Raw genomic sequence first — 144,179 nt, forward strand, 5'->3', positions numbered from 1 at the left:
ATTTATATTTAATATTTACAGAGAGCCATCACTCACACTGAATTACCCACAGTGTATCTTTACTTACAGGGAAACAGACATTTCTTTGCTTTCTTGCTGGTCAAAAACATACACTAAACATTTCCTAAGTCTTCAGATCACTTCAGAGAAATAAAGTTTCAATACTGTGGCTAAAGTAATAATTTACCTTAGCATTTCTCAATCTTAACCACTGGCTGGCTGGGAAATTCAAGGAGTTGCAGTCCACACATCTTAAAGTTGCTTAAGTTGAGAAACTCTGATTTACAATATACCTACAGTATTTATCAGAGGTGAAATCTCATGTCCCAATAGCTCACTATATATCTAAATGTTCCTTCACAACATTTAGCCTATTACTCTGCAAAATAGTTGATGTTTTTCTGTATTCCCTATGTATGCTAACATCCCTTTTCTTCCAGCAGAAGGAAAATTATCAGAACAATTTTGTAGTAATATGACTCCACAAGCCAAATTTCTTCTTATACAGAGGCTCCTTGGAAAGATTCTGTTTCTGAATTTGATTTCAACAGACAGTCAAATGCTCTTAGTCAAGTGATTTTTTTTCCAAGGTATCCCATCTTAGTTGCTTTACATATCTCAGAGAACAGGGTTGAATCCAATGCCTCTTCTCAATTTGGCTTCTGGGATGCTCTGATTGGTACCATGAATCAACTAATCTTGGTCTTTTCTATCTGCATCCAGCTTTAGAGCAGAAACTTTGCAAATAGGAAGCCCCACTATCAACTGTTAACACCTCCAGTGTAAAGTAGTCTGTGATGGAAAAATCCTCTGCCTGAGGAAAATAATAATAATAATAATAATAATAATAATAATAATAATAATAATAATAATAATAATAATAATAATAATAATAATAATAATAATAATAATAATAATAATAATAATGAGGAGGAGGAGGAGGAGGAGGAGGAGGAGGAGGAGGAGGAGGAGGAGGAGGAGGAGAAGCCCCAATAGCAGAGGAACAAAAGATCAACTCCTAATAGACAAAATGATCTTGGAAAACTGCAAGAAAAGGAAGACCAACCTGAATGTGGCATGGATTGACTACAAAAAGGCATTTGACTCTCTACCACATGACTGGATAATCAAGTGCCTAGAAATAACAGGAGGCAGTAGAAACATCAGAAAATTTGTGCAAAGATCAATGGCACAATGGAAGACACAATTGCAAGTCAATGGTGAAAGACTGGGAGAGGTTAATATCAAGAGACGAATATTTCAAGGAGATTCATTATCACCACTACTATTTATTATTGTACTGTTTCCTCTGTCAACAATACTGATTAACTCAGGACATGGCTATCAAACATCAAAAACATCTGCCAGACTATCCCACCTCCTTTACATGGATAATCTGAAGCTGTATGGAAAAACATCATCTGAAATAGAATCACTGCTGAACACTGTCCATATATATAGCCAAGATATTACAATGGAGTTTGGCTTGGACAAATGTGCCACACTTACTCTCAAACAAGGAAAAATAGTGAAAACTGAAGGAATAAAGATGCCCCATGAAAATAACATTAAGAGTCTGGATGAGGAAGATTACTACAAATACCTGGGTATCCTTCAAGCTGACAACATCAAGCACACTGAATTCAAGAAACGATTATAGGTGAATACATCAAGAGAGTGAAGAAGATCTTAAAGTCCAAACTCAATGGAGGAAATACCGTGAAGGCAATCAGCACCTGGGCAATTCCAGTCATTAGATACACAGCTGGAATAGTGGACTGGACTCATGCAGAACTAAAAGCAATGGATAGGAAGACCAGAAAAATAATGACAATGAATCATGCCCTTCATCCACACAGTGACATTGACAGACTCTATCTACCAAGGCAAATAGGTGGATGTGGAATGCTGCAAGTACATCAGATAGTTGAAGAAGAAAAAGTGGCTTTGGAAGAATATCTGAAGGACAATGATGAAGATGCTCTGAAATTAGTATATCAGGAAGGCTTACTGACTACTGGAGAGACCAAACTGACCTACAAGAAAGACCAAATGAAGAACAGAATAGAGGCATGGGAAGACAAAGCACTACATAGCCAGTACATTAAAAAAATAGCTGGGAAAGCAGATAATAAAAAGACCTGGCAATGGCTAAGAGCAGGAAAGTTGAAGAAAGAGACCAAGGGACTTATTCTGGCTGCACAAAAAGACCAAGCCTTAAGGACAAATGCATACAAAGTCAAAATTGAGAAGACAGCAACAGACAGTAAGTGCCGCCTATGCAAAGAAGCTGAAGAAACAGTGGACCACCTGGTAAGCTGCTGCAAGAAGATCACACAGACTGACTACAAGCAGCGGCATGACAAAGTAGCAACAATGGTGCATTGGAAGTTCTGCAAGAAATATCATTTGCCTGTAAGCAAGAACTGGTGGGATCATAAAATAGAGAAATTCATAGAAAATGATAAAATTAAACTGCTCTGGGACTTCAGAATTCAAACAGACAAGCATCTGCAACATAACACCCTGGACTTAACAATTGTCGATAAGAAAGACAAAAAAGTCTGGATAGTGGAAGTGGCAGTGCCTGGAGACAGCAGAACAGATGAGAACGAACTAGAGAAGATAACAAAATACAAAGACCTACAAATAGAAATAGAAAAACTGTGGCAAAGGCAAGCAAGGGTACTACCAATAGTAATAGGCGCCTTGGGTGCAATCCCAAAGCAACTGGACCAGCACTTGAACACCATTGGCATTGACAAATTTGCCATTAGTCAATTGCAAAAGGCGGCCTTACTAGGAACCGCTACCATCCTGTGATGATATCTGTAATACCATCAAGCATCCACATCTGCCTGTCCCAGGTCCTTGGTAAGGACTCGATAGGTAGACAAAAATGCCAAATCCTGTCTGAACATCTGGCTGACTGTGCGATGATTAATAATAATAATAATAATAATAATAATAATAATAATAATAATAATAATAATAATGATGATGATGATGATGATGATGATGATGATGATGATGATGATGATGATGTTGGAAGGGACCTTGGAGGTCATCTAGTCCAACCCCTTGCTCAGGCAGGAAACCCTATACCATTTCAGACAAATGGCTGTCCAATCTCTTCTTAAAAACTTCCTCTGTTGGAGCATTCACCGCTTCTGGAGGCAGGTTGTTCCACTGATTAATTGTTCTAACTGTCAGAAAATTTCTCCTTAGTTCTAAGTTGCTTCTCTCCTTGATTAGTTTCCATCTGTTGCTTCTTGTCCTACCTTCAGGTGCTTTGGAACACTGCTATCATATCCCCCCCTTGTCCTTCTTTTCATTAAACTTGACATACCCAATTCCAGCAACCGTTCCTTATATGTTTTAGCCTCCAGTCCCCTGATCATCTTTGTTACTCTTCTCTGTACTCTTTCTAGAGTCTCAACATCTTTTTTACATCATGGTGACCAAAACTGGATGCAATATTCCAAGTGTGGCCTTACCAAGGCATTGTAAAGTGGTATTAACACTTCACGTGATCTTCATTCTATCCCTCTCTTAATGCAACCTAGCAATGTGTTGGCTTTTTTGGCAGCTGCAGCACACTGCTGGCTCATATTGAAGTGATTGCCCACTAGGACTCCAAAATTCCTCTCACAGTTACTACTATTGAGCAAGGTACCCCCTATACTATGCCTGTGCATTTGATTTTTCTTACATAAATGTAGACCCTTACTTTTTTCACCATTGAATTTCATTTTATTATATAGCACCCAGTGTTCAAGTCTGTCCAGATCCTCCTGTATCTTAAGCCTGTCTTCTGGAATATTGGCTATTCCTGCCAGCTTGGTGTCATCTGCAAATTCCCTTCGTCCAAATCATTGATGAAGATGTTGAAGAGCACTGGGCCCAGAGGACCACATGCTGAGGACGGCCAGTCAGCCAGCTACTAATCCATCTGGTGGTGATGCTATCTAACCCACATTTTCCTATGTTATCAAGTAGTATGTTGTGGCCTACTTTATCAAATGTCTTACTGAAGTCCAAGTAAATTATATCTACAGCATTCCTCTGGTCCACTAATTTTGTCACTTGGTCAAAGAATGCAATAAGATTTGTCTGGCATGATCTGTTTTTGACAAACCCATGTTGGCTTTTGGTTATGATTTTGTTTGCCTCTAGGTGTTTGCTGATTCATTGCTTGATAATCTTTTCCAGAATCTTCCCAGTATTGAGGTCAGGCTGATAGGTCTGTAGTTTCCTGGATCTATTTTTTCCCCTTTTTTGAAGATGGGAACTACATCAGCTCTCTTCCAGTCCTCTGGTAGTTCCCCAATGCTCCAGGATCTTTGAAAGCTATAGTTCAGTGGTTCTGCAATCACATCTGCCAGTTCCTTCAGAACCTTGGGGTATAGTCCAGCTGGTCCTGGTGATTTGAACTCATCAAGCAAGCCCAATACATAACACCCCTCCCCCCCTTAGAACGAACAACACTATGGCAACAATAGAAAATAGCAATACACTTACAAAGACTTAACACTGGTGTGAATAGGTTCCACTTAGCAGCACAATAAAGTACTTACAACATTATAGCTCCATTGTCCATTACAATCTTGTAGGTCAGCATTAAATACAAGGTACATAGAACATTATAGCTTTATTATTACTGAACAAAATCTTTCAGATAAGCAGGATGTTTGTGTGGCCTTGTTGAATGCCTGGGAGACCCAGGCATGTCCTGGCCTACCAGCTTGCCCGCCGGGCTGGGTAGACCAGTGTCTCTTAGTTCAAGTGATTCTGAGTGGCTTGGTGCTCTCTGGCTGGCCTTTCCAGGTTGGCCCACCCCAGAGTCAGTTTGTTCAGCATAGTTAGCACAGCGGCTGTAGCCATCAGGTTTCTTCATCAGGGGACCCATGTTGCACTTCCGGGCTCTCATCCTCTACGGCCAACTCTTCGTTGCTTGGGCTGTGTGAGCCTTCAGGGTCTATGTATGGGCTGGCTTGGCTGCCGGTTTGTGGACCTGAGTAAGGACTTATGATGAAGTCCTTGTTTTGTGGCTGTTCAGGAAAATGCTTCCTAAGCTGATCTATGTGGCGCTGTACAACTCGCCCGCCTTCCAGCCCCACTTCGTAAGAGAGGGAGTTTGATGTTTTAGTAATTTTTCCAGGCACCCACAAATTCCCATGCCCATAGTTCCTGGCCCACACCCCGTTGCCCACTTGCAGTCCCCTCAGGGGTTTTGGGTGCGAAGCTTCTGCTGTCACCCTATCTGGATGCAACCTGTCCAGTTTCATGATCAGTCGCCTCCCCTAGTGCAGCTCTGCTGGTCTTTTCCCTGTAGCCGTGCAGGGCGTGGAATGCTGGCAAAGTAAAAACTCTGCCTATCTGTGATGCCAGTCCCCAGTCACTATACGCTTCCGTGATTCTTTTGTGGTCCGGACCATCTGTTCGGCTTGACCATTAGAAGAAGGGTGAAATGGGGCCAACGTTGCGTGCCTGATGAGGTTTGCTCTCAGGAATGCCTGAAATTCTGCCGCTGTAAATTGGGCTCCATTGTCAGATACTATGACGTCTGGCAGCCCATGTGTGGCAAAGAGTTTCCTAAGCACCTGGATGGTCCTACAGTAGTCATGTTAGCAACTGGAATTATTTCAAGCCATTTAGACCACTATAAGGAAGAGCTGTCCCTGAAAAGGCCCAGTGAAGTCTATGGGAATTCTAGACCAGGGAGTGTGAGTCTCCTCCCACCTGTGAATTGGAGCGTGCGGCATTTCAGGCCTTAATTGCTGGCATGTATAACACCCATGCACTGGGCCTCAATGGCCTTGTCTAAACCTGGCCACCATAAGTAGCTTCTAGCTAAAGCTTTCATACGGACAATATCCGGATGACCTTCATGTAGTGATTGTAAGACCCTGTCTCTTAGTGAGGTGGGGACTATGACCCTGTTCCCCCATAGGATACAACCCTTGTGAGCTGATAGCTCGTGTCTTCTAGTAAAATAACTCTGGAATTCAGGGCCTGGGCTTTTATCCAGCCATCCTGTGTGTACCCAAGAAAGTACTCTACTTAATGTCTTATCAGCTGCTGTTTCTGCAGCTATGTCCCCTGCATGGAGAGGAAATTCTGGCAAGTCCTGGATGGACAACACGAGGGCCGCTGGGGCCGGGTCTGGTTCAATTTGTGGCAGTGGAAGCCTGCTCAGGCCGTCTGCATGGCCCATTTCTTTGCCGGGTTTGAGAATCAGCTTAAACGTGTAAGCTGATAAAAAAATAGACCATCTCAGCATTCTAGGGGATAATATGTGGGGGGTCTGTTTGTCTGTGGTGAATAACCCCAATAATGGTTTGTGGTCTGTGAAGACCGTGAAATCCCTGCCATATAAGTAGTCATGGAATTTTTTAACTCCAGCTACTATGCCAATGCCTCTTTGTCAATTTGAGGGTAGTTACGCTCAGCAGAGGACAGTGTCCTTGAATAAAATGCAATGGGAACTTGGGTTCCATCTTTCTCTAAGTGACTCAAGACTGCACCTACTCCATATGGGGATGTGTCACATGCTAAACAGACTGGTTTAGACTCCCTGAAATGAGTGATTGTGCCCAAGAATACTTGCAGCTCTCCTTTTGTTTTAGGGCTAGGTGCCATCTGAATGGCCTTCACTTTGGACTCAGCTGGGTGGATGCCATTAGCATCAATGCGAAACCCCAAAAATTCAGTCAAGGGAACCCCAATACTGCATTTGCTCTTTTTTAGTTTGAGGCCTGCTTCACGCAGCCTCTGCAGGATGGCTCTGAGCCTCCTTGCTAGCACTTCTGTGGATTCTCCGGCAATAAGCACATCATCAAAATAGGAGCAAACCCCTGGGATGCCTTTGAGTGTGCGTTCCATGATTCCCTGAAAAATGCCTGGGGCTACACTGACCCCAAATTGCAAGCACTTTACCTTGAAAGCCCCCCTGTGGGTCACAATTGTCTGTGCTGCGGCCGTGGCCTCATCGACAGGTAGTTGCTGATAGGCCACCACAAACGTGGTGCCACCCTGCAAAGATGCCAGGATGTGGCTCACCACTGGGACTGGGTATGCATGCTGTTTAAGGGCCCTGTTAATTGTGCATTTATAGTCTGCACGTATTCTGACTTCCCTGTTCACTTTAAGTGGTGTTGCAATAGGAGTTTCCCACTCCCCACCATCTACTGGTTGCAACACGCCCTGTTCCACAAGCTTGTCTAGTTCCATGTCTATTTTGTGCTTGAGGGCAAAGGGGACCCTGCAAGGCTTAATCCTGATGGGAACCACATTTGGGTCTAGTTTGAATGCTATAGGAGGGCCCGTGTAAGTTCCTAGAGCTGAATCAAATACATCTGTGAAGTCCTCACAAACTGACGCTAGGCTTGTGACTTTTGTCCGGTTGATACCGGTTACTTGGATGCCTAGTGCATCAAACCAATTGAGCCCAATTAGGCTCGTTCTCTGGCCCCCTACTACAACAACATCCAGGTGCCCTGAAAATCCCTTAAATTTAACGGCCAAGGTGGCTTCACCCTTGACTACGACCTTTGTGTTTTGAAAATCTGTTAAAAGTATGCCAGAGGGCCTCAGCTTGGCCCATCTTCTACTGCGACTGCACATGAAATTAAATGTGTCCAGAGAAATAATGGAGATGGCGGAGCCTGTGTCCAGCTCCATCTTTCAGGGGAGCTCTTGCAGCTCCACCTGGAGTCTATACTTGGGTTTAAGGGGGTGTTGGGCCCTGGTACAGCAGACACTTCTACAGCTTGAGCAAAATCCCACACTGAACAGCCCCGGGGCCTTGGTACCTCTCCTGGTCAGATCTTCTGACTGGCGATTCGATGGCTGGTCCCTCTGGCAACCTCTGCAAACTGATGCAATGTGGCCAGTTTTTCCGCAGGCCCGACACATGGCTGTCCGGAACCTGCAGTCCAAGCGTTGGTGGCGGCTGCCACAACCTGGACATCTATGCAAGGGATCTGCTTTGTGAGTAGTCTCTTGTTGCTTGCTGCTGCGGTGCTGTTGGTCAGCCTGTCTGTGCAGTTTGTCAACTTCAGCATCTTCTTCTGTGTCCTCTGTGAGTTCTGCGTCCTTGTGGTGGACGGCTTCTTCTTGTTGCATCGTTTTGGCAGGCCGGATAGCTCAGATGGCTCCTCTGGCAGCTTCATCTGACATGACTTCTTGCTGGGCATCTGCAAACGATAGGACCTCTCTGGCGAATAGTTTCTGTTGCAGTTCTTGGTCACGGAGACCACAGATGAGCCGGTCTCACAGTCGCTCTTTGAGGTTTGAAAATTGGCACAGGCATGTGGCCTGCCTCAAGGCCGCAATGTACTCGGATGCGGTCTCTCCCGGTCACTGTATTCGTTGTTCGAAGGCGTAGCACCATGCAATCACTGACATCTTTGGTTGGAAGTGTTCTCCGAGCTTCTTCAGTTCGGCATAGGAGATGGATTCCAATGGCGTGGGCGTGAACAGGTTATCCACAAGATTGAACGTCGCTGGGCCACACACAGAGAGCAGTGTGGCAGCCTTCAGTCCATCCTCTGCGACCTGGTTTGCCTGAAGGTAGTTTTTGACCTGGGACAGGTACGAGGGCCATTCTTCTGGTTGCCTGATGTTAAATTCATGCAGGCTTCTGACTTTAGGCATTGTGCTGTACTTCGTGGCTGGCTTCTGCGTCTTCAAATCCTGCCTCTCTGTTGCTCAGGGACTGGTCCTCTGAGCACATGGTCACTAGCGTGGCTTAGCTAGCCAACCATAGGGGGGGATTGCTTTTCCCGCCAGGCGTGCACTGCCTCTCCCCTAGTGACTTTCAGCTTCAACGGAGAAGCAGGATCCCACTTTCATCGCCAGTGTTGTGTACTGGGTTCATTGTGCAAGAATGAAGACGAGGTGAGTGAGTTCAGCAAAAAAAACATGGTTTATTTGTTGCAGGATCTGAACTAGAGAACAGGGCTGCAGCTGCAGCAATTTATACCTTGACCCCTAGGCGGTGGCCAATAGGTTTGAAGCAACCTATTGCCACCTAGGGGCAACCAATAGCAGTGCTGGAGACGGTTTGTCTGAGATTCTGGAAGCCGTTAGCTAGCTCCCTGCTCTAGCAACCTATTTATTTATTTATTTATTAAATTTTTATACCGCCCTTCTCCCGAAGGACTCAGGGCGGTGTACAGGGCAATAAACATTAAAAAACAAAGTACAAAAGTTAAAAAACAATTAAATAATATATGCCCGATATATACAATAGTTAAAACCATATTAAAACCCAACCCCAAACCCATCAGACCAGGCCGGCTTGCTCAAATAAATAGGTTTTTAGATCCCGCCGGAAGGAGCGAAGGTCGGGGGCCGTTACCAGCCTACCAGCCGTTACCACATGGTCTTAACAAGCAAGCCCAATACATAACATTTTCTACAGTATATTTTTCCTCCTTATCACCTATGTCAGGTTCATGAACAGATTGAAGCCTGTGATTCTCTGGTATTGTTTGCAATATTTCACTATGGAAATCCATCAGCTGTTCACTTAAATCCTGCACCTCTTCAGCCCAATCCCCAAGGGATGCTTTTCCTTGAAGCCTGAGTCAGTTTTGATCTCACACAACAACAGCTTGAACAATTTTTTATCAAGCCATTGTTGTTTCAAGTATAAATGTTCTGTTTTAATTGTCCCTTCAGGATTATTTGGAAGCCCTTCATTTGCTGTTTGCATACTTTGCATTTTGCAAAAGATATTGCTCCTATTTCTTCATTCTGGTTCCATCACAACAGTTCTCAATGTCTCTCAAGGAAAAAATATGAATACAACTAACAGCATCATTACACAGTCCTCTGAGGTGGGTTTACTTTTCTTTAATGAAAAAACTACTCAATCTATGGGCAAATCCGAGAAGTGAATAAGAAGTGTGTGTGTGTGTTCCCTATGACTAGACACCTATTACACTTTTTTTCTTTATGAATAAGATAGCAAATCATTCATTTATATCTTACTGAAATTAATAAGGTTTTACTGAAATTATCAAAGTATAAATATAAATGAAAATAAGGATTGTAGAGAAGTGGGAAAGGAAGGGGAAGAGAGAAGTGTGAGGTAAAGAGAAAAATGGAAAAAAGCATTAACTTTAAACTCCTTTCAGTACAGTTGTATAAAAATAATAAAGTTAAAACCTCAGGTTTTTACTTTTGCGTACTTAGCATATATTAACCATTTCTATAACAATAAGCTTATCTAATCAGCAAATCTCAAGGTCAGAATTTTTTCCCCCAGAAACTAAGTTGAATGTATTCTTTGCTTTGATTAATTGGGTTAATTTGGTTACCTCAGTGACAGAAAATCATTCTCAACTGGAGTCTTTATGGTGCCTAAATGAAATGTCTACTTTGTCCATAACCATTAAGGGTGTGAATAAGCAGATTTGTTCTTGTTTTCTGAAAAAAGGGAATATTGCTTAGGGTAAGGTTTTGTTTTGTTTTGTTTTGTTTTTATGAACACTACAAGACTATGGTCTGTTTTTATTGACATTACCACACAATTAATTATGGCAAGGAAAATCATCTTCACACATGATCTTATACAGCTCATCCCCTATTGACATGGGAGCCTCTGTAGGGAAATTTCATAGGCTGATAATTTGGGTTGTCTACTAGAAACAGACAAATTATTTTATTTATCATCTCTGTTAGCATCACATATCTTGATTTATAGGTTTATTCCATCCAGTTCCCATATTTATTTTTGATTTAAAAAAATACTTACACAAATTGTATTTGAATAAGTATTCTGAATGTATTTTCTCATTCTTTTGCTTAAAGCCAAGATTCAAACATCTGAATGACATTTTCAGGCATTCACAGTCCCCAAAAAAGACAATTAGATTGGTTTTTGGCTTTGACTAAGATAAATTCCCTGATTAACTGATGAGTGTCATTGACTTTAGACTTTAAGATTTAACAGCTCAGTAAAAACATGCCATTTTCTTATAGAAAAATAGCTTCTGATACACCCTTTGCTGTATTCAGATGATCAGCCCCATAAACTGAGATTTGTTCCTGCAAACAACTTCGCTCTTTCTTCCATTCCCCCATCACTTTGTGCAAGTCAAAACTATGCTGATCTGCAGTTTTCATTTATGCAGGAGCAGAAATGTCTGATCAGAAGGCTCCAAACAAGTAACTCAACAAGTAATTTAACAATGATTTTATTCACTGCTCTTTTTAAAAAAAAAAATAATCCCTATTTCAGTCATAATAAGAAACAATCCTTGACAGAAGACTTTTGGTTGGTTTACTCATTAATGAAAAAAACAAATAGAAGAGGAGGGAGGGACACAACTGAATGCAAGTCCCCAATGGTTTTTTTTTTACATTTTATTTTATTAAGCTGAGGTGTAACTATCTAAACACAACTCATGGGTTTGTAACTCATATATAGGTATCCCTTGGGTGTAATTGAGCTCAGAATTACAGTCATAAGCTGTGCCAGTCATTAAGTAGATCACACCCAATTTTATGACATTTTTTGTGGTGGTCATTAAATGAACATATTGTACCCAATGAGTGTTTTCTGCTGGAAACCAGAAGTAAACATCAGTTTCTGGCAAATATATCAAATATATTAAAACAGGATCATTTGTAGCTCTTGGCAGGTCTGCTGTGACTTTGAATGGTCACTAAGTGACCAATCTTACCTCAAGGATGGCCTGTACAGCAAGAGGCTTTGTTGATGATTTTGTTACTTAATAACTCTGTATCTGCCATATCTTCAAAGGGCAGGACTAACATGAGATTATTTTTCATAATTTTCTACACATTTTGGGAGTTATTTATAAAATACGTATAGTAGTACATGAGCATATACATAACAATGAACTATATGCATGTATACCAAGTTTATACGAAGATTATTCCTGTTAAATAAATTATCTACTTGGTTTAAGTAGACTGCTTTGGGATCCAACACATAGTGTGTTCATTTGCAAATTTCTGCAACTTTCCATAAATAGTAAAGAGTTTTGTTTTGTTGCTTTGGGTTATAAATCAGTCTTCCCTAACCTTCCTATAAAGTTCATTCAGCCATAGCCAGTGCATCTATTTATTATGCATTACAAGTTATAGTTCAATGGGGGAGTGGAGCCGTAAGACACACATATTAAAGAAGGGTGTGGTTATTTCCTATTAAAACAGAAGTGTGTATGGGGGGAAGGGAAGGGCAAAAACTACTGGTTGCAACTCTAGCCCTGCCCTTTTCTATAGGCATTGCAACAGTGGTGGGATTCAGAACCGGTAGCTAATTTTTTGTTGCCCAGGCCCAGAATGGACTTCCAGAAGCAGCATCCACACAGAGAACTGGTTGTTCACATATTTGAATCCTACCACTGCATTGCAGGGAGGGTGAAGCAAATCTTGCAGTATTATTGTTTTGTTTTGTTTAACCTCGTACCCTTTATCTTTGCAATTCTGATTCCTTCAGTATGATTGCCACATTAAGTTTATCATACCATGCCAACTAGACCTCTGATTATGGCCTCCCAATTCTAACATCCTTTTATTTCTCAGCAATACTCATTCTTTCAACCAAACTAAACAGCTGCAAACTATGATTTAAAGTCAGGTTATCCTAGTCTACTATGTCTTTTGCATCTTGCAGAATTTTATATTTTACCCTTGGTTCCTTGCCCAGATATACAAATATAAGTAAATCTTTTTACTTCTATTATTTACAAGTTGCATCATTTTTTCAAAACTGGTATTGTTTGCGACAGAAACATTATTCTAGGTAATGCATTCAATTTATCACAGAAATTCTCCTAAACAGTGGGGCCTGAAACTTTTAACAAATCTTTATTAATTTCCTAGTTATAATTAATTCTGAAACCAAGTACAGTTCATATGAGACACACTGTAGTACCCAAACAATTTACCTTGTTCTCAATCTGAACGCCAGTTTTTTCCACTCAATTCTTTTTGATCTACCATCCTCATATTTTGTTACCATTTTAGTTTTTATTAATTTTAAATGTCTTTCTTTTCTGTTTTTTTTTTCATTCTGTGGAAAACATGCTTAATAAATAAATGTTTTCAAATGTATATAAAAAGCCTGACATGCATTTCTCCTTCTTTCCTTCTTATATAAAAGAGAGTCAAGGTGAAACAATCTTGATTTTTTTCTCATGCTCTCCTTCTTTCCCAGAAAAGATTCAACCTACTTTCTTCAAGGCCATGATGCAACTTTTAAATAATGGCAAAAAGTTTTACCTAGATTTGTATGTCAGGGCAAGAAACCAAGAGTAAAGTCCTCTACAAATTTGGGCACAGGTTTAGTATTCTACAGCAGTGTTTAGATTTGGGATATTAATATAAATAGTCTGTTTACATGGTTTACGTATTTAAGGTCTGTTGGGAAAACCCCCCCACATTTGATAGAGTTTGCACATCATGCTAAACCTTAAACCTTACAGTATTTGATTAGCCTGAGTAAAAGACATTATTCAGTAGAAGATTATTTAATATCTAAATATCCAATATCTAAGAGACTGCTACAAAGAAGGGTCAACCTAGTCTCCACAGCAGCTGAAGTCAGGACAAGAAGCAACAGATGGAAACTAATCAAGGAAAGAAGCAACCTAGAACTAAGAAGAAATTTCCTGACAATTAGAACAATTAATCAGTGGAACAACTTGCCTCCAGAAGTTGTGGGTGCTCCAACATTGGAGGTTTTTAAGAAGAGATTGGACAACCTTTTGTCTCCAATGGTATATGACAGTGATGGCGAACCTTTTAGAGACCGAGTGCCCAAACTGCACCCCAAAACCCACTTATGTATTGTCGGGTGCCAGGTGGGTGTGTCCCATTGGGTGCGTATGGCCCATTGGGTAGGCACGGCTGCGGTGGTAATGGCAGACTAGGTGGGACTAAAAAGTTCAGTCAATTCCAACTTTGCGAGATCTTTTTTTTTCTTGCAAGAAGTTGAAACTGATTGATTGATTGAACCTTTTTTTTTGCACATGGCGGCGGAGGCCTAAAGCGAAAAGGTTTTATAAAACCCAGCTTGAAGGCCTAGGACTGGGATGATGGCATGCATGCCCACAGAGAGGCCTCTGCGTGCCACCTGTGGCATGCATGCCACCATAGATATATGGTTTCCTGCTTGAACAGGGGGTTGGATTAGAAGATTCCAAAGTATTCCTACTCTGTTATTCTGTTAAAGCTTTAATCTTTCTGATAAGTAATAGAAAGCACATCTACCGTATTTTCCGGTGTATAAGACGACCCGGCGTATAAGACGACCCCCGAATTTTAAGAAGATTTTCAAGGTTTTTCGTCTTATACGCTGGAAAATACTTACGTGCGCTGGAGAGGCGGGCTTGGGGCAGCCATGCCGAGGCCGGCTGGCGAGGGCCGCTGCGCAGTCTGCGGGCGAGAGGGGCGCCAGGCCCGCCAGAAGTCCCCGGAAGTTCCTGGAACTTGGAACGGCCTGGCGGCGGGCGGGCGCTCCCTCCCCAGGGGGGATGCAGGGGAGGCGTCCTGCGGGGGGGCGGTGCAACCACCCCACCAGCGCCTGGGGTCCAGCTCCACCCCACGGAAGGCGGCTCTCGGGCCCCTGCGGGGAAGAGGGGCTGCTGGGGGGGCTCTTGCCTTCGAGCTCTGGCCGGAAGGACGCCTCTCAGCCCAGGAGGCTCTTCTCAGGGGAGGGCGCGGGGGACACGCAAAAGGGGCCGTTTCACCTGAGGGCTCCTAGGCCTTGTGGGGGCGGCGAGGGGGCAACTTTTGCCAATTGCACCTGCGCATACAAGACACGCAAAGGCGAGAGCGGAGGGCCACCCTGCCCTCCCTGTCCATCGCAGAGGAGGCAAAGGCCCGACTGGCCTCGCCGGCCCTCCCGCTGCTCCCGTGCTTCTGCCGGCCCCCGAGGCGCAGCGTTTCCCAGGCGGCAAGCAGTGCCGGAGGGCAGCCGCCACCCCACCACGGCCGGCGCCCCTCCTGCTTCCCCCCCAGGCCTTGAACTTCTCCCATTGGGCGCAGGGCGGGGCAGCTCCGCCCACCGCCTCTCACTGTCGGCCGAGGCACGCTCGGCCCGGGCTCCCGGTCCCTTTTCCCGGACAGCTTCCCGCCCTGCCCCTCATGGAGCTGGACTGGGCGTGCAGCCTCTCGGTGTGGCTGCTTTTCCTGGGCAGCCTGGCGGTGCGGCTCCTGCGCTCGGACCTGTTGCTGAGCCGGTGGCTGCTGCTGCGCGTGGGGCTGCTGGCCGTCCTGCAGGCGCTGGGCCAGGCCGTCCTGCCGCTGCCCCTCAGCGCCGCGCTCACGGCGGCTGCCTGCTGGCTCGTCTCGGCCAGCACCGCCTGGAGGAAGCGCATCCCCACGGGGGGGGAGAGCGGTGCTGGTGACAGGTGAGTCCGGCAGGCGCGAGGCCCTCCCCTCGGGCCAAGAGCCGACGGGCAGCGCCGCCTTCGCGTGGGGAGAGCCGCCCGATGCTCCCGCCCAGCCGTGTCCTGGAGCCGCGCCGGAGATAGCTCGGTTGCGCGGGGCGGCCCGGCTTTGCAAGAACGGGGACGCTCAACTGATTTATGTTTTTTTCCGGCGTATAAGACGACCCGGCGTATAAGACGACCCCCCAACTTTTGAGAAGATTTTCATGGGTTAAAAAGTCATCTTATACACCGGAAAATACGGTACCTCTGCAATCTGTTGTTTGGGCAACTTGATATGTAACTTAACCCATGATTCAACAAACCCATCTACATTTCCCTTTCTACCAGGAATCAACATTTATTCATACCATGTCCATTTTTAAGCATTTTTTTTCAGTAGAACAAAGTGCCATAGAGGGAATAAATAGAAGAAAGGAACCAAGGCAGGAAAAATCAAATCCACAGGTATAGTATAGGTGGTACCTTGCTCAATAGTAGTAACTGTGAGAGGGATCTCAGAGTCCTAGTGGACAATCATTTCAATATGAGCCAGCAGTGTGCTGCAGCTGCCAAAAAAGCCAACACAGTGCTAGGCTGCATTAACAGAGGGATAGAATCAAGATCACGTGAAGTATTAATACTACTTTACAATGCCTTGGTAAGGCCACACCTGGAATACTGCATCCAGTTTTGGTCACCATGATGTAAAAAAGATGTCGAGACTCTAGAAAGGGTACAGAGAAGAGCAACAAAGATGATTGGGGGACTGGAGGCTAAAACATATAAGGAACGGTTGCTGGAATTGGGTATGTGTAGTTTAATGAAGAGAAGGACGAGGGGTGACATGATAGCAGTCTTCCAATATCTCAGGGGCTGCCACAAAGAAGAGGGAGTCAAGCTATTCTCCAAAGCACCTGAAAGCAGGACAGGAAGCAATGGGTGGAAACTAGTCAAGGAGAGAAGCAACCTAGAACTAAGGAGAAACTTCCTGACAGTTAGAACAACTAACCAGTGGAACAACCTGCCTCCAGAAGTGGTGAATGCTCCAACACTGGAAGTTTTTAAGAAGAGACTGGAGAGCCATTTGTCTGAAATGGTATATGGTTTCCTGCCTGAGCAGGAGGTTGGACTAGATGACCTCCAAGGTCCCTTCCAACTTATTATTATTATTATTATTATTATTATTATTAAGATAAAACAGAGCTAATGGAAATATTCTTTACTATATCCAGAAAGCCAATAAATTTGACTTTGCGGGGGGGGGGGAGAGAAATAGGTACATTTAGGACAATAAATATGATGAACCTTTATTTCGCCTGAAAAGGATTTTGCTTTATATGGAGTTGGAATTTGGATTAGGACCTTGGAAGATCACAGCTTGCACGAGAGAATAATATAAAAGAGGTACTTCTTGAGAAATATGAGACCAAGTCAGTGACACATTTATATTGACAAATCCAACTTCTTGTATTAAATCCAATATATTAGGCCAGTAACCAAGTCAGGAGTTTACGTTTTACATCCATAATCTATATTAGGGGTTCCTATTGAAACCGGGCTGAATTCCAAATTGGATCAGAGAGTGTTGTGATTCAGGGTCAGCCTGTGGGTTCGGCAGTTGGGTCGGACGACTCAGAGGAGGAGGAGGGGGGTGTTGAAGAGCTTGCTGATGAGAGCCCTCAGCCAGGCCCCTCCCACCTGGTCACGACGGAGACCCAGCTGTGTGAGCCTGACAGCGTGGATGAAAATGACCCACAGCTGGCCCTGTTCAAGGACGCCCGACGCAGGAGGCAGTCAATCAGGAGTAAACAGAGGAAGGCAATGGGGCACCTCGGAAGGAGGCAGAGAGAAGCCACGCCCTGAACTGTTTAAAAGGGGAATGCGTGGGAGGGCTGGTTTGCTGAAGGCAACCGCTTGAAAAGCTCCTGTTTCTTGGTTCGTGTCTTGTTTGTTTTTGTATCAATAAATTTGGTAGGCTTAATTCCAGCCTCTTGCCTTCTTGTAAAAGGGGTTGTCCCTGCCTTTTCTGCAGGGCCGGTAGCAGGCTGGTACAGAACAGAGAGGTTTGGGCAGAATTTTTCCAAAATGTCTCCTTTACCATTCCGTGCCACTCCATTAATTTACTAAGTCAATCCTGCCTCTATAAATTAAGTTTTGTTATTTCTGCTTATTGTGTATCAGCATGTCTTCAATAACATTAAAAGCAGATTAACTCCTGTGTTGCCCAAAATCTACGGGCTTTGCAGCCACGCAATCTCAGTATTAGGTATGTGAATCCTGTATAGCAGACAAGTCAAACTTGTGATGTCATGTGACATCGCGTGACACCACAGGACTGTTTTGCCATTGCTGGCAATGGGGTGGGTGTGGCTTCTGTGTGACACATCCGGTCCCTGGGCCAGCAGTTTGACACCCCTGCTGTACAGCTTTCCTCTCACCCCCAAAATTATTTTTAATGGTTCCTAACAATCTCAGAAAGACTAAGCAGGTTAGAAACATATTAGTATCCACAAGTATGGCAACAGCAAACTATTTTTGTGCTATGTCAAAGAAAACTCTGTGTCCTTATTGTCATCAGCAATTGAGCTCAACACAAAGGAGTCTTTACCTTTTTGCCTTTAATAAAGTATTTCTCTAATTTGCAAAGGGTTTTTCCCCCAACAAGCAACATTTCAATGATTTCATAAAAATTGCCAATCAAAGAACAAAGGAGGTTAATCATCTTTTTTATTAGTCCAATTGTAGAAAATTCCCCAAGTGATTTTCTCTAAACCATGACTGAATTTAGATATACTCCAGAAGCTACAATTTGCAGAAAACATGGAAGTATTTAAAAGACATCACTAAGGATAGGGCTGAATTTTTCAGCATTGTGTGTGTGTGTGTGTGTGTGTGTGTGTGTGTGTGAGAGAGAGAGAGAGAGAGAGAGAGAGAGACAGACAGACAGACAGACAGACAGACAGACAGACAGACAGACAGACAGACAGACAGAGACACAGAGGCAGAGAGAGAAAGAGTTTTCAGGATTTTTAAAAAAAATGTATATAGGAGTGTCAAACTTAACAGAAGCTTAAGAACACAATTTTATTTGATTTGATTTTAAGCACTAACTTCCACACTGGACTTGGTTAGAGTGACAATGGGTTCATTGTTGGAAGATTGGGGACAGATCATCCTATGTGAATACTAAGAATCAGCACTGACTTGAAGGCACTCAGATGGGTGACTTTGTTCCAGTCCCTCTCTGTCAGTCCAATCCACCTCACAGAGTTGCTGTTGTAGGGAAAATAGGAAGAGAAGGGTGCATTGGATATGCTCACCTCCTTGGGTTATTTATAAAAATAATAAAGGAGGGATAAAAAAGATGAATAAAATAGCGAACCAAATCGCACACTGGTAATTTGCTGGTTGCCACCCTATTTCTGTAATGTTCTTTAGCAGGGTTTTCTAGCTCACAGAAAATGGGAAGCAATTTTATGCTATCAGCCATGTGCTTTGTGTTGTCCATTTCCCTCTTTTTTAAAAAAATAATATTTTATTGGTTTTTTACAATAATAATCTCCAGTGCCTGGTGTATAGCATGCTGTCTTGGTTTATATATTTGAAAAAAAACCAATAATAATTAATTAACAGTCAATAATGATTGATTTTGATAATTCCATAATTACCGGTAGTATATTAATTAATATATTTCTTTGATCTTCCCTTTTCCCAATTGTATACTCCCTCTTCAACCTTAAACAAATATACGGTAATTCTTAATGTTTTCAATGCATAAATGATTAAATATAGACATTTTTCATATTTGTACAGATAATAACATCTGTTTGTAACTTTTTTTTAATCAGCTTATATTATTCTTATAAAAATCATCTCATTATTTCACGATGCATCCTATTTTCATGGCTTTTGTTTAAACTTAATTTCCCCTTTATATTCAATCCATTTTTATCAGTCGTGATTTTCTCAATGCTATTCATCTAAATATCCAATTTTTTCCACTTCAGTACACCATCCCAATATTTTCATATTTCATGCATTATAAAAGTACTATACTTCTTATCTACGTATCTTATAGCATCTGCATATAACATTGTTGTCCATTTCTCAATTAGGTCAAGGTACCAAGCATGCAGAGTCTTGGGCAGCAAGATGGGTGGCATGTAAATTTAATACATAAATAAAATAAATATTTCAATTTATACATTCCTCAGGCTTCTGGATAGGGGTTTATGGTGCATTAGATGTTCCTGCAAGTCTCCCCACAAGCAAGGACAGAACTGCAGTGAAGATCAATAGGCAGGCAGCATCTTCTCTCTGGAGAAGCAGAGATCAGGTGATCGTCTATGTTGTGTACTTGGTTCCTTGCAAGTAGGAGGCGAGACGAGAGGGTTCAGACAGGAATATTGCTTTATTGTAGAACAGGAACAGAATTAGGACCAAGGCTTCTATGCAGTATTTATACGGCTGGCCACTAGGCAGCGGCCAATAGGTTTGAAGGAAACTATTCCTGCCCCAGAGCCAACCAATGATCGTCCTGGGGACTGCATGTCTGGGTAGCCAGCGACCGTTACACAGACTCCCTGATTAAGCAATCTCAAGCAGCATTCAAGGTCACATGGAAATAGTTCAAGTAAATAGGCCCAATACATTACAGTCTATATGTGCTCTGGATAACAGTTCTTCATAAGGAGACCATAGGAATTGAGTGTCTTATAGTCAATCATGGAATGAGCAGCTTGTTAGCTGAGGGATTGCCAATAGGTTCAAAATTGCAATATAGCCTTTATGGACACTTGACCCATTAAAAAAACGTACTTTCTTAAATACTTTAGGATATAATTAATTAACAACTTAAAAGAGATCTTCCAAATGGCAGGGAAAAAAATAAAGGCACTCAGTCAGTTGTTTTCTTTTTTGAATGAGGAAGAAAAAAAAATACATGGTCTAGAAGGATTTTGACTTAATGCAAAAATCTTAATAAAATTATGATTTAAGAAAGTTTTAAATGGATAAAGAGGACAGTAATTTCCGGCGCGGTCTGAAGACCCATTTATTTGAACAAGCTGGCCTGGCCTGATGGGGGACGTTAGGGTTTTTAATGGGTTTTTATATTGTCGGCAGTTTGGCGGGTCGAATCCCGAGTGCCGCGTAACAAATGGGACGCGGTGGCTCAGTGGGTTAGGACACTGAGCTTGTCAATCAGAAGGTCGGCAGTTTGGCGGGTCGAATCCCGAGTGCCGCGTAACAGAGTGAGCGCCTGTTACACGTCCCAGCTTCTGCCAACCTAGCAGTTCGAAAGCACGTAAAAATGCAAGTAGAAAAATAGGGACCACTACGGTGGGAAGGTAACAGCGTTCCGTGCGCCTTTGGCGTCTAGTCATGCCGGCCACATGACCACGGAGACGTCCTCGGACAAGCGCTGGCTCTTCGGCTTTGAAACGGAGATGAGCACCGGCCCCTAGAGTCGGAAACGACTAGCACGCGTGTGCGGGGGAACCTTTACCTTTACTTTTTTACTGTTTTTTATCTGGGCAATTGTTTAATTCTCTTTTAATTTTTGTATTTGCTATTTATATATGCCCTGTTCACCGCCCTGAGTCCTTCGGGAGAAGGGCGGTATACAAATTTAATAAAATGAAATGAAATGAAATAACAGAACAGTATTTTTTTTCTTTGATGAAAGTGCATTTGAAAATGGAAAAATTGATGAGACAAACAGACAAACCAGACTTCCACTGGAATGCTGATTGTTTATTATTATGGAAAGTAGATAATTGGTGGACTTTACAAAATAAGGATAATATGATCCTAACAGTGTCCTAATTAGAGAGCTAATGAGGACTAAAGTGTTAAAGATAGAGAAAAGCAGAGCAGGAAAAATTACTGGAAACCTCTTATGGATTTATATTTTTATTTTTTTGCATAAAAAGGGGAATTTGTGACTTATGATTTTGATGATTAGAAAGAATAGGTGATTAGAAAGAAGGGAATGATGATAGAATCTCAGAAAGAGAGAGCGCGCTTTGTTTAAAATTATATGGATAACTGCTGAGATAAAGATTATAAACTGCTTCTTTATATTTTTCAGGTTTTCTGTTATTTAATTTTCTTTTTTAAAATCTCCTTTTTCTTTGCCTCTTCTTTCTTATATTTACGACACTATATTTTTTTTCCTTTGGATGTATTTCTTATTATATAAGTAAGATCCAAATATATATCCTCTTTACTGCCTCTTTAGTTCTCTGTAAGAATAAACTGTAATCCTACCGTTTACACAATGGGAAAACTAATTCTATGAAACAGCTGATTCCATTTGTGACTTAGGTGTTTGGGGTTTGGATTTATTTTTTTTTAATTTTTTTTGTCATAGAACAAAATGAACTTTATGATTTTGTTAGCCAAAAGGGATTCTTTATCCATTTGTTCCCTGCTATGAAGGATTTCACAACACAAAAGTATTAGATGGATGTGATCGTAACTATCCCAGAGCAAATGACTGATTGATATATAAGGCCAGCAGAAACGTAATTTATGACTCTGGATGGAACACAGTAATAACACCCTCACTGCCCCCAAGAAAATTAAAACTCAATAAGTACGAACGTAGTAAAAAAAACACACCACAGCCATGCATGAATAACACGTACTATGGCATCGCTATCTTACAAATTGGAATTATTGTTTTAATTGTTGATTGTGACTATGCAATTTTATAGGAATCTTTTTACCCTCAAGGAATTGTGCAATGCTTAGCATCTCCTCTGGATGGAGAGCAGGGGATATAATGTTATATCTCTGTGGGATTCTTTTAAATCGGTGCCCCCTTTTTCTAGCTCGGGTTTCAAAATCTACCTTGTCAGCTAATGAATCAAGTTCAAAGATTGGCTTCAGATTACAACAACTCTTTGACTTCTGGGAAAAAAGTAAGGAGGGAAAAAATTCTTCACCTGGGATTAGATTTATGGCTCATAAATCTGGTTATCAGTTCTTAGTTGATTAAAAGGCTTTTCCCGTAGATTTCAGCTTGACATGCAAACACAAGATTTGGCTATTGCCACAATAGAGCACACAAATGACAGACTGCAAGGTATTTTAAAGACAACACAAGCAACTGCACTTTATTTTTTTTTACTGAAAAGTCAACTTGATCCAGCTTAAGTGATGGTGGCTGGATGAAGAGTACTAGAAGTCCTTGACCTACAACCATTCATTTAATGGCCTGAAAACAGTGACTTGTGACTGGCCCTCCCCTTACCACTGTCACACTATCTCCATGATCACATGATCAAAATTTAGACACTTGGCAACTAGCTTGCATGTACAATAAGCGTATCATCCCAGGGTCATGCGGTTGCCATTGGCAATTTTCCCAGCTGACCTCCAAGCAGCAAAGTCAACAAAAGAAGCAGGATTTGCTTAATGGCCATGTGATTCACTTAAGAGCTTCAACAATTTGCTTAACAACCATGCAAAAAAAAAAGTTGGTCAAGTTGGGCAGGATTCGCTTAATAATAATAATAAGTTGGAAAGGACCTTGGAGGTCATCTAGTCCAACCCCTGTTCAGGCAGGAAACCCTACACCATTTCAGACAAATGGCTGTCCAGTCTCTTCTTAAAAACCTCCAGTGTTGGAGAATTCACCACTTCTGGAGGCAGGTTGTTCCACTGGTTAATTGTTCTAACTGTCAGGAAGTTTCTCCTTAGTTCTAGGTTGCTTCTCTCCTTGACTAGTTTCCATCCGTTGCTTCTTGTCCTGCTCTCAGGCGCTTTGGAGAACAGCTTGATTCCCTCTTCTTTGTGGCAGCCCCTGAGATATTGGAACACTGCTATCATGTCACCCCTCACCCTTCTCTTCATTAAACTACACATACCCAATTCCAGCAACCGTCCCCTATATGTTTTAGCCTCCAGTCCCCCAATCATCTTTGTTGCTCTTCTCTGTACCCTTTCTAGAGTCTTGTTAGCTTTTCTCTAAACATGTCCTCAGGGAACAGTACGATGAGCCATAACAGCATGTATGCTTTGCATGCTGAAAAAAAATCTAGGTTTACTCATCTTTTAGTTCCAGTTGAAATGATAGGGAGCAAGCATTCTTAAAAATTTCTGGCTGAGTTCTTGGAGGATTTTAATCATGTATTTATTCATTCATTATTAATCAAATATATTAAGCTAATCCACCTATCAAAAGATACTGTGGTGGTGGGGAAACTAAATAAAAACACAATACAATAAAGCCACCTTTTAAAACAATGAAATGCAGGGCAGCACTGATAAAAGAGTTAGTTTAGTGTAGTGGTTTAGGTGCTGGTCTAGAAACCAGGAGGTGGTGAGTTCTAATCCTGCCCTGGCCATGAAAGCCAGCTGGGTGGCTTTGGGCCAGTCAATCTCTCTCAGCCCAACAAAGGGTTGTTGTTGTGGGGAAAATAGGAAGAGGAGGAAGGAGTAGACTTACAACCATTTACAAGTCCTCGACTTACTATTCATTTAGTGACCAAAGTTACCACAGCATTGAAAAAAGTGACTTGCAGTTCTTGCAGTTATGACCATCACAGCATCTTCATGGTCATGATCTAAATTTAGGCACTATGCAACTGGCACGTGTTTACCATGGTTGCAGGATCCTGGTGTCATGCAATCGCCATTTGTGACCTTCCCAACCAGCTTCCAACAAGCAAAGGCAATGGGGAGAAATTAGATTCATTTAACATCTATGTGATTCAATTAACAATTGAATGAATCGCTTAACAATCATGGCAAAAAAAGATTATGTAAATCAAGCATGACTCACTTAACAAATGACTTGTTTAGCAATAGAAATTCTGGTCCCAGTTCTGGCCATAAAGTGAGAATTACCTGTATTAGGTATGTTCGCGACCTTAAGTCACGATATAAAGATAAAAAGATTAGTTTTTTAAAAAAAGGAAAATTCACTTTTATCTACCAACCACCTTAACTCTAGCAAACTGCTGGCCCTAATTCCTGGGGGCAAAGCTAGCTCTTCAGTGCTTTCTGATGGCCAAGAGGCAGTGGTGGGATTCAGGCGGTTCACACTGGTTCGTGCAAAACTGGTAGCTTAATTTTGCTGCATTTGAAGAACCCGCTGGCTTCCAGATATCCAGTCTAGGCCTGGGAGGCCTGGAGGAGGCCTCCCAGGCCTAGAACGGCCCACCAGAAATGCATGGATGCCACTTCCAGAATTCCATTCTAGGCCTCAGAGGCCCAGGCCTGCATCGAATAAGAGAACCGGTTGTTCAGGTATTTGAATTCCACCACTGCCAAGAGGTCAGTGCCATCCGTATTTCTGAGGGGTAGCTGTCAGGCCCCATGACAAAAAGGCATGCCTCTGAGACCCCACCAGGCCACATGGCTTCATCAAGCTTCATTGAGAGGCCCTCAGAGCATACCTACACTGGCAAATCAAATAGGGCAGGCAGAAATAATTGGAGATAGGCAGTCTTGCAAGAAACCTGGCCCCATGTCATGTAGGAGTTAAGAGAGCACAACCAATCCCTTCAGTTGTACCTAGAGGTCTACTGGGACCAGTGCAACTCACACAACAGTGGTGTAACACATGGGCATATTGAGATGCACTCATTAGTGCTACTATATTCTCAACCAGAATACTCTTGGTAGAGCATCAAGTGAGATGGGCAACAAAAAAGGCTGATAAACAAACAAAAAAATAAGCAAGTAAATAAATATTGTTACTGAGAGGCAACTAAAGCTTGATTTAGAGTCACCTACAACTGCATGGAGGCATCACCAGAGAATTGGACAACTTGCCACAGCCAACTCACTGCTGAACAATGTAACAATTCTATTTAATTATTTAAAATAAATAAATAAAAATATTTTAATTTTTGTTGATCACATTTCATTTTGTCCCTCCCTTTGCATCCTTTCTTTAATGATTCTATTCCACCATTTCTTTGTTATTAGTGTAGCTTTTGTCCAGCAATAAGTTCTCCTATGGCAAGTTGACTGTAGTGAGTTGGCCATGGTGAGTTGGCCATGGTGAATTTTCATAGGCCCTTGCCACATACCTATGCTGCAAAGAGGTTGATGGGTAAGCATAGATTGCAGATGGCTGCAGACAGGCCGATGTCCCAAAACCCAACTGCACATTGTGCAGAGATGGGAGTCCTGCATGCTGATTGGTTGGATTCAACATCCTAAAACAGGGCTTTAGCACCTGGCAGGTGGTATGCAACCCCTAGCCAAGTGTAGTGGGAGAGGGAATGAGCTAAAGCCACGCCGCACAGGCCTGGAGAAGATCAGCTGGAGATGCAGGGCTCAGCATAAGCCCCAGAATCTGTGCATGCTGCTACATGCTGATTGGAGCTTCTGATGCACCTGGAAGAGAAAAGGAGGAGGAGGGCAGAGAGAGGAGAAGCTATAAAAGGAGCAGGTTTGGGTAGGAAAGGGAGAGAAAAAACCACACGGAGAAAGAGAGAGAGAAGAGAAGAGGCTTTTGTTAGCAAAGCATTGAGGAGAGGGCAAGTGAGTAGTCTTTGCGAGTGAAGTGTGAGTGAGTGAAAGAGCGAGTGAGCAGCCTTTGCAAGCAAAGTATGAGTGAGTGAAAGAGGGAGCAAGAGGCTTTTGCGAGCAAAGTGTGAGTGAGTGACAGACCAAGTGAGGGGCTTTTGCGAGCAAAGGGTGAGAGAGATGGGGGGATTTTGCGAGCAAAGGGTGAGAGAAAAAGGGAAAAGTGAGGGGGAGAAGGGAAAAAGAAAAGGCATTGACTTCCGACTTCCTCTCTTGCAATAGAAGGAAGCATTAACATTGAACCTCAACTTTTTACTTTTCCATAATATTATAAACTAGCCATTTCTGTAACAACAAATGAATCTAACCTGTAAATCCCAAAATCCCACCCCCCTTTTTTCAGTCATCAGGTTTTGACACCTTGCTAAGCACTGGTGGTACTCGAATATTGTCATTCCCTGAAAGTGGTACAATCTGTGAAAAGGTTGAAAAGCCCTGTCCTAAACATCAGGACCATTTCAGCACCCCCTAGCCACAATGGTAACATTCACAGACACATAAATGCAACCTCTATGCCAGGGCTTTTCAACCTTTTCACCCACTGTACCACTTTTAGGATATGGTTACATTCGAGTACCACCAGTCGCCTAGCAAGGTGTCAAAAACTTGATGACTAAAAAAACAAACAAAAGGAAAAAAGTGATGAAGTACAGGTAGTCCTCGACTTACAACAGTTCGCTTAGTGACTGTTCAAAGTTACAATGGCACTGAAAAAAGTGCCCCCCAAGCCACAGCTGAGCAAGACACCTGCCTGCCTGCCCGATGGCGCTCTTCCTCCTGTCCATGGTTTTCATTGTTGTGAGCATTTCTGTTGAGGATTGGCAGCGGGGGTGGGGTGGGAGGTGTTTGGTTTTTGTCCCCCACCCTCCCCATCTGCTGGGTGGTTGCAGCAGGTTTTGGTCACTTCACATGACCCTGGGACACTGTGACTGTCTTAAATATGAATCAGTTGCCAAGCATCTGAACGTAAATCACAAGACCCTGGAGATGCTGCAACATTCCAGCTGATCGGCGCTACTTCTGGGCTCAGAAGCACCAGGATCAGCACCAAGCTCCAGCTGGAATCTGGCATTGATCCTGGCATTTCCACAGAGCCCTGACAGCTCTGAAGAAGCGCTGATCCTGGCGCTTCCGTTGCGCCCTAACAGCCCTGCAGCTCCAGCCATTTCTCGCTCAGGCTTGTGCGGTGCTGCCACCAGTTCAGCTCATTCCCCTCCCCCGCTACCACTTTTCTAGGATGGTCTTGTACCACCTGCCAGGTACCAATGTACCACAGGTGGTACCCGTACCACTGGTTGAAAAGCCCTGATCTATGCAACAGACAGATACGTCCCCTGACATGCAGTGGCAGAAAAGTCTAAACCAGGCCTAAGGATGAGTCATTGATGAGCAGCACCACTTGATCTTTTAGTCCAGCCCAAAGATGAGAGTTAGGTGCGAGTTAATCAATAATTACACAGATGTAGGTGGAGACACATTCGCCTTTCAATTAAATGTTATTAAAGTTTTCGAGGACTACCTGTAATGATGCTGATGTGTTCTTTAAAATGGTTCTTCCCCCTTTTCAATCAGGTGCACATGTATTGGAAAAATGATTCTTAACCATGCCAATCACATCACTCGTAACTGGCCATGTAAGTTCATTCCTCCTTTGCCAGCTCCAAGTTCCAAGTTCTTTACAGGTTATAATTTTTATAAGTCAATTGCTCCACTGCTCTGATAGTGGATAAGTTATGGAAAGTTTAGATTAATTCAAGTCACATTATAACATGAGTTTACCCAATTTCACACCTCCAGAGTAACCCATGAATCAAAACCTGGTTATTCTTGCAAATGTAAATGCTTCCTAATATCGCTATTTCAAATGTGTATAGAAAAGGTAATTTGGGGGCACACAGTGTACAAAAAAGTGCACAGACGTTGTCATATGAGAGCAGAATATTTGCAAAAATACGTGTATAGTTGTTAAGGAGGAAAATAGTTTATCATGTCATGGGATTTTTTTGCAGTCCAAATCTGGTAACTGAAGTTCATCTTTCACCCTAAATGACTCTATGGAGACAAGATAGGAAGATAACTAATGAATCTTAGAATCATATGGAAAATAGCTCTTCTGTTAACACTTTCCGAATGAGGTGAAGTCCAGTTCAATCTCATAATTGCTGGAAAAGTGCTTTGCAGAACAAACAGATCCGTAAAATCAACCACAACTGCACCCAGTTGGTTGTTTTTTTCCTTCCCTTTTTTCTGTAGCTACAAGTTTTCTCAATGGAAACAGCAATTATTACATTTTATTTTATTTGGTCTTTTATTTCTCTATTTCTTTGCTTTCCTAGAACTTTCATTTGTATTTCTGAATTAAAACCATACTAATTAGGCATTCCACATCCAACACAAATAAAGCAACAGCGGGAGAAGAAAGAGAGGAAAGAAATTCTTCTGTTCTCTTTTTAGTTTACCTACTTTAGCCAAATTCAGAAATAATTCCCCACAGCTGAGGTTAAGCTAGGTCATTTAATTTCTCAAAAGCTCAGTTTGGTATTTCAGAACAGAAATGTAGCACTGACTCTCATATACTTCAGATCTGATTCATACAACCTCGGAGATATTTCAACATTTCAAAGAAAAAAGCTAAGAAAGCGTATTGTAAATAGGCTTTTTTTTTTTAGCCTCTCACGTAGGACTTGTTGAAACCAAAGAAAAGCTGGCTGAGCAAGCCATCACAGCTCCAGAGTAGATATTCAATCAGTATTGTTTATATATTGCATTCTGAACCAATGTTTCTGTATGCTAACATTGTTCAGGATGCATAGCAGCCAGTGACTCTATATTCCAATGCTTCCACCGTAAAGAAAACCTACAGAACAGGTTGCGTGGAAGACATAAGTATTGTATTTATTTACTTATGTCTTTGAAATACTTATAGCCTGATCACTATCATCAGAAGTGATGAAGCTAGATGCATAAAAACAAGATAATGATAAAACCAAGTAAAAGAATGAATGCTGTAATGCAGGGGTGTCAAACTGCCGGCCTGTGGGCCGGAGCGTCACGGAGAAACCACGCTCATCCCATTGCTGGCAATGGGAAAAAGTTCCGATACGTCGCGCGATGTCACGTGACGTCGCGAGTTTGCCATGTCTGCTGTAATGTATTGGGATTTTTACTTGAACTGTTTCACGTGCCTGTTTGAATGCTGCTTAAGGTTGCTCAATGGTGTCTCTGTGTAACGGTCACTGACTAAGCCAGGCTTGTTGTCTACAAGAAGATCATTGGTTGAACTGGGGCAGGAATGGGTTCCTTTAAACCTATTGGCCGCCGCCTAGTGGCCAACCCTATAAGTAGCTGCGCAGCAGCCTCTGTTTCAGTTCTGTTCCTGTTTGCCTAAATAAAGCACTTTCCTGTTTGCAACCTTCCATCTTGCTTATTGCCTGCAAAGAACCGGCTACACAACAAATATTTTGCTTTAAGACTGACAGTAATGAATAAGCAAAACAGACAAAGGAACTTAGAGACAAAAGGCAGAGAATAAAAAAGAATAAAATCTTTACTGGATGCCAAAGGACATATAATGTAGCACCAGTATGTCCTTCAGGGGAAGAACATTTCAAAGCCAGGTGTCACAATAGAGAATGTCCTCTCACATGTCCCCACATATTTTATTTTATGTCTTAAGTTTATATAGCTGCCCATCTTGCACAATAGTCCATTTGGGAGGTGACCAGGGCTTGAATAACTGTGAGCAGATCCTCACCATCCAGGAACCAGCACAACTGTTGCATGACTTCATGTGGAGCAAAGGATCTCCTAGCATCCCTTCACCATATGCATCTCACCTAGCTGTGAGATGAGAAGGAGGTTCTTTGGGGCAGAACTTACATTCAAAAAGAGCCACTTCCTTGCAATATTGAGGGCTATCATTAGTTAAGTCTTGTGGGAGCCATTAAAATATCTGACCTGCTTTGATCGTGAAGGCTAATTCCTAACTTCTAAATTCCCTGAGTTTAAACTTAATAGTTCATCTTGCCATTTTCCCTCTGATTAATAATAATGATTAATGGTAAGTTGATCTTGCTTTTCCTGTACTTACTACTTGTACCTGTGATTGCCTGTTTATATTCCCTGCATTCCTGCCATAAGTATTTCTAGCTGTTGATAAAACTTTGGTATCTAGACCAGGGCTTTTCAACCAGTGGTACAGGTACCACCTGTGGTACATTGGCACCTGGCAGGTGGTATGCGACCATCCTAGAAAAGTGGTAGCGGGGGAAGGGAATGAGCTGAACTGGTGGCAGCACTGCACAAGCCTGAGCGAGAGACGGCTGGAGCTGCAGGGCTGTCAGAGCTCAGCGGAAGTGCCAGGATCAGTGCTTCTTCAGGGCTGTCAGGGCTTATTGGAAGCACCAGGATCAGCGCCAGGCTCCTGTTGGAGCTTGGCGCTGATCCTGGCGCTTCTGTTGAGCCCAGAAGAAGCACTGATCAGCTGGAATGTTGCAGCATCCCTAGTTTTTGACACCTTGCTGGGCAACTGGTGGTACTCGGATGTTGCCATATCCTAAAAGTGGTATAATAGGTGGAAAGGTTGAAAAGCCCTGATCTAGACATACATCGAGTTGCTCCCTGAAGAGCAAGAAAGATGATTAGGGGACTGGAGGCTAAAACAAAGAATGGTTGCAGGAATTGGATATGTCCAGTTTAATGAAAAGAAGGACTGGGAGGTGATAGGATAGCAGTGTTCCAGTATCTAAAGGGCTGCCACAAAGAAGAAGAACCTGAAACCTGAAGAACCTGAAGCATCTGAAGGCAGACAAGAAGCAACGGATGAAAACTAATTAGGAGAGAACCAACCTAAAACTAAGGAGAAATTTCCTGACAGTTAGAACAATTAATAGAGTGGAATGACTTGCCCTCAGAAGTTTTGGGTGATCCAACATTGGAGGTTTTTAAGAAGAGACTGGACAGTCATTTGTCTGAAACTTTATAGGATTTGCTGTTTGAGCAGGGGGTTGGACTAGACAATCTCTAAGGTCTCTTTCAACTCTGTTATTTTGTTAGTTTGTTATTTGTTATTCTGTCTGTCTGTCTGTATTTCATCCATCCATCCATCCATCCATCCATCCATCCATCCATCCATCTTCAGTTCCTGAAGAGCCAACAATGCAGAATATTTCTATTTGATCAAAAAAAGGTCTATCAGTTCAGCTTCATAACATTTCTTCCAGCCAAACCATAAAAAGTTCAGTCTGAATGACTTGGTTGATATAAATTTTAATCCCTTCTCTGCAATTATATTATTGTCATGGGGATTTTTAACAATTATTATCAGGGAAACATTAGATGCCATCAAGATGGGCCCACCACAGGAATGACGTTGGCTTCTAAAACAAGGGGCACAACTGTTCTGCAGTGGATAAAGTAGGTCTCAGTATCTCCTCCACACACCATTCTCATTGGCAGTGGGATTTAATGGAGGATTGTCTTTAAAGAATAGCCTTGTGTTCATTTATTCACCATCTCTGCCATTCATGCAAATGAAACAGCATTTCTCACAACTGGTATTCTGGCAATCTGGAATACAACTTTTCTTTCCGCTGAGCAAAATAAATAATTCAAAGTACAAACATATTTGAATTTCAATTTAAAGGGAAAAATTATTAATTTAAAAGACAACAGTAATACAGTAGGAATGTGCTAACATGGGGAAAACATTTTCCTCTTCAAAACTGATTTGAATCCTAATGAAGCTCAAGCATTTATCATTTAAAAAGTTCCCCCCAAAAATGAAGAATAGATTCCAGCTGACAGTCACTTTATAACAAATCTTGGTTATAGGACATAAGATGTTTTCAGTCCTAGTTCACAGGAAAAAAATGACTACATTTAGAATATCATATACGATTAAAAAGAGAGATGAACTAAGCTGAAAAAATGTAAAAGAACTCATGGGATTTTTATAATAATGGACAGAAGCAAGTAACTTCAACCTGCTAATGAAAAATACCTTACAAAAATCACCTGTTGCCCATATTTAATCAGAGTAAAGAATACTGGCAAAGAAGATGAGCAGATATTATTACATTTAGTGAAATATATGGACATCTATACTGTAAATAAACAAAAGGAATATAGTGTACACCTTTGAATAAATTTAGATCTACAGGTAGTTCTTGACTTACAACAGTTCATTTAGTGACCTCACAAAGTTACAACGGCACTGAAAAAAAGTAACTTATGATCGTTTTTCACACGTATGATCGTTGCAGCATCCCCGTGGTCACATGATCAAAATTCAGATGCTTGGCAACTGACTCGTATTTATGACGGTTGCAGTATCCTGGGATCATGTGGTCAGCTTTTGCAACCTTCTGTCAAGCCAAGTCAATAGGGAAGCCAGACTCACTTAACAACCATATTACTAAACAAATGCAATGATTTACTTAACAACTGTGGCAAGAAAAGTCATAAAATGGGGCAAACTCACTTAGCAAACGTTTCACTTAGCAACATAAATTTTGGGCCTAGTTGTGGTTGTAACTTGAGGACCACCTGTAATGTGGAAAAAATGTGATGCTTAACATTTTAATAATACAGGAGAAACCATAACACATTTGGGGATACATTCTTCTTACCTCTTTGGACGTGATTTCCTCAACTTTAACTTCTTCCAAATTCTACCAATTTCAGTGTTAGAGTTATATTCATGATACAAGGGTAAACATTCATCAGGCTACAATTAATTCACATATTGATCTGAGATTAGACTGCAGGCATCTCCACCTGGGCACTCATATGCATCTTTTTCTAGGATCTCTCAAGCTAGCAAGCGGTTCAGCATACAAATCCAACACTGGAGGTTTTGAAAAAGAGACAGGACAACCATTTGTCTGAAAGAGTATAGGGCAGTGGTGGCGAACCTTTTAGAGACCGAGTGCCCAAACTGCAACCCAAAACCAATTATGTATTGTTGGGTGCCAGGTGGGCATGGCCCATTGGGTGGGTGTGGTCAATTGGGTGGGTGTGGCTGCAGTGGTAATCGCAGACTGGGTGGGACTAAAAATACAATCTATCAATTCCAACTTTGTGACGACTTTTTTTTTGAAATTGATTGATTGATTAAACCTTTTTTTCCACCTGACAGTGGAGGCCTAAAGTGAAAAGGTTTTATAAAACCCAGCTGAAGGCCTAGGACTGGGGCGATGGTGCATGTGCCCACAGAGAAGGCTCTGTGTGCCACCTATGGCACGCTTGCCATAGGTTGACCACCACGGGTATAGGGTTTTCTGCTTGAGCAGGGGTTGTACTCTAGAAAGACTACAGAGCAGAGCAACAAAGATGATGAGGGAACTGGAGGCTAAAACATATAAGGAATGGTTGCTGGAATTGGGAATGTCTAGTTTAATGAAGAGAAGGATGAGGGGTGACATGATAGCAGTGTTCCAGTATCTCAGGGGCTGCCACAAAGAAGAGGAAGTCAAGCTATTCTCCAAAGCGCCTGAAGGCAGGACAAGAAGCAATGGATGGAAACTAACCAAAGAGAGAAGCAACCTAGAACTAAGGAGAAACTTCCTGACAGTCAGAACAATTAATCAGTGGAACAATCTGCCTCCAAAAGCAGTGAATGCTCCAACACTGGAAGTTTTTAAGAAGAAACTGGACAGCCATTTTTCTGAAATGGTATAGGGTTTCCTGCCTGAGCAGGGAGTTGGACTAGATTACCTCCAAAGTCCCTTCCAAGTTGTTTATTATTATTATTATTATTATTATTATTATTATTATTATTATTATTATTATTATTATTATATCTCCAGAGTCCCTTCCTACTCCATTATTTCTGTTAAGTGCTAATGTCTGTATGTATTTATCCATGCATTATGGCTTTAGCTTTACTAGTTATCTTTCTTTCTATCCTTTTTACTCCCCTCTCTTATTGGTATTATTATTACAATTATCATTATTCTGTTGTTTTGCATGTATATTGAGGGCTTCTGCCCAGGAGACAAATTCCTTGTGTGTCTAATCACACTTGGCCAAATAAAGAATTCAATTCAACTCAATTCAATCTGAGGAGGTTGACCAAACATAAAATATGCTCAGCTGTGCACTGTGCACACTGCCTGTCTGTTTTTGTGTCATAGAACCAAAAAGTGCAAATTTATACAAAGGAATTTTGCAATAGCAATGACAGCTCTTCCAAGGATCTTGCAAAGCCATCTGTTGCGAAGCTATGCCAGCTTCCTTCAGATTTTGTCAGTTCTCTCTAAAACAACATATTTCCACAGCTTAGCCTCTACACTAAGAGCTATCCATAGTTCTCAGCGCTTCTTCAGAAAGAAAGAAAGAAAGAAAGAAAGAAAGAAAGAAAGAAAGAAAGAAAGAAAGAAAGAAAGAAAGAAAGAAAGAAGCTTTACTTTGACCAGCTTTAAAGACTGCTTGAGTTTTTCCACAATTTCTAAGAGTTTGTTTTAGATGATTATGCAGGATGGATATATTAATAACTAATAATCAGGCATTATCATTTTAAAACATCAGAATAGAATAGAATAGAATAGAATAGAATAGAATAGAATAGAATAGAATAGAATAGAATAGAATAGAATAGAATAGAATAGAACAGAACAGAACAGAACAGAACAGAACAGAACAGAACAGAATAGAATAGAATAGAATAGAATAGAATAGAATAGAATGGACCATGGAGGTCTTCTAGTCCATCCCCCCTGCCCAAGCAGGAGAACCTATACCATCTCAGACAAGTGACTGTGCAGTCTCTTCTTAAAAATCTCCAGGGATGAAGCACCCACAACATCTGAAGGCAAGCTGTTCCACTGGTTGATTGTCCTCACTGTCAGGAAGTTTGTCTTTAATTCCAGGTTGCTTCTCTCTTTGGTTAGTTTCCAACCATTGTTTCTTGTCCTGCTTTCTGGTGCTTTAGAGAATAATTTGACCCCCTCTTCTACTGGAACACTGTTATCATGTCACCCCTATTTCTTCTTTTCTTTAGACTAGCCAAACCCAAGTCCTGCAGCTGTTCTTCATATGTTTTAGTTGCAAGGCCTTTGATCATCTTAGTTGCTGTTCTCTGGATTTTTCCCAAATTCTCAACAACTTTTTTGTGATATAGTGACCAAAATTGGCTGCAGTATTCCAGGTGTGGTCTTATTAGGGTTTTATTAAGCGGTACTAATACTTTGCGTGATCTTGATTCTATGCCCTGTACACCGCCCTGAGTCCTTCGGGAGAAGGGCGGTATAGAAATTCAATTAAACTAAACTAAAACTAAACTATGCCTCTGTTTATACAACCCAGGATTGTATTAGCTGTTTTAGTTCCTGCTGCACACTGCTGGCTCATAGTCAAGTGATCATCCACTAGGACTTCAAGGTCCCTCTCACAGTTACTGTTTTTGAGTCAGGTCTTGCCCAATCTGTACTTGTACCTTTGATTTTTCCTGCCTAAATGTAAAACTTTGCTTTTCTCTATATTAAAACTCATTTTGTTGAATAGGGCCAATTGTTCAGGTTTGTTAAGATCTTTTTGAATCCTGAGCTCGTCTTCTGGGGTGTTGGCTATTCCTGTCAGTTTAGTATCATCTGCAAATTTGATGAGTTCCCCTTCAATTCCCTCATCTAAGTCATGGATGAAGATATTGAAGAGTACTGGTCCTAAGACAGAACCTCGTGGTACCCCACTGCTTACTTCTCTCCATGTGGATGTGGTGCCATTGAGGACTACTCATTGAGCACAGTTTGTCAGCCACCTACAAAATATTAAATAATGTTAATGTTCAAATTAAAAATGTACTACACTCTGCCCAAAAGATGGTGGTGGTTGGCATAATTCCTAATAATAGTAATCTCCCAATACATTTATAGTGGTTGGATTTTCTAGGCCAAATTAAGATAAAAAGATAGATCCAGGAAAAGTTCCATGTTCTGACCCAAATTCACGTAAATTCAAACTCAACCTGATGAGTCTAAACGATATTGCCATCTATGGCTTGAAAATTAAAACTCATTAACTTTCAATGAAGCATCATCATTCAGATCCAATCTGAGTCAGATTTCACTTTATTCTTCCAAGTTTCCTGGCTCATGCTGGAGCCCCTTCTGAGGGAACTTCTTTCTCTTCCTGACCATAGACTTCAGCATGAGCCTGAAAACGTGAAAGAATAAGCCTTTGGTCCTGGCGACTGGCTCAGATTGGCTCCTGTAACATTATCCTGGGAAACATATATTTGCTTTCAATCACAAATCCATTCAGTTGTTTTGAGATGTACATAGGGCTGCATTTGAAGAGAGGCTAGGCTAGGCTAGCTTGGCACTTCCATTTTTATTTGATAATATTGAGGCAGAAGCATGCATGTGGAGACTTTAATTTCTCCTCTGCAATGTGAAGATCCCCAAAAAAGTCTGATTCCATGATCTTACTGTTGATTTATATTAATCCTTAGTTCCATTTAAGGCTGCAGTTATATAGACATTTATCTGAGGATATCCTGTTAAGCATAATACAGGTAGTCCTTGTCTTATGACCACAACTGAGCTCAAAATTTGTGTTGCTAGGTGAGACATTAAGTGAGTTTTGCCCCATTTTATGACGTTTCTCACTACAGTTGTTAAGTGAGTCACTACACTTGATAAGTTACTAAACTGGTTGTTAAGTGAATCTGGCTTCCCCATTGACTTTGCTTTTCAGAAGGTTGCAAAAAAAATGATCAGATGACTCTGGGACACCACAGTGGTCTTAAATATGAATCAGTTGCCAAGCCTCTGAATTTTGATCATGTGACCACAGGGATGCTGCAAAGGTCATAACTCTGAAAAAGGAACATAGGTTACTTTTTTCAGTGCCACTGTAACTTTGAATGGTCACTAAGCAAACTATTTTAAGTTGAGGACTATCTGTGCCTAATTCTGGCTACATATGTATAGCACAGGTGAAGTTTGATGACGAGAAGGACTACGAGTGACATGATGGCAGTGTTCCAATATCTCAGGGGCTGCCACTCAGAAGAGGTAGTCAAGCTATTCTCCAAAGCACCTGAAGGCAGGACAAGAAGCAATGGATGGAAACTAACCAAAGAGAGAAGCAACCTAGGACTAAGGAGAACTTTCTTGACAGTTAGAACAATTAACCAGTGGAACAACCTGCCTCCAGAAGCAGTGAATGCTCCAACACTGGAAGTTTTAAAGAAGAGATTGGACAGCCATTTGTCTGAAATGGTATAGGGTTTCCTGCCTGAGCAGGGGGTTGAACTAGATGACCTCCAACATCATCATCACCATCATTTACTATTATTATTATTATTATTATTATTATTATTATTATTATTATTATTATTATTATTATTATTATTATTATTATTATTATTATTATTATTACAGCATCAACAACGAAGAAGAAGAAGAAGAAGAAGAAGAAGAAGAAGAAGAAGAAGAAGAAGAAGAAGAAGAAGAAGAAGAAGAAGAAGAAGAAGAAGAAGAAGAGTAAAATATGTCTCAGATGTCAACCACACTGACTGAGGTTTCTGGGAAGACCAAATTTTATCCATTGGTAGACTGCCAACTTCCTCATCCTGAATGTACATATGTATAGTCCTGTAGGGCTGTGTTGCTCCTGTTTGCATCCTGATGAAGGAGCAGAAGTTTTTTCTGAGTTGCTGCCCTCCAACTGTAACATAATTCTGGGAAAAGATATGTGGCTCTAGCCATTCCAGATGTGTGCAATTTGTGTCCCTGAATGTTCTGAAGGATCTTGCCTGCCTTCAAATCTGAAGCATCACTCAGACTGGTCCTCTGCAATTTCTCCAGTGGAAGGCTTTGTAATAGATGTTGATCACAACTCAGTTCATCCATGGCTGATGTACATGTTCCCAGACATACCTTGGATCCAATTTATTTATTTATTCTTGTAATGGCCACTATAAAAAAATATTCTCTGTGATGTGGTACTAGTTATCTAGTCAGTATCATGAATTGCCTTATTCTCTTGCATAGCTTGAATACCACATAATTTGTTTGTTGAGCCATGTTGTAGACTCAAGTACTTTAGAGCAGGCATCTCCAATCCTGGCAACTGGTTGGGAATTCTGGGAGTTGAAGTCCACAAGTCTTAAACTTGCCAAGGTTGGAGACTCCTACTTTAGAGTCTGTTCCATTCTATAATGAATTCTAAGTTAAGTTTAATATAGGCCAATTTTAGTTTAAACTTTGCTGAACCATGGAGCAGTAACTTAATGAGGAACTTCAATAAAAGTTTCCTTTTTAATGGAGAAAATGAGATTAAACTTGTTCCTAACAATGCTCTTTATTTTCCCTTACATTTTATACAAAGATTTATTAAAAAAAAATTAAAGGAGGGGTGACATTTGGCCTATTTTAGTATTTGATCTTGGGTGTAGTAAGTGCTGAAAATCCATTTTCACAAAGCTAGGCTGAAAGTAAAGAAGTAGAACCTTTGTTGCCAACTTCACTTAAAAGCTCTTCTTCTCTGTGAACTCCATCCAAAACTTTTTTAGTGAATTTTTTTTCAGTTGTTTTAACGTGAAGAGAGACCTGCCAATATCTCTCCCTTTTAGTCATTTCCAAATGACTTTGTTTAGCTAGCAAAGCTGAATGGATTCAAAGTTTAGAAGGAACTTGTTCTTGATTCTTGGGGCTAGTTGGTTGGGATAGAGGAGTGTTACAAGAAATATACTTTTAAAACACTGATTGATGCAAGAAAGATTAACAACCAAAGAGATAACAGTGAAAAAAGAAAGTTAAGGAAAAGATTAATACAAGTTGAATAATAAACAAGTAACACGACAGCTTAGCAGTACATAAAACAGGCATTAAAGGAAATCGTACACACACACACAAACAAATGTTTAAATAATAAATATATTTAATATCCTTTTAAAATCCTTTTTAAATTAAACTAAATTAAATTATATTTAATATTCTTTTCCAACTGGAAAAATAACTTGCATATTATACATCCTAGATTTTTCCTCTAGAGTAACCAAACCAACTCTGCTGCAAAACACTATCAGATCTAATTATATCTTCTGCAAATACCTGTACATTTCATTAAAATGTGGTCTCTGTTTCTTTGGCTCATGGGAATGAAAATTGTTTTCATCAAAATAAGTAATAAACAGCTGCATTGCTGAAGATATTAGGAGCTGGAGGTGTTCAGAGGAAGCTGATTAAGCAGCTGAACTTCTATGTGAAAACAACTTCAGGTTTGGCCTGGCTGATGGATTGTTCTCAACAAGAAATAATATAAAAGGATGCGCTTCTTTGCTTGCTAAAGTAACTCCCTGGATATGCCATATCTCCAGTTATTTGGTTCTTTCTGGTTGTTCCTTAAATTTAATTTGCTTCTGTTCTTCACCAACTCTTTGGATCAGATCATGACTTCTGGCATGTTCATTCTGGACTTTAGTTATAATCTTGAGCCTTGGATGCCTCTTGGTTCCTGGCTTCCTCTGATTCTTTCCCATTGTTGGTCCCAATTGAGCAAGTGTCAGCCCTTTGAGGTAGGCAAGATAGCAATAGCAATAGCACTTAGACTTATATACCGCTTCACAGTGCTTTACAGCCATCTCTAAGCAGTTTACAGAGTCCGCATATTGCCTCCAACAATCTGGTTTCTGATTTTACCGACCTTGGAAAGATGAAAGACTGAGCCAGTAAGAATCAAACTCCTAGCAGTTGTCAGAATTAGCCTGCAATACTGCATTCTAACCACTATGCTCCATGGCTCTTAAGATCAATTGCCAGAAGCAGCAAGGATTCTAGGAATGCTGTTTATTATTGCAAAATGAAGTGTGTCAGAGTTCCTCTTTGCTCCATCTTACACCAAACAAACTCAAGGTGACCTATAAAGCCCTAAATGGCATGGGTGCGGGATATTTGAGGGAACACCTGCTGCCGGCATCAAGCTCCCTTCGTCCTGTGCGCTCCCACAGGGAGGGTCTCCTCAGGGTACCACCGGTAAAAGATTGCCGGCGGACAATACCCAGGGGGAGGGCCTTCTCTGTGGGTGCGCGGGCCCTTTGGAACCAGCTGCCTGTAGAGCTTAGGACTGCCCCTGACCTTCGCTCATTCCGCCGGGACCTGAAGACCTGGCTCTTCGAGCTTTCTGGCCTGGGCTGAGAGTATTAACTGGGGTTTTAATTGTATTTTTAATTGTAATTGGGTTTTTATTTCAAGGTTAGTGTAATCATTTTAATTGTTTTTAATTTTTGTAATTTGTTGCATTGTTTTTAAAAAACCTTGTGAACCGCCCTGAGTCCTACGGGAGAAGGGCGATATATAAGTTTAATTAAATAAATAAATAAATAAATAAATAAATCAATCAATCAATCAATCAATCAATCTTGGGGTTCTTGACACACTTTCTACCTTTTCTGGACTCAGCTCATTACTCTCTTCTCAAGGGCTGTCAGGCCCTTGAACGGGAAATAACTTTATGTATGATTGACTTGCGAGCCTGGTATGTTGTGCAATTAGCTCACATGGTGCAACAAGATGGTGGGTTTGTTGTCACTGTGAGTTGTGATGGCGGGGGCACGAAGGGAGGCTCAGCCAATTTCAATGTAGACATGGTTGTACTTTGACAATAAAGGTTCATTCACATCAAGGCCAGTCCTACATTCTTTCACACCAACCAACTTTCCTCTTTTATTTTGCTGTGTAAATTCTCACCTGTTCTTGTTCTCCTTTTTTGGGAAAAGCTAGTTTCTAATTTATTTATTTACCACACGTACATGCTGTTCAGCTTGTTGAAGTGACAATAGGTGGCTTACAAGCACTTAATTAAAATGCACTATAAAACATTAAAACCATAAATAGGGATTGCCAAGGTCCCATCCAACTCTATGATTATATGATTATGTGCGTTAAGCATGTGGACTAAGAAAAGAACATTGCTCACAGCTGCATGCTTGCCAGCATGTTGGTTTGTTTTAATCACTATGGATGGGTGGGCTTTGTGTGCATTGTGCTTGCTTGGTTTTGATTTTGCAGGCATAAGCAGATATATCAGAGAAATATTTAGGGCAAAGATAGGCACTCACAAGTTCCAGAGCTATTGGTGGCTTACAAACTCTTTAGTGATTCTAGGAGGATGCTTCTTCCAGAATTGTTCAAAATCATAGCTTGGACTCCTGCCATATTTAGATGAAAAACATACAACATTGTAAAGCCCCAAATCCTTGCATGTAGTTAAATTAAAAAGATGGGGGAAGCTTTAAACTCAGAAGAAACAAACTCAAGAAGAAACAAACAAACAAAGCCGTAGCTTTGTCCATTGTGCCTTCTCTTTCTGGTACTTGCTGCTTTCTGGAAAAGAAAACATGCAAAGTGGCTACAGAACATAGCCTAATTTTGATTTAAACACTAGCTCATCCTGTCCATTTATGAGAAGGTAGACAACCTATGACCGGTTGTGTCATGCTTTCAGAGATTGAAAAAAATAAACAAAATGTCTCCAGGCAGGCAAAAAAGCAGTGGGTGTGGAAGCAAATTCTGACTTCCTGAAGGCTTCCCCATTGACTTTGCTTGTGGAAAATTGGCAGGAAGCATCAGAAATCACAATCATATGACCGCAGCTGATGGTGATGGTGCAGCATTGTTGTGGCTACAATTTTGCCAACACAACTCATCTGGAGAGCCTTAAAATTTCAAACGCATTGGAGTAATGAGTCCTGGATTTTGGATGCATTCTTTAACTTAACCCATTTCAGGTACCTTAATTAAAAAATGGTTGCCCAATGATGTACCGGTTTGCCCAACTAAAGGTTAAAGATAGGAGAATTTTAGTAGTATATAGATATTTGCTTATTGTATGACCCTTTCATTCATATGACAAATAATCCATATTTTGCTCCACAAAACTGTAAGCGAGATTCAACCTGCTTTATATATTTGTAAAGAGTGATTTCTTAGAAACATTAACCTTAGTTGGCAGAGGTGCACTAGTGGCATTAAATGTAAAGACAATTGTACAACAGCTGTGGTTTGTTAGGTGGAAGGCGGTTATATCCTGTTGCATAAACTTGGCTCATAGGTTGATTCTATAAGTTTTTGAGGAGCAGATATTCTACGTTCCTTGCTGTTAGTTCACCATGCAGGGTCTTATTACAGAAAAGTGCCATCTGAGCAGATCTGTGACAACAATAATAAGATTATTATAATAATAATAATAAGTACAATGACTTTTGCTGAAAAAATTAAAAGGATTTTTCCTGTTTTCTGCAAGCTTCTTATTCAATTTTGTAACATTTGGAAGACCCAGTGAAAGTCAATGACAGCTGTATTGCAGAAGCTGCCAAATGCTCCTCTTGCTGGCAAATTTCCATCAGTCCTGTTACTACATGTTCCATCCTGAGCAGCAACATTGGTAAACATCAACATTTGCACAAAGTTCAGATTAGTTCATTGCAGCACAAGTTGGCTCTCCTATTTCTATTTCTGACTTGAGATGAGTTTTTAAACTACACGTCTAACTTTTAGAAAAAGATACAATAATCAAGGTAAGCTTTCATTTTCTACTGAACTCAGAAAACACCTGTGGCAAATTTGGGGAAATATTCCCGTAAAAAAAAAGGTAGTCCTCAACTTACAACAGTTTGGCTAGTGACCGTTTGAAGTTACAACGGCACTAAAAAAGTGACTTATGATCATTTTTCACTTTTATGACTGTTGTAGCATCCCCATGGTCACACGATCAAAATTCATGCACTTGGCAACTGGCTCACGTTTATGACCGTTGCAGTGTCCCAGGCTCATGTGATCACCTTCTGCAACCTTCTGACAGGCTGAGTCAATTGGAAAGCCAGATTCACTTAGCAACCATGTTACTAACTTAACCACTACGGTGGCAAGAAAGGTCGTAAAATGGGACAAAATTCATTTAACAAATGTTTTTTGTTAGCAGCATAAATCTTGGGCTCAGTTGTGATGGTAAGTTGAAGACTACCTGTATCCTGGAAATAGATTTACTGAATATTGCCTCTCTCACTAACGTGCCTCAAGATCCACCCACCCATCCCCAAATTCTTCTTTCTGTGCAAAGTTTAGAAGAGTAAATTGACATTCTTCTGGGGTTGATGGCAGGTACTTTCTTTCCCCCCTCTCCCTATCCATTTTTCCCCCCAGCAAATCCTATAGGAAAGTTGATTTTAATAGGGATCCTGCGAATGTGGCTGGAATGCCAATAAATAAGAAAATGGACTAATTTTATGAGGCAGGAAGCTCTCTATTCAGGGTGCTGACATAGGATATTTTTCACACCTTGCATTGACTATGCACCAGAAAGCATGGTGGGAACAGGAAAGTCATGGTGTTGGTCTTAAAGCCAGCAAACAGAAATAGACAGGATTTATCAAACTGAGGGCTGCAGACAGTGGTGGGATTCAAATATGTGCACAATTGATTCTCTGTGTGGATGCCACTTCCGGAAGTCCATCCTGGGCCTGGGCAACAAAAAATTAGCTACTGGTTCTGCCAAATTGGTACGAACTGGCTGAATCCCACCATTGCCTTAGGGGTGTGCACAAAGAAGGGGAAAAAGTGTTCTAAATTCCAGATAAAATAGCCTGGGGTATAACATGTTCTGAGCTTGGAGGATATCTCAAAAATATGTGGTGTTTAAGTCCAATCTTAGAATATTTAAAAGGACTTGTACTGAGTAGATAGATAGATAGATAGATAGATAGATAGATAGATAGATAGATAGATAGATAGATAGATAGATAGATAGATAGATAGATAGATAGATAGGCAGGCAGACAGATAACCTTTATTGTTATTTTTTACTGTGCGCACAATGGCACACATTAAAAATGAAGTTTAGTTGCTTGCTCTCAAAGTATACACATACATAACACACATTTAAACATATTATATACAACATATGTATAGACCTATACCTATACAAAGGTGTTTATTAGTGATAAAGGAAAAACAAGGGAAGGCAAGAGCCATAAAATCAATAATGAATGAATGAACCTTTATTGTCAAAGTACAACCATATATATAAGGGATGCGGTGGCTCAGTGGGTTAGGACGCTGAGCTTATCGATCAGAAGATCGGCAGTTTGGCGGGTCAAATCCCGAGTGCCGCGTAACAGAGTGAGCACCTGTTACTCGTCCCAGCTTCTGCCCACCTAGCAGTTCGAAAGCACGTAAAAATGCAAGTAGAAAAATAGGGACCACTACGGTGGGAAGGTAACAGCGTTCCGTGTGCCTTTGGCGTCTAGTCATGCCGGCCACATGACCATGGAGATGTCCTCGGACAAGCGCTGGCTCTTCGGCTTTGAAACGGAGATGAGCACCGGCCCCTAGAGTTGGAAACGACTAGCACACATGTGCGGGGGAAACTTTACCTTTACCTTTACCTTACAACCATGTATACATTGAAATAGGCTGAGCCTCCCTTCGTGCCCCCACCCCCAACTTACAGTGAAACAAACCCTCCATCTTATTACACCATGTGAGCTAATTGCACAATGCACTGGCCTCGCAAGTCAATTATGCATAAAGTTTATCAAATTATTTGCCATTCAATGTCAGTCTGTAAGTTATGTATCACCTCTTTTAATGTGGATTTTAGATTTCAGAACATGTGCAAACTTTATTGCAGTGAGAAGCGGTTGAGAGATGTCCTGCTTGGACATTGTTAGATAAGCACCTCTATTTGCTTCTTCCAGTTTTGTGGAAAATAAGTGAAAATAAGATTAGATTAGATTAGATTAGATTAGATTAGATTAGATTAGATTAGATTAACCTTTATTGTCATTTTTTTACTGTGACCACAACAGCACACATTAAAAATGAAATTTAGTTGCTTCCTCTCAAAGTGTACACATACATAACACACATTTAAACATACTACTGTATATACAACATAAGCTGCATTGGCTTCCAGTTGTCTTCCGGGTGAGATTCAAGGTGTTGGTAATGACTTACAAAGCCCTACATGGCATGGGTCCGGAATACCTTGGGGAGCACCTGCGGCCGGCGTCAACTTCCCTCCGCCCAGTACGCTCCCACAGAGAGGGCCTCCTCAGGGTGCCACCGGTCAAAGAATGTCGACTGGTGGCCCCCAGGGGGAGGGCGTTCTCTGTGGGCGCGCTGGATTTATGGAACCATCTTCCAGTCGAGCTCCAGATGGCGCCTGACCTCCGCTCCTTCCGGTGCGATCTCAAAACCTACCTTTTCGAACAAGCTGGCCTGGCCTGATGGGATGGGGTTGGGTTTTATTAATCTGTTTTAATCTATTTTAATGTCTTTTAACTTATTCATGGGCATTTGTTTAATCATTTTTAATTTTTGTATCTTGTTTTTTAAATATGTATTGCCCTGTTCACCGCCCTGAGTCCTTCGGGAGAAGGGCGGTATACAAATAAAATTAATAATAATAATAATAATGTATAGACCTACACCCTTACATATAAATAACATATAAATATTAATCACTGTCCATCTTGAATACATAATGAAAGGAGGACGTTTTAGAGTTCACAAGGTTAATACTGCATGGAACAAAGCTGTGACTGAATCTGGATGTTCTGCTACGGATACCACAGAGCCTCCTCCCAGAAGGTAATAAGGAAAACAGGGCATGAAGAGGATGTGTGGCATCCCAGACAATCTTGCGGACCCTGTTCAATCAACGCTTCTGTGCTATGTCCTGGATGGAAGGGAGCGAACTGCCAATGATCTTTTCAGACATCCTCACCACTCTCTGCATCGCCTTCCTGTCTGAAGCAGTGATGCTTCTAAACCAGACTGTGATGCTGTATGACAGGATGCTCTCAATCCTCCCTCTGTAGAAAGTGTTAAGGACAGGGGAAGGAAAGTCCCCACGCATGTTAAATTCATGCAGTCCCTTGCCGCCGCCCCCTTTTTCAAATAATTGTAAAAAAAATAAAATTCAGCTTGCTCACCAGATTATTGGCCTTGTTGCAAAAGGTACCTTGTGGGAAAAACAGAGAATCCCTTTGGCTATGAAGATCATGAGCAGATATAAAGAGCTTTTTAATTCTTGCTCAAAATGTTTTTTAATCATTTTTGATCCTGAATTCATCCCTATATCATTTTGTCTGAAGCATTCAGGATAACTAATCTATGCATGTTTAGTCAGGATTTACTTTGAAGCCTATGTGCACTGGTTTGTAGTTTCAGTATTATGTGTAGTATATAAGAAAAATGGAATACATTATTTTGCATTTTCCTAGACCTACAGTGTAGCTACCAGTTGTAAAAACTTAAATTTACCCAAAGTTTACATCCCATGTTGTTCCAAGCAATCTGCTCATCCAAATATGTGGGAGGGTGGGGGAGGATTGAAAACCAACGCAATTGCTTTTTTTTGCTTTCTGTACAGTTCATTTCCATTTCTTCTTAGCAAAAAGGATTATCAGCAATGTTTAAACTTAATCAAATTGTTGCATTTTAGATCAATGTTCTGCATTGAAGAGAAAACATGAAGAGAAATTTAAATATTTAACTGGTGGAAGGAAGGGAGCCATCTTCCTACTCTTTGTCCACATTGTATTACAATAAATGAAGGCAATGCATTCAGTTTTGTATCTAAGTAATCAAAGCTTTCCCACCATAGAAATAAACCCTGATTCCTAAAAACATCAAAACAAAACTCTGTCATTTGTCCCTTAGGCTTGGCACTTTTAATCAGCCTATGGAAACTCTTTCCTCTCTTTTCATTAAAAAATACCTACTACAATTTTTTCTCAGTACATTGATTTGCTTAAAATTTATGGGCGGAAACAAACATTCTTTTAAATTTTTGTTTTTGAAATCAGGGGATGGGGAGACTCTGATTCCCCAAAATTCCCAGCATGCCTCCTAAGTGGTCATGATGGGGGAATGCTGGGAATTGTAAATCAGTGACATCCAAGGGTCTACAGGCTCCTTATTCTGGTTTTTTAAAAAATTTCTTTTTTAATTAGCATCTACTAATTCTTCTCTGAGGGTTCAAAGCAGTTCAAGATCAGGAAAGGAGACTCAATCTTTCATTTCCCTGCTTTGAAAAAGTAGTCATAAATTATTTCTGTGTTGTTGATAGGATAATATAGTCAAGTGTTCTTTTTTTTCAGTCAAAAGTGGAAAGGTTTGTCACTATCCACAGCAGAGAAATGGTTGATGAAGACAGTGAAATTTGCGGAGATGGCTAAATTACTTTCTTTGATCACATAAAAAAACCCCAGTATCTAAATTTACAGCTGACTGGAAACCTCTGATAGGCTTTTTGCATAAAATGGGGAAAAAAACTGCACTCATGATCTGTGGGTTTAATTAGGAAAAAACCTCTGGATGATAGAAAAAAATGAGATTTTTTTTCATAATCATAGAATAAACAATAACTTTGTATTCATTTGTGCTCCAAAGAAAATCGGAAGTCCCTTCAACGTTCATTATTCTCTCCAAATTTTTGCTTTTTTTCTTTCTTTGCTTCCTGTACTCTTTATTAGTTTCTGATTTTTTTATATACTTTGTAGAATTATTAATAAAAATGTATTTAAAAAATATAAAATCCTTTCCTGGGTTCCATTTGCACTCTGCTACAAACCTAGCCATGGAAGCAAAAGAATGAAGGTGCTTTTTAGAATTTTCTTGTAGAAGCAGTGAAGGGGCCATCTCTGGAGCTATTTCCTGCCCCCACCCCATGTACTTTGAATTTATATTTATCTGTCCGTCTGTCTGTCTGTCCGTCCATCCATCCATCCATCCATCCGAAGAGGATACGGGCGGTCTTGTCGATTTAATCTGGGAAGAGTTCGATCCTGTGACCCCTGAAGAAGTGGACAAGATCATGGGGAAGCTGAGCTCCACCACGTGTTTGTTGGACCCGTGCCCCTCCTGGCTGACTTATGCAGCCCGGGACGGGACACGAGGCTGGCTCCAGGCAGTGATTACTGCTTCGTTGAGTCAGGGTAGTTTTCCCGCTCGTGACCTCTCGTCTAGACTACTGTAATGCTCTCTACATGGGGCTGCCCTTGAGGTCCACCCGGAGACTCCAGCTGGTGCAGAATGCAGCCGCGCGAGTCGTCTTGGGAGTTTCCCGATACTCCCATGTTACACCTTTGCTCCGCGAGCTGCATTGGCTACCGGTTGCTCTCCGGGTGAGGTTCAAGGTGTTAGTTATGACTTACAAAGCCCTTCATGGCATGGGTCCGGATTACCTATGGCAACACCTGCGACCGGCGTCAACTTCCCTCCGTCCAGTGTGCTCCCACAGAGAGGGCCTCCTCAGGGTGCCGCCGATCAAAGAATGCCGATTGGTGACCCCCAGGGGGAGAGCGTTCTCTGTGGGCGCGCCAGACCTCTGGAACCGCTTACCGGTTGAGCTCCGGACGGCCCCCGACCTTCGCTCCTTCCGGCGCGATCTTAAAACATTCTTTTTCGAACAAGCTGGCCTGGTCTGACGGGATGGGGTTGGGTTTTTAAAATTAGTTTTTAACTGAATATGTATTGATTTTATGGGCATGATGTTTAATGGTTTTTTAATTTTTGTACTTGATTTTTATTGTGTATTGCCCTGTTCACCGCCCTGAGTCCTTCGGGAGAAGGGCGGTATAGAAATCAAATTATTAAATTAAATTAAATTAAATCCATCCATCCATCCATCCATCCATCCATCCATCCATCCATCCATCCATCTATCTATCTATCTATCTATCTATCTATCTATCTATCTATCTATCTATCTATCTATCTATCTATCTATCTACAGTATCTATCTATCTATCTCACATCATTTACAGACCATCCATCTCACCTAAATGACTCTGGGCAGTTTACAATAAATACTCAATATTTCTGTCTGTGGATGAAAAAAGGAGAAATATAATGGAACAAATTAAAAAGCACTGTTTTCTTTGTGGGTATGTGTGTCGCACTACCTCATTATGGGGAAAACTGTCTCTCTCTAAGATAAATTCTTAACAGAAAACAATAAATGTGACCAAAAAAAAGCAGGTGAATATATTACACACTGCTTTTACATTTCCTTGAGAAAATGTTAATAAAAAATAATTTAAGCAGCTTAAAATCAGACTCAGCTGTGCAGTCAGGCAATTCATTCATGGTTAGTTTGGTGTGAGAAGAAATCATTTAAGGAAACCCAACGGAAAACAAGCATCAGGCGTAATGTGAGTGTGACAAGCAGCAACTGCCTCTCCTGCAACTACACTACAACATGTATTTAATGCTTCATTGTTTGATTTCATGTGGTAGCTGATTTCCATAGAATGAGGAATATTTTTGTTTAAAGAAATAAGCCAATGTTCTGCCAAACAGCAGAAAGAGAGAGAGAGAGAAGAGCTAAAAGAAATGTAAATGGTTTTTAATGCTCTGGCATTTTCACTCTGGTGTCTATGTTTTAAGTGATTGAGGCCCCTTGAAACAAGATAAAATATTGCCCATAAACTGAGTCTATGTTGGTTGCCCTCTGAACTCCCTGTCCCTCAGTATACAAAACCTGACTGAACAAAATCCTTTCACACGATTGCAATTTTAGAACTGCATGGGAGACTGTTTATACAGAATAGTAATTGCTGTCATGGGCCAGAAATTTATTCTTTTAGGTATTAGCTTAGCTTAGTTTTGCTTCTTCTTGTCATAGAACAAAAGCCACAAAATAATTTCCTTTTCCCCTAATTTATAAGGCTGACCTTCTAGTTATTACGAAAACATTTTCACTGGATTCATATTAAGCATTTTTGTTTAGGTCACAATTCTTCATTTTAATCCATTCTTCCCTTTACATTAAACTAGAAGTGTAGTTTACTTTACACCCACCCACCTCCAGCAGTCTTGAATGTAGCCCCTAGTTTTTCTCCAGATATCACTGTTTGAACAGGAGAATATAATACCAATAGAAGAAAATCACATTAACTGCATTTAAGTGACTGAAATTATCTTATTTACACTTACATTAAACCAAATCAAATGTAGGTTTTTGTCTGCTTGAAAATCAAGTCTAATTTGCAGTATGAAACTGATGACTTAAGTGCAAGAGCAATTCGGCAGAAACTAAATCAGTTGCCTTAGATACAGAATAGCTTAGCTCTTCCTGGCACTATAGCTTCATCTAATGATTATGACATGGAAGTAAATTTCACTTGGATGGATGCAAAAGCATTTTATAAGCAAAGCTTACAATTCAATTCAATTTTTAAACCAACAATTAACCTTCAGCCAACGCCCTGGATACTTATAGAAAAAGATCTCATGAAATTAAGCTTGATTTATTCACATTTTATCTAGTTGAAAATCCAAACTATATATTTCATTAGTAATCCTACCATGTTTTTTACAGTTTTTTCCCCCTATCTTTTTGCTCATCCACATGATATAGATTTAGGAAATTTATTTTTTTCCAAAAACACCTATGCTAAGAACTCCTAATATTTTTAATTAGTAGCATGAAGAACTACACCTATAAAAAGATGAAAAAGTATGAAAAGTGGAGAACAGAAATCTTCAGGTCAAAGGGAACAGTTAGGAACATCTCAGAAATTAGATATTGGAAGTACAGTTTTGTTTTATTTTTATTTATTTATATCCTACCTTTATTATAAGTGTTATATTCTATGTTATAAATTATTCAAGGCCACAAACACACATGATACTCCTTCCTCCTCCTATTTTTCCCACAACAGCCACCCTCTGAGGGGAGTTGGGTTGAGAGAGAGTGACTGGCCCAAGGTCACCCAGCTGGCTTTCATGCCTGAGGCAAGACTAGAATTCACAGTTTCCTGGTTTCTAGCCTGATGCCTCAACCACTAGGTCAAACTGGCACTCCATTTCAATTAGAAGAAGACATTGGATCCAGATTAGGAAACTAGTATGAAACGTAGAGACTTGTGGACTTCAACTCCCAGAATTCCTCATCCAGTGTGCTTGGCTGAGGAATTCTGGGAGTTGAAGTCCACAAGTCATAAAAGGGCCAAGTTTGAAGACCCCTGTTATAGAACAAGGAAGATAGCTACTGGTTCTGCCGAAGTGGTGCGAACCAGATGAATCCCACCACTGATTTTATTGCAGGCAAAACCCTCTAGTCCAGACATGTCAAACCTGCAACATCACATGACGTTGCATGACATAATAATAATAATAATAATAATAATAATAATAATAATAATAATAATAATAATAAGAAGAAGTTGGAAGGGACCTTGGAGGTCATCTAGTCCAACCCCCTGCTAAGGCAGGAAACCCTATACCATTTCAGACAAATGGCTGTCCAGTCTCTTCTTAAAAACTTCCAGTGTTGGAGCTTTTTCAGAGCTTTTTCCCCATTGCCGGCAATGGGGTGGGTGCAGTTTCCTCATGACGTGGGCTGGCAGTCTGACACCCCTTCTCTAGTCCAAGTAGCAGTGTGTTTCAGAAATATTTCCAATTCATTGGGGATCACCGGTCACTGCCTCCCAATGCCATTTTTTTTTAACAGGTTTATCAGTGAAATAATGGAAAGGTTAGATGTTCTTTTATCCTTAACATGTTTAATATGTTCACTGATAGAACAGTGAAAATATAAACCTCTGCTTAAAAAAACGGTAAAGTTAACAGAGATTCTGCTTTTTTTTCCCTTTTAGTCAAAGTGGCAGAAAGAATGTACTGTAAAACTATTATTTCTTTTCTTTTTTTTCCTTTGATGCTACTTTGAAACATTTGTTTCTGTTTTGACAGGTAAAACAGACAAGAGTCATTTCCCCTTTCTGGCTCAAGTGGCTGAACCAATGGTAAAATTGTAGCTCTTCCTTTTCCTTCCTTTCTTTTTCTGAAGCTCCCTAAAGGTAAAGGTAAAGGTTCCCCCACACATGCGTGCTAGTCGTTTCCATCTCTAGGGGCTGGTGCTCATCTCCGTTTCAAAGCTGAAGAGCCAGCGCTTGTCCGAGGACGTCTCCGTGGTCATGTGGCCGGCATGACTAGACACCAAAGGCGCATGGAACGCTGTTACCTTCCCACCGTAGTGGTCCCTATTTTTCTACTTGCATTTTTTACGTACTTTCGAACTGCTAGGTTGGCAGAAGCTGGGACGAGTAACAGGCACTCACTCTGCAATGCGGCACTAGGGATTCGACCTGCCTGCCTGCCGATCTTCTGATCTACAAGCTCAGCATCCTAACCCACTGAGCCACCGTGTCCCTTAAAGCTCCCTAGTGAGAGTTAATTTTTTTTAATCTTTTTTATTTTTTGGTAATCAGATGGAATTGGAACAGCTCTGCTACTGTTTCCCTTCAACTCAAGAGAAAGGAAAAATGATAACAGAATAAGAGAATAACAGAGTTGGGAGAGACCTTGTAGATTATCTAGTCCAGCCCCCTGCCCAAGCAGGAGACCCTACACCATTTCTGACAGTTGGCAGTCCAGGCTCTTCTTGAAAGCTTCCAGTGATGAAATTCCCACAACTTCTGAGGGCAATCTGTTTCATTGTTTGATTGTTCTCACTGTCAGAAAATTTCTCCTTATTTCTAGGTTGAATCTCTCCTTGATCAGTTTCCATCCATTATTCCTTCTCTGGCCTTCAGGTACTTTGGAAAATAGGTTGGTTCCCCCCACCCCTTCTCTCTCTGACAGTCCCTCCAATATTGGAACTGCTATTATGTCTCCCCTGGTCCTTCTCTTCACTAGACTAGCCATGCCTAGTTCTTGCAACCATTCTTCATATGTTTTAGCCTCCAGTTTCCTAATCATCTTTGTTTCCCTTCTCTGCACTTTTTCTAGAGTCTCAACATTTTTTTTATAGTTTGGTGACCAAATCTGGTTGCAGTATTCTAGGTGTGGTCTTAGTAAGGCTTTATAGAGAGGTATTAGTACCTCACGAGATTTTGATTGAAACCCTCTGTTAATGCATCGGCTTTTTTGGCTGCCGCCACACACTGTTGGCTCATATTTAATTGATTGTCTACTAAGACTCCAAGGTCTCTCTCAGTTACTCCTATTAAGCCTGGTTTCACCCAATCTATATGTGTAATTTTGGTTTTTCTTGCTTTTTCAAAATGTAACTGGACTTTGTTTTTCCTTGAAGACATTTCACTTCTTATCCAAGAGGCTTCTTCAGTTCTGGAGATACAAGCTTTCTTGAAAAAGCACCTTTGGGACAACAATGATCTGGCTGTCTGAGAATCTCCACAGACACTTAATTTGGCTTAATTTGTAGTCAGTTTGTGAACAGGAATCAAGTAGTTTAAGGAGGTGATGTAGGAGAGTCGCACGCCTCCAGGATCAGATTGATTACACCAGAGAGTCTTGACTGAGCTTATGGATGGTATCATGGAGCTGAGCCCTTTCTGCGATTCATGAGAAATCGTGGAGAATAGGCATAATGCCAAAGGAACAGAGAGGGACAGATTTCATCCAAATTACAAAAGGGGTATAAGAGTATCTAGGGAGCTGTAGATTAATGTGGTTGACTCAGTACTGGGTAAAAATCTGGAAAATATTATTAAGCATTTGGTTTGTGAACATTGCATTCATGGAAAAGAATGCATAGCTTAGCAAGAGTCAGCAAGTTATCAAGGACAACTTACAACAAACTAACCCAATTTCCTTTTGAAATAGTGTGACCAGTTCAGTTGCTTACAGAATGAAATGAACACATTGTACCTTAACCTCAGCAAAGCATCTAACAGTCTCCCATGAAACTCTGTACAAAAGATGGCAAAATCTGAGCTGTATTATCCTACCAGAGTTAGGCCAGCTGTTGAACAATCATACTAGACAAATATATGTCAAAGATTTGAGATCAAGCTAGAAGGAAATATGGGTGGCATACCACAAGTCTCCATCCTAGGTGTTTAAACAGAGGCTGGATGGACATCTGACAGGGATGCTGTTGTTACAAATCCCTGCACTGGATGTGGAGGTGGATGCAATTATATCTTTTCCCTCCTTTTCTAAATCTCAGTACATTGTTATTTCAGTACGGTGATATTTATATGATATAGTTCAGGGGTGTCAAACTCGCGACGTCACATGGCGTCACGCGACGTATCGGAGCTTTTTCCCCATTGCTGGCAATGGGGTGGGCGCGGTTTTGTCGTGATGCATCCGGCCCGCAGGCCGGCAGTTTGACACCCCTGATATAGTTGCAAATTCTTTACATTGTTATTGGATGCATTGGGAGGAAAGAAAAGGAGATGCATAAATCAATATTAGCTACAGTTCAGGATATTGATGTTGCAAGCATTAGTATTATTTGGCTTTTTCATTCAAAGTATAGCATGGAAAGAAAAAATAAAGAACCCACTGTGACTTGCTTCAAGATAATGGTTACACAATATAAGCTTTGGTCTTAAGTGTTAGTTATTTGCTGACTTTATAAATAACTCAAGGCAGCAAACATACCTAACATCCCTTCCTCCCCATATTTCCCCCCTAACAACAGCCTTTGGAGTTGAGTTTGACTGAGAGAGGATGGGCCTAAAGTCTCCCAGCTGGCTTTCATCATTGGAAATGATATCCAAGATGCCCTGTCATCAATAATTCAACGACAGAAGGAAAGAGAAGGGAAGAGAGAAGGAGACAATAGGAAGGTATCTGTAGGCATATTGGTGCTTAAGAGAATCATATCATCTAGCAGGGATAGGCAACCTTGGCTCTTATATGACTCGTGGACTTCAACTCCCAGAATTCCTGAGCCAGCCATGCTGGCTCAGGAATTCTGGGAGTTGAAGTCCACGAGTCATAAAAGAGCCAAGGTTGCCTACCCCTGGTCTAGCCCTACTCAGAGAAAAACAATGAATTATAATGATATGGATTTTTCAGGGCTTTTTCTTTTAACATAATGAAATGGGGGCAAATGTAAACCTTATCATATGTAACTGAAATCTTCACTACACTTAAATTTCTGCTGTAATTGAATAGGATATTTTGTTTGTTTCTTTAACCCTGTGAATATTACCAGACTTTATATTTCATGAAATTTATCATGTCTGCATCTGGTAGCAGTGTTGAACAGAAAAGACAGTAAAAATGGTGGGAGCAGAGCAGAAAGGGAGTATATATCAAGCGGGACTTGACCCTTGCTTCAGAACTACACCTTTACTTTAATCTAGGACAGTGTCCATACTTCAGAAATCAAAGCCAGAGTTACTTCAGCTGTCAAGCTAACATCAGGGAGACCCAGAATCTAGTTCAGCCCTCAGCCTAACTGCTGCACAGGGATGCTGTGTAGTAAAACTTAAGAAGAAAAGGCTACGTAGGACATCACCAGCTCCAAGAAAAAAAACCCAGGATATAAAGCTAAACTGTCACCATCAATCATTCAGTAAATTGATCACTACTTGCAAATTATTTAAAACTGGTTTAGATGAAGGGAGGACTGTGCATAATTGCCAATGGCCTTACTTCCTGTTGTCCTTAGAACAAAAGGAATAGCAAACTACAGGCCTGGAGGTGAATACATGTAGTCTTTGATTTACAACTGTAATTGAGGCTGAAATTATCATTGTAAGTTGTTGCTCCAGCACAAGTCTGAAAGCTCAGAAGACTAAACCTCTGATACCAGTGACTGACCCAAACTGGATCTAGTGGGAATGTATCATCTTCATAGTGGCACTGTTTGCAGGGGGAAAGTATTCACATTCAATTTTGTCTTATACAGCATCAGAAAAATCAAATTTCTGGTTAGCATGTAAAAGCTTTTTGAAAGATTTCACTCCATTATCTAAGTGAATACAAAATGTTAAATTGTTGGCCTTTCATGTCGCTCATCAGTTATGCAAAATTGGAGGAAGAAGAAAAGAGAAAATTAGAGGACTAGTCATTTGTGGTTAGAACAATCAAGCTCAAATGGTGATTTGTCCCATTTCAAACCTCAACTATATGTTATTCTAACAGTTACAACTTTGCCAAAGCCAATTTTCTTGTGAACCTGTAATCAACATGTAATTTTCGCTGCTATTGGATTTTTGGAAAATGACAAGACGGCTAAGATCTTCAACATGTGTGATACAAATTGGTACACCATCCAAACCATCACTTAATTTGAGAAGGGCCTGCTGCTTTGCAACAAAAGCAGAACAAAGGAACCACTCAGCGAATCAAACAATTATCTGTCCTTGTGGTCCACAACACAATCACATGTGGACCACATTCAAAAACAGGACGCACGCTTGTGGAGTTAAATTACTACCGTTAAGGTTTGAGTTATTAAGACTTCTTTGGGCCATGAAATCTCAACTACAAAAATCCAAACAACCACTAGATGGCAACAAACGGTTAGGATTTCTTGTATTCCTTTGCTGTTGGACTTTTATAGAATTTGGTAATATACTGTTGACCTTAATCTCCAAACGCCAAATGTGCTAATTGGAATTACAGGCCAGGAGGCAAATTCTGCCCAGTTCATATAGGGTGATATGTTAAATGATTGTGCACCCTGAGAAGAAGCAAATGTGCCACCAAAATTTTGGGATATATGCATATTGAGATAAGTTGTGATTAGCCTATGATTGTAACATTTGATGTAAACTAGAAACTGGGAAGCCAGGAGTTCTAGTCCTGCCTTAGGTACAAAGCTAGTTACTCTGTCTCTCAGCCCTAGGAAGCAGCCAAGGGCAACCCAGTTCCAAAATCTGGCCTGGAAAACTGCAGGGACTTGTCCAAGCAATCACCAGGAATTAAAAATACAAAAACAAACCCTGTCTTGAAGACACCACACTCAAAAAACCCCCTAAAATATAGGTAATCCTTGACTTATGTCTACAACTGAGCCCAAAGGTTCTGTTGCTAAGCAAAACATTTGTTAAGTGAGTTTTGCCCCATTTTACAACCTTTCTTGCCGCAGTTGTTAAGTGAATCAGCGCAGTTGTTAAACTAGTAACATGGTTGTTAAGTGAATCTGGCTTCCCTGTTGACTTGGCTTGTCAGAGAGTCGCCAAAGGTGATCATGTGACTCCAGTCATGAACATGAGCCACTTGCCAAGGGTCTGAATTTTGATCACGTGACCATGGGGATGCTGCAGTGGTTGTAAATGTGAAAAATGGTCATAAGTCACTTTTTTCCCAATCCTGTGGTGATTTTGAACAGTCACTAAATGAACTGTTGTAAGTGGAGGACTACTGGTAGAGGTGAGCAATCTATTGCCTAGGTGTTCTCTGAACCTTTAAATATTCGTTCATTCATGCAACTCTGGGCAGTTAAAACATTTGAAAATATATCAACCATTAAAAAGGGACATCCAATGACATATAACACTGGGAGCAAGAAACTCTGTCATATGCTAATGGCTCACGTAGCATCCTGGCCCAGGATGAACCAGGTCTTCAGAGTTTTCCTAAAGAGTTGGGGCTATCTTAATCTTGAGAGAGGATGGTGATCTACAGAGCAAATGCAATGAAAGAAAAGACGTAGTTCCTGGGTTTGTTAAGATGGCACAGCTTAAGAGAGAATTTTTATAAAATGTTTTATAGGTGGCATTTAGACCCTAAAAAACTAGGAAGTATGTATCCGAATTGCCAGCCCAAATGTTGGAGGTGTGGTTGTGAGGATGCAACATATTATCACATATGGTGGACTTGTAAAAAAGTTAAAGCTTTTTGGATTAAAATTTGGTGGAATATGCAAAAGATATTTAAGAAAAAGATAAGGTTTTCTCCGCAGTTGTTTTCGCTGGGTATTATTACAGATTTTACTGTTACAGATACTAAATTGATGTTGAATTTAATTACGGCAGCAAGACTTTTAGTAGCACAATATTGGAAGAAGGAGGAACTGCCTACTATAGAAGAGTGGACTTTGAAAGTTTCCAACTTGGCGGAAATGGCAAAGATTTCAGCATACTTGAAAGAACAATCGCAACAGAGATATATTGTGGAATGGAGAAGATGGATCGAATATATTCAGAATAAATATGGGACTAAAAAGTTTCATTTAGCATTTGAATAAGTAGTGGTTTTATACGATGTATTATTAGTTATTTGTTATTTGTTAGTAATATAGTTATGTTTACGGAGAGTTAAAGTGCGATAGAATTTAATGTTTTATTTTTGTTGTTAGCATATTTTAGCTTAAGTTTGTAAGTTAATACCCTGTATTCAGCTCTGGGAAGATGGCACAGCTCTTACTATTTCTAATGCCCACTCTGATGACACTATGGATTACACCGAACTAATTGCTTCAGAAAACGTATCATTGTTTCTCACCATTTTGAACTAGGAAGTACACAGGAATAATTGTTTAAAATAGTGTTTTATTTTCTTGTTTTTTTTTTTTAAAAAAACCAACAACATGGATAAAACCTTACATTTTCCTTCCTGAAATGGAAGAAGAAAATTCTAGGCAACTCTGCCTACTTCACAGACCGCGCAATTAAAATTTTCAAATGGTTACATCATGTAGGACATATATATGGAACCCATGACATTTCTATAACCAGGTGAATTTTGCCACAACTGTCAAGCAAAATGGGGCAACTGAAATATGCACAGTCCATTGCAGAAGTATAAGTATGAATATGCCATCCATCTTGCCCCGCTGCCAGCCCATATGAACAAATCCTGGGAATGAGTAAAAAGATGAATCGGAGTTGGGACTGTTATTGTTGGAAAGTGGAAAAACCTGGCCTTGTCACTTTACACCCCAACTACCTTAATGATAACTTTATTGTCACTTTGAATGTACACCAATCGGCATACATCAAAATGAAATTTCGTTGCATACAGCTCTCAAAGGGTCACCACCTCTGATATATACTTCTTGTTCGTGGCCCGCTCAAATTTCACATTGTCCATTTTAGTCTCTAGGGAGTGAACGATGGCACACAGGACAGATGGAAATGGGGCTCCATGTGGATTAGCCCTCAAATTCGCTTGTATTCTGACAACCTCGCCTTCTTTCCTTTTTCTGATCCTGACTCTTCCACCTTTTCCTTAAAGAGGCCTTGCTTCTTTTTGCCCCTGGAGCACACTGCCACTGCCTCCTCCAAAAGCCCCACTCCCTTCCTCTGGGCCTGCTGACAGCCTCATCCAGTTCCTTCACTCCATAAGCTCCAGGTCCTCTCCTCCTCTGCCTCCTCTGGAAACAGCCCTGATTTGCAATACAATCCATCACTGGGCCAGCAGTCAGATCTTGCTGCTGGTAGAACAAATTCAAACAGCGCCAACGACTTTTAACGGTCTCACCAACAGTTCCAAAACAACTAGAAACTTGCCATGCCAGCAAAGATTGTCGGTCGTATGTCATATGTTACCTTAGTTCCACATGTTGCTCAAACACATTAAAATCTTCCTGATCATGTGGCCTATAGCCCTTACTATCCCTCCCAAAACTATTTGCCTTCAAGAGCCAATGCAGCCGCAGCCATTCCAGGCGCCGCCATCTTAGATCTAGAGGAGTTGGAATACACCCTTGACTCTTGCTGTCTGTCTCTTCATTCTCTCACCATTCCATATGGAACCTGTCTGAAGTTACAGTCTGACATATCTCAGAATTTGCTTCTTCCTATTAAATAATCGTCAGGCCCAATAAATTAAGCAGCAGGGTTCTTGGGTTCCTTAACACCTGGGTGATGATAAGGAAAGACCCTCCTAGAATCAATTGCAATTGAGAAGAAACTGAAGCATCCATGAACATTTCTAAAGAAAGATTCCTCTTCTTTCTCTTTCTCGTTTTGTTTGTGGGGATTTAAACATTTTGGAGGGAGCCTTCAGCCTACTTTTCTTCCTTTGTAGTTTGTTCAGTAGAACATAGCTGTGGTTTGTTTTCCTCTTGTTTTACTGAGGGCATAGTTGCTTTTAGGATCATTTTCCTTTAACTTTATTGCAAATTATTTAGGGCTTAAGTGGTCAACAAATGTGGTAAGTAAATAAATGGGAGCCATCTGCAGGAGACGTTAAATTTGTGGTTTGAATGTCTTGCTTTAGTAAGGACGTGGCTGTTTCTAAGATTATTTTCCAAGATTTTCAACTATTCATAGATTCACAATGGGCTGCCAACAGCTTTTGCACACCAAACAATGAACACATTTAAGGCCCTCTCAGTACAGTCTTTGTGTACAATGCCCTGGCAGAGTCGAAATTCTCGTATGGGGAATAACATATTGAAGGGCTAACTTGTTCCTTTGGCTTGGGGTATGAATTTTATTTGTAATTTGATGTGTGCAAAATGCAGCAAAACCCGCAAGGAAATGTACATTAGTCCTCTATTTCTGTGATAGGACAGAGTTCATCCTCATGAAATAATCTCCTTGTTTTTCTCTTATGTCCAAACTGTCCTAGCTATCCCCTCCCCTCAAACAACATTTTTGTGGACTGGGAAATTTTTAGAAAAGATGGAAAGATTGCTCACGTTATATTACTGTAGAGACAATAGATAAGATGACAAATGACACATCCCAAAGTTCTCTGAAATGGCCCTTTCGTTAGGCAAAGAAAGGCAGAATTTTCAGTGATAGATGAAAAGGACTATCGGGGTGGGGTGGGGGCAGCAGAAACTTTTTTCTGACTGAATGGAAAAGGACCCTTGGTTCTATCCCTTGCAATCTGCTGCATCAGCAGGTCCTAAAAGATGGCTCAAAAGTACAAAGCTGTCGGTGAGTACTTCAGAAAATGGCTCAGAATGCAATTCCTTGAATTCAAATAGAGATATATAAGAGGTTTTGATGTATCAGGAACAAAACAGAGTCTTGGTGGAGCAGTGGGCTAATGCCTCCTTAAGTAACACCAGCTGCCTGCAATTAGTGCAGGTTCGAGTCCCACCAGGCTCAAGGTTGACTCAGCCTTCCATCCTTCCGAGGTAGGTAAAATGAGGACCCAGATTGTTGGGGGCAATTAAGCTGACTTTATAATAATGCCGCTTGGGGTGTGTGTGAAAGCCCTAATAAGCAGGCATATACATAGAATGAAGGCTACTGCTAAGCTTGTAAGCCGCCCTGAGTCTTCGGAGAAGGGCGGGATATAAATGGAATTAAAATAAAAATAAATAAAAATAAATTACAGTCTGTGGAGATTCTCAGTCATCCAGGTCATAGTTGTCTCAAAGTTGCTTTTTCAAAAGGCAACTACAATATATATATTTTTTCTTTGAGGAAGATATTTCACTTCTCATCCAAGAAGCTTCATGGGTTCTAGCAGGATGGTGGGAGCAGATCTGACCTCAGAACTAATCCTTCCATCACCCTCGCCACCCTGCCAGAACTGTTGAAGCTTTTCTTCCTCAAAGAAAAACCAGTCCAGTTCCCTTTTGAAAAAGCACCTTTAAGAATCGCAGTCAAGATTCAGGGATACTCAGATCTAGACAACCAAAATTAAAGGACAAGCTAAGAAAGGACATGGTATAAGTGAGGTGTCAGCGGTGCAAATTGATTGATGACATGGCATCAATTCCTAGTGACCACATAGATTTTCTCCATGATAATTTATCATTAACTTTTTCTTTCAAGTTCCTCAATGGTGCACTCATTGCTACCATAACTTGCTGCTTGTTATCCTCTTCTTTTCCCTTCCACCTTTTAACTCAATTTTTTGCACCCATTAAAATTGGTTGATTTACCAAGTTAGCTGAATAACTTGAACAGTCAATTGAATTGTTTGGCTAATTATCTTAGTCATTGTATACTTGTTGGTTAGCAATTTGATCCCCTTGGATTTGAAGAATCTTGAAGAATGATCTACATTTGAACTGAAAAACTGTTGGTGAATAGTTCCAGCTTGAATCTTGGGAGGCTGTGAAGGTATCTCCCAAAAGTACCATTTTCCTCAGAAGTTTCCTAGCAGTTATGCTACATGATGATCTACACAATGAAGTTTTCCCCCCCCCATGTTTCCTGGGAATCTGTGGGAGCAAATGGTAGTTTAAGCAGTGTTTTTTCAACTAAAAGGGCATTCCTACCCATTCAGAATTGTACAACCTTAACCTACTTGTCAAAAGGGACGCGGTGGCTCAGTGCGTTAGGACGCTGAACTTGTCGATCGGAAGGTCGGCAGTTTGGCGGGTCGAATCCCGAGTGCCGCGTAGCAGAGTGAGCGCCTGTTACTCGTCCCAGCTTCTGCCCACCTAGCAGTTCGAAAGCACGTAAAAATGCAAGTAGAAAAATAGGGACCACTACGGTGGGAAGGTAACAGCGTTCCGTCTGCCTTTGGCGTCTAGTCATGCTGGCCACATGACCACGGAGACGTCCTCGGACAAGCGCTGGCTCTTCGGCTATGAAACGGAGATGAGCACCGGCCCCTAGAGTCGGAAACGACTAGCACGCATGTGCGGGGGAACCTTTACCTTTACCTTTAACCTACTTGTCACCTGTAAATTTGGCAGAGCAATGGAGGAAGGCACATTTTAATCTCAGTGCTAGACAGCATACTACAATGTCCTGCTACTCCCTAATGTCCAGAGGCAGTCCTAAATTGGATATGTTACAATATATATTTTTCCCAGCAATAAATTGCTTATGCTATAATATAGATGCCAACTAGAACATCAGAAAAGGGTCCTGTAGTTTGGTTTCTGCAATATAATACTTGCAGTGACTTCTATGGCTGTTCACCTTTTCAAACAAGCAGCAGGAGAATAACTTAGCTTTTACAGTCTTGCAGCAACAAGATGCTGCAACCACCAATCAGCTCCATCGATCCATTAAAAAAAGGTGGAGTCTATCCAATGATAATGATGCAGAAAACTATTTCCCAGTCTTGACTTCTATCCTTGATGATGCATGCATCTCTCAAGTACGCTTCCTGAATGAAGCAGGGAACAAGGCGGCCCTCAAATTTATCGATTCCAACATTTAAACATTTTTAAAGATTAAAATTTCTTTTATTCTTCTAAAAACATTAAAGTAAAACATGCCTTTTGTTCTCACACTTCATGCATAAAATTGTTTCATAGTGAGGAATTAACAGGATAGCAGATGTGGAAGGATCTTGGAGGTCTTCTTGTCCAGCCCCCTGCTCAAGCAAGAGAACATTTCAGACAAGTTGTTGTCCAATCTCTTCTTAAAAATCTCCAGTGATGGAGCACCCACAAGTTCCAGAGCTCCAAGTTCCACAAGTTCCACAAGTTCCAGTTCCAGAGTTCCCCCCCACCCCCAGAGGGGGAAGTGATCATGCAATATTGGAAGCACAAGCAATAGAATACAGCCAAACTAGAGTCTTGGACTTTAAAAGAGCTAATTTCAATAAACTTAGAGAGACCTTGGGAAGAATTCCATGGATGAGAATCCTCAAGGGGAAAACAACTCAAGAAGGTTGGGAAATTTTGAAAAGTAAGTTAATAAAGGCGCAGTCTAGCACAATACCAACAAAGAAGAAAAATAACAGCTCTCAAAAGAAACCAGCATGGCTGCATAAAGAACTCTCTGATAAATTGAAAGATAAAAAGGACAAGTATAAGAAGTGGAAAGAGGGGCACATAACTAAGGCAGAATATCAGCAAACAGCCTGTGCCTGCAAAGATGAAGTGAGGGAAGCTAAGGCTCAAAATGAACTAAGGCTTGCAACCAAAGTCAAAAATAACAACAAAAAGCTTCTTTCAACATATAAATCATTGGTCCATTAGTGGGGGAAAGTGGCAAGAAGGTGACAAGCAATAGGGAGAAAGCAGAACTATTTAACTCATTATTTGCATCTGTCTTTACACAAAGGGAAAAAACAGTCCAACCTACCAAAACCAGTGCCATAAAAAACAGAATAGAAACACAAGTTAAGATAGGGAAGAAAATGGTAAGTGAGCACCTGTCCAGCCTAGACGAGTTCAAATCACCAGGACCAGATGGATTACACCCCAAGGTTCTCAAGGAACTGGCAGACGTGATCTCAGAACCACTGAACTATATTTTTCAAAGATCCTGGAGCACTGGGGAACTACCAGAGGACTGGAAGAGAGCTGATGTAGTTCCCATCTTCAAAAAAGGGGAAAAAATAGATCCAGGAAACCTATCAGCCTGACCTCAATACCTGGGAAGATTCTGGAAAAGATAATCAAACAACAAATCAGCGAACACCTTGATGCAAACAAAGTCATCACTAAAATCCAACATGGGTTTGTCAAAAACAGATCATGCCAGACAAATCTTATTGCATTCTTTTACCAAGTGACAAAATTAGTGGACCAGAGCAATGCTGTAGATATAATTTACTTGGACTTCAGTAAGGCATTTGATAAAGTAGATCACAACCTACTACTTGATAAGATAGAAAAATGTGGGTTAGATAGCATCACCACCAGATGGATTCATAGCTGGCTGACAAGCCGTATTCAGCGTGTGGTCCTCAATGGAACCGCATCTACATGGAAGGAAGTGTGTAGTGGGGTGCCCCAGGGCTCTGTTCTGGGCCCAGTGCTCTTCAATATCTTCATCAACGATTTGGATGAGGGGATAGATGGGGAACTCATCAAATTTGCAAACAACACCAAGCTGGCAGGAATAGCCAATACTCCAGAAGATAGGCTTAAAATACAGGAGGATCTGGACAGAATCGAATACTGGGCGCTATCTAACAAAATGAAATTCAATGGTGAAAAAAGTAAGGTTCTACACTTAGGCAGGAAAAATCAAATGCACAGGTATAGTATAGGTGGTACCTTGCTCAATAGTAGTAACTGTGAGAAGGATCTCGGAGTCCTAGTGGACAATCACTTCAATATGAGCCAGTAGTGTGCTGCAGCTGCCAAAAAAGCCAACACAGTGCTAGGCTGCATTAACAGAGGGATAGAATCAAAAATTGGATAAATTACCCAACATTCAGTAAAACATTTTTTCTTTTCTTTGATTAACAACATGTAAACCCATTACCCATCACAACAGGTATATTTAAAGTGTCTTAAAGATTGCCATCTATACTAAAATATATTTAAAAATCACACAAAATATTCTTATTGAGAGGGAAATCAATGAAATTACCAATGATTTTTTTTTGAAATGACATAAAGATCATTCTGTGACTTTGTTTTTTTTATAATATAGATAGTTCTCAAGTCCATGAATCATAAAAGAGCCAAGGTTGCCTACCCCTGGTATAGGGTTTCCTGCCTGAGCAGGGGGTTGGACTAGATGACCTCCAAGGTCCCTTCCAACTTCTTCTTCTTCTTCTTCTTCTTCTTCTTCTTCTTCTTCTTCTTCTTCTTCTTCTTCTTCTTCTTCTTCTTCTTCTTCTTCTTCTTATTATTATTATTATTATTATTATTATTATTATTATTATTATTATTATTATTATTATTATTATTATTATTATTATTATTATTATTATTATTATTATTATTCTGCTATTGCACTAATTGACTAATTGTACTAGCTGCCAGGAAATTTCTCCTTATTTCTAGGTTGGTTCTCTCCTTGATTAGTTTCCATCTTCCAACTGAAGATCTTTTTATGACAAGAATGCAACCTCTGCCTCTACCCCTTGGCGGCCTCTGCCATTTCACAGGTACTGTATGTTTTTATGCATAATATGAGGTGGTTCAAAGAGGCCCAGTCCTTACTCATTCAAGAGAAGGTCTTTCAGCCATGGACATCTGTAGAAAAGGGACATACGAAGAAAAATATATTGGTATGGTTGTGATATGTCTCCACCCCTTTTGTATTTGCACCATGCCATTGCAGACAAATATGGCAAGGGGAAAGCTGCTTTTATGACAATACAATGCTTGCTTCATCACTTCAGCCAACACAGTGCTAGGCTGCATTAAGAGAGGGATACAATCAAGATCACTTGAAGTGTTAATACCACTTTACAATGCGTTGGTAAGGCCGCACCTGGAATACTGCATCCAGTTTTGGTCACCACGTTGTAAAAAAGATGTCGAGACTCTAGAAAGAGTGCAGAGAAGAGCAACAAAGATGATTGGGGGACTGGAGGCTAAAACATATAGGGAACAGTTGCTGGAATTGGGTATGTTTGCTTTAACGAAGAGAAGGATGAGGGGTGACATGATAGCAGTGTTCCAATATCTCAGGGGCTGCCACAAAGAAGAGGGAGTCTATTCTCCAAAGCGCCTGAAGGCAGGGCAAGAAGCAATGGATGGAAACTAATCAAGGAGAGAAGCAACCTAGAACTAGGGAGAAACTTCTTGACAGAACAATTAATTAGTGGAACAACCTGCCTCCAGAAGCTGTGAATGCTCCAACAGTGGAAGTTTTTAAGAAGAGACTGGACAACCATCTGTCTGAAATGGTGTATCTTTGAACGGTCACTGAACAAGTGGTAATAACTCGAGAACTATCTATATTATAATAAAACAAAGTCACAGAATGATCTTTATGTCATTTCAAAAAAAATATCATTGGTAATTTCATTGATTTCCCTCTCAGTAAGAATATTTTGTGTGATTTTTAAATATATTTTAGTATAGATGGCAATCTTTAAGATACTTTAAATATACCTGTTGTGATGGGTAATGGGTTTACATGTTGGTACTGAAAGAAAAGAAAAAATGTTTTACTGAATGTTGGGTAATTTATCCAATTTTTGGAAGAGCTGACTTAGACAAAGCAGGCACCTATGCTTGCAAAGACTTTGTCAGAACTGTGGAACACTTTAGGAGTCAATGAGTGATTTTTTTTAATCTCCTCTCTTGATTTACTAACTTACTCAAACTTGCTTTGAAATTTCTTGAAGATCTTTCTTTTCAAAAGAGGCTTCTGTGTTTTAGTTTCATTTTCAGAGTGGGAGATCATTTCTTCTGAATTTCCATTGGAAGTGTTGTTTATTGAGGCGAGTGATAGAAGATTGTCACTTGATAATGTTATTTCCTGCTTCAGCTCCTTCTAACCTTATTCAGCTTCCTTGGTGGATCACACTTCCCAAGTTAAGGAAGTCCAATAGAAAGTCTTTTTTTTAATGAATTCTTCCCTTAGGATTGAAATGAAGCATTGGAAAGTAAGGGGACTGGGGAGATAACCATGCAATGAAAACCAGAACATTCACCTACACCCTTAGGCAGCTTTGTAATTTGCAATTTAAGTGCAAGAATATCAAGCACCACCCACGTGAATTTCATCACAATTCTGTCCTCCTTTGAAATTTTGAAGGAAAATTACTTTTGATCAAACTGAATGAGTTGGAGAATTTATCTTTATTGCATTGAGAGTAACATTTGCAATCTATCTGCCATTGATAAACCATGTATCTAACTTAAATTTCACTCTCTCTTTTTCTCTCTCTCTTTCTTTCACACACACACAAATACAATTTAAGTATTTCTCAAGGTTGATGTAACACTAAGGGTCCTTTCCTCACTTGTACTTAAGCATAACACACACACACACACACACACACACACACACACCATGTCCTCATAATTTCATCCTCAGATGATAAGTCATCACAGCTAATTCAGTAATGTGCTGCCTTACCCAACTGCAGTCAGGGACAACCTCTGTTATGCTTTGCCACTATTACCTTGGACAGAATTTAGCTGACAGAGAACAGTGGCAATTAAGGCAGGACAGAAATTGGCAATTAGGGAAACAAATTTCATGCCAGTGTGATTTTCTTCTACCTCAAGGACAAGTAGAGAATAACTCATCCATGGAGAAAGGCCCTAGAAGGTCTCCTTTTCTCGTAGAAGGATACAAATGTAACACATAAAATGGATTGGTGGATTATGATAGCACTCATATAGAGAGCTATCTCAATCTATTCCAGCCCGTTTTACGGGTTACACTAGGGCCTTTCCCCATGGAAAGGTTCTCCTCTCTTGTTAATGATTGCCTAAAATATTGCTGTACAGCAACAGCTGTAATGAATTCATAGTTAACAGCTTACACATGTAGCAAGGCTATCAAACTTTGTAAGGTGTTATTTCACCACATGAAGCCCTACTCTGTCAATAGCTAACTGGAGAAGTGAGTGAAAAGTGCAGGCATTCAAATGGTAAACCTGGATCCTTTCCTCTGCATAAAGTAGAGCATTGTATAACTAGCCTCATGAGGTAAGAATATCAGGACTGATTCCTGTAAAGCTAATTGGATCTAATGCTCAGAATATTGAATTTGGTGATCTTTAAAGGCCAGCAGCAATGGCATTTCATGAATATTTTCATGCACCCTAAATAACCTCTCAACTGAAGAAAACAATAAGCCCGTAGATTCAAATGTAAAATGATGGAGGCCAAATATGGACTCTCTGTGGCTCATAGTCAGACAAACTCCACATCAATGGACGAAGGCAATCAACAAGGCGAACATTTAATGATAAATATGATAAACTAGCAGCAGAAAATGTTAACCCAGAAGAATAGATTTCTACATAGCCCCTGATTTTTCGATCTGCTATGAATGAGCTGTAAAATTCCATTGATTCAGTCCCATTAAAATGTATAGTGTATCTAGTAATTTAAATCAGGGGTCCTCAACCCCCTGTTCATGTATTGGTACCAGGCCGCAGCATGCCAGCAAACGGTCCGCACAAACAAGCAAAGCCCCATATGTGAGACTCAGGCAGCACACAAAACTACGTACTCTCTGGTCCATGAAAAAAACCTTTCTTCACGGAACCGGTCCCTGGTGCCCGAAAGGTTGGGGACCTATGACTTAAATTATTAGAAAGGAGATTCTGAATATTAAGAAGCATTTTGGTATGTATGTATGTATGTATGTATGTATGTATGTATGTATGTATTTATTTATTTAGCGCAGTGTTTTTCAACCACTGTTCCGCGGCACACTAGTGTGCCGCGAGATGTTGCCTGGTGTGCCGTGGGAAAGATTTAAAAAAAAAATGTCAAAAGCTCCTCCCCGCTTTCCCTCCCACCGAGTTGGGGCCGAGTGAGGGAAGGGGCAGAGGAGACGTCGGCAAAGCGAACCGCGGCGGGAGACGGCGGAGGCCCATTTGCAGCTGGCCGCTCGGTTTGCCTCCTTGTTAGGTAAGGCACCCTCAGGCCCCTTTAGAAACGGCTGGCGCCGTAGTCGCCTGGATCCAACTGCCTCCATTCCCGTTCCGGCAGGCCCGGGGTCCACTTTCTCCACGCCTGATGCCCGCGAGGGGCTTCCCGGCCATCATTCAAGGACACATTTCAGAAGAAGCGGCCTCAAAGACCTGCTTTCCCCCCCTCCCCCGGTCTATTTGGGAGAATGGCCATCCGATTTTTCCGATATCTAAGATACTGGAGGGGGAAATGATGAGTTTAAGGAGCAAGACCCTCTCCGCTCCGGGGTGGGGAAATTTGGGGTGGGGATTCCTTGCCTCGTCTATCATTAAGAGTTAGGGATTTGATTTTTTTCTCCATATTCGAAGGTCGTGGAAGGGGAGATAGTGGAAAAGAAAGGAAGGAAAATAATGTTCCGACTATGTAAAATCGAGATTGGTTTTGGAGTTTCTGCTTCTTGAAAGAGACCTCCTCTCTGGATGAGAGATGAAGGTCCTCCATGTTTAGATTTTGGTTTAAGATGCTGGCTGCATTTGCTTTCACAGTTGAAAAAGGCGGCTGTTTTTTTAAAAAAAACAAACCCAAACCCAAAAGGGGTCTTCTCTAACATTTTTCATGCAGAAGGAAGTGCAGAATTGGGGATCCTGCTCTTGCTTGCAAGATTTGGAAGTATCATTTGATATTGGGAAATACTGATCTGAGGGATCTGGGACTGGGCTTTGGAATAACAATTCATTTCATTCATAATTAAGGTTTTCTCAAATCTTTGAATCAAAATTTAGTAGAGCAGACTGTTATCTGCTCCACTGCAATAATTACAAAACATACCATTTACCTCATGCAGGGTTGGAATCCCAGTCAAAGGAATTTGTAAAATCTAACAAAATGATCAGCTAGCTATATTCCAAGGGCTGCTGTCTGTGATTTTTAAACTTACTGTATTATTATTTTTCTGTGTCTGTGTTTCCAGAATGTGGAAGAAACTGGTGCATCTTTGTACCTTAGGCCTATAGTCAATATAGGCACAGAGTTAAATTTTTTAACATTTTCTAATGGTGGAGTGCCTCGTGATTTTTTTCATGAAACAAGTGTGCCTTTGCCCAAAAAAGGTTGAAAAACACTGATTTAGCATATGGGAATACTGTGTCAGGGAAATCTACACATGCCAGACACAATGCAGTCCTGACAACCTAAATTACTAATTCATTGTGTTTGGCATTTTCATGTTTATCCTTGGTGTACTGTGGGGGTGGGGGGGGTGAACTAGCTTTACACTAATTAACTAGTCGTGCTTGGATAGATGGATCTTCTGGGTTCCTCTACCAGTCTCACATCGCCTCACCTCATGTCACAATGCCTTGCACACAGTGACGTCCAGCACCAGCTTTCACTCTCCATACACAAGTGCTTTTCCCCCCCACAGAAATGATACCCATTTATCTACTCGCAATATTGCATGTTTTCAAACACTGGGGTGGAGGCAGGAGCCAGGGATTGGGTGGCGGGAGCTCACTCTGTCATATGGAGCTGGATCGAACCTTTGGAGTGCAGACCATTTCTGGCTGGCAGTTCCAGGGTCAATAAGCCTCTGCACCATTGCAACCTCAATTTGACAAGTAGAACAGTGTGTTGGATAGAACAGAACAGAACGGAACGGAACGGAACAGAACAGAACAGAACAGAACAGAACAGAACAGAACAGAACAGAACAGAACAGAACAGAACAGAACAGAATAGAATAGAAATAGAGATGGAAGGGACCTTGGAGGCCTTCTAGTCCAGCCCCCTGCTCAAGCAGGAGAACCTATACCATCTCAGACAGGTGACTGTCTAGACTCTTTTTAAAAAATCTCCAGTGATGGAGTGCCCACAATTTTGGGGGCCAAGCTATTCCACTGGTTAATTGTCCTCACTGTCAGGAAGTTTCTCCTTAATTACAGGTTGCTTCTCTCTTTGAATGGTTTCCAGCCATTGTTTCTTGTCCTGCCCTCTGGTGCTTTGATGAATAACGTGACCCCCTCTTCTTTGTGGCAGCCTCTCAAATACTGGAATACTGCTATCATGTATCCTCTATTTCTTCTTTTCTTTAGACTAGCCAAACCCAAGTCCTGCAGCTGTTCTTCATATGTTTTAGTCTCCAGGCCTTTGATCATTTTAGTTGCTCTTCTCTGAACTTTTTCCAGTGTCTCAACATCTTTTTTGTGATATGTTGGCCTAAATTGGCTGCAGTATTCCAGGCCTTACTAGGGTTTTATAAAGCGGTACTAACACCTCATGTGATCTTGATTCTATGCCTCTGTTTATACAACCCAGGATTTTATTAGCTTTTTTGGCTGCTCCTGCACACTGCTGGCTCATTGTCAAGTGATTGTCCACTAGGACTCCAAGGTCCCTCTCACAGTTACTGTTTTTGAGTCAGGTCTCACCCAATCTGTATTTGTACCTTTGATTTTTCCTGCCTAAATGTAAAACTTTGCTTTTCTCCACAATGAAACTTATCTTGTTGGATAGGGGTCATTGTTCAAGTTTGTCAAGATCTTTTTGGATCCTGAATTTGTCTTCTGGGGTGTTGGCTACTCCTGCCAGTTTGGTATCATCTGCAAATCTGATGAGTTCCCCTTCAATTCCCTCATCTAAGTCATTGATGAAGATATTAAAGAGTACTGGACCTAAGAAGGAACCTTGTGGTACCCCACTGCTTACTTCTCTCCGTGTGGATGTAGTGCCATTGAGGACCACTCGTTGAATACAGTTTGCCAGCCAGCTACAGATCCATCTGGTGGTGATGTCTATTCCACCTTTTTCTAGCTTACCAAGGAGTAGGTTGTGGTCTACTTTATCAAATGCCTTACTGAAGTCTAAGTATACTATGTCCACAGTATTTCGCTGGTCTATTAGTTTAGTCACTTTGACGAAGAATGAAATAAGATTGGTTTGGCTTGATCTGTTTTTAACAAACCTGTGCTAGCTACTAGTTATAACTCTATGTGCTTCTAGTTGTTCTCAGATCTGTTTTTTATTATCTTTTCTAGAATCTTTCCAGTATTGATGTTAAACTGATTGGTCTGTAGTTTCCTGGTCCGTTATTTTTCCTTCTTGAAGATGGGAACCACATCAGCCCTTTTACAATCTTCAGGTACTTCCCTGGTGCTCCAGGATTTATGAAAGATGCGGTGCAATGGTTCTGAGATAACATCTGCTGGTCCTTCAGAACTTTGGGATATAATCTGTCAGACCCCAGTGATTTATGTTTGTCAAGGTTGGATATGTATTCTCTTACCATTTTTTTTGGTTATTTTATTTTGATATGTTGGGATATAGTTTCTTTTTGTGTGAAGACTGATGCAAAGTATGCATTAAGTAGCTCTGCTTTCTCCCTGTTGCCTGTTATTTCCTTGCCATCTTCTCTCTTTAGTGGACCTACTGTTTCCTTGACTTTTTTCTTGTCGTTAATATGTTGCAAGAAACTTTTTTTTATTATCCATGATTTCTGTTGCAAGTCTTTGTTTGTTCTGAGCCTCTGCTTTCCTGACTTCATCTTTGCATGTTCTGGCTGTCTGCTGATAATAGGCCTTAGTTATGTGCCCCTCTTTCCATTTTTTGTATTTATATAGAACCATGGTGAATTCCCTTTTCTAAAGATGATCAGATCAGGACTGATGGAAATGCCACCTCATGGTGCAGATAAAGATGATTTAGTGGATTCCTGAATTGAGCAGGGGATTTGGATTAGATAACCTTTAATATCCCTTCTAGCTCCTACAGCAAATCTTCAATTTAAGGCAATAAAGCACTTCACTCTTTTGGATGTCCATTATGCGGTGGATAATTGTTTGGATAAAGTTCATACATTAGGTACATTTTTACATATTACATTCATTTTATATATCCCATTCACTATTTAATGGTTAGTCAGCTTTAATGAGCTCCCTCCATCCTATTTATCCACTAAATCCAGCATTTGCTGGAATTTTTTTTATGATTCTACTATTTCACAGCTATTTAGGGACGTAATCCAAGACATGCCTGCAAGGGTGGGGATTGTGCCCGGAATGTACCTCCACCCTGCTTGGAAGGAGACATAGAGAAACTGGATGCAAAAATCAGTACTGCCCAGTCTTAATGAATACCCTACCCCTTCATTCAAAGAGTATTCAAAGATAGAAGCAATCTTTTGGAACAGATACAAATGCTTTTAGTGGAAAGCAGTTCAGTTCACCACACCCTTTAATTAAATATTTGGTACCAGTGGGAGTAGTGAATATTTTATTGAGGATGTCCAACACTTTCCATGTCCAGTAAAAAAGCAATGCCAGAAAAGTACCTTTCTGGTGGTAATCTCAGGCACTAAATAATAGAAATTGGCTCTTATTTATGATGAATCCTTTGTATGCTCTGACTGTCTTTCCCAATGATTCCACATCTTTTGTGAGACTTGTATCTGGTTTCAGGCTGTGTTTAAATGAGTTTAATGAGAAATTGCTCTATCAGCTTGCTCTCTCTTCTCTGAATAGGCCTACTAATCAGACAGCCAAAGATAAACTAAATAAACTGAATTTCTAAAGGTTCTGGCAGTTTCTTCCAGAGTCTGAAATATTTCTGTTAACTGCTTTGTTGGAACCTTTCCAGACTGTTGATTTTCAAACATCTTATTTGAAAGCCCTGTTTGAGTTTGGATTCAGTCGTCCAGAAGGCAGCTCTCATTAAAGTCATATATACAATAAAAATATCAGGATCCCCTTTGCTCAAGAGAAGATGTCTCTAGATATGATTGAAGTTAAGGAATATTTTAAGTTGTACCTGAATGTGTAGATCTTTTAATATGTGTGCAATAGTTTGCTGAGGGGTTTCCCCCCCCTTTCTTATGAGTCCTTCATGGAAGTTTGAGAGACCTTGCTGTTAGTCTAAGAAAAAGAAATTGGTAGAAAAATGAAGATAAATTCAAGCAACCTTTTCTTATTAAATTTCTATCCCTGTGGGTTGCCTTGGGGCAATCCCTCTTAAGACTGGACAAAAGTGGTTGATAGCTTATCATATTCAGGTGAGGTGTTTTGACAGAAATTAAGGAAGCATCACTGAAGGATGGGAAAAGATCACTCATCCTTATTTTCTTCATCTGCTAGGTAGGTGGCTATATAAAAGAGAAGAAATCGGCTGGATTGCAAGCTACATTAGAAAAAAAAATCAAGATATAATCAGAGAATTGAACTCTGGATACAAAATGACTCCTCAATAGTCTGATGTTTAGGGATGGGAGGTATCAAAGAATTTTAGGACTATGTTGGACTTTCTCAATTTATGCTTCCATCTATCTTTAACTTTTGCACTTGTTCAAAAATGTACCTTATTACAAAGAATTAATAAGCATTTGGTGGCCTCATTTCAAAGCTCATTTAGGTACAACACCTCTGAAACTTCTCATTGTTTGAAGAAATGAAGCAGTATATAAATATGACCAGGATGCAATCTTATGCCTTCTTATTTGGGAGCAGACTACCAAATGAAATGCAATATCTGGAAAGCAGTTTTAGGATCAAGATATAAAGAGATACCTCTTCCTTTTGAACATGTGTAATAAGCTAGTGGAACTTTAAAAGCTGTGTAGGTCTTTTTTAGACAGCAAATGTTTGTCAGGTTAATGGTTAACATAAGAAATATGAGAAGCAGTTTGATCTAGTGGTAAAGATGCCAGACTAGAAACCAGGAAACTGGGAGTTCTAGTCCCACTTTAGACATGAGGGACTTTGGGCCAGTCACTCTAATCCAGGAATCTTCAAACTTGGCAACTTTAAGACTTGTGGACTTCAATTCCCAGAATTCTTCAGCCAGCCATGCCAGCTGACCTGAGGCCTAGAACCATGAGTTGTATATCCCCACCTAGCACCAAGAATTCCAACAAAAAGTGCTCTCCTTAAGTGCTCTCAGGGCTGACTGAGGAATTCTGGGAGTTGAAGTCCACAAGTCTTAAAGTTACCAAGTTTGAAGACCCCTGCTCTAATCAGACAACCCACTTCACAGGGTTGTTTTTGTGACGAAAATAGGAGAAAGAAGGAGTATTATGTATATTTGCCACCTTGCGATTTATAAAATAATAAAAGATGGGAGGTGATAGATAGATAGATGGATGGATGGATGGATGGATGGATGGATAGATAGATAGATAGATAGATAGATAGATAGATAGATAGATAGATAGATAGATAGATGGATGGATGGATAGATAGATAATGCTAAATCAAATCATATTATCTCCATCCTTATAGTTTTCTAGTAGTCAACAAGACGGTGATGGGAAGCCTAGGTGATGCAAACCACATCAACCTCTTTCACATTGCTTTGGCTAAGAAGCAGGCGAGACAGCAAGTTAACAATTTAACTTTTATTCTGAACCAGGCAAAGAACAAGGGAACATGACAACTATTTATACTGACAGCTGCCGGCGGATCGACCAATCCCGGGTGAGTCTTCTCCCGCGCCGTGGTCTCCGCCAATCGGGTTCGTTTGGTTTTGACAGCTCGGAGCTGTCATCTGTAGCGCGTGTTGAGCTGTCACTTTTGGCGCTTGCGCGGTTTCGCCCGGCAGCTTTTGACAGCTGTCAAAAGCTGCCGCGGTTTTACCTCAGTTCTGTAACTTCTGTTTAACTAATGTAAATAACAATTAGTAATACACAACACCCCTTCCCCCTCCCTCTGATTGAGTTGATTTTACCCCAACTGTTTCTTCTTTGGTTTTCCCCATTCATAGTCTTTCAGGTATGTGGGAGGTTTCTTTAATCTCTCGGAGCGCCGGGGGGTAGCCTCGGTAGTATGTTCTGGTTCTCTTGGCGCCTCTTGGGTCGGTTCCGGGGGTGGGGGGTTTGGCTCTGCAGGATCTGCGTAAATTGGAGTGGGGTGTTGAACTGGTATGCTCCGATCAGGGGAGTCCTGTCGTGCCAGTCTTTGCGCCGGTGCTTCTGTCGGTATTTCGTCGTCACCCCTTCCCCCTATAGTTTGAGGACTGCGTTGGCGTAGTTGGTCTATGTGTCTGCGGATGTGTATATTTTGTCCGATGTCAATGATGTAAGACAAAGGGCCTGTTTGTTCGATGACCACCCCTTGTGTCCATTTGTTTCCTCCCCCGTAGTTTCTCGCCCAGACAGCTTGCCCAGTGGTGAGAGTTCTATGATGGAGGGGTAGGTCTGGGTCTGGAGGGGATCTGTCTGGGTGGAGACGGTCCAGTCTGGTGGTCAATCTTTTGCCCCAGCGAAGCTCTGCTGGGGACTTTCCGGTAGTTGTGCAAGGCGTGGTGTGTTGGGAGAGAAGAAATTGTGCCAGTCGTTGGTGCCAGTTGCCGGAGATGATCTTGCGCAGGGCCTCCTTGGTTGATTTTACCATCACCTCTGCCAAGCCGTTCGATGATGGGTGAAAGGGAGCCGAGGTGGTGTGCCTAATAGAGTTCGCCGTTGTGAAACTCTGGAATTCGTAGGAGGTAAATTGGGGCCCGTTATCGGAAACTATAACATCAGGGAGGCCGTGTGTGGCGAATAATCCCCTTAAAACTTGTATAGTGGCCGAGGAGGTTGTATTGGCTACCGGCGCCACTTCAAGCCATTTTGAAAAGCTGTCTACGACAATTAGGAATGATTGTCCCTGGAACGGACCTGCATAATCTATATGAATGCGGGACCAAGGTGACTTTGTCGTTTCCCATCTATGTACGGGCGCCTGTGGCTGAGCTGCTCTAACTAGCTGGCAGGAATAGCAGCCAGCTACGTGTGCCTCAATGTGTTTGTCTATACCCGGCCACCACACATAGCTCCTGGCCAGAGCCTTCATTTTGACGGTGCCCGGGTGCCCTTCGTGGAGGCTATCTAGCACCTTAAGCCTGTGTTTGTCAGGGATGATTACTCTGCAGCCCCATAAGAGACATCCCTGATGGGTGGATAATTCCTTTTGTTTTAAGAAGTAAGGTTGGAATTGTGGTTCCTGGGGTGCATATTGCCAGCCCGTTGTGACATAGCCTAGGACTCTGCCTAGGATTTTGTCTCCCGCGGTAGCTGCGGAGATATCTTTGACAGTTAAGGGGCATTCTGGCAGTTCTGAGATAGCCAGTATCCTTCCAGCTGGTGCTGGGTCTGGGTCAACAATTGGCTGCGGCAGTCTGCTCAGGCCGTCTGCATGGCCCATGGTTTTCCCTGGCCTGTATTCTAGTTTGTATGAATAGGCTGATAGAAATGTAGACCATCTCAGGATGCGGGGAGATAATATTTGTGGTGTTAGCCTGTTTACTGTAAAGAGTCCTAATAGGGGCTTATGGTCAGTATAAATAGTAAATGGTCGACCATACAGGTAATCATGAAATTTTTTTACGCTGGCCACTATAGCTAGAGCCTCTTTATCGATTTGAGCGTAATTCCGCTCAGGTTTTGACAGCGTTCTCGAATAGAACGCTACAGGGGTCTGTATTCCTTCTGTAGTTAAATGGCTTAGGACCGCTCCGATGCCGTACGGGGAGGCATCACAGGCGAGACATAAGGGCAGCTGTTCGTTAAAAAGGGCTACGGTTGTGCTGCTGGAGAGTAAGTTTTTTAGGAAGTTAAAACTTTTATCATGCTCAGGGGTCCACGTCCAGGGTTTGCCCTTGTCTAGTAATCTATGTAAGGGTTCTGCAATGGAGGCTTTATGCGGTAGGAAGGTGTGGTAAAAGTTGACTAACCCTAAGAAAGCCTGAAGTTCTTGTTTGTTTTTGGGGGTCGGTGCTGTTTTGATAGCTTTAATTTTTGTGTCCGTGGGGTGAATTCCCTTAGCGTCTATTTTAAACCCTAAGAACTCTGTTGAGGGCACCCCGATGGAGCATTTGTCTTTTTTTAATTTGAGACCAGCCTTCCTGAACCTTAGGAGTACCTTAGTTAGTTTGTCAGCCAGGTCATTTTCTGATTCCCCTGCAATTAGGACGTCATCAAAATATGGGCAGACCCCGGGGATTCCCTTAAGTGTTTTCTCCATGATTTCCTGGAAGATTCCCGGGGCTGCAGAGATGCCAAATTGAAGGTGGTTAATTTTGAATGCTCCCTTGTGGGTGACTATTGTTTGAGCCAAAGCAGTGTCAGGGGTGACAGGCAACTGTAAATACGCCTGCGCCAAGTCTAATTTGGCAAATATGGCGCCTGACTTAATGGCCGCGAGGATGTCTTTGACAGCCGGGACCGGGTAGGCATGTGCGTTTAAAGCGAGGTTGAGGGTCGCTTTATAATCGGCGCATAATCTTATTTGGCCGTTTGGTTTAACTGGGGTCACTATGGGTGTCTCCCACTCGGCCCCTTCTACCGGTTCGAGGACCCCTAAGTTTGTTAATCTGTCGAGCTCCGCTTCTATTTTTTCCCTCAAAGCGAAGGGAACCCTTCTGGCCTTGATTCTGACAGGCATCACATTTGGGTTCAGTTTAAGTGATACGGGCGGTCCCGTGTATTTCCCTAGTGAGCTGTCAAAAACGTCCGCGAATTGACGGCAGACGGATTCCAATTTTGACAGCTGAATGGCGTTGACACCTGTCAACGCTATTCCTAGTGCCTCAAACCAGTCTAATCCTAGCAGGCTTATTCTGTTTTCTTGGGTCACCAAAATAGGAAGGGATCCTTTAAATTTTTTGAACTCTACGGAGACGGAAGCTTTTCCCCGGAGTTTAATGGGCGTTTTCTGGAAGTCGGCTAGGCGGAGTTTGGTGGGTCTAAGGGCGGGTCCTTCCTTACTACGGTTACAAATGTCCCTGTACGTTTGCCAAGAGATTAGTGAGACGGAGGACCCAGAGTCCACCTCCATCTCACAGGGAATTCCCTGAATCCGGACGTCCACCTTAATTTTGGGCTTAAGGATGTTGTGGACTGTATGTTTCTCCGCCCTTCCCCTTACGTTAGACACTGGGGTTCTGGGGCTGTGCCTAGCTCTTAGTGTATATGGGGCCATACCTTCGGCTGTCACCTCCAGGTCGTGCAGGTTTTCCCGGCTCCGGCTGCGGCATACGGCTTTGAGGTGACCTGTCTTCCCGCACCCGTGGCACTTGGCACTGCGGAACCGGCACGTTGCCCTGGGGTGGCTTCCGCCGCAGCTGGCACATTTCGCCCTGTTAGTCGGAAAATTGGGCCCCCTCTGATTGCCGGCAGGGCCCCCCCTGTAGTTGCGTTGCATCCTCAGTTTCTCGAACCGCCGTTGCACCGCGTCTATATCTGTGGGGCCGTCGTCGTCCTCAGAACCGCTGAACCTGCCGTCTTCCTGGTGCACGGACCCCCGTGGTCCGCTGTCCGGTACCCGTCGGTCGTCTCCGTGGCAGTCTTCGTATGCGATGACTTCTCTAGCCACATCGGTCATTGTCATTTCAGGCTTGGCGATCAGCTTCTTCCTCAGCCGTTCGTCCTTTAGCCCTATGACAATCTGGTCCCGGATTCGGTCTTCCAAATCCGGGAACCGGCACCGACGTGCGGCATGCCTGACCCTGGTTATGAAGTCATTTGCTGACTCGTCAGGAAGCTGGAGTTTCCGAGCGAAGTTCACTCTCCAGTAGAGTTCTGACTTGAGGGGCATGAAGTATTTACTCAGCCCCTCAGTAAGGTCTGCATAAGAGATGGTGGCGACCGGCTCCGGGGTGAAGATCCCCACAGCGGCATCATAAACGGCGGGGCCGCTGAGCCAGAGGAGGGCGGCCGCCTTGGCCCGGTCATCCGTTATCTTCTTGACTACCAGGTACCCTTCTACCTGGCCCAGATGCGATTCCCAGCCTTCTGGGTGGCGGGTATCGAATTCTCGAATGTGGCCGTGGTTCGTCATGCTGTCTGTATTTGAGGTGCCGCTGCTTGCGTTGAATGGAAGTTTGACTTCCAGTGACTTCAGCAAGTGACCAGCTCGGCTAAGGGAAAAAATCTCTTCTCCCCTTAGGTAGTGACTTCAGCTAAGCAAGCAGCATCCCACCTTCGTCGCCAGTGCTTTGGCTAAGAAGCAGGCGAGACAGCAAGTTAACAATTTAACTTTTATTCTGAACCAGGCAAAGAACAAGGGAACATGACAACTATTTATACTGACAGCTGCCGGCGGATCGACCAATCCCGGGTGAGTCTTCTCCCGCGCCGTGGTCTCCGCCAATCGGGTTCGTTTGGTTTTGACAGCTCGGAGCTGTCATCTGTAGCGCGTGTTGAGCTGTCACTTTTGGCGCTTGCGCGGTTTCGCCCGGCAGCTTTTGACAGCTGTCAAAAGCTGCCGCGGTTTTACCTCAGTTCTGTAACTTCTGTTTAACTAATGTAAATAACAATTAGTAATACACAACACACATGTTCTCCAGCTACTTGTATACAGAGGTTGCTCTCCACTGATATTGGAAGTAACATACATGTCATATTAGCCTCCACTGAGGGTTATAATTTTATAGATAATTCAGGGTTAGTTCAAGAAAACTGGTTTTAAAAACTGTTTTTTTTTTCATTCCCCAATAGCAACAGAACTAAATATTCAACCAGTTAACCCAAAACTGACTCCATCCTGGTTAAAAACAAAAACAGCAAGATAAAGGGAGATGTTCTCAGGAGTCAGACTTAAAAGAGATCAAATGGGTGATGTTTGAAATAAAATGGGCTATGAGAGCAACATGCTGGCATTTTGGTTAAGTGGTGAGTGAAACAGATGTGAAAAAGTATAGCTAGGTAAAAGAGGCACAAGGGGAATTGTTAGTTTGCTTTCACACAAACTCCATATCTGTTGGTGTCTTGAATCGAACAGAGAACACTCTTGCTCAGCCTTGCACAAAACTTGGATAGTGTAGAAAATTGTGCTTGCTTGTTTTTCTTATATCCCTTATCTGCAGGCTTTTCCACTATCTATTCAACAATATGCAAGAGCAACAATGAAAAGAAGGACTAGGGGTGACATCAGAGCAGTGTTCCAATATTTGAGGGGCTGCCACAAAGAAGAAGGGGTCAGCCTAGTCTCCTAAGTACCTTAAGACAGGACAAAAACTAAGGGATGGAAACTAATCAAGGAGAGAAGCAACCTAGAACTAAGGAGAAATTTGCTGACAGGACAATTAATCAGTGGAACAACCTGCCTCCAGAAGTTGTGAGTGTTCAATCACTGGAGGTCTTTAGTCTGAAATGGTGTAGGGACTAGAAGACCTCCAAGGTCTGTTCCAACTCTGTTACTCTGTGAATATGTTTGTGAGTCCAAAGGAAAGACTTACTGCTATCTCATAAATAATAAGAAGAATAGTGTAGCTGTGCAAGAGCAAAGAACAGTGGGCTGCTTCAGTCAGTTCCTTAACTACATTCATCTCAGTTTTGTGAACCGTAACTGCAGAGATAATTCTATCCTGTTTATGAAAACATTTGTGAATTTTATTAAGTGCTCCTAAAGAGGATTCTTCAATCAGTGTTCTGCCAAAAACATATTCTACACTACCTTCCCCCCCCCCCCGCCCCAAAGGAGAAGAAAACTTTGGTAAACTTTTTATAGGAGCCAAAACTCATTATTAGGTGAATGTACACATATTCTATTTCCCCTCATTTTTCCAGCACTTTGAAATTTGGGATGTACAAATAACATAAACCGTTCTGTCAAAAATGATCCACTGGAATGTTGTAAATTGCCTGCTTTTGATAGAACAAAGCTTTAAACAATTTGATATTCTGGCTACGGGAAGCTAAGGAAACATGTAAAAAACGTTCCTGTCTTCTTTTTATCCAAGGACCAACAAAAGAAGTTAGGTTGACAGATCACATGGATTGTTACTTGCTATCTAAACCTAAAGGAAAAAATGGCCAAAAGATTTAGAAAAATATGAGAAAGTTTGACAGCTGAAGAAAACTTAGGTACCAGGATACTAGACCTTCACCCAACATAACTTCAGGCACAAAATGGGGTGGGAATGATGAGAAGCATGTGGCTTGCAGTGAATGATGTCACCACTTGTAACACAAACAAAGCTACATTTCAGAGCATATTTTCAATTCCAAGGACATGAATAGCTGCAGATACAATTGCATTTCTATGACAATAAAATATTGCAGTGTGTGCTTGAAAAGTGATAGCCCAAAACATCAGCACTTTGTTGTGGGTGAAAACATCTGGATCTCATGCTACAATGGCCACAGATTTTTCAGGCTATAAACTATTTCTGGAATCCAAATGATAATGCCACCAGCCCATTATTTTAGGATGTAAGTGTGTCCATGCCATAAAGAGGCTTTCAACTGAAGAAATGCAAGTTATTCTGCAGTAAAATTCTTAAGATACTGTTCAGATTTTTCTTAAATCCAGTTGGAAGGAGGCCACATTGATTTTAACTGGATTTACCTTTAAGTAAACTCTGTTAAAATTAGCCACAAGTGATGCTGAAGATCTTGTAGCTCTTCCAAAGTGGGTCTGGTCTTATTTCCTTTACTTCTGTTTTTACTTATACATTATGTCATGGTAATAGCTGTCTTATCATGCTTCGCTTTCCTTTCTGGCACATGTCACAGGGCAGACTTCTCCAAGACTGTGCTTCAGTTGATGCTAGCTCAACTCAAGCAACAAAAGAGTAGTTCTAATTCTTACAGAACAGATAATGTCTATAGAAAAGATTCACTGAGGATGTTTTTGAACTTGTATATCTCAAGGAATTGGACAGAGTCTTCTGTGATATGAGCTCTGCACTTGTGAACTCAGCTGCATCTTTCCTGGTTAGTTAAAGCAAGGAGAGAACAGGGATCCCTTCTAGAAAATGCATTGGTCTCCTTCCTCCTTGGGTGTGTGTGTGTCTGACAGCCTCCAGCCATTAGATTTGAACATTTACTACATCTCCCATTCTCCCATTCAAGATGGAGATAGGTAACTGGATGTCTTTTTTTGTCATCAGAATGTTGATGATAGCTGAACTCTTTTGACAAATGAGCTCTCCCATTTATAAACAGGATATGGGACCATACCATATTAGCGTGATCCCTGCAACCACCAGTTGGACCCACATACTTAGGAAAGAGTAAAACCACCATAAAATGAAGCCTCCTATTCTCCCCTTTACCAATTACTATGAGGTATGCCATATTGTAACCTTACTTAGTGGCCTAGCAGGATAAGTAAGCACAAGCCATCAGTAAGAAAGATAATTAAGGTTTAATCCCATATAATAGCCTGAATCCTTACATTAATCTGCTTCCTGAAGATCTTTTGGTGGTTACTGCCTCTCTCCTTTCTCTACAACCTCTTTCAGGAAGGGGAGTTTGGTTAAAATAAGATAATTTTCCATCTCCACTGGGCCCAGGATAGGAGCCCTGAGCAGGAAGCAGATCAATGCCTTATTAAGGCCCTTGCGACCTCTCCATTGTACAAAAAGGCATTGACTTCCAGTTCTCTCCTGGTTGCTTTAACTAACCAAGAATGATGGGATCAAGTTCACAAGTGCAGAGCTCATATCACAGAGAACTATCTCCAATTCCTTAAGATCCAGAAGCATAAAAACATCAAGTGAATCTACTCCATAGACATTTTCTAATTCTTCTGTATATTCCTCTTTTGTTACTTGAACTGAGGTAGTATCATACCTTGGTGTAATATGAAAGCACACTTTGCCTTGGACAAGTCTACCCTTTCACATGTGCCAAGAAAGGAGATCCAGTAGTGAGAGACCTAAGTAATATTAAAAGGCTTGCAAATACACATGCACAACACATGTAAAAGGAATTTAATTACAGATAATTATATAATGTTTATTTCCAGCTCTAGAAGTGCTTTGTGACAGGCTGTTTGAAGACTTGCTGGCTGTTGTTCCTCCTCATGATAAACATAGAGGCTATGATTAAGAAATTATACATCCGACTATTTTTTGTTGATGTTCATTTCCTTTGGGATTATTCTTAAGACTTTCTATTTCATTTTAATATCAGTCTTTTAAAAATAAAATGTGTGCAATTTAAGTACATGTTTTGAACATATTTGTTTATAAAGTACATTTCTAAACATTTTAAGGAGAACACTTTTTTTGTTGGAATTCTTGGTGTTAGGCGGGAATATACAACTCATGGCTTTAGGCCTGAGGTCAGCCAGCATGGCTGGCTGAGGAATTCTGGGAGTTGAAGTCCACAAGTCTTAAAGTTGCCAAGTTTGGAGACCCCTGCTCTAGGCATATCACACGTGACTCACAGTCCTTCTGAAAGCGAAAGATATAATTTTTAAGGATTTTAAGAATTAAACACTGGGGAGGAATTGTATAAACTATATTTAATTTAATTTAAAATATAGCTCAGCTTCGCCCTTTGTCCATTTTTACACCCAGCACTTCATACCAAGATCACGTGTCATCTGCAGCCTAGTTAACAATGCCACACTCTTGACATGCAGTCAATTTCTTTCGATGGTTGTTGAAAAACTGAAGATGTTATGATCACTGGAGGATGCCATCAGTGTGGGCATACTCTTAGCTTGCAATGGGTGCTGAATTTCAGCTTTTTTTTTTTTTTTGGCCTCCCGACTATCTACAGGATATTTGATACAAGAGTAGCTAATCTTGCCTTTTTTATGTTGAGATTTTATATTTTAGCTAAAGCTAAAGCTAAATGTAAATAAATAATAAAACAGTGTCTCTTCATTCCGTCTTGAAATGGATGGATGGATGGATGGGTGATTCCTTTCCCCCTCCTCAGTTCCTAACTCCTTATACTAAACTGAACTGTTGACCTAACTATTTAATTTCCACATTTTCCACTAATACTATTTAAAATGATATCTGGTGCTGTGAATTCTCACCATTTGATGAAACGAGAACTGAAATTAAAAAAAAAAGCATTTTGCTTTTTTGGCTTTAGTGCCTCATTAGGAAGATTTATGATCAGAAGCTGAGCAGAAAAACTTCCTTAAATTATGCTAAAGTACTAATGATAAAACCTCTGGGAGGTCATGAACATGAAGCTTTAATGCTCTTTCAGAACCATCTGGTGTTAGATTACATGCAAGAAAAGAAACACTCTGGCAGGAATATTAATCTCCATTAACCTAAAATGCAGGCCAATATAATTATGGTGAAGAAAAGGCTCCTATTAGATTTGAGATAAATTGTTTTATAAAACTGCAGACATTCTATAATGGAGTTGCCAACAAAAAAATATCTATTTGTTGTATTTTTATTTGCCAAAATAATTTATGTTGTTTGTAAAGCTGTATTGAAACAGGATCAACTTTTCCTAAAAATGTAGGAAAAGGGTGGGTGTGGCCTATTGGGTGGGCGTGGCTAGAATGCATATGGCCTACATCATTCCCATCAAGGGTGCCTATGGGGGCCTGGGCAGGAGTGGGACAGATCTGGGGGTCTCTGGCAGAAGGAGGGTCTCTGGGCCAGGGCCAAGGCAGTGGGGGCCATTCCCTCACTGTTTCCAGGATGGCTTCGTGGGCTGCATGAAACCACTTCGTGGGCCAGATCCGGCCTCCGGGCCTTGTGTTTGACATGTCTGTTATAGACTATTTCTTGAAGTCTCTTCAGAATTTGTATGTGATAGTTTTAAAAATCAAAAAGCACCAATCAATATTGAAATTGGCTATTTTAGTCCAAAATCTATTCCTTACCATGCAGTCAAATGCAGCATGAAAGTAAATAATAATAATAATAATAATAATAATAATAATAATAATAATAATAATAATAATAATAATAATGATGTAACTCACAGTTTTGATTTACTTTGCACTGCACACTCATTTATCAAGTGGACCAATACCTAAAATTATTATTTAAGGTGGAATGCCCAGCTCTAAAATTAGCTTGTTCTTTCAAAATATTGGAAGAACCCAATTCTCTCCCAATTATGCAATAATATTCTACAAATAATTTTGCAAAAGCTTTTGTAATCCTGACTGGTGTGTAATTAGATGGAAAATTTCAAACTCACTTCTGAAAAAAAGGAAATACTTGGCTTCTACTTTGCAGGAAATTCAGCCTATAAATAGTTATTATAGTTAAGCAACTTAACAGGTTTGGACTATTTATCATTACATTTAAATCTTCCCAGTAATGAAGAATTCTCCTGGACTTTGCAGCAAGGCAAGGGATTAATCAAAGTTTTCACCTCTTTGTATGAGACAGCAGGCCAAGGATCAGTGGCTCCAAGATTTATATCAGATTGAAAAAAAATCCTAGATCATTTATATAAAATAAAATCAGTAAAATGTTACTCCCAATTAGACAGGAGAGGACTTGTGATTAAAAATATCTCTACAAAAAACTCGTTTCCATGTTTCTCTCTTTGAAAATTTTATTAATTTATCAGAATAAAAAATATATAAAGAAAATAAAAATAATGGGAAACAGGAAGGGAAAAGGAAAGACTGTTGGGTTCCCCACATTCCTTCCAAAAAACTTGTTTCCATGTCTTACATTATACATGCATTCTTCAAATATATAAAATAGTGTCCTTGAATATTCTATATTTCAAATATCAGGAAAAAAATTGTTCATTCAGATACAAATTTTATTTTATCTTTGCTCTTCTTGTTTCTGCCCTGAACCATGAGTAATTTACGTCATTTTCAAAAGTATGAATTAATGATTCAGTCAAATCAATCAATCCATATGTCAAGCATGTATCATAATTATTCTGGGCTCTGAGTTCACCAAATTCTAATATGTATTGGCTTTATCCGTAGATGTAATATTGTTCATAATGTTCTATGTGGTGGTCCATTGATTTGGATAATAACTGTATGTATGATCAAATTAATTATTGGCTTAGGCTACAATTCATCCAGGAAACATTTTCCAAAACTGGTAGTTAGTAGCTAATATGCTGCTGAAATGTTCTTTCACTTCAACTTGTACAATGCTAATCCCATGGGGTCAGAGCTCTGTCTAAATGCCATTCTTTCAGTGTTCAGTGAATTAGTGGAAGAGTGCACAACCCATATAGAAGCAGGTGAAAGGAGTTGAACTATTGATAGAACTCCTGCATACCTATGCTTTGAACTTGTCTTTTTGCACTGCATATCTTCATCTTCATGCAGTATTACAGTAAATGGCTTTGCATGTTTAAATCTTCCTTAGGGTACTTGCAATGAATGATGGGAAACCAGGGAAAAGAGGTCCAGTGTAGCTCCTTGCTTAGAATCAGATGGTCATATGGATTAAGGTATTTTTGAGCCACAGAGGTTGGGGACTGCTGGACTAGAAGACCTCCAAGGTCCTTCCAAGTCTGTTATTCTATTTTTCTGATTCTCCACTGCTTGGATTCTTCCGCTGAAGAACGAAGGCACTTATGACTTTAACTGGAATCTTTGTCGCCTAAGGCATCTTTGCAAAACAGGAAGATTGAATTAAATTTTATTGTTGTGGGTTTTGAAGCTTAGATGAGACAGGCATCCTGAGAAATTGGCTCCACATGCAATCTTTGAGCCTTTTTTCACTTGGGGACATTCTGCTCACAGTTGATGGACAGTTGATGTCCTGGGTTTCTAGCCTTAATGAAGAGTGCATTCATGGTAAGTCCAGTTCCAGGGGCTGACAGCTTTTTTAAGTCACAGTGAAACTCTTTGTCCTTCAAACTCCTGTTGTATAAGATGTGACCCCCAACTCACATGGCCTTAGTGATCTGGAGGGTTGCTAGCAGATATTCTTAAGAATATTCTGGTTTTTCTTCCTTTCCCATTATTAGTACATGTAAATATGTATACTAGATGGCTCCCAGCTCCACTAGCAGTGAAACATTAATTCTGGTTGATTTATCTTTACAGTTAGAACCAGGACAGCCTGCTCCCTAATGCTTTTATTCTAAATATGCACACCTCACCCTTTTTATCTGGCTCTTTTCATGCATACACACAGAGAGATTTTTTTTAAATTATCTTTTCTCTAAAGGAATCTTGAAAAGAGAGAGAAGTGGAGGCCAGCAACAAAAGGAAGTGCATTAACAGGCACAAGAATGAAAAAGGGCAAAGGGCAGGAAGTTGCTAAGAGACCATGTCAACTCAGAGCAGGGAATTAATGTTAAATATCAAAGTAACTACTGGGAATGGCATGTTTTCTTAGAAGGTTTTTAGATACTAAAATGAGAATCTGCAGAGCAAAATGGTGCGTTCTGATGTTTAGAATACTTGGCTCTACAGCGTACTTTTTTTTAACAATGACCTTATGGAAACATGTACAGAAGCAGCTATTCTTGATACAGTCCATTTGTGCTGGGAAGTAACATAGCTAGAGAGTAGAGTGAATATGTAAATAAAGACAAACATATAATAAAGAAAGAAATAGGCACAGGAACATAGGGAAGATTATATTGTATTGATCCATCTTAGTCCAGTTTATCTTCTTTTTCGTGTTTACTTCCAATAATGATGGAGGAGAAGCAGAATGAGGAAATATCTCTAAGTGACTTCTGGAGCCATATACTTATTCTAGCACTTAATTTGGAAGACAGAAAAGCAAAACTCCTTGCCTCAAACCACATCCTTCACAGTTAGAAACATAATGGGAAGACTCTCAATACAAGTTTGTGAGGAAAAAAAAACATATTGAAGGAATCTCCAGCTGTTGTGGATCTTTCAAAATCTTCACTTTGTAGGGGTAAATAAGGTAATCCATTCACATTTGTATTAATGTGTTCCTTTCTGAAGCCATACAAGGATCACTTAAAGCATTTAACTTCCGAAACCAAGCAAAATCTGTTCATATATTTTCTCTATAACTGTGAGTACACTATGGGTGTTCACCACCATTTTCTGTGAAAACTTGTTCATAGGCAATGTAACTACCTAGTGAGTAACACAAGGCATGGCAAATGTGGGGTTATAATGGGTAAGCATGTTTGATGTCACCAATTTCTCTGCTTCTGTGAAAATTTGTTCACCCTATTTTGTTTGCTTCTTTGCTCTGCCCACCCACTAATAAAATATTCAAGTGGGTTAGCCCATTGGCTAACTTTGGCAGGTATCTGTTATAACAACTAATCATCTAAAGAATCATAGCTGTGACACATTTTGTGAACTTTGAGCATGCACAACTATTTTATTTTTCTTTGAATGCTTGTATAGTCCTTATGCATTAGTAGTGTGAGTGTTGTGTCATGGTTGGTTGCCAATCACTTAACACTGAGTTGAGATTCTGCAGATGCAGCTTATCATTTTCGACAATGTCACCTAAATAAATCTGAATGCCTAAACATCCTTGCAATAATTGGTCCATGGCTCTTTGCCAAACCTCTGGTCCAGATGCCTCACCAATACAAGTCTTTCTGTGTATTTATGGTAGAAAACATCCTGCAGTTTTCCTCAGTTTCCAGCTGAGAATAAGTCTCTGGCAAGTCTCTTTGGCTGAAATATCCCCAGCACTGTTAGCAAAAAAATGCCCTCCATTATAGAGAAAAGATATTGTCCATCCTGGAAAAGATAATCAAAAAACAGATCTGCAGACAACTAGAAGCAAACAAAGTTATAACTAGTAGCCAGCACAGATTTGCTAAAAACAGATCATGCCAAACTAATCTTATTTCATTCTTTGATAAATTAGTAGACCAGCAAAACACTGTGGACATAGTACACTTAGATTTCAGTAAAGCATTTGACAAAGTAGACCACAACCTGCTGCTTAGTAAACTGGAAAAAGGTGGGATAGACAACATCACTACCAGATGGAACTGTAGCTGGCTGACAAACAATACTCAGCAAGTAGTCCTCAATGGTACTACATCCACATGGAGTGAAATAAACAGTGGGGTACCACAAGGCTCCATCTTAGGACCAGTACTCTTCAATATCTTCATCAATGACTTAGATGAGGGAATTGAAGGGGAACTCATCAAATCTGCAGTTCACACTAAACTGGCAGGAATAGCCAACACCCCAGAAGACAAGCTCAGATCCAAAAAGAGTTTGACAAACTCAAACAATGGCCCTATCCAACAAATTGAATTTTAACATGGAGAAAAGCAAAGTTTTACATTTAGGCAGGAAAAATCAAAGGTACAAGTACAGATTAGGTGAGACCTGGTTCAAAAACAATAACTGTGAGAGGGACCTTGGAGTCCTAGTGGACAATCACTTGACTATGAGCCAGCAGTGTGCAGCAGCAGCCAAAAAAGCTAATACAATCCTGGGTTGTATAAACAGAAGCATAGAATCAAAATTACATGAAGTACTATTACCGCTTTATAAAACCCTAGTAAGCCACACCTGGAATACTGCAACAAATTTTGGTCACCATACTACAAAAAAGATGTTGAGACACTGGAAAAAGTTCAGAGAAGGGCAGCTAAAATGATCAAAGGCCTGGAGAGTAAAACATATGAAGAACAGCTGCAGGACTTGGGATTGGCTAGTCTAAAGAAAAGAAGAAATAGAGGCAACATGATAGCAGTATTGAGTGTTTGAGGGGCTGCCACAAAGAAGAGGGGGTCATGTTATTCATCAAAGCACCAGAGGGCAGGACAAGAAACAATGGTTGGAAACCATTCAAAGAGAGAAGCAACCTGGAATTAAGGAGAAACTTCCTGACAATGAGGACAATTAACCAGTGGAACAGCTTGCCCCCAGAAATCATGGGCACTCCATCACTGGAGGTTTTTAAAAAGAGTCTAGACAGTCACCTGTCTGAGATGGTATAGGTTCTCCTGCTTGAGCAGGGGGCTGGACTAGAAGGCCTCCAAGGTCCCTTCCATCTTCTATTCTATTCTATTCTATTCTATTCTATTCTATTCTATTCTATTCTATTCTATTCTATTCTATTCTATTCTATTCTATTCTATTCTATTCCTATTCCTATTCTATTCTAGTCTAGTCTAGTCTAGTCTAGTGTATTCCTGTTTCACTTTCCTTCTCCAGTTCATCTACCTAATGCAGAAAAAAAAATCCTTTTTGTTCATTTTTTATCTTTAGCAGATGGTTTGCTTTTCCTTGATCTGCAGGCTCTCTAAATACAGGCTACTTTCTAGCATTTTCTAAAGTTTCTGCTTTAAATCTTCATTAAACTGGTACTGTGAACCTCTGCCACAATGATAGCACAGTTCATTTTCACCTATCACTCTCCCTATGGTAAGCTTATTCACATTTGCTTTTTATTGCTAATGCAGCTCTATTGATTCTCCAGCAACAGTTTCCATGAAGATAGCAATGTCAAATACTTTCTTAAATCTATCTCTGTTAAGAGTCTTTTTTTAGCACTTTCTCTGAAAATTCCACAATTCTCTCAATGAATTGTTTAGCCCTTATTTGCATGTGAAATGTTCAGATATTTTTTAAAGTTCTGATAGATATGTCACAATGGATTCTTCTCCTTCTCCATACAGTAACCTGAAATGCTCTACAACCAGGAATTATTTTGGAACTAAATGTTCTGCATTAGTTTCACCACTTCTGCAAAGCTGAATTTTGAGGGGATTTGCAAAGGAGTTAAATTTCTCATTCATTGATACACCTTGTTCTCATAACATTCAATAAAGAGGCACTTTTATTTCAGCAAAATCTTGTTTCATTTTAAAAAGTGGCTCAACTTTGTTTATAATGCTTACTGATCTGTGATACTATCAATCACAGTACTCTTCCCAATAAAGCCAGCTATCCTGCGGTGCCCTTTTTATCCTTGTCTTTACTCACTACAAATATTATTGCCCTTTCTTCCTCTCTGGAGATAAAGCAAAGTTTGAGATGTGCCGCTTTTTCCCCCCCAATGACTTTCATCACCACTGTTCTGCCTTTTTTGTCTCATCAAACATAAACAAAAGACACTTAAGTGAGGAGTAAGCTTTTCTGATGCTTGTCTACTGATATTTCTGCAAGAACTGAACTCTGGCGAGTCTGGAAGAAGCAGCTGATGGTATTTAAGCAGCAGATATGGGTGAACCAAGGAAAGAGAGCGCCGCAACACACATAGACACCAACACACAAAGAACATCCAAATACAGCAAGATCAACTAAATCAAATAGCAGAAAGCAAGGGAGGCATATAAATAAACAAAAAACATTGGGGTGGCTAGTCCAGGGATCAGATAAAGATCAGTGGATAAGCACTGGAAAAAAGTCATATGTGCAAGTGAATCAGGGCGGGGAGCTGTTTGCAGAAATCATGGAAGGGAGTCAAGAGGGAAACCCAGGCATAGCACAGAATGGCCAATCACAGGCAAGGAGGGTAGAGAAGGAGGACACAGAGAACAAGGAAATACAAGTACCAACAGCTATGACATTGGATGAGGAACAGCAAAAGAAAACAAGATCAGTTAAGGTAGTCAAACCAAAACAAATAGGGAGGATAAAGTTAAAAAAAAAGGGACAGTAAGACCCGATTGCAAGGCAAGTGATGCGAGACAGTCAAAACAATCACGATTGGCTAGAGCAAGGTCCATCACATGGCCAATGAGCAGAGCGCGGAACCAAACAGGCTTACCAACGGTTTTTCAAACCTTCAAGCTTTCTCTGATGATGCTGGCAGAGGACCAGCAAAAGCTTAGATTAGGTAGATATGCTTTAAACAGTTACTTTTTATTGCTTATTATGATCTTTTAGCAATAAACGACTGTTTTTTACCCATCCCAGTGTTCGAAGATTTTATAATTTAAGTAAATATGCCTGGGATTCATATTTTTAAAATTATTAATATATGTGTGTGTGTGTGTGTGTGTGTGTGTGTGTTTTGTGTGTGTGTGTGTGTGTGTGAAATGTTTGTTAAGTATTTAGATTACCTTGCTAGGCCCTAAACATGGGACAAATCTTTATTTCCTGTTTCAGCCTAACCCAAGGCCATCCACAGGCAGTGGTCACAGTAGTGGCAGCTCATATTTGTGTAAATTTTTTTTTTTGGATTGCTAACAAAGAATTAAGGAAGACTGATATGCATTTCAAACTTATTTGTTCTCATCAGTCAGCCATACCATTCTGAGATTTAAAAAAAAAATATGTTAAATGTTTGTTAAGCATCCAGAGTACACTTGCATATCGGTCTCCCTTTATTCTTTGTTAGCAAGCCAAAAAATTTACACACACACACATACACACATACACATATATATAAAGTATTTGTTAAGTATTTTAGTTAAGTCTCCCTCTAATTCTTTGTTAGCAATCCAAAAAAATTACACACACAAACACACGTGTGTGTGTGTGTGTGTGTGTGTGTGTGTGTGTAGACACACACACATATTGACTGGCAGTAACTTAGAACAAGCATTCTAGAAAACTGATAGGGCTAAGAAAGGACCACAGATCCCATTTTCAGGAAATAACCTGTAAAGGGTCTGAGAATTGGCCTTTTCATTAAAGAGCAGAATAATACTGAACTTGGAAGGGGAAAAACTCAAGGGGAAAAATTCAATGGGAAAGTAAGAAACACTGCTTTATTAGTTTGCCATCTAAAGGAAAGAGGACAAAACCTTGCATCTACTCAATCCCATCAATTTAAAAAAATTACTGGCTACAGATTTTGGGACTCATAAATATAGAACATCAGACTGAGGAGTACTGTCTTGGCAATTCTTGTTGTACATCCCAATTCTCCACAGTGATAGTGGCCATATTTGAACATGTCTGATTAAGTTCTTCTGCTGTCTTAACATTATCATTCAGTTCTCTGCTGGGAATTCTTTTTTAGCTCCAGTGACTCTGGCAATGAATAATTTAGTAGTGACAGAAATATGTAACATAAATTACTGCTACTTCCTATGAACCCAAGAAAGTTTACAGGCTTTAATGGACCCAATTTTTACTTCTCAACTTTCACTAACATTTAGCAATGTAGGTAACCTCTCTCTCTCTCTCTCTCTCTCTCTCTCTCTCTCTCTCTCTCTCTCTCTCTCTCTCTCTCTCTCTCTCTCTCTCTCTCTCCCTCCCTCCCTCCGTCTTTCTTTCTCTTTCTTTCTTTCTTTCTTTCTTTCTTTCTTTCTTTCTTTCTTTCTTTCTTTCTTTCTTTCCTTCTTTCTTTCTCTTTCTTTCTTTTTCTTTCTTCCTCCCCTCAGATTATCTTCTTTTTCATTGGCAAGCAACATCTTTTACTGAGCAAGTAACTGTTCTAATGAAATCAAGTAATGTGTAAGAATTGCCCAGTGTTGAACCAAAAAACTCTTCAAGGTTACAATGTAAATAGCTCTGGTAGATGGGAAATGTTTGCACATCTTAGCCATAAATTAAGTCAGCTGGCAGGGTTGCAGGTAGATTGATTCTGTCAAGGAGGGGAAGAATATGCACTCAACTCCTGCTTTGATCCCAGTGCCTCCGCATTGCTTTTTCCTGATAAAATGCTCTGTCAGGAGGAACCCCAGACCATCAATAAAGCGTACAGAATGACAAGCAAGAAAAATGAAGCCTACCAAAGAAAGGAATTTTAGATTGCAGTGGATAATTATTCTTGGGGAGAGCATAAACAGGCTGTATCTGTAAACTGGGCTTTCCGTAGGAGATGCAGACAAACCTCACAGTGTGGGGCATCTGTAGACAGTGCTTTGAAGATTAGGCTCTTATTATTTAAGTAATTGCAACTTAGATTCGGGAATCCATAAATGTAACGGTAATGACCAGCATGCTGTGAAAACTCCTCCTCTTGCCCCATATTTTTCTTCTGCCATTTATTTTTTTTTCCAAGGCAGTGTGTGCTCAGTGTAACAATTCTTAAAGGCATCATTTAAATATTTAGATTTCAATTAAATTTCAAACGTTGTTTAACACCTTGCTTCTGCAGTCTATTTGGATTGCTATTTGCTAACGCTGTGATCCAAATATAAACTGCAAATATAAAAAGGCAAATCCTTTAAGACTATTAAAATCTGCATTTTAAATCCTCATCTTGTTATCTGGAAAGGTCCTAAAACAATACCTTTGTCATCAAATGGAAAGCAGAAGATGCACCTGTAAAGAGATTCCTCACATCTCACTGTATCCTGGTTTCTACAGAGTTTCTTTAACCAACACATGTTTTGTGCAAGAAAAGTACAAATTTATCCCATCTTTCCTTGAAAAACCTTAGAGGAGACAGAAGTCCGGGTAAACAAAAGAATGAATCCTTCCAGGCCAACTACGAACACCTACATGCTAAATCAAAAGCAATTATTTATGCTGAACTGTAAGATAGTGTTTCCTAACTTTTGCAATAGATGATTGTCTTTCATCAAGAACTCAGCTGGTTCACATCTGGCATACCTGGAGGCCATATGAGAAAGACTCTGAGCTATCTAGGGCTGAACTCTGGGTCTTGCCAGGTTCCTGCCAGCAGGGCAAAATGAAGGAAGCGTAAAAGCCTTCCCTGGCCTTCTATTTTATTTTCTCAAATACATTTCCTCTCATTGAAACAAAAGGCAGGCCATAAATTATTGCTTGCTCCAGGGCTGAGGTAGCTTTGGAACCAGTTTGCTCCACTGCCAAAAAAGCCAGGAAGCCTAATAATCTAGTTGTCATTTCTATTATCTCCATATCAAACCCAAAGACATTTGCTTTCTGGTAAAGATCCAACCTCGAGAACAATGAGCTACAAAAGTTTTGCAAAAGCCAAAAAGGGGTTCAGCATTGGATTTCTCTCTCCAAATTCAGAGTTTCTCTCTCTTTTCATATGGAAATCCTCCTTCTGCTCCTCTTGCTGCTAATAGATTCACAGCCTCCATTGCTAATATATATTCATAACCAACATTCTGGAGCAACTTGCAGAATTGGGACAGCATCCTTATCTGACAGGATAGCAGTGCTCCAGTATTTGAGGGGCTGCCACAAGGAAGAAGGGGATCGACTTTTTTTCCAAAGCACCAGAAGGCAGGACAATAAACAATAGATGGAAACTAATCAAGGAGAAAAGCACAAAAGGAACTAAAGAGAAACTTCCTAACAGCGAGACCAATTAACCAGTGGACAGCTTTGCCTTCAGAAGTTGTGGGTGCTTCATCACTGGAGGCTTTTAAGAAAAGACTGGACAGCCACTTGTCTGAAATGGTATAGGGTCTCCTGTTTGAGCAGGGGGTTGGACTAGAAGACCTCCAAGGTGCCTTCCAGCTCTGTTCTGATTGTATTGATTGTATCCAAAAAGACCAAGCTGCACTCTGCAGCAACTTGAGGTTACTACAATATTGTCCTTAGCAAAATTGCCCATCCTGAGGACAAGGAAAATAGTTTCTGTTCTGCACAGAAGGAAGAAAATGGAAAGAAAATACACATGTACAGAAGGGGGTGTGTACAAGAACCTAAGCTGTGATCCAAGTCCTGCCTTAAGTAGGGACAAAGCATGTATTTGGCAGCTGCTGTGCCTCTGTGTGTTGCACGTAAACTGTGTTCCTGCAGGACCACACAAGCTCATAGAAGCTCTTAAAATCCCAGCCGTGGAGCCCTGAAGCAGCTGCAAAGTCATATGACCAGCAGCACCTGGAGCCCTGACTTGGGAGCTGAGAGGCTCTCGGTTTATGCATAGAATCTCTGCATGCCTGCAATTCTGATGCAGAGATTCTTGGCAATGCTAGAGCATTCATTCAAATCTTCCAGCATGTATCTGCTTTCCTCAGATTTGATAGAATTTATATAGAGAATCGACGTTTAATAAGCAAGGGCTGCCTGCAAATACAATGAATGGATCGTAATAAATATTGTAACAAAGCAGGGGTCATCAAAATAGGTGAAACCCCCTTGAATTTCTCCTCTTGTGAAAAGCAAGCAAAAACAAGGTGAAGGGTGTTTAATTAATTAGCGCTATTGATTCTTCTGTCTATGTGTGGAATCCTATCTGTTCAGTTTATCTGTTCAAAAAAAAAATGCTCACTTTTCCTTTGCCGGGAAAGTGACTCACTCTGTAGAATTTTTTTTTCAACTCAAGGGATTCTATTTTTCAATACTAAGTAGTTTCAAATTATCAATGATATAGCAAAATTAATTCAATGTAGATGTTGGTAGTTGGGCCAAGAAATATTACAATAAAAAAGACCTTATTTTATTCCTGCCAGGTGTTTTTTTTTTTCAGGAAAGAAATAAAACTTCTTTGGGAGGGCCAGCATCCTACATGAAACCCTTTCTTCACTCATAAATAAATGGACAAAGAGCCTAGTGGAAGAAACAGGGGGGGGGATCTGAAATGCTTCCTTGCAGCAATGTCAGCCAAATATGCAAGATAAATCTACTGATACTTATGGCCTTAAAAATGCATTCTTAGATCTGGTTCTTACATCCAACTAAGCTATGGCATTATTTGTTCACTTTGGGATCTAAGCATTGTGATTTTCAAGCCATGAACTGTAGCTTATGTTTTGCAAACTCAAGTAACTCTAATTCTTTCAAAAGACTATGTGAAATACATTTCTATGTATTCCTCTTCAGAGCATCTGATAAACTGACCTTATGCCCAGAAGCCTGAATAAATGATCCCAGCTCCTGGCATCTCCCTTGTATTATTAAAGGTATCCCTCAAGATACATCTATAATGGAGTCTGACCATAAGGTGGTCATAAAACAAACACAGCCTGTTATTGCTATGGCACAGTTTTGCTGAAAACTGGAAGTAATTTCCCGTTTTCATCTTAAAATGCAGTCACATGACCAAGTGGACGGGCAACTTTCAGAACTGTGGAATTGGATTGAAACTCACTTTTTCTGGGTAGGTCATACTATAACTTTGAACAGTTGCTAAGCAACCATAAATTGAGACCTACCTGTACATGCTGAAAACTAAATTTTATCAGGGGGCCATAATGTGCTTAAGAGGTGTTTTTATATTAGGGGATGAGAAAGTCACAATGGTGTCCACAATCATCTTTTGAGATATACAAGAGGAGTTGATTTTCAACTGTATGATCATTTTGACTTTTTAACACACTTAACATCCCTGATATTACAAGGATACCCCTAGTTGTTAGGAAGATGAAAATAGAGGTACTTATTGAACAATGTCCAAGCAGGAAGCCCTGCTAATATCTCTCAACCGCTTCTCACTGCAATAAAGTTTGCACATGTTCTGAAATCTAAAATCCACATTGAAAGAGGTGATACGTAACTTACAGACTGACATTATTGATTTTATCTGGAATTCTGAGTTTGTGGCTCTTGCCTTCCCTTGTTTTTCCTTTATCTCCAATAAACTCCTTTGTATATCCAGAGACGTAGGGGTTTTTTTTGGAGGGGCGGGGGGGGGGGGGGGGAGGCAATGGCTTAGCAGTTAAAGATGGTGAATTTGTCAGCTGGAAAGCTGACAGCCTGTGTTTGAGACCTGAGCACCATGCAACAGGGTGAGCTCCAGTTCCTCCAACAGCTCCTACCCACCTAGCAGTTTGAAAACATGCAAATTCAAGTAGACTAATAGGTATCTTTTCGCTGGGAAGATAACAGCATTCTGTGTGCCTTTGGTGCATAGCCATGCTGGCCACATGACCATGTCTTCAGGCCATGCTGGCTCCCTCAGCTAAGATGAGCATTTCTAGAGTTGGACACAACTGGACAAGGAAGCCTTTACCATAGTTTCTTTGGTATAATCAAATGAAATGAAGTCTCTGAAGAGTTGAAATGCACAACTCTCCCTTGTTGTTGTTTTTTTAGGATTGGCACACTGTTAAATTTGCATTTTGAGCAAAAAGATCCAAAGCAATTCTTTTAAATTCTCCTCAAGCTTTTGCAGAAGGAAGAAGGCCTTGGTGGAAAAGTTAAGAATTCTATAGCAGGCCACGCTAAGTTATCTCAGAAAATTCAGCTCATCTGGTGTTATCCCTTAGAAATCTTCTGGTTTTATCTCCTTGGGAAACCCTTACAAGAAGGGAGCTTGATAGTAAAGTTGAACGTGCATTATGAAACATTACATTTCCTTCAGAACATCATGGTGAAAGAAATCATAATGCAAGTAAAAATGCGCACTATATTTTAATTAGTCCTCTCTTGCTAAGCTTGAGCCAGAAACTGGGCCAGCCTTAAAAGGTGACACACACACCCTTTCAGGTAGAAATATATGTGATGTGGTACAAGGATGTAGATCAATATGACCGGAGGTCTATCTCAACCCCCCTCACCCATATTAGTGGTACATTCTACTGTCAGGCTGGGGAGAGGGGATATGCCATCTTCACTGTTGCCTTAGGTGCCAGAATGTCTGGAGCCATATTCCACATTTTTCAAGGAGGTGATAAGAGACTGGCATTGTTAGTAGAGGCGAGTGGTTTCACATGCTGCTGTTAGACTCAACCAGCAACTGACATGGTGGTCAGGTCCCTGCCTAGTCAAACAGATGCTCTTCTCCATCCTTGAAAAGATATTTTCTTGACAAGTAATTTTCCCCCCACACATAAAGTTTCATATGCCTAATTCCAATAGCCATAGCAGGTGGATCTCCTTCTCTGAGTCAGAACTAGGTTCTACTGGTTTAGAGATTACCAGAGAATTTCAAGTCTGTAGGCTAAAATAGGATTTTAAAAGCATACCGAAAGAACAGCATTGCCTTACGATTGCCAAGAAAACTGCATAGAATTGCCAGTGAAGTCATCAGCCCAATTCAGAGGAATCAGGCATAATATAAAGAAGACATCACTTTTTTTAAAAAAAAATAGTAACAGGATATCATTTGAATTAATACTGAAAATTTGGCTACGCTCAATTTTTTTTTTACTCATCAGGGTATGTATTGTCCTGGGCCCACTTAAACCACAGGTATCTTTTGTTCCATTTTTTTTCTCTATTCCATTTTTTTCTGTTTATTCTGCAGCCAGGGATCTCCAGACTTGGCAACTTTAAGACTTGTGGATTTCAACTCCAGAATTCCCCAACCCGGATGTCCACAAGTCTTAAAGTTGCCAAGTTTGGAGACCCCTGGCCTAAGCTATAGAACAGGCCTCCATCTTGGCAACTGTAAATGATATTGTTCCTTAGAAGTGATATATAAATGGAAGAGTTCATTACTGCAGAATACAGGGAGGTATACAGAGGACACATGGTTAATTTAGTGGCTAAGAAAGGGATTTCTATTATTTTCTCCACCTAAACCTCAGTGAACTCTGCTGTAAGTGCTAAATGGACTGCAGTTTAGAAAAGCAATTTAAAATTAACTTGAAAAGCCATTGAAAATATTATTGTGAGAAGGAGCCTTTGTGTTTTATTTTTTTTTAAAGAGTAGAGGCTTTCATATGTAATTTTGTCTGCTATTTAAACATTTACCCCCTCTAACTATAAGCATTAGCCAGTTGGTATCCTGCCCACTTGGCATGGTCAGGAAATCAACATGTCTAGTTTTGAAAGTTAACACGGTGAGTCATTGTTGAAATCCAAGTTAAATAAAAGAGATACCAAACATATGGTGTCTTTATACAACAATCAGAAGGAAATCGTACAGCACAGGATATACTGGAAACGTACCTCCGGTGAAAGTATTAAGGGACTTCCTTTCTCAGTTCCAACTGCATTTATTCTCATGTCACCTTCTACCATGTGGTTGTGTTTTTGTTTGTTTGTTTGTTTGTTTTTCAGGAAGAGCCATCTTGATTTTTTTTAACAACAAAGTTATAAAAGAATTTTGTGGCACCATATAGGTGAAGAAAAGGATAGGACAGCATAGCTATTTATGGAGTGACATCCCCTTTGTATGCAGTTGTGTGACTGGGCTTCCACTTAGGATGGTTGATTCATCCTGCAGTCACATGATTGCCATTTGTGACCTTCCCGCCCAGCTTTCCACAAGCAAAGTCAACGGGAAAGTTGGCAATTGCAAATCATTCCAGTAAATCTCCCCCACCTGGCAAGTAGCCACCCCTGATTTGCTCACAAAGTGCCTTGCTGGCCACCTGCACACCCTTTCCTACCAGGCAGTTGTCACTTCCAACCCTACCATATGCACCACACCACACCAGCCAGTTGCACAACTCCGTCAGCTGGTAACAGCTAATTACCTGCTCACCAATTCACTTGTGAGCTGCCTGGGACTTGTAACTTCCTTCCATATTCCCTAAAGACTTTGCTTCTTGAAAGCCAGCAGGAAGATGGAAGGAGATCCTCACCATGATCCATTATCCTTATTTAATGATGGAAACAAGGACTGCTGGAATTGCACATCATTAGTGATATGCTATTGTGCATAGCTTAGCAATGGAAATTCCAGACCCAATTTCAGTTGTTAAGTGAGAACTACTGTATTTTTGGAACTCTAACTTGATTAAATTCAAAACAGCACAAATTAGACAAAGTACTACAAAATGCTCCTCCCCGTGCCTGAAGGAGCAGCTTCTGAAACACTCAAAACCGTATTTTACCTGTGAAAAAATGTCTGAGTTATAAAATTTGCCCAGTATAACTACTTAATGTCCTAATTCTGTCCCTTTCCGCCAATAATATTAATGTTCTAAAGTTCCTTCAACAATCCAGATTGCAGCCAGAAGGCTGTGGTGGGAATAGGCTGGCCCACCTAAAAAATAATATATAACTTTTGGAGAGTTAGTATATGTGAGTATTTTACAATTTTCCAAGAATAAAATATTTCATTCTTGGCATACTTGGCAGTTGACCAACTGAACTCAAATTTTATCAGATATGAACTCAGATGTAACTATAAAATATTGCACCTAAAAGACCCAGCAAAAGTTAATGGAGTGCATTGGTATGTAAACAGTATATATAACTTGATGGCCTAGAAGCAGTACAAAATATTTTAAGTGACCAAAAGTATTTTAAAAATATTGTTTATATTTACTGTACAGAAAAAAGTTTCTTATAAACTATTATGTTTAAAAACTTATTACTTTTAATATCTAGACATAGAAAGTTTGGTGACGATGGTGGGCTTCTATAGATATAGATATAGATATAGATATAGATATAGATATAGATATAGATATAGATATAGATATAGATATAGATATAGATATAGATATAGATGATATAGATATAGATATAGATATAGATATAGATATAGATATAGATATAGATATAGATATAGATATAGATATAGATATAGATATAGATATAGATAGATACAATCTACCAATCATACATCTGTTATCTATCTAGAATTATAAAATACTGTTAAAAGAGATAGTAAACTGCATTTTATCTAAGTGTAATAAGATTGCCCCCTTCATGGATTACTGCCTTGTCGTGGCAAAGCGGCTTGCGTAATTCAATGAAGTTATGAGGTATTCCATGCAGGGCCACCCAAGACGGACAGGTCATAGCAGAGAGTTCTGACAAAACGTGATCCACTGGAGAAGGAAATGGCAACCCACCCCAGTATCTTTGCCATGAAAACCCCATGGACAGTACAAAAAGGACTTCCTGGAGGAACATTGTCCATGGGGTCGCGATGGATCAGACATGACTTCGCAACTAACAACAACAATAAAATTGCATTGTTAGAAATTACAAATGCAGTTATTTAAACAATATCATATTTTGTTTAATATTTTCTGCACTATTTTCCTAAAAATAAAAGCTGCCCAAATCAGTGTCTTCTACAAAATTCATCTTTGTCTTGATATTTCCAGTTCTTTTTTGCAAGTAAAAAGGTGGAGAAGAGAGTCCTTTTTTCATTCAATTGTTTCCCCTTTCAATAATTAATACAATGTGGAGAAAAAGGCAGGCAAACAGATAGGAGCTCACTACTTATATTGCATGTTTTTGGGTGGAACTGAGATGAATCAAACTGGTGTGAAATACTCAAGCATGACTCTACTCAACATTGTGACTTCCTGGAGTCATGGAGATTCTGTCACTGGATGTTTTTGCAGCAAAGTTTAGATAGCGACTTATCTGGGATAGTATTAAGATTCCTACCTTGGATGGAGATTGGACTAGAAGACCCCAATATAGTTTTCAGGAGTCTGATATTCTGATTTTGTAACATCTTCTCCTTCCCAGTTGTGTTTATACATTTTATGAATAGGGTTTTGCAAATCCTTAAAGGTCTATGTGAAGGGCCTGTTTAAAATTCCTTGCAAAGTCAAATTATTTCAGAGTTATCTAAAATAAATAAACAGAACTTCTCAAAATATGAGTGATGGTAATGATTATTAAAGTGTTACAAAGTTATTTAATTAGAGACAAGGAAAGTAATAAAAGAGTGATCCCATGGTTCCTATGCTGCTTCTGTGTTCATTTGTCTGAAATGGTATAGGGTTTCCTGCCTTAGCAGGGGGTTGGACTAGATGACCTCCAAGGTCCCTTCCAACTACTTCTTCTTCTTCTTCTTCTTCTTCTTCTTCTTATTATTATTATTATTATTATTATTATTATTATTATTATTATTATTATTATTATTATTATTATTATTATTATTATTATTATTATTACAGAGACACGGAAAGGCAAAATATTCCATGGCCAGTACATTAAAAAAATACTGTAGCAAGGGAAGGAAAGGGAAAAAAAAAACCAAGACCTGGCCATGGCAAAGAACAGGAAAATGGAAGAAAGAGACAGAGGGGCTAATTCTATCTGTGCAAAATCAAATGCATACAAAGCCAGAAGTAGCTGCTGCAAGAAGATCTGACTGACTACAAACAATGGCATAACAATGTAGCAACAAAGGTGCATTAAAAGATCTGCAAGAAATACCATTTGCTCGCAAGGATGTACCTGACAAAGTAGTAGAAAGTGAAGAAGCTACATTTCTCTGGAACCTTAGTCTTCAAACAGACAAACACCTACCAGAAAACACCCAATACTTAATAACTGTTAATAAGAAAAAGTCTGGATAGTGGGTGTGGCAGTATCTGGAGACAGCAGAAGGGAACAAAAAGAACTGGAGAAAAATCACAAAATACAAAGGAGATACCTGGCTGATACCTAGGATGCTGGCAGCAACCCATGTCAACCATTAGTGCCAGTCAATTTGAGTGTTCAGTTGACTGAGTTTCATGTTTTATGAATAAAAGTTTTATTATTATTGTTATTATTGTTATTATTATTATTGTTATTATTGTTGTTATTGTTGTTATTGTTATTGTTGTTGTTGTTATTGTTGTTGTTGTTGTTGTTATTATTATTATTATTATTATTATTATTATTATTATTATTATTATTATTATTTATTTGAACAATTTTCACTGGATGGAAAAGAATACTGGAAGTCATGCTTTGCAAACAGATGTCCATTCATGTAATAGTGGATATAGATCAGGAAGATCAGTAAAGAAGAACATAACAAAAATAACTGTGGAAAATAATAAGAGAATGGAAGGAAGGGGCAAATTCTAGATATGGCTATCAATGGAAAACAACAAATTTTGGCAAGAGTCTCGGTCCAGGGAGCAAAGGAATGAAAGGAATTTAAAACAGAACCTGGCAACGCTATCAAGAACAGATAGCCAGTGATAGCTGGAAAGTAGGTTGGTGAGAAATCCCAAGTTCAGCACATACAATTCACAGTGAAATCCTTTATGGAGTGAAAGCTTGTCAGAGACAATTCTAGTTTTGCACAGTATAGTCAGTCCCATGGCTCTTCAACCTATACTTGCACATATGGAAAGTGATTTAATGCAAATTTAATTCTGAGATACCATCATCCTTTCAATGATCAATTTGCAATATTTTTAATGTTAAAACTCTTTACTGGACTGAATCTCTTATTCAGTTCTTAATTTTGATTTATGAAAACTTTTCACATTTTTAATATCTGTATGGTTTTTTTTAATGGTCTTTAGATTTCCTGTCTTTAGATGTCCGTAATTACAAAATGTGGTTTAGACATTTGGCAAGAAATCTTTTCAAAAGAAAAATTCTGAAGATATTCTTTGTGCTAATTCTCCTTCATTATGGAAGTAATGTCCTTATTTTCACTGAATTTAAGTCGTTGGATAAGTGTCGATAATGTTCCCATTCTAAAAGCACATAGATATATATTTGGCACAAATAATAGCTATTGAGTTTCTTAATGGTCTTGTGCAATCTATCTAAGCAATTAGAGATTATTGTGTGGACAAGTGCTTCTTGAAGATGTAATAAAGACACAGGCCTGACAAACAGTACTGGCTTTCTTCATATTGATGTTCTCGTCTGCAATGAAAAAAATATTTAGTGAAGCCATTCTAAAGAGGCAGTGTTCATAAGTTAGGCATCAAATCTCAAAGTGCTGCAAAGCTGAAGTTCTGAGTGTACTTCCACAGCCCAAAACTCAGAAATCACCAGCCAGATGTATATGAATGGCCATATGTGGGTTTCAAACCTCTGGACAACCACTAGATCATCACAAGAGAAACCCACACTCCACAACTTCTGTTGCCATCTTATAGTTATGCAGATTTTTGCAGCTTATTCATAATCATAATCATAATACTAAAGTTGGAAGGGACCTTGGAGGTCATCTAGTCCAAACCCCTGCTCAGGCAGGAAACCCTATACCATTTCAGACAGATGGCTGTCCATGTTGTGATTCAGGGTCAGCCTGTGGGTTCGGCAGTTGGGTCGGACGATTCAGAAGAGGAGGAGGAGGGGGGTGTTGGAGAGGTTGCTGAGGGGGTTGGAGAGCTTGCTGATGAGAGCACTCAGCCAGGCCCCTCCCACCTGGTCACGATGCAGACCCAGCTGTGTGAGCCTGACAGCGTGGATGAAGATGACCCACAGCTGGCCCTGTTCAAGGACGCCCGACGCAGGAGGCAGTCAATCAGGAGTAAACAGAGGAAGGCAATGGGGCACCTCGGAAGGAGGCAGAGAGAAGCCACGCCCTGAACTGTATAAAAGGGGAATGCGTGGGAGGGCTGGTTTGCTGAAGGCAACCGCTTGAATAGCTCCTGTTTCATGGTTCGTGTCTTGTTCTGTTTGCTTTTGTGTCCATAAATTTGGCAGGCTTAGTTCCAGCCTCTTGCCTTCTTGTAAAAGGGGTTGTCCCTGCCTTTTCTGCAGGGCTGGTAGCAGGCTGGTACAGAACAGTCCAGTCTTTTCTTAAAAAACTTCCAGTGTTGGAGCATTCACAACTTCTGGACGCAGGTTGTTCCACTGATTAATTGTTCTAACTGTCAGGAACTTTCTCCTTAGTTCTAGGTTGCTTCTCTCCTTGATAAGTTTCCATCTTTTGCTTCTTGTCCTGCCTTCGGGCGCTTTGGAAAATAGTTTGACTCCCTCTTCTTTGTGGCTTAATCATGGTGGACTCATGTAAAGTATATTTCAAGGATGGTATTCTGATTCAAAAACCAAAACCTAGGATGTACTTTTTTCCCCCTTATGGAAAACCTGTTTTGAAGGACAGCTTATGATCAAAGGAAAAAATTTGTGATGGGGTAACAGAATTACAGAATAACAGTGTTGGAAGAGACCTTGGAGATCTTCTAGTCCACCCTATACCATTTCAGACAAATGACTGTCCAATCTCTTCTTACAAACCTCCAGTGTTAGAGCATCCACAACCTCTGAAGGTCAGTTGTTCCATTGTTCTTATTGTTAAGAAATTTCTCGTTATTTCTAGGTTGGTTCTCTCCTTGATTAGTTTCCATCCATTGTTTCTTGCCCTGCAGAAACAGGTGTCTGGAGAAGAGATTGCCCACCTCTTCTTTGTGGCAGGCCTTCAAATATTGGAATACTACTGTCATGTCACCCCAAACCTTCTTTTCACTAGACTAGACACCCAAATCCTGCAACCGTTCTTGATATGTTTTAGCCTCTAGTCCCCTATCATCTTTGTTGCTCTTCTCTGCACTCTTCCCAGAGTCTCAACATCTTTTTTTTTAATTTGGTGCGCAAAACTAGATGCAATATTCAAAATGTAGCCTTTATAAAGTAATATTAATACTTTACCTCTTTCTTTTGATAACTCTGGCAAGAAATTCCTTAGCTATATTCCATGGCAGGAAATAGGAAGGACTAACCTGACTCTTTTTGTCAGCCATCAAAGCCCCATGGAATACATTTCAACGGAAAGAAGGAAATAGAGTGGGGGTGTTAAATAGCTGATAATTGACAAACTGAACCACTCCTGAGCTGTGGAGAGATTCTTGTCAAAATAACTCACTGAATCCTTGTGGGACTTTCCACCAAATGAAACCTTTCACGTTAGCAGAATGTATCTTTTTTTATTTTCTCAGTTTAGGTGGCAACCCACAAGGCTGATTTTGTGTTGCAGGTGAGCATTTTGGCACTGAGGTGTTTCTCAGGGCTGCCTTGCTTCTTCAGTTGTCCCCCACACACACCCATTTCTCTGTAGAAAGAAGAAATATGGTGACATTGGTGGATGACAAGGCTTCACTGTTAACAATGGAATGTGGCAAAGTCAGAATCTTCAAAAGTGTGCTAAACAATTGCTTTATTCTGGGACTCTAGTGATATGTAAATCAAAAAGAACAAAAGTCCTAGAAGTTACTATTTTTAAGGAGATATTAGGACACATACAGGTGAAACTCGAAAAATTAGAATATCGTGCAAAAGTTCATTTATTTCAGTAATGCAACTTAAAAGGGGAAACTAATATATGAGATAGACTCATTACATGCAAGGCAAGATAGTTCAAGCTGTGATTTGTCATAATTGTGATGATTATGGCTTACAGCTCATGAAAACCCCAAATCCACAATCTCAGAAAATTAGAATCTTACATGCAATCAATAAAACAAGGAGTGTACATAGAACAATATCGGACCTCTGAAAAGTATAAGCATGCGTATGTACTCAGTACTTGGTTTGGGCCCCTTTTGCAGCAATTACTGCCTCAATGTGGCGTGGCATGGAAGCTATCAGCCTGTGGCACTACTGTGGTGTTATAGAAGACCAGGATGCTTCAATAGCGGCCTTCAGCTCTTCTGCATTGTTCGGTCTCATGTCTCTCATCTTTCTCTTGGCAATGCCCCATAGATTCTCTATGGGGTTCAGGTCAGGTGAGTTTGCTGGCCAATCAAGCACAGTAATCCCACAGTCATTGAACCAGGTTTTGCTGCTTTTGGCAGTGTGGGCAGGTGCCAAGTCCTGCTGGAAAATGAAGTCAGCACCCCCATAAAACTCATCTGCGGAAGGAAGCATGAAGTGCTCCAAAATCTCCTGGTAGATGGCTGCGTTGACCCTGGACTTAATGAAGCACAGTGGACCAACACCAGCAGATGACATGGCTCCCCAAATCAACACAGACTGTGGAAACTTCACACTGGACTTCAAGCATCTTGCAGTGTGTGCCTCTCCATTCTTCCTCCAGACTCTGGGTCCTTGGTTTCCAAATGAGATGCAAAAATTGCTCTAATCAGAAAAGAGGACTTTGGACCACTGAGCAACAGACCAGGTCTGTTTTTCTTTAGCCCAGTTAAGACACTTCTGACGTTGTTTGTTGTTCAGGAGCGGCTTGACAAGAGGAATACGACATTTGAAGCCCATGTCCAGGATCCGTCTGTGTGTGGTGGCTCTTGATGCACTGACTCCAGCCTCAGTCCACTCCTTGTGAAAGTCCCCAACACTTTTGAATGGCCTTTTCCTGACAATCCTTTCCAGGCTGCGGTCATCCCTGCAGCTTGTGCACCTTTTTCTTCCACACTTTTCCCTTCCACGTAACTTTCTATTAATGTGCTTTGATACAGCACTTTGGGAACATCCAACTTCTTTTGCAATTACCTTTTGAGGCTTTCCCTCCTTATGGAGAGTGTCAATGATGGTTTTCTGCACAACTGTCAGGTCAGCAGTCTTCCCCATGATTGTGATTCCTACTGAACCAGACTGAGAGACCATTTAAAGGCTCAGGAACGCTTTGCAGGTGTTATGGCTTAATTAGCTGATTAGAGTGGGACACTTTGAGCCTAGAATATTGCACCTTTTCACAATAACCTAATTTACTGAGATTGTGGATTTGGGGTTTTCATGAGCTGTACGCCATAATCATCACAATTATGACAAATCACGGCTTGAACTATCTTGCTTTGCATGTAATGAGTCTATCTCATATATTAGTTTCCCCTTTTAAGTTGCATTACTGAAATAAATGAACTTTTGCACGATATTCTAATTTTTTGAGTTTCACCTGTAGGCAAATAAGTATAAAAAGAGTGCTTGACAATAAGCCCTAGATATTGAGTCAAAAGTATGGTGGTCTTTTTAGAGGCAATGTTTACAAACACTCCAGTGTTCTGTGTTCGGAATATGTTCATGTTCATGTTGCCCTTAGCCAATCACATATATTCCAGAAGGCTTTGCCCCCCCCTCAAAGAAAACAAAAGCCATGCATCTATGCTTAGAGAAATATGCTTTCCTTCCTTTGTCATTATATCAGAATCCAGGATCATCCCTTGATTCTGGGCTGACAAGAAGAATTTACACTCAGTGTTTTATTGGGAGGTTATTGCCTCAAGATATGGTGAAGACCACCAACCTGGACAGATTTAAAGGCGAAATAAATTCCCAAAGGATGACTAACTATATCTCCATGATCAAAGTTGTTTGCTGCAGCAAGAACTGTATTCGCTCAATATTGGAAAAATGAAGATCTACCAGTGAAGGAATTGTTAATTAAACAAATCTTAGAGTGTGCAGAAATGGACAGATTGACATTGAAAATGAAAGAAGAAGAAGACTCAGTTGTTTGCTTCACAATACTAAGTTTGAAGGGAAAGGGATAATTGGATGGTGAGAAAGAGTTATTTTACTTTAGTCTATTTTTGAGCTTCCCAGAAGCACCCAATTTATTCACTATAGGAAGCAGAACTCTGGGCCTTTGGTCAGATCCAGTTAAGCTGTTCTTATTTTGCCATGTTCTTATAAAATAAACTATGTTAATACTTTACACAATCAATGACATGCAAGCCAGCATTTAGTTCCATGCTTTCAAGGAAGGCTCCCAGAAATCGAAGATTGAGTGCCTTACAACCAATTTAAAAGCATAAGCAGAGAAGGAAATAAATATGCTGTGGATGATGGATTGTTGTAGTTGTCCCTGGACAGCATGATTCTTGATTTCAATAGCTTGTACTAGGACTAGACTGGCAATCTAATGGAATAAGTTAAGAGCATATTAACAATAGGCTGCATCTTTGGATGTACTTAATGTGTTAATAGTCAATGACACTTTTGGGATTGAGAGTTCAATAGAACTGAGAGTTCAGCTCCATTCTTCACATTCTTAATATGGACTTAAGGCCGACCACTCTGATATACATTCTTGGGTCAAAACATAGTATTACATTTTGCATGCTTGGATTAGTTTGAAGAGTCCAGCTGATTGTGGTGGATAAATTCAATAAATGATTAAAGTCTCTCGACAATTAGTTTTACAGATACAGCTGGAAGGGATTCAGAAACAAGCATTCACTGATGGAGCTCCCCTCCTGTGGAACACACTATCTTCAGAAGTAAGAATAGCATCCTCATAATTAACATTTAGAAAGCTCTTGAAGGTCTGGCTGCTTAAGTGGGCATTCAGCCTACATTCTTATATACAGTATCCAAGATTGTTCTCACACAGTGTTTGGAAGGCAATTGTTTTCCATCCTATATTTGTACACTTGATTTATTTTTCCTAATTGATTTCACCATCACCACCACCACCACCACCATCATCATCATCATCATTATTTTGCATGTACTTTCAGAGTTTATGCACCAGAGACAAATTCCTTATGTGTCTAATCACACTTTGCCAATAAACCTATTCTATTCTATTCTATTCTATTCTATTCTATTCTATTCTATTCTATTCTATTCTATTCTATTCTATTCTATTCTATTCTATTCTATTCTATTCTATTCTACTCTACTCTACTCTACTCTACTCTACTCTACTCTACTCTACTCTACTCTACTCTACTCTATTCTATTCTATTCTATTCTATTCTATTCTATTCTATTCTATTCTATTCTATTCTTTCCCCAAGTTCGGGTTTGATAACCAATTCTCTCCCCTTGTTTAGGATCCCATCAAGGATAGCTTATCACCTTTGATCCGCTAAATCTTTGGAAGGAGAAGCTTGTGATCCAGACAGGTAAGGAATTTCCTGGAAAGATTGTGCATAGCAGAGTTTATCTTCCACATCACTGCTACTTCATAATTCTTTCTGCAGCTTACTTTAGGAATGCTACATCTTCTTCGTTGGGTGGTCAGCAATGGGAAACACCCACACCACTGCTTTTATACTTTTATGTATTTGTTCACAGCAATGTCCTGAAGTTAAGTCCCCTGGATTTCTCTGCAGATATAAATAATTTTAACATTCTTTCCCCTTTCTGTTGCCTCTATTCCTTTCAATCTCAGTTCCATAAGTTAAATAGAAATAAAATCCACTGAAAAACACAACCTGATCTGTGTGATTTTTTTAAAAACTATTAACAGAGGTTAAGACCAGGTAGCAACATATTTTACTCACAAAGCTTTATAAATTAAATGCCTTTTTCTCTATTCACAACATTCACCTTTCCTCACTTGCTGCAGCAGCATTTTTAAAAAAATAACACACCAACTTTTGTAACATAAGCTTTAGTTGCCACAATGGAGAGAAATTATATGCATGTCTGAACTTTGGCAGCCCTGCCCTGTCAATGAAAGGAGTTTTCCCCTATTGAATATATGGGGGAAACTTTGGAAATTGTGTAATAACTTTGGTTAAGATAATGAGATTGCCTGGGAGTGAAAGAAAGGCATTTTTCCAGCTGTGTTTTCTAATAATTCAACATAAACAGTGAATACAAAGTCCTGTCCTAGTTGTGCATGCTTTAAAGCAAGCTTGATGGAGCCCCTAATACCTGATTTCTCTCACTGAAGAGGTAAGTGAATTAGTCATTTTAGTACTAATTGTTCTTTTTTTTCCTCCTTAGGTTTCTGAGTCAGCAGAAGGAATCAAGAGGAGGGCAAGGAAGAAAAATAATTTCTGATCAGACATTTTTATTCTTCAGCCAATCTGGAGAATTAGAATGAGGCCATGACATGGCAGCCAACAGATTGGAAGAGCTATTTCAATGCAAAAAGGAAGTCTTAACTGAATGTCTTAACTATTGTACAATATCCTTAATTTCACATGTTAACAAAATAATGCTTAGGATCATCCAACGGTGATTAGAACATCCCGTGAAAAAAGAGATGCCAGTAGGAACACAAAACTTTTTTGAAGATGCACACTAAATAATTGAGAGAGCCAAAGAGTATTTTGAAAAATCACTATGTGTTTCATTGGTTACAGAAAGGCCTTTGATTATGTCAATCATTTCAAGCTTCTGGAAAATGCCCAGAAAAACAGGATCTGCAAAACATCTCATTTTCTTTATATATGGGTAAGTAAGAAAGCCACAGTATAGATAGAACATGATGAAAAAGACTGTCTTCAGGTTTGCAAAGAGTGAGACAAGGTTATATACTCTCCCTATATTTATTCAACATGTATGCTGAGTATATTAAGAGAAGATGGCTTGGGAGACAATGAATGGGATTTGAAAACTGGAGGAAGAGACATCAATAACCTTTGCTCTGCTGATGAAACTACATTGATAACTGAAAGTGCAAAGAATCTGCAAGCCCTTGTAGTAAAAGTCAAGAAGCAAAGTGAAAAATGGGGCTAAAATTAAATATAAAGAAGACCAAAGTAATGAAACAACCAGTCTTAGAATAAACAATGAATATATCATAGTAGTGGTGTCAAGGTTCCGACTGATAATCCCAACAAAGTAAGCACAGCTGAGACATTCCAATCTCCAATGCAAAACTTTATTGAGTACAGCATATCTGCACTGATGAGTAGAAAACCAGCTCTGGCTAAAATGGCGCCAGAACAGTAAATTAAAAGTATAGAACCTCCCCTTCCCCCCCCCCTGACAATACAGGTCACGTTCCCCAATTAAGTGTCAGACAATTGCTATGAGAAAAATCTTCAGTTCCCAGCCAAACAGTTCTCTGATGACCTCGCTTCCCAGGCTGGACCAGTTCGCAGGTGTGTGAGCACTCCAAACATCCCCGCTCTCCCCTGCATCTGTAGGCAAGCTAAGAAACAACCAGGGCTTTTTTTTCTCATAGAACGCTCAGAACGGAGTTCCGGCACCTTTTTTGGATGGAACCTTGTAGGGTACGCAAGGCAGGTTGTATGACATGTGTGAGTTCTGGCACCTTTTTCTTTTAAAAAAAAAGCACTGGAAACAACAATGGCTGAAGCAGAGTAATGTTTCTTTGATGCTTGACAAGTGAGTTAATAATCAACAAAGGAATAGGTTCTCAAAAAATATGCCACAGACTAGCACTTGGTGGAGCAGCCATTAAGATATTCAAATGCTGTGATGTCCATATGTACAAAGACCAAACTATGCTAGCTATGATATTCCCTGGCATTCTTTATGTACGCAAAAGTTGGACTTTGAAGGAGCAGGATAGGAAGTCTATTAATGCTTTTGAATTTTGGTGTTAGAGAAGACACCTGAGAATGCCATAAACATCCCAGAAAAGAAACAAATGGATCCTTGAACAAATCAGAGTTCTCACTCAAGGTACAGATGTCCAGGCTCAGATTTTCCTATTTTGGACATATTATGAAAAAGACCTTGCTCTCTGGAAAAAAAAATCTCTAATGTTGGGGAAAAGTGGAAGGAAAGAGAAGAAGAGAAGCAAGGTGGATTCAGATACAGTAGAGATGGGTGTGCTGCTGTAAGAGCTGAAGGATCAGGTTAGGGATAGAACATCATGAGAAAAAAAATATCTACATGGTTGCTAAGTGGCAATAACAACTTGATGACACATAATCACTCACTCACTCAATCAATCAATTATTTGCATTCTATTCCTATGGCCAGCTGTCCTAAGAGGTGCACATTCTGAATGGATCTTACACGACAGCTTAGAAGAAATCTACTTATATAATAGAGGCTTTTCTTGATATCAGACATGTCTGATGGCATCTGCAGAAATTCAATCTGTATAAAAACTACTGTGAGAGACCAATCTGATTGGAAGAATGAAATGGTGTCAAAGTCATGATGCTATATTCATAAAGCCGTTTACTGCATGCTATAAGATTTCCCTTATTTTCGTTAAGCCAGTTAAGTGGAGTTATTCAACTTGTTGAATGCTCTTTTCAGCAGAAGTTATTTAAGAAGTGGACATTTAGTTAATAGGGTGGCAGTTTTCCTTGCCCTGCTTTCTTTAAATAAATAGAATAGAAGCTTTGAAAGCTTTGGAGCCCATTTTGAAAGCAGAAATAAAATACCACCAGAAGCAGTGGAGTAAAAGCAATTTAAACCTGTCTCTGCATTCCAACAATAGTGCAAATATTTCTGCCATATTAAGTTGATTCTTCTCCAACAAAAGTCATTCCAAGCTAGGTACCTTAAAAATTTAATAATAGAAATAATATATACGTACAATCAATAAATCATATTTTAAATAGTCCTTTCTTCCTCTCTTCTTTACCTCCAGAGCCTCTATCCTTATTTACTTGCTGGAAAAAAAATGTTCTACCCCTCTTCTTTGCAAATGGTAAGTAGATTCATATGAAATGTTTACAAGTTTTTGCTTGGAAAAAGATTAAAACTTGTTTGGGCTTACAGCAAGCCAGGAAATTAGCTGCTTCAAATCCACCACTGAACTCTTTTAACAATATGCCCTATCTAAGAAAAGAACTGACCTGTAGCACTTCATCTGGAACACATTAGCTAGAAGAAACCTGAGTATTTGTTAAGTATCAATGAAGGGAAATTCATTCGACACCAAAAATTCATTATACTAAAGGTGGATGCCTGCCAGGGGATGTTGCACAGGCCAAATCTTTCAAAATTTACTTTCCTAAGTCAGAACGTGATTTTTTTCAGCAGGAAATAATATCTGATACATTCACCTTGACTTGCTGGGAAGCAGATCCACAGATTCTCATGCTATAAAATTGGATCTTCAATTCTCTCTCTTTTCCCAAAAGATACATATTCACAAGCATCTGGTTTGGTATCTTTATCCCATAAAATATTTTTTTACATGTCCATGCCATGCTTCAATTATTACTGTTATCAATAAAATGCATTACATTTTTACCTGCATCTATATTATATTGGGGATTTTTAATAAATCATTCTTTTTTTTAGAAATACTCTTTTTCAGTTCATGGTTATATAGCACAAATCAAGGGTTAAATATAGGGTAGCTTTTATATATCTTATATATCTTTATGTATCTTATTGAACAATATTAGAATGCCCCCCAGTTGTCAGAAAATAATGCTGGCTGTGCCCACAAATAGTTGATTATTCAATTACTGTAAACTTCTTATACAGAGGGCCAGTCTGGCGTAATGGTGAAGCAGCAAGCTAGTAACTTGGAGATTCCGAGTTCTAGTCCCTCCTTAAGCACAAAGTTAACTGGGTGACCTTGGACCAGTCACTCTCTCTTAGCCCTACTACTACTTCCAAAATCCCACCCACCTCAAAGAGTTGTTGTTATGGGGAAAATAGATGTGTTGGAAATGTTTGCCACCTTGCACGATTTGTAAAAATAATAAAGGTGGGATATAAATAAATACATATAATGCATAAAAGGTAAAGGTAAAGGTTCCCCCGCACATGCCTGCTAGTCGTTTCCGACTCTAGGGGCCGGTGCTCATCTCCGTTTCAAGGCCGAAGAGCCAGCGCTTGTCCGAGGACGTCTCCGTGGTCATGTGGCCGGCATGACTAGACGCCAAAGGCGCACGGAACGCTGTTACCTTACCACCGTAGCGGTCCCTATTTTTCTACTTGCATTTTTACGTGCTTTCGAACTGCTAGGTCGGCAGAAGCTGGGACGAGTAACAGGCGCTCACTCTGTTACGCGGCACTCGGGATTCGACCCGCCAAACTGCCGACCTTCCGATCGACAAGCTCAGCGTCCTAACCCACTGAGCCACCGCGTCCCTTATATAATGCATACCAGCCCATAAATAACCAAGTGACTGATATCTACAAAGATTATTGTAGTTGTTGTTGTTACTTGTGAAGTCGTGTCCGACCCATCGCGACCCCAAGGACAACGTTCCTCCAGGCCTTCCTGCCCTCTACCTTCTTCTGGAGTCCATTTCAGCTCACGCCTACTGCTTCCGTGACTCCATCCAGCCACCTCATTCTCTGTCGTCCCCTTCTTCTCTTGCCCTCAATCTTTCCCAGCATTAGGCTCTTCTCCAGTGAGTCCTTCCTTCTCATTAGGTGGCCAAAGTATTTGAGTTTTAGCTTCAGGATCTGGCCTTCTAAAGAGCAGTCAGGGTTGATCTCCTCTAGGATTGACCGGTTTGAATGCCTGGTATAGATTTATCTCACTGCCAGAAGACAGAATGGCTTACATTCCTTTTTGTGTATGTGATTTTGTGTTTGTTTGTGTGTGTTTGTGTGTGTGTGTGTGTGTGTGTATAGAAAGAGAAAGAGAACAGACTGTTGAAGCTGGATGTGGTTAATTTAGACTCTATTCTACATTATAAACTTCACTTTGTGGCGAAAAACAAATCACTTCACTTCCAGTCAAGAGAGTTTCACAAGGATGTGGTGAACTTAAAGTGCTAATTCAGAAGATCTTGGAAACTGGTAGGCTGAGAAATATGATTGTTTTGGTTAGGATGAAGTCAAAGATACATAAAACCTATTGTTAAAATATAGAAAGGGTGTGTTGTTTTTATTACATCATATAACATAGGAGGATTTAGGCGATCCTTCCATTGTGGTTTGATTCCCACAATGTTTGTCATTAAAGAGCCTGAGCAAAGGTTTGGCAGGCTTTATCCAAACGTAGTTGAGGATGGGGCAAATTCAGAGAATCAAAGGAGAGGGAGACACATGATTACACAGGTTTGAATGAAGGAGAGAATGGGTTCCCTGAAAATATACACAAGCTGAAGAGGAAAGTAATGTAGTGAAGAATTAAGCTATTAATACTAAACTTCCTGTGGTTTCTTTTCCTTTTTTCCTTTTGGGTTACTTTAAGATGTGAGAATAGATCAATCTGCTTTATTTCTATATAATGAATGAATTTTTCCCATTCATTCTGTCTGTTTTCATCCACCACTTTGACAATATTTCAAGTTTACAAAAGAATATTAATGGGGTTTTTGTGTGTGGAAATAATGGGTATTTATTTTCTGCTATTGTATATTTTATTTATTTATTTTTTATTTTAATTCCATTTATATCCCGCCCTTCTCCGAAGACTCAGGGCGGCTTACAAGCTTAGCAGTAGCCTTCATTCTATGTATATGCCTGCTTATTAGGGCTTTCACACACACACCCCAAGCGGCATTATTACAAAGTCAGCTTAATTGCCCCCAACAATCTGGGTCCTCATTTTACCTACCTCGGAAGGATGGAAGGCTGAGTCAACCTTGAGCCTGGTGGGATGCGAACCTGCACTAATTGCAGGCAGCTGGTGTTACTTAAGGAGGCATTAGCCCACTGCTCCACCAAGGCTTTGACTTTGCAAGCAATTTGCCTTCTTCTTCCTAAAGAGGGCAAAAGTGAAATGAAAAAATAATTATGTTCTCATTCATATGCTCATTTTGGAAGTGTGAATTAGCTCCTAAGTGAGGGTCCTGCAAAAATATTCTCCTGCATTTTTCTTGCCAGTTCTGATTTCATTTTATACCTCCAAAGACATGGGGCAAAATTTATCCCTCAGTGTAATCACACAACAACCCCACAAAACTAGATGAAAGGGGGAAGGAGAGGCTTTATGTCAAGATGCAAGTCAGATGCAAGTATTCAATGTCAAGTAGGTTACAAAGCCAATCAGAAGCTAATGCAATATCACAAACTTCAAAAATAAAACCACGGGGATCCATAACCATCTTATTCCAAGACCTGGGAGAATAACTACGTTTTTAATTGTTCTCAGAAGATTTTTAAGGTGAAAGCAATACATCACTCTGAGGGAATGTACCACCAGACTGCATGTACCACCACCAACAAGGCAAGCCTTGTTGGGTCCTGTAAGATGATATCATTTTATCGATGGGGCTTGAAGTATGCCTGATTTAACCAAACAGATGGAGACAGTATATATCTGCACCCTGGGTGAAGCAATTAGCAAAGTTAACTTGGTTTAAAAAAAAGCAAGCTAAAACTAATTCCACCAAAATGGAGTAGCTGTTGATTCACAAGTGATCATATCTCAGGTTAATTCTACCTTTGGTTCTGGCTGAGATCTTTGAAGAAGCAGGTCCAGAAACTTCTAGCTAGTGGCCCCTGCTAGAAAAACAGATGGAAGCCATGGCTAAGGCAGCCTTTGCTGAACATTCAAGATCATCTACTTGAAGTAGAATCTCCATACCCAGTGCAACCTAGCAGAGCTCACACCTCTGGATGGAAAAATATGAAGCTTCTAGAAGATGCCACTTGCCAATATGGAACTGAATGTTCTATTGTTATGGCTGAGGAATTTGTCGCCTGAGATGAAGGGCATTCAGCAAAGCAGTTAAAATTATGTTTCGTATGGAATCCTCATGTCTGGCGAATGGAGTCAGTGGTTTATAGCAAAGCCTTTCTTGGTAACTAAAAGGTAGATGCTATTATAATGTCAGTTATTATAGAAGGAATCTCGGAGGTCTTCTAGGCAGGAAACCCTATACCATTTCAGACAAATGGTTGTCCAATCTCTTCTTAAAAACCTCTAGGGTTGGAGCACCCACAACTTCTGGAGACAAGTCGTTCCATGGATAAATTGCTTTAATTGCCAGGAAATTTCTCTTTAAATGTAGCTTGGTTCTTTCCTTGATTAGTTTCCATAGGTTGCTTCTTGTCCTGCCCATGGATACTTTGTGGCAACCCCTGAGATATTGGAACACTGCTATCATGTTACCCCAGTCCTTCTTTTCATTAAACTAGCCATACCCAATTCCACAAACCGTTCCTTATATGTTTTAGTATGTTATTTACTAATTTTACTAATACTATTTAAGTTTATTATTTACTAATAAACTAACTTGAACAAAAACTGTATTTGAGATATAGGTAAAGGTAAAGGTTCCCCCGCACATGCGTGCTATTCATTTCCAATTCTAGGGGCCGGTGCTCATCTCCATTTCAAAGCCGAAGAGCCAGCGCTTGTCCGAGGATGTCTCCGTGGTCATGTGGCCGGCATGACTAGACGCATGTTACCTTCCCAACAGAGTGGTCCCTATTTTTCTACTTGCATTTTTATGTGCTTTCAAACTGCTAGGTCGGCAGAAGCTGGGACGAGTAACAGGCGCTCACTCTGTTACACGTCACTTGGGATTTGACCTGCCAAACTGCCGACCATCTGATTGACAAGCTCAACTGCCTAACCCACTGAGCCACCGCCCCCCCCTTATTTGAGATATATGTATATATAATTTTGGTGTAGCAGCACATAAGCCTGAGAAATAAATTCTCATGGGTAGGGTATGACATTCTTACTCTTGCATGTGAATGACCTGTTTTTCATAATACAAACATTTTGATGTGTGAACCTCACATAAAATTGAGTTTAATTCCTGGGGAAGGCCTGAACCGGGAACTTTTCCTATTGGGCTTTTGCAAATTGGAAAATATGGACAGCTAGGCAAATGTGAGAATAATGGAAGGTGCTCTAATAGATGACAAAAGCAGTAATTCCCATAAATTAGACTTGATGGTGTTTTAGCTGTTCTCTTGTAAACTTTCCGGAATTCTTCTGGAAGAAAGAACAGCCCGGAAAATATATTTCCTGCAATAAAACTACTGGAAAAACATCAGCAAGAGAAATAAATAAATCCTCAAGCACTGTGAGAATGGACTAGAGAAACAGGTGTCTTTTTCTCAAAGAAAGCTTCTGAGAAATCGCAAGAAAGGTTTTTGCATTGCTTTAACGTAAATACGAACCAACTAAATTTAACCCAAGAAGGAAATGAATGTTTGGGTGGTCCAGTTGTGGTAACTATCAGCGGTGAAGAACAATGTTATTGTGGATGGCCTTTTGCTTCAAAATGGTATCTCAGGACTTTCCCCCACCTCCTCAGTATGACCTCTTTTTATTTTGATCTTTCATTAGGAACATGTGTAATTTTTTCAACTCATGTTAATAATATTTGAGCAAGCTTGTAGCTGGATGATGTTCAAATCCCTTCTAGGTTTATAGGTGAACAAAATGTTTCCTGTGTTAAAGGAAAGGAAGGAGGAAAAAGTCACCCTATGTTATTGGATGTGAGAATAACAGTTTACTACCTTTTTGATGGGCTGTTAAGTGCTATGGTATGTTGTATAAGGAGGACCAATGAAGAAAATAAGAGAAGAAGGAAGTAGCAATTGCCCATAACAATAACTCTGTTACTCCATTCATGGTAACTTTAATTGTGTTTTAAATGCTTCTTTTTTAAACTCTTAGGTTTTTTTATTATTGCTTTTTACTGTATATCATCCATAGTCAGAATTCCATGAGATGGATGGATGGATGGATAGATAGATAGATAGATAGATAGATAGATAGATAGATAGATAGATAGATAGATGATAGATAGATAGATAGACAGACAGACATGTTCAGAAATATCACAAACTTTTCAGAAGTACAAAAGCATCTTGTTAAAAAGCATTGCCCAGTGCAGACTACCCAGTGAGAAATTAGCATGATTACTGTACTTCTCGGAAAAAAATGAAAATGAAAGAGAAAGGGAAAATGGGGGCTAAAAGTGGAAAGGATATATTGAGGGGAGGCATGGTTAGTCAGACCTGGAATCATTAATTTCACTTAAGTGAGGATAAACTACATTTTGTTGAGTTCTCAACTTAGATGATTTATACAGATATATTTATTAATGATTTTAAGTGGCTTCTTAAATCATGGTGGGGGATGCTTTAGCTGTAAAATAGAATGCAACCTACATGGATGTCAAACCCCATTTCCTCTACTGCAGACAAGGAAATCATAGAAGAAAAGTGGTAACCATCATTGGCAGCTTGTGTCATGATGCTGGGACATTGCTGACATGACCTACTTTTTACCCATTCCCCTTGGATGCTTCGGCCAAGAAGGGATCTGGCTGACGTATGAATGTGTAGACTTGTCAGAAGCTGGAAAGCAAGAGGCAGCACTTCAGCAAACTGCCAGCTTAAAAGACCCAGGCATGAGAATCTGGAAAGGAAGAAAGTTGAGGTGGGGGTTGGCATTTTGGTTTATTCCAACCTTTGTTTATGCAAAGTCCATTAAGAGTGGTGAGAGTTGCTGGTTCAAAAGGCTTAAGAAGAAGCCAAGAGTTGGCTGGGTGTTCTCCAGAAGGCTAGGAGGGGAAACAAGTTTTCAAGAGAATCATTAATTATTTAGTGACTCAGTTATAAAGCATCCACGAAGCCAAACCCAAGGCAGAGGAGAAGAGATTCCTAGATACAAGGCTTTAAATGCAGGCTAAGAGGAAGGTATATCATGGACAAAAGCTGTGTTGCTGTAGGGTGGGAATAAATAAATAAATAAATAAATAAATAAATAAATAAATAAACAAACAAACAATTAAACAATTAAACAAATAAATATATGGAGTTTGGGATTATTATTATTTTTTTGAAAGCCTACATCAAATCAAATTTTAAGCAAATTTCTTAGTCAGAAAAGGCGATACAGTTAATCTTTGACTTAACAATAGTTCATTTAGAGACCATTTGAAGTTACAATGGCATTGAAAAAAGTGACTTATGACCACGGATCACACTTACAACCGTTGTAGCATCCCCATGGACATGTGATCAAAATTCAGATGCTTGACAATTGACACATATTATGATAGTTGCAGTGTCCTACCTAGGGTAGGGATCTGCAACCTTGACAACTTTAAGACTTGTGGACTTCAGCTCCCAGAATTCCTCAGCCAACATAGCTATGCTGGCTGAGGAATTCTGGGAGCTGAAGTCCACAAGTCTTAAAATTGTCAAGGTTGCAGACCCCTGTCCTAGGGTTATGTTGAACACCTTTTGTGACTTTCTGATAAGCAAAGTCAATGGGGAAGCCAGATTCATTCAACAAGCATGCTATTAACTTAACAACTGCAGCGATTCATTTAACACCCATGGGAGGAAGATGGTAAAGATGGGGCAAAACTCACTTAACAACAGTCACACTCAGCAACAGAAATTTTGGGCTCAATTGTGGTCATAAGGCTCCTGATTTTTTTGAGAAAGAAGAAGATGGTACAATTGTTCCTTGGAATAAATATGCAAAAAGCCACGAGAAACTCTATAGAGAAACTGAGATAGCAATCAATGATAAACTCTACAGGTTGGATATTTAAAAAGAGAAATGCTGACATGTGGCCAGCAAGTGATTCAAAGGGGGATGGGAGGATCAGGTTTTATGTTTAAAAGTAGAGCAATGAAGTAAAGAGTTAGTAGAAGAGGCATAAGGAAAAGCAATTATGCTCCCTTAAGAAGCCAAATCCAACATGAGTAGAGAAAGAAACTTATAGGCATTGCAAAGTTATATCTAAGGCTTAAGTGAAGAAACAAAGTTAGAATTAATTACTAAACTACTTATAAGTAAACATATAAGGTACATTTCTAAAAAGTATAGAAAGATAAGAGTACACATGTAATAAATCAGAATTCACAGTCTGGTTTGTGTAAGGATTGAGTTAATTTTTTATGTATATGCATAGAATGAAGCACTGTTTTGTAATAAAATACATACCGGTATGTCTAGCCTGAATGCCACCATTCCTTAAAAAGGACCTAGGACAAATTGATAATAGCAGTGAAACTCTAACAGGAGACTCAGACTGATAAAGAGATTAATGGAGATTGGGCGCTAGCCATAAACTAGGTAACAATAAAAGCAAATTCAGGCTACATTTATTAATTCGTACATTGATTCATTGATTCATTCAATTTGTCTAGCCACTCAGTTAGCATGAGACTCAGGGCAGCATCCATAATTAATGAATACATGAAATAAAACCAAATAATAAAAACATGTCAAAAGCCAAAAGAAATGCCAAATGCATGAAGTGTCAGGGGAAACATTTCATCCAACAGGTCATACCATGCCTGGACCCAATTCCTGAGGTAAAAAAAATATATCCACAAGTCTTTAATACTTTTCAGAAGTATGGCAGGTTGAGACCGGTACTATCTTGGGGAAAGTGACCTTTCACAGGATGGGGCCATGGCAACAGAGAAGGCTGATGTCCTGAGTCCTGCAAAATGCTACTGCATTAGGGGTGGATGGAACCAGAGGATTCTAGTCCTGTCAAATCTTACTGGATTGGCAGAAATAGTTGAATGCTTAAAGCTAGGCAGTCCTGCAAATAGCCTGGGCTTGCACCATAAAAGGTTTTAGAGATAAGCAGTGCTTTTTTTGTAAAAGAAAAAGGTGCCGGAACTCACACATATCATGCAACCCACCTTGCCTACCTTTCAAGGTTCCATCCCAAAAAGGTGCTGGAACTCCGTTCTGAGCGTTCTATGAGAAAAAAAGCCCTGGAGATAAAGAATTATGCCCAGATGCAATTTGATAATTAGTGAAGTTCCCAAAGTAGAGGTAGTACATGGGCATACTGAGATACATCCATTGCTTTTATTGCTTTTTGTTTTGATTGTTCAATTAGCTTTGAATAACTGTTATGAGCTGTGCAGAGTTGTAGTGTTAAGAGTCTAATATATAAATAAATAAATAATAAATAAATAACCCAAGTCACCGCATTCTGGACCAAGAGCAGCCCCACATGAAGCACATTGCAGTGATCAAGACACAAACTTTCTGGAGCATAAGAAGACATAGAAAGGCCACCTTGATCCAGGAGCACACACATTTGAACAATAGTCACCACCTGCTCTGAGAAGAAGATACAAGTCTAAGAAAATCCTCAAACTGTACTCCACTTTTATATGGGGAGGTGCTATCCTATCCAGAACTAAAGCTGAAAAATGTTGAGAACCAAAGAATCCCACAATGCTCTGCAAATCAGTCTTCAGAGAGTGGAATTTGAGACTCTTCTCCCCCATCTATGCCTCTTTAGCATCCAGACAACATCAAGACAGAACGTTGATGGCATCATCTGGGGGCCCTGTGATAAGATACACAATTGATTATCATCCCATCCAACAGATAACCTCACCAAAGTGCCTCATGGAATCTTGAGGCATCTCACAAAGCTATGTTAAGGTGAGCTTGTGAGAGATAGAAAAAAAAAACAACCTTACAACCAGCCCGGGTAGTACTGTGCCTAAACAGACTTGAAACAATAATAACTATACAGTAGAGACAAGCTGCAGTAGTCAGAAGAAGCCTGCAGAAGAAGGACTATAACTAAATTCCCAGCTGAGAATATCAGAAGCTGGTTTGGGTTGTCAGAGTGGAAGGGAAACAGAGGACACTAAGAGCAGTGGGATAAAGATGGGCGTAAAGAAGATTTGAGGAGAAGCTTAAGTGGAATAGCATTGGAGGAAAAGATTCATAGGGACTAACCCTCTAAGAAAAGCTCTGAAGTTGGTGATAATAAGATGGTCAGCGTAAGGGAAGAGGACAGAGAGGAGAGGAGAGAAGAGAAAGAGAACCTATAAAAACCTTATAACAAAAAGTAAGGTTCTACATTTAGGCAGGAAAAATCAAATGCACAGGTATAGTATAGGTGGTACCTTGCTCAATAGTAGTAACTGTGAGAGGGATCTCGAAGTCCTAGTAGACAATCACTTCAATATGAGCCAGCAGTGTGCTGCAGCTGCCAAAAAAGCCAACACAGTGCTAGGCTGCATTAACAGAGGGGTAGAATCAAGATCAAGTGAAGTACTAATACCACTTTACAATGCTTTGGTAAGGCCACATCTGGAATACTGCATCCAGTTTTGGTCACCACGATGTAAAAAAGATGTCGAGACTCTAGAAAGGGTACAGAGAAGAGTAACAAAGATGATTGGGGGACTGGAGGCTAAAACATATAGGGAACGGTTGCTGGAATTGGGTATGTGTAGTTTAATGAAGAGAAGGACGAGGGGTGACATGATAGCAATGTTCCAATATCTCAGGGGCTGCCACAAAGCAGAGGGAGCCAAGCTATTCTCCAAAGCACCTGAAAGCAGGACAAGAAGCAATGGATGGAAACTAGTCAAGGAGAGAAGCAACCTAGAACTAAGGAGAAACTTCCTGACAGTTAGAACAATTAACCAGTGGAACAACCTGCCTCCAGAGGTGGTAAATGCTCCAACACTGGAGGTTTTTAAGAAGAGACTGGACAGCCATTTGCCTGAAATGGTATAAGGTTTCCTGCCTGAGCAGGGGGTTGGACTAGATGACCTCCAAGGTCCCTTCCAACTTATTATTATTATTATTACTGGGGAGAAGGATGATCACACTCCTGGGAGGCATGTGCTGGCAACTTTACACCAGAGGACACTGTGAGAAGACAGGTTGAGGATGGTTGAGGTTGTGGTTGAGGATGGGCGTGGATGAATTTTGGGAAGTTACATTGGTTAAAGAGCAGAGATTAAGTGAATTGGCTTCAGAATTCAAACTGCAGCAGGAGAATAAGAAACTGAAGTTGTAATCCTGAGGAAAAGCCATGTTTGCATTCTGAACTTTAGGCTGAAGAAATGAAATGAAAACATTCAGAAAAGCTTGGAAAAATAGGAGCTGGTGAGAAACAAAATGAGAGACTTTGGAAACGAGGTCCAGTGCTGACAGGGAATTTAGACATTTGGAGGCATATATAAGCCTCCCTAAAACAGAAATGTGTAAAGGTACTCATATCTAACACCAAGCTGGGAGAAAAAACAGGAATTTGAGTAGCCAAGCTAAACTCAAAGTAATTAGGCCAGTTGTTAAAATAACAAAAAAGCTGAAGGGAGAGTTAGGAAAAATGCCTTAGGGGAAACAGATTTTTAACAGGTAAGAGATTAGAGTTACCTAACAAAAATAAGGAAAGCAAAGTTAGAATAAAGTTAAAGAGTGATAAAATTAAAAGTAAGAAGAAAGCTCTTTAACAGACTCTGGGTAATAAAGCAGATTAAGTTTTTTGGAAAACAGATCGAGAGAGGTGAGAGTTAATTATAACCAAGGAGGGAAATGGAACACAAACACAAATGAATTATAGCCTTGCGGGTGAGATTTAAGAATTTAAGTGTATATGGATAATAAGAGGATATGGAACACTTGAGATGTCAAGAAATTCATTACAAATAAGTTAAGATTTGAAAATTAGTGGCTCACAATTCTTAAAAAAAATAAGGTGTGATTAGAACTGAAAGAGGGTAAACACTGATGGCAAAGATAGTTACAGGGGTAAAAGAAAATTGTATGCAAAGATGGGAATGATAAAAGTCCTAGAAGGCAAAGTTATGTTGGAGAAACAAAACATAAAGAAGAAATGGTAAAAATATTCGGAACTGTACAAAAAAAATCGCTAAACCAATGAGTTGTGCAAAGATTCCATCCTCAGGTATTCTGGAAAGTGAAGTTAAATGGTCACTAGAAATATTGCTAACAACAATATACCAGGAGGGATAAAAAGACCAGTTTTCCAAAATGTAACAAGATGCTGCTACTAAATTTGTGATTTGTAAGCAGGTTTTGAAAACAAAGCAAGGACTGCAAATTTATTCTAATATCAAACAAGGGCAGTGTTAAAAGTAGTCGTTCAAACTACTGAACAATTGTACTTCTTTCTCAGACTAGTAAGACTGCTCAAGATTCTGAAATCCAGATTTCAGCAAAACTTGGAATAAGAATTGCAAAATGTATAGGATGGATTCAGAAAAGACAGGATTCTTAGGGTCATATTAATAACATCTGATGAGTAATGGAGAAGTTAGGGGAGTTGCAGAAAGTTAAACTCAATTAAAAATATATTCAAGAAGGAAATGGAACAATAAATGGTTCAAAACTGGGAAAGGAGCACATGAAACTAGTATATTGTCACCTGATTTATTTAATATTATTGCAGAATATATCATGAGAAATGTTGCACTACGAGAAGTACAAATTAGAATGACAACTGTAGAGAGAAACATTGGCAATGTCAGATATTCTGATTAAATCACTCTGATAACCAAAGCAAACACAAAACCTACGGAATTTTTTGTTGGAGGTAATAGAAGAAAGTGTAAAAACTGGCTTGCTTGATCAAACAAAAATAACAAGCAAGAAACTAAGATTGTGTCAACTTGCAATGCCAAGCCAACACAAATAGGTGGAAAAGAAGTTGAGCAATAACAGTGACAGTAACTATCTAAGCCAAAAATCTGCAGCCATGAAATAAAGAAATATTTGTTGCTTGAGAGAAAGTCTATGACACATCTAGAGAAAATATGAAAGTGCAAATATATCACACTGATAATAAAATATGTACTAATAGAACTATTTATTAATATTTTTAAAAAATCAAGAATAAAAGATAAACAAGCAAGAAGAAAAAGATTTGAAGTAAAGAAAAAGTAAAGAGAATAGAAAATAGAATAGAAAAAAGAGAATAAAGAATAGAAAACCTTTGACTTTCTTTGGTACAGGTATAGATAAAAAAATACATCAAATTCTTACCACTAAGTTAACAATAAAAATTATTTCTAAAATCCCACAAGATTTTATTTATCAAATCCCAAAATCAAAGTTTCATTTCTTTCAGTTTCTTGCAAAAATTCCAAAATGGTTTCAAAGTTTCAGACAAAATTGGTCAACGTATTTTCTTTAAACAAATCTGTCAATTTCACCTCCCCAATTCCATCAGCTTCACTATCCAGTCTTTCATTGTAGATATTTGTAAGTCCTTCCACCTTTTAAAAACTTTTTCCAGCTGTAATTGTAAAAAAGTTGGACCAGAAAGACTGAATGAAGACACATGGATGCCTCTGGACAGCAGTGTTAGAAAAAATAGTTGAAAATATCTTGGACTGAAAGAAAAAGAAATCATTCAATATTAGATGAAATAAGCTGGACAATTCACTGGAGATACTAAAAATAAACACACAGCTTAAATACTTTGGACACATAATGAGAAAGCAAGAGTCCTTGGAAGAGGCTCTGATGCTTGGAAAAATCAAAGGCAATCGACAAAAAGAGGTGAGAAGAATACAGAGGGGGGAGATAAATCAAGATTTCAAGGAATAATTTACTTACAGATACTTGATACTGTATCTCTGAAGTCGCAAAGACTCAGAAGTGACCAAGTGACTGAGAAGCAATCACTATATTCAGTTATATGTAATGAAACTCAGTTCTGGGTAAGCATGCCTTGGCTCACATTGTGACTAACTATAAGTACAATTTGTCAAAAGCATAAAAGAAGCACTAGACAAAGCTTCAAGATACCGCTTGGGTCAAGCAAATAATGGATGCCAAATCCACACTTGGAATATTGCATCCAGTTTTGGTCACCACAATATAAAAAAGATGTTGAGACTCTAGAAAGAGTGCAGAGAAGAGCAACAATATGCTGATGATACCCAGCTATTCATCTCCACCCCGAACCAACCCAGTGATGCCCTCGATGTGATGTCCCGTTGTCTGGAAGCGGTACAGATTTGGATGGGAGAAAACAGGCTTCGACTCAACCCGGCCAAGACTGAGTGGCTGTACATACCGTCATCTCGTTTAGTCCAAGAGGTTCCATCTCTGACTATAGGAGGAGAGATGTTACCTCCCATTGATAAAGCACGCAATCTGGGCGTCCTCCTAGATTCACGACTCAGTTTTGAAGATCACATTGGAACCGTGGCTAGGGGGGCATTTGCCCAGATTCGTCTTATATACCAATTACGCCCCTTTTTGGACCGAGATGCCCTACGTACAGTCACCCACGCACTCGTTACCTCCCGTATTGATTACTGTAATGCTCTCTACATGGGGCTGCCCTTAAAGACCACCCGGAGGCTTCAGCTGGTGCAGAATGCAGCTGCGCGGGTTGTGATGGGAGCTTCCCGATACTCCCATATTACACCCCTCCTGCGGGAGCTGCATTGGCTACCAGTTGCCCTCCGGGTGAGATTTAAGGTGCTGGTACTTACCTTTAAAACCCTACATGGCTTAGGTCCGGGATACTTGCAGGACCATCTGCTGCCGGGAACAAATTCCCATCGTCCAGTACGCTCACACAGAGAAGGCCTCCTCAGGGTACCGTCAGCTAGGCAATGTCGGCTGGCGACCCCCAGGGGGAGGGCCTTCTCTGTGGGAGCACCAACCCTATGGAATCAGCTCCCCCCTGAGCTTCGGATAGCCCAAAACCTCCAATCCTTTCGCCGCGGCCTCAAAACACACCTGTTCCACCAAGCTGACCTAGACTGACAGGCATCTTAATTAATTTATACTTAGTATTTTTAATTCATTTTTAAATTCTCTAATTTTTTATTGCACTGATGTTCTCAATTTCATTTATCTTGATTTATGCACTTATTATATGTTTTATTGTGAGCCGCCCTGAGTCCTTCAGGAGATAGGGCGGGATATAAATCCCATCAATAAATAAATAAATAAATAAACAAAGATGATTAGGGGACTGGAGGCTAAAACATACAAGGAACAGTTGCTGGAATTCCGTATGTCTAGTTTAATGAACAGAAAGACCAGGGGTGACATGATAGCAGTGTTCCAATATCTCAGGGGTTGCACAAAGAAGAGGGAGTCAAGCTATTCTCCAAAGCACCTGAAGGCAGGACAAGAAGCAATGGATGGAAACTAACCAAAGGGAGAAGCAACCTAGAACTAAGGAGAAACTTCCTGACAGTCGGAACAATTAATCAGTGGAACAACCTGCCTCCAGAAGTTGTGAATGCTCCAACACTGGAAGTTTTTAAGAAGAGACTGGACAGCCATTTGTCTGAAATGGTATAGGGTTTTTTGCCTAAGCAGGGGGTTGGACTAGATGACCTCCAAGGTCCCTTCCAATTATTATTATTATTATTATTATTATTATTATTATTATTATTATTATTATTATTATTATTATTGTTGTTGTTGTTGTTGTTGTTGTTGTTGTTGTTGTTGTTGCTGCTGCTGCTGCTGCTGCTGTTGTTGTTATCCTGTGAAAAAGCTTTTTACAGGTCTAAGCTCATTATCCATTTATGGTGTAACAGATTCTTCCCTTGTACCAATGGAAACTTCTAGTTTTAAGCCAGGATGATTCATTCATTTCATTTCATTTCATTCATTTACCACACGGCATTCAATGTCAGGAAAATCTACACAAGTTAGATATGATGTAGTCCTGACAGCCTAAATTGCTAGTTCATTCTGTTCATTGCTTCTGCATCTATCCTTGCAGCAAATTAGCACTGCTACCAATCAGGTAGCAGTGCTTGGGTTTCTGGCTCATCCAGGTTTCCTCCACTGGTCTCACCTTGCCTCTTGTTGCAAGGCCTCGTATCCAGCCAAGTCCAGCACCAGCTTCCACTCCACACACACACACACACACACAAAAGCAGCTGGGTTTTTCCCCCACCAAAGTGGTACCAATTATGTACTCGCAATATTGCATACACTGCTGGGTGGGCAGGAGCTAGGGAGTGAGTGATGGGAGCCCGTTTCATAGAACTGGGCTTGAACTGGTTTCTGGCTGGGAGTTCCAGTGTCATTAAGCTTCTGTGTTGCCGCGCAGAGGATGATGAGATACGTTTTCAGAAAAGAGGCAAAAAAATGTATCCTGATTACACTGTAAGTTCATTCATCCTGTTGGATCAATGGCATATCAAAAGTTAGCTTATGAATTGATCCTTTCCTCCCTAAAGATGAAAATCTTCCCTCAAGGTGATGCAGCAAGGGAGTTTTCTGTATGTACCGTATATCCTACTTGCAGAACATGATGTACAGCAGAAAGACACAGAAGACCGTTCCAAATTGAGAATGCAAACTTTCACGATTCAAGAAGTTATCCAATGCTAAAACTTGTAGAAATGGCATTGGGGATTTGGTTTTATCTGAAATCAGCTCAAAGTCCTGCCCAATTCCTCCAAAGTTACTTTTCTCCAAGGCTTATGCTCCATTTTTTTTGATGGGACTCTATATTTTGTGGGCATCCAGAGGAGATTGACTGACTGACTCATTGATTTATTAGATTTTAATTCCATCTTTATTATTTTACAAGCAAACATACCTAATACTCCTTCCTCCTCTAATTTTCCTCACAACAACAGCAACCCTGTGAGGAGGATTGAGTTGAGAGAAAGTGACTTGTCCAAGATCATCCAGCTGTCTGTCATTTCTAAGGCTGGACTACTGTAGAACTCACAGTCTCCCAGTTTCTAGGCCATCAATGTAACCAGTATATGAAACTGTTGCTTTTATCAGATAAAAATACATGCTTCCTTCTTTTGCACATTCATGTGATCTCACAGTTCAGATGCAATAGGATGCAGCTTGAATTGTTATGGCGTAATGCTGCTTCCATTATTCTGACCACTTTATGGCCCCCATAGTTTCAGTGCCACCAATCCTTGCTATTGAATTCTAATTCTTTTCCCTCCAAATCCTGCAACCCATCCATGTTTTTAGCAGTAGTATTTGGTTTAGATGGACATTTTTGTGTTTTAGCAAAACAGTTGTAATCTGGTGATATTAGGACTAGTATATCTGTACTGCAAAAATCCAGAAGCCTACTGTCCATTCTAATGGATTCTAATTCTGCTGGATTCCTGATATTTCTCTTAAGGAGGAATAAGATCTTGTTCCTAAAACCCAGATTGCAGGCAAAGAAAAAAGGTGATGACATTAAACAAATAGGTAAAGGTAAAGGTTCCCCCACACATGTGTGCTAGTCATTTCCAACTCTAGGGGCCGGTGCTCATCTCCGTTTCAAAGCCAAAGAGCCAGCGCTTGTCCGAGGATGTCTCCGTGGTCATGTGGCTGGCATGACTAGATGCCAAAGGCACACAGAACGCTGTTACCTTCCCACTGTAGTGTTCCCTATTTTTTTACTTGCATTTTTACGTGCTTTTGAACTGCTAGGTTGGCAGAAGCTGGGACGAGTAACAGGCACTCACTCTGTTACACAGCACTCAGGATTCGACCCGCCAAACTGCCGACCTTCTGATCGACAAGCTCAGCGTCCTAACCCACTGAGCCACCGCGTCCCTATTAAACAAATAGATGCTACATTATCCTAGGCTAATCTGGTTGAGGGAGAGAGATTTGTAAATGAGTGATCTGCCTTACAGAGTGATGACCCTTACAGAAGGTTATGCAATCATTAAACAGAAAACAATTATATATTTCAAAGATAAATATATTCTATTTCTCATTCCTTTGACTTTTGGGTCCTACGGATTTTTATTCAAAAGAATTATTCACATGAAATGAGCAGAGCTATATTATTACTATTATTAGAACATTATTATTACTATATTATTACTAGATCACAATTTCCTGTATAGATTGCTATTGGCTGTTTTAGTATGTTCCATTGTTTTCTTATGGCTTCATGTTATTCTCTTTGTGTCTTTTGTTATGATACATACAGGTAGTCCTCAACTTGTGACTGGTTGCTTAGTGACTGTTCAAAGTTATGACTGACCTCCCCAGGGCGACATGACCCAGATTCAAAGTTCTAAACAGCTGCCTCCTCCTGCAGTCACATGATCGAACTTTGGATGCCCAAATTTACAGCTGTTTGCAGTATCCCAGCAGTGTGCCCCGTGACCATGATTTATGATGCATTTTGCTGGAAAACACCTGTTGAAAGAAGAATCTTCATCAAGGTCCAGTCCAAGCTGGGAATAATCAAAATGGAGACTGCTTTAGAAAGAAGGTTGTAGTTTATTGAAGAGGAGAGCCAGACAGAAAGATGGCTCTGGGAAAGCTGACCACATATAGCTGGGAGTGGTTTCTAGCTGGAAGGCTCCAGTCTTCCTGAATGGATTATTGAATTTGCATTTCTCAAAGCTAGCCTCTGCCTGGGGGCTAGGACTGATTTCTGGGGCTGGTTTCTGTCTTTTTAAGATCTTCTCCATTATTCCTTTGGGAAAATATATTCTGTCTTGTTAATATTTCTCAAAATATTTCTTTCTCTGGATTCTTCTTACACACCCATTGAGGAACATGGATTCACTTATCAACCTCTTAACAACTGCAGTGATTCACTTAACAATCACTGCAAAAAAATGTCACAGGATTGGGCCTGGTGACTTGGTGACCTGCTTAATAACTGGCACAAGTAACGACTATAACTCCAGCAGCCATAAGTCAAGGACTACCTGTATATACATACACACAACCAGAGATCTCTGTGGTTGGCATCTCTACCTGAAAGCCTGATTTTTCATTTTGGAATGAAATGCTCTAGCATTTTGTTTTGTTTAATCTCCCAGGAAAATGTTTCTTTTCCTTTATGGATGGATTTATTATTGTGGGCTTCATTGTTGACCTGTCACTGTGTAATATCAGTCAAACAAGCCTTTCATCTGCTTGAGAACCTCAAGGTAAGGAAAGAAGCAATTCTTCTTTTTTGCCTGTTTCTAAAAGAACATGTTTGGTTCTGCCTTTGGTCATCTTTTGTTGACATCTCATTTACATCTGAAGGGAATTGCCCTTGAGATAATTTTAATCCTATTACAGGTTGCTTTTTTAAAAAAAAAATAACTACTCTCATTAGGATGAGCAAAACTTTCTTTGGAACGGAAATAGTTATTTTTTGGATGAACTCATGGGTCTAAATTCAGCTCACAATTAGTGACTTTATGGCTTCTGACACAGATATCTGCAACAAATCAAAATATATGCATGGTGATGTCATGATGCAATCCTGCCCTTATATGTTTGCACCCTGACTTATGGTGCAAGTATGTAAGTCATGATATCAAAAGATCATTATGCATATGTTCTCACTTGCCCCCATTGTCCCTAATGGATATTCATGCTTCTGATCACCTTTTTTTACTCAAGAAAGTTTCTTTTACTGACTTGATAGCACATTATCAATCAAGCCCTTCCTACAGTTTGAAAAAATAATTTTCTTTGAAATTGCAGTGGAGCACGGTTACAAATCTTTGCCCAGCACATTATGTTCCCAATTTGTATTATCCTACCCACAAGCAATCAAACGAAAACCCTACAAATGTATTTGCCATATTGTGATTAGCTCTATACTTAATTAGGTCCCTTAATCAGGTTCTTATACTGTGGTAGGACTAAGCAGGCTTTTTGTCAATGAACATTTGGGAAGGGAACTACTATATGTAGGAGGGGTGGGTAAGAAAAGAGAGTTCAGAAATATGATTGGACAGTCCACTGAATGAGGTCAGCTGAAGTCCTAGTGATTGTATGAAACAACTTTCTATACTTCTTTAGTTTCAACCATTGTGCATGATTGTGTTGGTTTATGATCCAAAGTCAGGCAATTTTGCAAAATGGCTTATTTCAGTACTCAATTTATATATGGTGATGCAAATCCAGCCAACAACAAAATACCTTTGAGAGTGACAAAAATAAGTTAATGAATACAAAAAGTATAAAAAAGTATACAGAAAAATGAATTTAATTAAGCAAAAGGTTAAATTAACGAATTCTAATTCAGCTGTTTCACAGTGAATTGATCTTGAGTTGCTGAATAGAAAGGAACAGCAAAGGAGTTATAGCAAAACTTTTGTTAGTTGCTATTTGTTTAGGAATTTGGGCCTTCCTTGTCTTAGGCCAGTGCTTCTCCAGCTTGGCAAATTTAAGATGTGTGGACTTCAGCCCCCATGGCTGGCTGGGGAATTCTGGGAGCTGAAGCCCACACATCTTAAAGTTGCCAGGTGTCATTGGCTATAAAGATCGTGCATGTCTTACCACACATTAATAGAATTGGAAGAATTGTTCTGACCATGTTGTCTGTTAATTGTGTCCCATTAGTTGCCTTTTTTCACAATCCCAACACCCTCCTATTATTTACATCTCCACCCTTGTACAGTTTAAGTTAACCACTGGACGACTGTGAAGTACATTCATTGAGCTAAAAAGCTTTCAGAGACAAGATGCGTTTATAGCAGACACAGTCGTAGTGTAGTTGAGAGGGTGAATTATCACATCACATGATGGATGTCACTCCACGTTGAACAAAGAAAAAGAGTTACAGCTTTTTCTCTGTTTTATCCATTAGTTGCTGGCAACTTCTGCCAAACCAGCCTTTTCCATTCTCTAGAAAAAAGAAAAAGTGATGTGTAACTAGATATCAAAAGCAGTACTCTGGAGATTAAAATTCCCCTAGCAAAAAGGCAAATTTATCTTGCAGTTTTAAATAAAGCAGTCATCAAATACTATTTCTTGTAAATGGTTTGAATGCCAAGAGTAAACTTGATCTTGTCAGTCATATATCACAAAATACAATATGGCAGAAGGCTTCACTTTGTTGGATGGGATTGTTACCTATTACGGTTCAGCAAAGTGAAAAGCCACATCTTCTTCACAAATGATTAGTCTTGGATTGTAATTATCAAAACTGTATTTTACAAGATTTGCATGCTATATATTGCAATTGGGGAGGTGGGGATATAATGGCTCAGTAGTTGAAGATGTTTAGCTTGTCAGCTGGAAAGCTGACAGCCCATGTCCAAGACCTGAGTCCCCATGATGATGTGAGCTCCCATTACTTGTCCCAGCTCCTGACCACCTAGCGGTTCGAAAGCATGGAAGGCCAGAATGTGAGTAGATAAATATCTACCACTGCGGTGGGAAGGTACAGTGTTCTGTACAGTCATACTGGCCACCTGACCACAGAAGCATCTTCAGACAAGGCTGGATCCCTTGAGTAGTGAATGGAGATAAACACTTCCCACTAGAGTCAGACATGATTAGACAGAAGAAAACATTTACCTTTATATACTACAATAGAGAGCCGGGTTGGTGTAGTGGTTAAGGCATCAGGCTAGAAACCAGGAGACCATGAGTTCTAGTCTCACCTTGGGCACAAAGGGAGCTGGGTGACAATGGGCCAGTCATTTCATCTTGGCCCTAGGAAGAAAGCAATACGAAACCACTTCTGACAAAAGGTTGCCAAGAAAACTGCAATAAAATGCGCATGGTTGAACAAGTTATGTATTGCAATACATCTCGTGTTCTGATATTACCAGAACTGTTACACATAACAGTTGCTGGCATTGTAGGCAATAAAAATACAGTGAAAAATGCAAATGTTTCTTTAGCAAGAACATGGAATAATTCACAGAATTCTAGTTCAGTCCTTAACATTTAAAAGTAGTATGGCTTGATTTTTCTGAAGATAAAATGGGATGATGCCCTGAGAGTCTTGGAAAAAAATGCATGGTAATAATATAACAAATAAAAATGCAATTATCCTCAGGATAATTCTAGAAATATGTGTATGCTGTATAATTATATGCTGTAACAACTGCAGTGATTCACTTAACAACAGTGGTAAGAAAAGTTATTAAATAGGGCAAAGCTCATTTAACAACTTGTCTGGCTTAACAACATAAATTTGGAGGTCAGTTGTGATTGTAAGTCAAGCACTGCCTGTATCTGGAGGTAAAGTCCAAGCTAAAATGTTGTGCATGAATATTCAAAGCCTCCCAAATAGCCAAAAAAATGAGATTTATTCTGTAAAGATAGATACGTGAGAAGATCCTGAAACTGATCTTTAGAGAGCAGCTAATCCTGTCTTGTACGCTGGAGGCATCAGACCTAAATCACCTAGCAACCACTTTACCAATAAGATTAGATTTTCACCAAGTCTTATTAAATGGAGTTTTTGAAAGGCAAAGAGTGGGGCTAGGTGACAGGAAAGCTAGCAGTAGAATACATGCTATTTTTCTCCAAATTCATTAGGACAAGCATTCCTTTCTTTTTCCACCTAGTCATCTGTTAATGAAATGGGAAAGTGGCTACCCATTTTCCTAAGAAAGTAGGGATGTATATAAGTTCTCAGTCTGTAATATTTTGCAAACAGCTATCTTCTTTCTGAGTCCCTGAGAGTCTATTACACTCATTGATGATTCTCAATTCCTCTGGGCTGCTTGCCTTACCTCACGGGTGTCAAACTCAACACGTCACTTGATGTGTCATGATGTATCATGACTTTTTTCACATTGCTGGAGCTGGGGTGGGCGCAGCCTCCACATGAGGCAATTGGCCTGCAGGCCAGCAGTTTGATACACCCGTGCCTTACCTTGAACATTGGCGAGTGGTGAGACAATCCAGTGGCATATGTCATAGCAACCCAACCTTAGCCTTCCAATGTCTGCAGATTTGTCCCCTGATGGGCTATAGTGGGTTAGCAGATGGTGTTGGAATGGAAACCCAACTTTCAACCCATCATCACTGTTCAAATACTGCAAGAGAAGGTACTTCTCATCTTTCTTTTGTAGTTTGACTATTTTTTCAGAAAAAAATAGTTTATTTAAAGAAGATTAAAATACAAAACACCAAAATATTAAAAAAGAATTAACAAAAAAATGTCTTTAAAAAACCCTAACACATATACACCTAACATCCTCCCTAGTTGAATGCTGATTAGTATAGCCTATTCTATTCTATTCTATTCTATTCTATTCTATTCTATTCTATTCTATTCTATTCTGTTCTGTTCTGTTCTGTTCTGTTCTGTTCTGTTCTATTCTATTCTATTCTATTCTATTCTATTCAGAAAGTGACTTATTCAATGTTTCATCAAAGAATTTTCATTGTGCTCTATTAGGATCTTTTGATGTTCCAGTTACAAAAATGAAGGTCCATGCAGTCAGTGTAAGGATTGGTGGAAAGGAAAAATAGGGATGGATTAAGAAAGTTCTAGGACCGCATTCAATGGTGGGATTCAGCTGGTTTGCACCAGTTCAGCAGAACCAGGAGTGATTGTTGAGTTCGGTGAACTGGCTGAATCCCACCACTGGATGGCAGCCACTGAAGCCCTAGCTCTTTTTCGCAAGGCCCAGAACAGCCCTCCAGAAGTGCGTAGATGCTGCTTCTGGAAGTCCGTTCTGGGCCTCGGAGGAAGTGACATCCATGCAGAGAACTGCTTGTTCACATATCTGAATCCCACCACTGACCATATTGTCCATGACTTTCTGGGCCTGAACCAGAAGCTGGAGAGCAGAGTCAGAAAGACTTGTCAACAAGTCTACTACACTGCAGTAGTCCAGGTTGACACACCATCCAAACAAGAACTAACTGGTTAGCCATCTCCACAGTATAACACAAACAGAGTCTTTTGATACTCAGCAGGTGAAAATTAGATTAAAGTTGATTAACAGCTTTAAATATTTTTTCCCTAAATAGGTAAAAGGTAAAGGTAAAGTTTCCCCTGCACATGCGTGCTAGTCGTTTCTGACTCTAGGGGCCGGTGCTCATCTCTGCTCATCTACATGGCCTGGGTCCGGGTTATTTGAGGGAACACCTGCTGCCGGCATCAAACGCCCTTCGCCCAGTGCGCTCCCACAGGGAGGGTCTGCTCAGGGTTCCGCCGGTGAGAGATTGCCGGCGGGTGACACCCAGGGATAGGGCCTTCTCAGTGGGAGCGCCTGCCCTCTGGAACCAGCTGCCGGTAGAGCTGAGGACTGCTCCCGACCTCCGATCATTCCGCCGGGGCCTGAAGACCTGGCTCTTTGAGCTCTCGGGTCCAGGCTGAGGAGAAAATTTTAACTGGGGTTTTAATGTACAGGGTGAATTTAATGCTTTTTAAATTTGGTTTTAACTTTTGTATGTTTTGATTTTTAATTCCCTGTAAACCGCCCTGAGTCCTCAGGGAAAGGGCGGTATACAAATGCAAATATTAAATTAAATTAAATTAAATCTCCGTTTCAAAGCCGAAGAGCCAGTGTTTGTCTGAGGACATCTCCGTGGTCATGTGGCCGGCATGACTAGACGCCAAAGGTGCACGGAATGCTGTTACCTTCCCACCGTAGTGGTCCCTATTTTTCCACTTGCATTTTTACGTGCTTTCGAACTGCTAGGTTGGCAGAAGCTGGGACGAGTAACAGGCGCTCACTCTGTTATGCGGCACTCGGGATTCGACCCGCCAAACTGCCGACCTTCTGATCGACAAGCTCAGTGTCCTAACCCACTGAGCCACCACGTCCCTTTTTTCCTAAATAACATCTCCCAAATCTCACACCACTGGAGATGTTGACAGCTGATTGCCCTAAACAGTAAAAGAAATAAGAAGAGGAAAGAAAGGATGATTCAGATGAAAGACAATAATTGCTTTCACTGTCAGATTGCTCTTACTGTTAGGATTGTTTTCCCTAGAATTCTATCAGTCCTGCCTTTCCACACTCTGGAACAGAATAGCCTTCTTCTAGTACCTCTTGAGAGACTTTCAATTCAATACAGAATAGAGCTGGAAGGGACTTTGGAGGTCTTCTAGTCCAACCCCTTGCTCAATCAAGAGACCGTGTACCATTTCAGACAAGTGGCTGTCTAGCTTCTTCATAAAAGCCTCCAGTGATGAAGCACCCACAGTTTCTGATGGCAGGCTGTTCTACTGATTAATTGTTCTCACTGTTAGGAGGTTTCTCCTTAATTCCAGGATACTTCTCTCCTTGATTAGTTTCCATTCATTGTTTCTTGACTTGCTCTCTGGTGCTTTGGAAAATAAGTTGACCCCCCCCCCTCTCCTTTGCGGAATACTTTGTGAAAAGTACTAAACCAAAGACAGAGGTAGAGGCTCCTTGATTAAATAAGGCCACACTTTTCTTCAAAGTTCTGAACAAATCAAAGCTGCTTCTAAGGCGAAACAGCTAAATTTTAGATGGATTCTGTTTGGATAGCTGTTCAATTTTACTGGGATTTATTTTGATTAGCATGAATGTAATTAATAACAGAATCAGCCTTTTGTCACACTTTGAAAGGTACATATTTAACAGCACTGGGCAGTGGGAATTAAAAATGTGTTACTTATTAAATGCATTAGGCTGCAACAGACTGTATAAAATAGAACAGTTCAATATTACAATTCAATTACCATTTGTTGTGCCTAACAAATTCCATTTACTAGTGTGAAGAGTTCAGCAACGTGAAGAAAATAATTCGGAGTCAGCAAATACAGGCATAGATTATAACTCTAGTAATACAAGGTGTTTTTTTAACTTTAAAAGGTATTTAAGTTTCAATTATGATGAAAAGGACAGTGTTTAATTCAGAGAAAGTTCATAGAAAGAATAGTGGCTTTTTTTTTCTTTAAAAAAATCAAGACCATTTTATTCTTTCTTTTATGAAGAATGGGAGATCTCAGAACTTTCTTTCTTGCCTCCACATTGATGCCATCCACAAAATATCATTTGATGTTCCATTGATACCTAACTTATTTTCTAGAATTTATATAAAAATATGGACAGTAAGTCCCTGGAGGGATGATTCAAACTGGAACTGTGCAAGATGGATTGGATTTACTTTCATTTATTTTTATTTATTTTATTAGACTTATATACCTCCCTTCTCCCGTAGGACTCAGGGCGGTTCACAAGGTTTTTAAAACAATACAAGAAGTTACAAAAATTAAAAACAATTAAAATAATTACACTAACCTTGAACTAAAAACCCCAATTACAATTAAAATACTATCAAAACCCCAGTTAATACTCTCAGTCCAGGCCAGAAAGCTCGAAGAGCCAGGTCTTCAGGTCCCGGCGGAATGAGCGAAGGTCAGGGGCAGTCCTAAGCTCTACCGGCAGCTGGTTCCAAAGGACTGGCGCACCCACAGAGAAGGCCCTCCCCCTGGGTATTGTCCGCCGGCAATCTTTTACCGGCGGTACCCTGAGAAGACCCTCCCTGTGGGAGCGCACAGGATGAAGGGAGCTTGATGCCGGCAGCAGGTGTTCCCTCAGATATCCCGGACCCAAGCCATTAAGGGTTTTATAGGTCATCACCAGCACCTTGAATCTCACCCGGAGGGCAACCGGAAGCCAATGCAGCTCACGGAGTAGAGGTGTTACATGGGAGTATCGGGAAACCCCCATCACAACCCGCGTGGCTGCATTCTGCACCAGCTGGAGCCTCCAAGTGGTCCTCAAGGGCAGCCCCATGTAGACAGCGTTGCAGTAGTCTAAATGGGAGGTCACGAGCACATGAGTGACTGTGTGCAGGGCATCTTGGTCCAGGTAGGGCCGCAACTGGCGCACCAGGCAAACCTGGGCAAAAGCCTGCCTGGTCACGGCTCCTATATGGTCTTCAAAACTGAGCCGCGAGTCCAGGAGAATGCCCAAGTTGCAAGCCCTATCATTAAAGTCCGAGATGCCGGTATGCACAGCCACTTAGTCTTGGCAGGATTGAGACAAAGCCTGTTTCTCCCCATCCAGACCTGGACCGCCTCCAGGCAGCGGGGCATCATGGCGAGGGCATCACTGGGTTGGTTTGGGGTGGAGAAAAACAGTTGGATATCATCAGCGTACTGATGATACCCCATCCCAAAACCATGAATGATCTCACCCAGCGGCTTCATATAGATGTTGAACAGGAGGGGAGAGAGAACCGACCCCTGAGGAACTCCACAAATGAGAGTCCTCGGGGCGGACCTCTGCCCTCCCGTCAACACCGATTGCGAGCGGCCCAGGAGATAGGAGGAGAACCACTGCAAGACAGTGCCTCCCACTCCCAACCCCCTGAGACGCCGCAATAGGATACCATGGTCGATGGTATCAAAAGCCGCTGAGAGATCTAATAGAACTAGGACAGAGGAGCAACCCCTGTCCCGAGCCTGCCAGAGATCATTCACCAGCACGACCAATGCCGTCTCCGTGCTGTACCTGGGCCTGAAACCCGATTGGTACGGGTCCAGATAATCAGTTTCCTCCAGGAACAGAGGAAGCTGATGCACCACCACACTCTCAACAACCTTCGCCAGAAAGCGAAGGTTGGAGACAGGACGATAGTTGTTTAGTTGCCATAAAGACAACTCAGTTGTTTTCACTGAACCTTCATGTCAGCTCACAGAATTAGTTGTAGCTTGCAAGAGCCAAAAAGCAATCTCCAGTTAACCAAGGGCTTATAAAAATTTCAGGAGAAAAATGGCTACACTGCTTTGTGAAACAACTTTGAGAAACAACTTGTGCTCATCACTTTTTGGGAAGTAGCCCCTCTTGAAGCTCTGAACAGTGCTAGTTCTGACATGGCTATCCACAAATAAGCTATTCTTCTCGATGCAGTAACCAAAATGGCATTTCTCTCAGCTATATATTTATAGGAATTTATAAGAATTGCATTTCCTGTTTCTGGGAGAAATAGGATTCAATCCCACGTGAACATAAATGTTAATACTTTTCTGAAAATTGTGGTAAGTGTTGCAATTTAGAAAAACAACACAGTAAAAAAAATCAGACAATAGTATATGTGAAAGTTGTATGTATAACTAGGCAAAAAAAGCATTAAAACAAGGGAAAATGTGTATAATGGGAAAAGATCACAACAAAAGACATATGATCAGAGTAAATGGTCTGATCATTTTCATATTTTCAGGTGGACAAGGCTAACTGAGAAGCTAGAAGTAAATATATATTTCCTCAATTTATCTTCCCCTGTTCAGTTACATGGCTCCTGCTTGGCAGAAGTGGTTATCAACTATTTTTTTGATGATGAGAACTACAGTAGATGAAATGATGCTGTGCTTTTTTTCTTTCCATCAGACGTGGTTCAAATTTTCTCCACTGCATATACTGTGTGTCTGTCTGTCTGTCTATCTATCTATCTATCTATCTATCTATCTATCTATCTATCTATCTATCTATCTATCTATCTATCTAGAGATAGATAGATAGATAGATAGATAGATAGATAGATAGATAGATAGATAGATAGATAGATAGATAGACTGATATAGATACAGATACAGATACAGATACAGATAATCACAATCACAATCACAATCACAATCACAATCACAATCACAATAATAATAATAATAATAATAATAATAATAATAATAATAATAATAATAATAATAATAATAATAATAATAATAATAATGTTGGAAGGGACCTTGGAGGCCATCTAGTCCAACCCCCTTCTCAGGCAGGAAACCCTATACCATTTCAGGCAAATGGCTGTCCAGTCTCTTCTTAAAAACCTCCAGTGTTGGAGCATTCACCACCTCTGGAGGCAGGTTGTTCCACTGGTTAATCGTTCTAACTGTCAGGAAGTTTCTCCTTAGTTCTAGGTTGCTTCTCTCCTTGACTAGTTTCCATCCATTGCTTCTTATCCTGCTTTCAGGTGCTTTGGAGAATAGCTTGGCTCCCTCTTCTTTGTGGCAGCCCCTGAGATATTGGAACATGCTATCATGTCACCCCTCACCCTTCTCTTCATTAAACTACACATACCCAATTCCAGCAACCGTTCCCTATATGTTTTAGCCTCCAGTCCCCCAATCATCTTTGTTGCTCTTCTCTGTACCCTTTCTAGAGTCTCGACATCTTTTTTACATCATGGTGACCAAAACTGGATGCAGTATTCCAGGTGTGGCCTTACCAAAGCATTGTAAAGTGGTATTAGTACTTCATGTGATCTTGATTCTATCCCTCTGTTAATGCAGCCTAGCACTGTGTTGGCTTTTTTGGCAGCTGCAGCACACTGCTGGCTCATATTGAAGTGATTGTCTACTAGGACTCCGAGATCCCTCTCACAGTTACTACTATTGAGCAAGGTACCACCTATACTATACCTGTGCATTTGATTTTTCCTGCCTAAATGTAGAACCTTACTTTTTTCACCATTGAATTTCATTTTGTTAGACAGCGCCCAGTGTTCAAGTCTGTCCAGATCCTCCTGTATTTTAAGCCTATCTTCTGGAGTATTGGCTATTCCTGCCAGCTTGGTGTCGTCTGCAAATTTGATGAGTTCTCCATCTATCCCCTCATCCAAATCGTTAATGAAGATATTGAAGAGCAGATATAGATGATATATCCTGTATTCTAAGTAGCCTCTGATGAAGATCAAACTAACTTAAGTAATAACTGCAGCTCTAAAGATTTGGAGAATATTTGACAGACACACAAAGGTGCAAGACAGGGAACTCTTTCTTGTGATATGAATGCAGTCTGGTTTTACTGATGAGAATTGCCAGAATGGTGGAGAAAAAAAGAAAAGAAAATCAAATTCCATTAAAAAGTCAATCCTAGCTATAAGGAGAGCATCTTCTAACAAGCTCCTTTTCTTCCTTGCAAGTGGTCCAAAATGGTTATCAAAGATGGAACCAATTCAGCGAATACATTAACATTTAGGTAATGATTTTTTGCTTGCTCTCCTGAAAAGCTGTCAACTGGCTGGCACCCAGATGTAGGTGCTTCTTACTCAAAAAGGTGAGCATGCAAATGAAAAGTGAAAGCACTGTTTGCTCTTTGAGTCTAATTAGAAAGCAAAGGATAACTGATTACTGTGAGCCAAAGATTAACATTAGCCTTGTTACAAATAGATCCTTTAAAGCCCGTGAGGAGAAATTAATCACAGCCTGGGCATCACGCTTGCAAATCAGCCATTGTCACGCATGGGCAAAAACTGTCATAGTCAAACTGAAGTACAAATACACCTCCACTTACAACCACTATTTATTTATTTATTTATTTATTTATTTATTTATTTATTTATTTATTTATTTATTTATTTATTTATTTATTTATTTATTTATTTATTTATTTATTTATGGGATTTATATGCCGCCCTATCTCCCGAAGGACTCAGGGCGGCTCACAACAATAAAACAGCTATAAAAAACAGTAATACAAATATTTAAAAAAAATTAAATTACAAAGCCCCATATCATAATTCTGCCATTCCAGAAAAAAAAAATCAGCGTTATGGGATTGAACATCGTTGATCGATAGAAAA

The sequence above is a fragment of the Vipera berus genome, assembly GCF_964194415.1.
Source record: "Vipera berus genome assembly, chromosome: 2".
In the NCBI taxonomy this organism is placed as follows: domain Eukaryota; kingdom Metazoa; phylum Chordata; class Lepidosauria; order Squamata; family Viperidae; genus Vipera; species Vipera berus.